Source organism: Cyprinodon tularosa, unplaced genomic scaffold, assembly GCF_016077235.1.
Source record: "Cyprinodon tularosa strain WSP-4 unplaced genomic scaffold, ASM1607723v1 ctg192, whole genome shotgun sequence".
NCBI lineage: Eukaryota > Metazoa > Chordata > Actinopteri > Cyprinodontiformes > Cyprinodontidae > Cyprinodon > Cyprinodon tularosa.
The window spans coordinates 337748-478386 of NW_024038688.1; the positions used below are offsets into that span (position 1 = coordinate 337748).

Below are 140639 nucleotides of genomic sequence, written 5' to 3' on the forward strand. Positions count from 1 at the left end.
CATTGGTGAAAAATGACGGAATTAGGCAACTTTTTACGTGCCTGAGGGGTCCCCTCATTAATGGAGGAGCAGAAGGTCATTAAAAACCAGAGAGCTAGTCTCTAAAACAGACATGGCTATGGCTTGATGCTAACATGTTTGTTAGCTGTCAGAATTCTGAGAAAAAAAGTCAGAATTCTGAAATTAAAGTCAGAATTCTGAGAAAAAAGTCAGAATTCTGAAATTAAAGTCAGAATTCTGAGAAAAAAGTCAGAATTCTGAGAAAAAAGTCAGAATTCTGAAATTAAAGTCAAAATTCTCAGAAAAAAGTCAAAATTCTCAGAAAAAAGTCAGAATTCTGAGAAAAAAAAGACAGAATTCTGACTTTTTTCCCATGTTAAACTGAAATAAAATTTAAAAAAAAAATTTCAGTGACCCTCATCCTCTTCCGTAAGAGTTGGATAGAAGAGAGAATGTTTTAAACTATTGTGTGGCCTCATTCATAAACCAACCATTTCTGTTAACTAGGTGTCTTTGACAACATGAAAATCCTGCCTACATTTTCCACAAGGGCTAAAAATATATATTATTTGGTATTTTTTTATATTTATATCTCTACATTTTCTGGTGATTTTTTTTTAGATTTTCAGGATGAGCACTTTAGATTGTGTGTATTTCTCTGAATGACCTTAACCTCCTGCTACCAGAATGTTAACCCATTTTCATTGATTGTATTATCCATCATAACTTGCATAAAATCACAATAATCTGTTCTTTTTGTAAACCTTGAAAAACTCTGAAAAGCACATTATTAAAACAGCACAGAACTGTTCCATCAGCAGGAAGGAATGACTTTTAATATTTCATTCAAGGGCTGGGTGCATTATAACATTAAATCTTTTTTTTATTTCACATAGAAACCCATACATGTTGAAATATTTAAACCCAAACCATGAATCGGATTTGATAACTGAGGTCCAATGTCCATTATGATTTGAATGTTTACAGTTGCAGATGCTGTGTCTGTCCCCACGCCTACCGCCGTGGCGGATAGTCGTGCTCCCCTTTGTAAATCGGTCCTGTTTTCCCTGGACAATGACAGATAAGCACTTTTCAGCGTGTTGTTTTGTGAATAGGCCTGCGCAGCGACATCGGAGGTGACCAACTTTTGGTAACGTTTACTAAACTCTTCTCATTTGGATGTATTTGATATACCAGGTTTGTATTTCTGTAAATACGTATGGAGTGGAAAGAAACCAACCCCCTGAATGCCTCGACATGTCCTGAAACAACTGTCCCCGATGCTTTAACTATTGTGTTGTCTTGATTTAATCGCTAAAGTGATTGCAAAGTCATCCGACTGAAAAAGCCGACCATAAAAAATCGTTTTGGATAGATTTGATCGGTATGTTCTGTGAAATGTTTATGAAGTATCTCTCTCTCTCTCTCTGTTGTTCTGTGATGATTTCTTTAGAACACTGTCATTTTTGCAGCCCAGTACGGTGCCCATTATAAAAGCCACAACCCTACTCATCCAACAGGCCTTTTTGGATAAATGTGCGGTAGTGCAAATGAATCGCCTCGGCTGTACCCGTGTTGAGTTCTAATGTTTACAAAACTGCGATCACTTAGACGCCATTTACGGCATCGGAAAACGCTGACTATTACAGCGAGCTGTGCATAATGGGGTTCAAACCGACAGTACTGCTAATCCACAGCATTTGCTTTATGCACACTGTACTATGGGACACTCATTTTGTTTACATTTGGATGAAGGATTTTGTCCTTTAACACTCGTGTGGATTTTGAACAGTATTTCTGTACATTTAATAAATGGTGGAGTATCTTATATAACCATCTGGTGTCAGAGTTCTCTCTTTTACGCAAACATCACAGAAATTAACTTATGCTTCAAATTATAGGCATTAACTCCACAGCAGGCTGCTGAATGGAGCTTTTTGAGAATAAGGCCATCTGTGCAAGCCCTACTTCAGTATTGATTATGCACTAACAAAAGGGGTATTGTGAAGTGTAATCGATACTGGAGAAGGTTTTCTGTGGAGGACTTCGTCCCCCTGAAAGGCTCTCTCAGCTCTCTTTATGGACATAAAACAAGCCCTGTAGGTGCAATGATGAGAGACAAACAATGCCTTTCTGATCAAAACTACAACTAGATAGATAGAATGTGTTAAAATGTATCTTTTTTTTCATAAAAAAAATTGAGACAGTCATAAACCAGGTCAAAAAGAGAATAAAAGCAAAATGCATAACTGAGCTGTTCTATTAAAATGACTTGATAGTTTCCACGGGGCATGATTGACACAGAAATGCACATTAGAAAGAAACCCCACCAAAAAAACCAAAGGAAAGAAGGTCTGGGGTTGCTTTTCTTTGGATGACTGTTTGTAACCCGCCTGCCATTTATTTGCATCTTTTGTTTAAAGATAGATTTTCTTAATTGTTTTATTAACCTGAATTTTACAAAAGCAACGAACTCTTAAAGGGCCCATTCACATAAAAAAAAAAAAACTACATTCAATTTTTTAAAAGTTAATCCCTAAATCCCTTTACTGTCCTTGTCCCACAATTCAATCTCTGCATTTAACCTATTCCCTTGGGTTGCAGTGGGCTGCCATTGTGCAGCGCCCGGGGAGCAGTGCAGGGTTAAGGGTGTTGCTCAGAGTCCCAGAATGCAGGCTGTGGGGATCAAATAGGTACTTGCAACCTTCTCAGAGCACATCGAACTGCTCCTCACTAGGCCAAAACTTATCCTATGCTGCATAAGTCAAGCCTTGGTCCTGCAGGGCGTGGATGTAAAGCATCTTGTGTCTCAGTGTGAGAGTGCAGCATGGGTGTTGCTTGCCACAGAACAGGAAGGACTTAGAATGGGTGAGTTTCACTATCCTACTATTACCTTTGCTCTCTAGCAAAGGTAATAGTAGGATGCCATCTAACAACCGTGGACTTAGTTTAAAGCTACATATACACTCACCGGCCACTTTATTAGGTACCCCATGATAGTAACGGGTTGGACCCCCTTTTGCCTTCAGAACTGCCTCAATTCTTCGTTTTAGAAGATTCAACAAGGTGCTGTAAGCATTCCTCAGGGAGTTTGGTCCATATTGACATGATGGCATCACACAGTTGCCGCAGATTTGTCGGGTGCACATCCATGATGCGAATCTCCCGTTCCACCACATCCCAAAGATGCTCTATTGGATTGAGATCTGGTGACTGTGGAGGCCATTTGAGTACAGTGAACTCATTGTCATGTTCAAGAAACCAGTCTGAGATGATTCCAGCTTTATGACATGGCGCATTATCCTGCTGAAAGTAGCCATCAGAAGTTGGGTACATTGTGGTCATAAAGGGATGGACATGGTCAGCAACAATACTCAGGTAGGCTGTGGCGTTGCAACGATGCTCAATTGGTACCAAAGGGCCCAAAGAGTGCCAAGAAAATATTCCCCACACCATGACACCACCACCACCAGCCTGAACCGTTGATACAAGGCAGGATGGATCCATGCTTTCATGTTGTAGACGCCAAATTCTGACCCTACCATCCGAATGTTGCAGCAGAAATCGAGACTCATCAGACCAGGCAACGTTTTTCCAATCTTCTATTGTCCAATTTCGATGAGCTTGTGCAAATTGTAGCCTCAGTTTCCTGTTCTTAGCTGAAAGGAGTGGCACCCGGTGTGGTCTTCTGCTGCTGTAGCCCATCTGCCTCAAAGTTCGACGTACTGTGCGTTCAGAGATGCTCTTCTGCCCACCTTTGTTGTAACGGGTGGTTATTTGAGTCACTGTTGCCCTTCTATCAGCTCGAACCAGTCTGGCCATTCTCCTCTGGCATCAACAAGGCATTTCCGCCCACAGAACTGCCGCTCACTGGATGTTTTTTCTTTTTCGGACCATTCTCTGTAAACCCTAGAGGTGGTTGTGCGTGAAAATCCCAGTAGATCAGCAGTTTCTGAAATACTCAGACCAGCTCTTCTGGCACCAACAATCATGCCACGTTCAAAGTCACTCAAATCACCTAAATTCCCCATACTGATGCTCGGTTTGAACTGCAGGAGATTGTCTTGACCATGTCTACATGCCTAAATGCACTGAGTTGCCGCCATGTGATTGGCTGCTTAGAAATTAAGTGTTACCGAGCAGTTGGACAGGTGTTCCTAATAAAGTGGCCAGTGAGTGTATGCCTGTACCAGAAAGACCAAAACCCATAAATTATGATGAAATAAGGCTCTGCGATGGACTGGCGGCCTGTCCAGGGTGCAACCCGCCTCTCGCCCGTAGAGAGCTGGATTAAGGCACCAGCACCCCTCACCATCCCAGTAGGGAAGGAAAATTAATGGATGGATGATCACATTAGATTAGATTAGATTCAACTTTATTGTCATTACACATCTACAGGTACAAGGCAACGAAATGCAGTTTAGGTCTAACCAGTGCAATAGCAGCAAGAGCAGGATAAATAATGGTTCCATAAATACAGGACATGGGTTTTCTACTGAATGAGTATAGAGATGAATACTTATTATAAATAATGAATATAATATATAGATCACTAGTGTTATGAACTAAATTTTTAGATACCGAATATAATATACAGGTGAATATCAAGGGCAGGTTATACTCCCCGCAGCAGTGTGTCACAGGCAGCTTGTCGCTCACTGCAAAGGTATTGAGATTAAGAGTTTTTAAGTTATTGGTGGCAGCCAATACTCTGAAGGTACTGCAAGCTTTCAAAGCTCAAATTAAAAAAATCTTTGAAAGGACGCCTGACAAAGTCGAATGAAGCAAACTGTCACAAGCCATGTAGGGCAGTGACTCCTAACCCTGATCCTTTAGGCCTCAGTGGCTGATTAAGTTGCCTCTGAAGCACCTGGCATCATACTGAGGAGGTAATGGATGATTTGGAGGCAGAGGCACATCTTAAACATGCAGGACTGTAAGACAAAGGAAATGTGAGAGAATGTCCTCTGATAGAAACCAAATTTGAATGAAACATGGTGGTGGCTGCATCATGCTGTGTTTTTCTTCAGCAGGGAAAGGTAAATGTGTGAGGTAAGAAATAAACAAGGTAGAATGTCCTCTTCCAACAAAGAACCGATCTAATACAGACTGGTTAGAATTGATCTTATTCATTTGTTAGATTATTATGATGTCGAATTTCTAAATCCAGCTGAGAATCAGGGCTGGAAATTGAATTTTTACAATCTACAAAATACATGTTGGTTTCCTTTAGCTGCAATGTCACAATAACGCGCTCCTTTGTGTTTGATTGAGACATAAAATCAAGAGAAAACAATGAGTCCATGTGCTTTGATCTTTTATTGATCAGGTTGTTACCTGTGACGTCTTTGCTCAGTGAAAATCGGAGCAATTTCATCTGCTTTTTTAATTAAAAGTTCTCAGGTCTGCTGGGTGTCCTTGGCCACGTCAGTGTCAAATAAAACCTTAATGAACAGGTGACGCGCTCTGCAGCGACGCAGCCGCTGTTCCTCCTCTGCCTGAGCGCGCTCTGGCTGGATACCGCACCGCGGTCAGGTGGGGAGCTGGAGCTCAGCTGAAAGCACAAGGTCTCCATTGATAGAAGATATAAAAACATAGTTATGATACAGAGAGAAGATGATGTGGATGAAAGAGCAGCGGAGGCGGAATAGATCGGATCCGCCGCGATGAGCGCCTCTTTCCCCAAATCTGAATCCACCACATCTTTACTCAAACCATCGAGGAGATCGACACACCTCCCCGATCAGACATCAGAGATCCGGAGAGGTCAGCATCACCATCAGCACCACTACCGTCCCGCCCCGCTCCACAGCAGCGGAAAACCAGACGACTCCTTCTGGTCGGCGGACGGCGACGTCAGCGCGCGCAGACCCCTGTGCCATCCCTCCGCGGCCGGCGGCCAGGAGGGGAGCCATGCCGCAGCCGCACGGGGCAAACCCAAGCCCCAAGGTTCCCCTCAGCCGGCGGACAGAGAGGTGAACCCCAAACCCGCACACCGTCACCACCACCACCACCACCGCAGGAAGCACCACCACCTAGATGACCCCGAGCATCACCTCCCCTGTCACGCGCACGCCCGCAGGCTGCCCTCCCTCTCGGACAGCACCGATGACAGGGCCCCGCTGTGTGAGCCCAGGGACCGGAAGAGGAGCAGCACGGCCGGCGGCGGCGGTCAGCTCGGCAGTCCCTCCCCGTCCTCCTGCTCCCCTGTCCCGCCGTCCAACAGGTCGTCCCGCCGCTCCAGGAGGTCCAGCGCTGCTTCCTCCGCATCCGACATCAATTTGAGGAGCATCCTTAACTCCCTGTTCGGGCAGGTAAAAAAAAAAAAAAAAGCTTATAATCATTTTAAATGAATAATAGAAAGTCTAAATGATCTGATAAGTTGTGACAGTGATGCCCCAAATCCACATTTAGATTCAGAGAATCACACCATCTATAATTAATCCCCAATTCTCCCTGAGTCTCCTCACTCTGCTGTTTTTTCTGGCCTCCTCTGTGCTGCTGTCTGCAAACACTCATTACTGGACAATTTTGGAGACAAAAGAGCTCCTTTCACCTTTTATTTCTTATGTAATTTGGAAAACACAGAGCTGTACCTCCTACAGGTTTCCTCAATCAAGCCGCTCTTGAAGTAGGACAGAAATATGCTTCAGGACCACAGAGGTGGAAATCTCTGATGTGCTAATGTCCCTGTGGGGAAAAGCAGAAAATTATTAAAAACTAAAAAGATCTCAGTGTGGACTTGTTCTCCCACAGCATTCAGCTGCAGTGATTGTTTCTGTTTAAAGGCTGTTCCTGCTGGAGCATCTATTTGGAGCTGCCAGAGGTATTTATACAGAGGAGAAGGAGTGCAGCTTTATGAGCCACTCTCTTATCTCTGCTGTCATTCTGCATAAATTGGCTGCTTTGAAAGGAGCGCTTTATGGTTGCAGGTTGAGAAATCCTCAGAGCGGTCCAGCTTAAGCCTTAAACCTGGATAATGTGTTTACTGGGTGCATTCCAAAGAGGTCAAGGTTTACTCACTTCCATGTTTGGTAATTAGATTTTATCCAGAAGGGATTTACATACCCTGTTTTGTAAAATAAAACATTTGTTATAAATATTCATGCTTTAACCTTAAGCTTTTATCTTTATACTGAGATTTTATTATGGAAATCTGGATGGGAACATTATAAACAATTTAAAAATGTTATTTGTATATATGTTCATCCTGTGATGGGTTGTTTTATTCCCCCCCCCCCCCAGCTTTAAACTTTTTGACAGACATTTTTGATAAATATTCTTTATAAAATATATTTCCACAGTCAGATTCTCATTAGAATCTGGGTCTGGGCTTGGACTAGGCCATTCCAACACCAAAGCTAATAACGAGTTGTTTGGCCTCGCATTAAGTTCTATCCATTAAATTCAGCCAAACAGGAACAGACCAGATGAAGCTACTGTGAGATAAAGCTGAGAAAGCAGAACGTTAGAGATTGAACTAACAGATTGTGCAGAGTGGGAGAATAGAGATAGAATGAAACAGAATGATGAAAAAGGGGTCCCTATGTCCTCCATCAGTCTAAGCCTATAGCAGCATAACTATAGAGATAGCTCAGGATAACCTGAGCCACTCTAACTATAAGCTTTATCAAAAACGAAAGTTTTAAGCCTAGCCTTAAAAGTAGTATAACTAAAAGATCTGCCTCCCATTCTCCATCTCTCTCTATCTTACCACGGAGTATTAGGGCCAGAGTCCACTTTGACATATTGCCCAATTTGATGCTGGTGCTAAAAGATTATCTTATTTGTCAAACCGATGCATTATGTCAATTATAACTTCACATAATGCTTGAAATTCCTCATTTTAGGGAGTTGTGTAGGAGTTGTCATAAAATACGACTTTATTCTTGTAATTTTATGACTATTCTTCTTGCAACTTTATTCTCGTAATTTTATGACTTTATTCTCGTAATGTTACGACTTTATTCTCATAATAGAAAACCCTAATACCCTGGCCCTAATGCTTCATTGTACTAAATAAAATGATAAGGCCTCTAAGAATATATTACGCCCACAATGCAAAAAATGTAAATCTAAATAAGTCATTTTTTCTTAAATAAAATAATAAAAAAAATATTGCATTTTCTTATTTCAAGTGCATATTATCTAATTATCTTATTTTAAGTGTAAAAATACTCATTCCACTGGCAAACTATCTTATTTACCTGCTCAAAATAAGGGTAAATACAATTGATTTAAGAATTTTTTACTTATTTTCAGATTGTTTTTGCAGTGCAGGTTATCACAGTAAAAGGGGTAAGTAAGGTCACCAGCCACACTTTTAAGATTTTTCAAAACCTCAGATGATCTCTCCTCCATTTCCCAATCATAAGCTGCTTTATTTTGGTCCGTCACATGAAACCCTAATAAAAAGAGGCACTGTTGTTGGCGAAATAAAAATCTCTCAATCATAAAGAAAACATGTTGCTCATCCCTCGAGGGAAGCCATCTGATACTCATAGTATGAAAATCCATTTGTACAGCTCAGCCATGAGTCAGCCTGGGAGCATTCTGGGAAAACATTAGCGTGACCTCAAGGCAGTTTTTTTTGTTATGTTGAAAAAACCTACAGTCGTCGGTGAGGAATTTAGAAGACGGAGATGCAGAAAGCAGCTCCACAGCCACACAAAGACTCCACAGGAGCGGCTCGTCAGGTATGCATAAACAGACGCTCATTAGGCAGCAGAGGACCCTTATATTAATTAACTTGTATTAATTGCAGGAGGTGTTAAAAAAGAGCATGATATTCACTCTGTATAAATACAAACACGTGTGGTCAGTTTGGATATGAATGTCACTGGGATAAACACACAGGCGATATTTCTCCCACTTGCTTGTCTTATTGCTGTGTGGCTGCTGGCTTGGAGGTCAGAGTCACCTTGTCATCACCTGCAGAGAGCAGAGGATGACGTGCATCACAGCCTAAAACAAAGACGTGCGCAGAAGGTCTTCTGCCTTCAGAGAGGCTGGAAATAACCGCTTGTTTTGTGTCCAGGTGAGGACGGCTTGAATGTAACAAAATGTTCTCCGAAACTTGCCTTGGCTGGGTTTCCACAGCTGAATCTGTGTGACAATGATTAGGCTTCAGAGGCACATTTGGTGATCAAATGCAGCATTTTTCCCTCTGTTTTTGATCTCCGTCAGCCTGCGCCGAGGTATCCTCACTGTTTACAGAATAATCCACAGCGTGGTTGTTGTGACATCTGAATGAAATGTTTTCAGAGGTCCCTTTTCCTTTAATAGGCATTATTATCTTTCCACCCTCAGCCCTCCCTCTCATGCTTTCTCTCCCCTTCTCCCCTACTTCACTCTGCTTTGTCCCCCCCCAATGCTGTTGCTCTCACTGCTCTGGATAGTAGATTGTTATCATAGGGACAGGTTAGCACCCAAGTCTTCATGGGTCTTTCTAAAAGTAAATTTTGTTTTCCTCTCAAAATCCGACAAACAAATCTGAAGGATAGAAAGTCCTCATGGTCGTTTTTATTGCCTCTTTTTTCGATTGGAATGGGAAACTGCTTAGACTGGCCTCTCAGAACGGTAAGGGATCTGGGATTGTTGCAGATTGATAAATTATCGGTTTCAGGTTTGAGCAAATAGTTGCAGCATTTTCTAATGAAACGTTTGATATTTAGAAATTTTGGTTGCACAGCATCCCTTTGGTAATTGTGAGCTGTTTCCCGGGTGTTTAGCTGGCCTCTTCTCTCCCTCTAAGTTTGTTTACTCTTCCTGCGACAGAGTACAGGTGTAAGGTGCCAGTTTGTATAAGAATAAAGTAAACTGTTATGAATAATGAGTGGAAAGTTGGCAACATGTTTGTTTTATACCTGTATTTAGGTTAACTTTCTGCTCAGACAGTGTTTCTCTTGTAGGGACACACAGTGAGACTTAGAAGTTCGGCTTTTAAAACCTGAAGCACAGATTTCATAAAGATAAATAAGCTGCTTTGCATTTTCCTCTTGAAGAACGAAGGCAGCTCAAAGTTAAACTAACTAGTGCCTTGCAAAAGTGTTCCTATAACCCACTGAACTTTTTCACAATATATATTTCAGCAGCAACCATCTGTGTATTCAGGACGGATTTTAGAAAAAAATTTGCACTAATTTGAAGTAGCTATGAAAATATTTAAGGTGTTATTTGAAGTCTTCAGCTTCTCGATTCAGAGCTCTTTTCAATTAAAATACCGCTGCAGGTCCTATGGTTTTGTATCTATATCACTATTTGGTCTATTTGATCATACAGAGAATAAAAAATGTCAAGTGTTCCTTGTTTTCACATCCTTCTACAAACTCTTTAGCATCGGCGATCTTCACAGATTATCAGAGTTGTAGAGTAAAAGATGTACCTGTTGATAACAGTTACAATTTCTTCCGGAGCTAAAGGAAAAGTCCGCTCATATTCCGAATTCAAGCTTCTGAAAGTACTTTAAATATGAAATTTTTACATATTGTTCAATAAATGATACGTTTTTTTTATTAAGAGTATTTTTCATTTAAATGTGCTTTACTGGAGGCATCCATGTTTGTCAAAGAACACTACTGCCACCTACTGGTGGTTTGTGACGTCACTGTGCGGTATCGGCTGTTGATCAAGTCCCAGTGCTGTATCTGGTGTTTGTCACAACGCGCTATTATCCAAGTAATTTCGAAAACATTCTACTTCCAAATGTTGGCATTGTCAGTTTCACTATAGCTCTGGTGAATTTCAATGGTGAAGTCCTCTGGAAATCTTCAATAATTGTTGTTGATTGCAGATGTGTCTAGTAGTTCCCATTGATTTTGCTTGTAAAGCGGGGAGAATGGCGCTAGGCTTACCGCACCGTGACGTCACTGCTGGAAGATGGCAGGAGGGAGGGGTTACTATATTTGGGCAAAAATGTCCGCTCCCAGACTCCGTGAACCCAACAAAAATTATTGTTATTATTTTTTTACTGACTAACGCTAAATTCTTAAATCATCGCAAACGTATTAGTTTTAGGTATAGATAATGATCCATTGATTATTCCTTGCTTATCTGACCTCTCCTTTAAATATAACAGTTTAGATAAAAATATAAGATCACTTTTTATTTGTTTTGATTCACCTCATCATTAGAAATCAGATTCCTTCTTCAAATGTATGCGCCGTTAGCTTTGCTTTATTTTATAAGATATTATTAAAATGCATTAAAATTTCTGGTTTGAATCTGAGAAATTGTTCAAAGATTGTGAATACTTTTGCAAAGCACTCTACCTAACTACTAGGGACCAAGATCTGTAAATCAGCAATCACAAAAAGTAGACTAGCATGTAAAAACATAGGCAAAGTACAAATGTTGTAAAAAATAAATACTTCAATCCGAAAACTGAGAGCAGCAAAGTATAAATGCACTGTGACAACAAAACGGATAAAATATGCTAACAAGTATGCTAACACACAAAACACATGCAAAGAGGAAATGCTTGAAGTAGCAAAAGCAAATGAATGTTGTTTAAAGCTGCAAACTAGCACCACATAATGTCCTCCAAACCACTAGGGGGAGACAATCAACTTATGTGGGACCAGACCTTTTATTGAAGACATTAGGAAAGCAAGTTATCAATCTAATCTGATCGATTGATTGATAGGCATTAATTTTCTCAAAAACCTTTTGTGTTGAGAGGATCTGTCCACAACATGAAGGGCCAAATATTTTTTACAAATACATTAGTATAGGCTATATATTAACATTAATCATTTATGGCACCGACTGTATTAAAGGTATAGTGGAGGATGTTCTTTTTCCAGGTGGATCATCAAGATAAGTGGTCCTCCTAATTGTCAATGATTCTGGTGATATGCTTATGTTGTGGGGGAGTGGTGGCATAGTGGTCATTAACCTGACTCTGCCAGATGGATTTGCTCCGCATATCCATCTGGAAACCTTCCGTTGAAGTAATTTTGGGAAGGGGCGAAAATACTGGTTAGCTGATTGGCCTATGTTGGTGATAGACGGGCCAAATAAACCAATCAGATCAACGAAGCATATGACGTACTAACAGAGTGACGACGAAGAGGAGCCAATTGAACTCTTGCCGAAACCAGTCGGGAGAAGAGCAAAAACATCTTTTCCTCTGAGAAAAGCCTCCAGAGCAGTGTTTTGCTCTTCTTTCAGTGAAGAAATACTCTGTAATTCCGATAAAACTTGCTCGATAGCCACGCTAACGCTAGTTTCATCGGCTGAAGTCGCCATGTTCTTTAGACTGAACTGTCGCGCTTCTCGTTGCGTCACACCTCAACCCGCCTCAAAGCCAACGCTGATTGGACGTTCGTTTGGTGAACGGCTCCAAATTTTCTTTAACGGAGAGTCTCCAGACTGATATGCGAGTGAAACCTTGAAAGCTCGCGAGATCAGGATGGTCTCACGAGGCTAAGTGATCAGGGCATTGAGCTTGGAATGCAGAGCTTTTGAGTTCGAGCCCCACTCCGAACGACTGCCACTCTGGCTCCCTGAACAAGACCCCTATCCCCACAATGCACCCCGTGCGCCACACAATGGCAGCACACTGCTTACCATGGTGATGGGTTTAATGCAGAGATAAGTTTCTCCAGTGTGAGATTAATAGAAGTCAGCTTATTTTTATTACGGCCCTCCTACGTGCTCGTCCCCATTTTCACTTACCGGTGGTGAGTCTGAGTTAATGGAAAAAAATCAAAAATCTTCTTTAGGAAAGTAAGTTGTATGAGCAATGCAAACAGCAACCTTTAAACAGGGTGTTTCACGAGGAGAAATGGTGTGTTGTGCACGCTCTCGCACGCATTTAATAGACGTTCCCTCTCAAGAGTGGTTACAGGGTTGTGCATGTTGAGAGAATTTTCAAAAATTCGCAAAAAAACTCCACTTTACCTTTAAATACCGAATGAATTAACATAAAATAAGTTTTCTAACATGATCAAACATAAACATATTTATAAGATAAAATAAAACTATAACTGATACTATTTACGAATTTAAGGTTACTAATTAAAAAAGATGAATAACCTATGTCAGACGCTTATCATTTCCAATATACAGAGATGTAAAGGTATCATTTAAAGACATGGTATGTCTTTCTGACATACTGTCAGACTATTTACCATATGGTATTAATGGTGGATGCTCTGTGCTGTTAGTAGAGCTTTGAAGGCTTTCCTTAAGAATGAACAATGGCGCTCTTTACTGGACGGCGGACATCCTGTTTATGTTTCGAATAAGGATTTGTTTCATGGACATTAATTTGAAGCAATGTCTATCATGAATTGATGACTGTCTCCCCCTATTGGACTGGAACGTCTCTGTTACTGCAGACTTTTTTTGCTTCTTTCAGGTTTTTTTCCTTTGCACTCATTTTTGTCCTTACGGTACTTTTTGTACTTGCTGCGTATTTATGTATTTGCTGCACTTTGCACAACTTCGACCTATGTTCTTTATAGATCTTCGCAGCAACTGTCTTAATTGTAATCTCCCTTGTCTCTGCACACCTGTGGAAAGATGCTCCAGGATGCTGAGAGGAGGCTCAGGCTTGTGCTGTCTTATGAGGAATCAGGGTATGTTGAGCCTTTTCGGGACTCCGTTGTTTCCGTGACACAAAACTGCATTGTCGTGACCAACGTACTGGGACGAAACTATGTCTTCCTGGGTAAAGGCATGGCAAAGTGCAGGCAGGCTGTACGTAAGTTTTGCAAAACATGATTCTCTCTGCTGTCGTCATATCAAACTGGCATTTTGCTTACTCCAGAAGAAGCTACAGTATTAGAAATGTACATTGTCAGATGTATAATAGACCTTTCAATATCGAAATGACTACACTCTGTCTTTAGGTTTAAGGTTTGAAAACAACTAGTTTGTCTCGCTTTATCTAAAGTTACATAAACCCAAACTAATTTGCCTTGCTGATAAACAACCCACAGCCTGCCTTCATTCACTCTCCCATCACACTGATCTGTAGCTGTTTTGGATAAAAGAAAAAGGTTTTACTACACACCATATTGGCCAAGAATCAGCTTCTTGGCAGACTGACTTACTGTCAGCCTTCAACACAAAAATACTTTGCTTTAGATCATCATCTACCCAATGACCTAAAGGAAGCCTGGATTGAAGGCGTCAAAACAAGCCCTCAGCATTCCCCATCCACCACCGTGCTTCACTTTGTTACTTCCCGCAGAATTTGTTCCTCTATATCTTTCAGTAAATTTAATTTAACCTCTGATTAGAAGTGTAAAAAGCCTTTGAATAAATGTAAAAATTTAAAATGTATTTATTTCAATTACATAATCTCAGCAAAAAAAATAGATTTCAGTAACATAAATATGTGGGAAAAGATCTTAGAAATTTTTAAAATTTTTATTTCTAACAAAATTACTGGGGATACGGTCCTTGCCACCCATGGTGCCAACCTTCTCCTTTTCCACTTCTTGAAGGACCTGTGATGCAAATTCCATGTTCCTCCTTCAGTGGCCCAGAGCATCATTAGTCCTATACCGTAGTTAACGAAAGGGAAAAAGGTACTTTTTTTATGCTTATTTTGCAACAACCAAACTGGAGTAAAAAACTCTGACTTAGTCCCATCTGAGTAGTTAATGTCCTGGTAGAGTTTAGTAAACTCTGACTTTATTATGGTTGGACAGAAAGAGCCTTTTTTCTGGACTGACGTCCAAACAACTATTTGGCATTGATGTAGTCATTTAATGATCCTAATGAAGTATGGGTAGCAGGCAGAGGGGGGGCGGTTGTATCTAAGCCATCAAGGTCAGGAATCTGACTCCAGAGAGCTGCAGTGAGGGCTAAAGCTTCCTTATATAGATGCCTGCTCCATGCTATCCCTCAAAGATACTAATTTAAAGACTTTTTACAAGTCTCTAAGTGGACATCAAATATGTACCGTCTCCTTTTTTGGAAAGCCAAGCTCAGAGTTGTTTTTGTTTGGAGCTACACTTGGTTCAGTAAATGCGTTTTTCAAAACATCCTCAAACATCAGTGATCTGCCCATTTACAAACTGATTTACTTTAAGGCAACTCCAGTCCTCAGAACCAACATTCCGCCAATTTTTAGATGGGTCTTTACTTAGTGTGGGTGTCCAAACTTACTTACCCACACTTACAACTAAGGGCAACTTAGAGACACCAATCAACCCAACAGTCATGGATTCTTTGTCCATTTGTCGGACATGTTCAGGAGAACATGCTTGGACAAACTTCCTGTAGAAAGAGCCAGCTTTGAACCAAAGACCTTCTTACTGCAAGACAACAGTGATACAAACTACATCCCTGTGCAGCCAGTTCAACAGAGGAAGAAAAACATGAAACACGCAGGACAGTGGGTCCTGAGCAAGCTTACTAATTGAGTTAGTGATGGAAGTTTGTACACAGATAAAATGCATTTATTTATCTGTTTACTTTAGCTTTTGCTTAGCTGACTGAGCCAAGGACATGCTCCCCTGACCTGTTAAGGTTGATGAAATGGCATCGATGGGTTGACCCAGAAACCGTTGATGGTGTTGGGTTTGCCACTTTGTTTTGGTCTGATTGGGCTGTGTTTTCTGTGTCAGAGGTTCTGGTCAGTATGTGCTCTGGGCCTGACGTCAGAACTTTGTGTTTAGACGTCTCTTCACTCCCGCCGTTAACCCCTGAGCGCTCTGGGAAATATCTGCTGCAATCTCGGTCCTTTAAAGGTGGCTTTTATGGTATACAGACACACAAAAGAAAACAGAAACAGACACATTCCTCTCTGAAGCTCAGCGTTGAGGTTCCTGGTACTGCCTGATAGAGATCAGCACCTCTAAACTTTTGTTAATACGATGTGACTCAGTTAATCCGGCCACTAACTTTTCCTTCCCGTTAAGGCTGCTGTAGCTGAGGCTCCTTGGAAGGTTGGGAAATGATAGCTGCATGGAATAAGTTGACAAATAAAGTGTATTTTACTGCCATTATTATGTTTGTTATTTTTCATTAGTGTGTGATCATGTAATGTTCAGCATCCATTAGTAAAATGTGTTGTTTTTCAGGACAGAGAGCTGCGACCGGAAGAAATGGACGGTAAGATCAATTACTTTTATGTTTTCACCTATTCATCACAGGGCCATACTATTAGTATTACATTATCTTTTTTTTTTTTTTTATCAGAGCTGCGAGATGCATTCAAGGAATTTGATAAAGACAAGGATGGCTTCATAAGCTGCAAAGATCTGGGAAACTGTATGAGGACCATGGGATACATGCCGACCGAAATGGAGCTGATAGAACTGAGTCAGCAGATAAACATGAACCGTAAGCTCCTAACAGTTAGTATGTATGTATTGTATACAGATCCAGTCAGAGTGTATACTGTCAGACTGTATACAATACAGTCATCATAAACAGCTTGATTATAAAAAGCTTTTAAAAATGCAGTTAGCTCACGGATGGGATCATTACACAAAAAAGGTCAATGACTTAAATCAATGGGAAATGCACTTATTAGCAAAAGTGTACATAGAGGCTCAGTTATATAGGTACTGACAAAGGTAATTCAGGGTAGATTTCCTGTACGGAAGAACCACATTGACCACATGGCCTTTTATAGCCAATACCGAGCCTCTCGCATCGTTCGCTCTGAATACCGGAAAACTTTTCAGGGTAAAATATCAAAATGTTAACTTTATTTAAATTATTGAGCCTTGAGGCAAAGCTCTTGATTTACTGGTCGGTCTATGTTGCTACTCTGAGCTACAGTGATGAAATCAGGGTCATGACCAAAAGAATGAGATCCGGGATAAAATCACCCAAACTGAGCTTCCTATGCAGGGTGGCTGAGCATAACCATAGAAATAGATCGAGGACCTCTGCCATCCAGGAGAGGCGCGGAGTAGAGCCATTTCTGTCAGGGTTTGGTTGTGTTTTGGAGGACCCAAATGCAGAGGCAGAGCGGCTGAGGAGATTTCTAGCAGTTTAATGGGGCAAAACAGTAAGCTAAGGCAGGAATGCAAAAATCCAACTAATAATGAAAAGCAAACCAGAACTATGGAGACATCTTGGGAAACCAAACACAAGGAGCCAGGGAGAGACGAGGTAGTTGGACAACAGCATGGGAGGACAGCAAAGACAAGGAACCAACAAAGAGTGAGAGCATATATAGCTGACAGAGACAAAGGGAAGGCTAACGAGCTGACAAGGAGCAGGTGTGAGAGGAGACAACGAGGGAGCCAAGGGGAAAGGAAACAGAAAAACATGAGAACTAACATAAATCTAGAAATTACAACAAAAAAGGAATTAAACCAATAAAACTAGGAACATAGAGCAAAGTAAAGCACAATAGAAAGAAGACCATGACAATTGGGTCTTTGGGTGTCCCCGCTGAGTGCTGCCCCCATGACTCGGTCTTGGATAGGCAAAACATTACAAGTATGACTAGGAGTATGAGTACAAGTACGAGTACGTTCTCAACTGTGCAGTTACAGAAGTTTGATGTCAGCCTGCTTTATTTCGATGTAATTTTGGGATCATTGTCCTTTTATTTAAACATAGAGATGCCCACATAAACAATGTAAACGAAAAGGTTTATGGAGACGGTATGGGTTGAGCCATTAAGCCATGAAGACAATCATTAAGGGGTTGGAGACTTTCAAACCAGATATTGCTTTGCAAACTGTTCAGCACATAGGTGGTAGCATCATGCTGAGTGTTTCTCCACCAGTTTGCACTGTTTAAGTCAGCCCAAGCTCAACACACAGATGGTTATCTTTTGGACATGGTTTGGTTCCCCAACAAGACGATGATCTTACACAAACAACCAAACTGGCTGTAGAGTGGATGGCGTTAGATAACATGAGGGCAGTCTCACTCCATCCGTGTGAGGCTTTTATTCACCATACCTCAAGTCTGAGTCAGTAAACCAAACAATTTAAAGAATATCCAAGGTTTCTTATAAGTCTATTATGTCAGGAAGGTTTTGAAGTCTACAAGTGCCTTTATTCCCAGTTTAGAACCATTAATCCAGTATTATGGGGATTATTTGTACTGTGTTAAAAGTATTCACGTCTTTGTTTGGTGTTTGATGAGATGTTTTAAATACATCGATCAAATTTATTACCAGACAGATATTACCTGAGTAAATTTAAACTTTGTATAGGACAATATACTTTATTAACCAAAATAATATGAGAAACTGTGGATGATTACCCACAGTTTTTGGTTCAGTTTCACAGCCAGATCCAGGTCTAAATTACTTAAACAGAACCAATCTGACAGCTAAAAGTAGGCAGAAATTTATTAAAAAGATATTTATTGGAACATCAGCAAGTCCACCTTAAAATGAAGGTGACCTTATCAAAGTTTTGGCTTTCAATCTATTTTATATAAAGTGTAAGCCAGCCAGAAGTTAATGGTAGTACAACACACTCTAAAGTTTCTTTTGTTTTGTTATTTGTAGCTAGCTTGTTTTGTTCTATTGATAAATAAAATTATAGTTATATTCGCAATAAGGTTTTGGATTGATTCAAGTTATCTTTCCCTGATATTATGTGATGAAATAATTTCACACTCAATTACATATTAAAAAATCCACAGTAAATTATGGATAAACGTTTTTGGCAAAAATCGAAATTGAAATTATTTTGAAGCAAAATTGCGTTTGCGATTTTATTTAGATTTTCCTTTTCTCTGACCCCAAACTTGTAGATGTTTCACTTCTGGCTTTTGGTTTTATGACAGCTTGCTTCCACAGGAAACATAGTAACAAGACTTCACTGTAACCATTGTGTGAAAAAGTGTTTACTTCTACTTGCATGCATGGATTGGCGAGCTAGTTGCAACTCCCTCTACCTTTCTGTGTGGCAAAATCCCGCTTCAAACATTTTAAAAACACCTAAAGGGGTGGAGGGAGAAATGTCCTCTCTTTCTCATCTTAAATATAGTATGATTATCATCAGTGCCTCTAAGATTTGAAAATTACATTTTGTTAAATTGCAGTTATATTACAAATGCAATTAATTGCCTAGTCATTTAGTGAACAGTTAATTTTGAATTTAATTTACTTTTTTTAACTAATTTCTGTTTGTGCCTCCAAAAGCATCCCACCATAACAGAACTGCATTATTAAAAGCTCCCAAACGACCTCAACCTTCATGTTTCATTACATGAAATTTAACAGGGATTGTTTTGATGCATTCTCCAACCAGTTGGCGGCCATGTTGATTTTGACGATTTTGTGGAGCTAATGGGCCCAAAACTCCTCGCTGAAACTGCAGACATGATCGGGATAAAGGAGTTAAAGGACGCGTTTAGGGAGGTAAGGTTTAGTGACGTGTTAGCAGACATGGGCAATGTGGAGTCAACAAGTCATCTCCATGTCATGTATTTGTTCTACCCAGCCACTGAAGCAGGTGAGTCCAATCTTCACCGTGAATTAACCTGTGCAGATTGGACTCACCTGGTTAATTGGCTGGGTAGATTAAATACATGACATGGAGATGACTTGTTGATTCCACATTGCCCATGTCTGCGTTTTAGTAATCTATGTTTTTCTTTTTACGCTGTTAAAGTTTCTCCTTTGCTCCTTATTCCCAGTTTGACACAAACGGGGACGGCGCCATAAGCACCACTGAGCTAAGAGATGCAATGAGGAAGTTATTGGGCCAACAAGTAAGACAGAGAGCTGTGGTTGTGTGGCGCTGTGTGTGTGTGTGTGTGTGTGTATGTGTGTGTGTGTGTGTGTGTGTGTGCTGTCTGGCTCTACTCAATCTTTCTGACCTATTTTACTGTTTTTCAGGTGGGTCTTAAAGAGGTAGAAGACATCCTAAAGGACGTGGACTTAAATGGGGATGGACTTGTTGACTTTGAAGGTAAAATATCAGTTAGTAACTTATTTACACATCTTGAACTTTCTCCCATTCTTTCCCGGGACAACTAGAAGCATCAGTGTGTAATTAGCTGGGATGTTATGTAAGAGAGCAAAATAAAGTCTTGGATAGTTGGAAATGATCCATAGTTTGTATTTGTATATTGTTTTGTACATTAAAATCTGAAAACTGTGGTTTATAGAACTATCTTTCACAGCATCTACAGATTAAAGTCTTTACACTCGAAATAAATTAATTTATATGTCACATTTTTGTGTATTTTCCCTTGAATTGAGCAGTTGAATAAGACTATATGCCAATGAAATAAGATGATTTGCATTTGAAATAAGAAACAATGTCTCCAGTAACTTATCTGAAGTAAATTATATGTAATTTTTCATTTTTATAGCAAAAACTATCTTTCCACTGTCAGATCGTGTTATTTTCCTGCTCAAATTTAGGGGAAATAAACTTATTTCAGGAAAATATTAGTTATTTTAGATCAGTTTTCACAGCGTCTCAGATTCCCATATCCGCTTATTTTGCTTTGCAACACAGCTCAGCTCAGTCAGAACTGAAATAGAATCACTAATGAACAGTTTTCAAAGAGGAAGTTGAAGTCTCATGAGGTTTTCAGCTTCCAACAGGTTTTTCTTCATTAGATTTCCCTTGTTTTTCTCTCATTCAAAAGTTTTAATCAATTTGACAGTATGATCTGGTTGAATTGTATCTGTAAAGTGCCTTGAGATGGTTTGTGTTGTGAATTGGAGCTATATAAATAAACCAAATTGAATTGAATTGAAATTGAATTGAATTCCATCTTCCTATTAACTGTCTCTGGATTTCCATCTCAGTTCAGAAGGAATAAATCAACTATTCAACTATTCTGGATTATTTAAGTGACTTTTTATGAGGATGTTTACATTAGCAACATCATGCATCTTCTTGCATGTTGTCATATGTATTTTCCTTTGCCGTTGTTCTTCTCTTTCAGAGTTCGTACGGATGATGTCTCGCTAAAATCAGATCTCGGTCCTGAATGTGGCGCCGCGTCCCTCTTCACACTGAAACCCCGTCCAGCTAAAGGAAGAGCCAAGATCTACTGAGCCATCTTTGAATCTAAACCACACTGGAATCCAAACTCCTCGAATGTTACAGAGCGAGGGGCTCACCTCCCACTTTAGGTCGATGAAGTGTTCTTCCTAAAAACGTTTAAAGTTGAACTGAGGCAGAGTTTGCTGTAGCATAGCAAAGGATTGTCTAATTTATGTTTTTTGCACTTTATTTCTCTCTTAATAACTTCCTGTGAGATAGATTGTCCGTGTCCTGTCTCAGACTCTACATGGTGTAACTAAGTGTCTTATAAAAATGTCACCTTCGATGTTTCAGCGGCATTAGAATAAGAGACTGAATGTAGGACCCACAGAACATTAGCACTGTTGAATGTTTATCTATTCACACGTTGTCTGTTGTATTAGAAATGTACTTGAAGGACCTTTGTGCAGCAATGGTGCTTCACCAAGAATCAAGGTGGCAATACCAAACATGTAATGTAATTTGTGACCATGTGTAATTTTTCACTGTGCTAAAACCATTTCAATGAAAAGGCATCACTGTCTGACATGCATGAAAGGAAGAAATCTGGTCCTAATACGAAGCAAATACCTGAAATGCCTCCATATGTGTTATTCACTGAGATCGGCAGAAGAACAAGGAAGGAAAACAAGAGGCTGTAAAAGATAGGCAGCTTTTCTTAAAGTGCTCACCAGGCCTGACCAGCGATGGGTGTTCTGCAGCAATATGCCAATATTGCCAAGACTGTCGTTTGTGTCTGAATTCGCAGAAGGCTGGGGAGGAGAAAGTGCTGTTTTTAAGGTCTGTTCAGGTCTGCATGAAGTCATACGTTAGTAAAATGCATGTGAAAGTCCAGTGGATCTGATCATGTTGTACGTCATCATCCTGACTCTGTATGCTGTAACCTTCCATACATCTGTGCTGTCAAACAATATTTTTATGCATGCCAAAGAGAGACATTTACTACATTTAGTATGCACAATTTTGTCTACAAAAGGAGGAAACATAATACTTTGGCAAGTTAACTGTAGAAAAATAAAAGCCGTTTACATTTCAATCCTTTTTTTTTACTATTGGTGTGTGCGTTTTAATACATGGGCTAAATCAAAATGTTACAATGGTATTGAGGGATGTCTGCATGTAGAAAGGACAAAGCTAATCTGGGTATCTATTATTCATGTGTCACTGATGAAGCTAAAGGGAAGACATCTATTACCAGCTGCAACACTGCAGTTATATTGTCGGTACCCCTAAAAAAAAAACTCTCTTGGATTTGATATAGGATTATTTGATATTTATTTATTTTTTATATATAATACAGAAGTCTCTTTCCTGAGCAAAAGATTACAGTAATGCTATTCTAATTAAAGTGTTATTAACATAATTGCATTTTCTTATATTTACAAGATTTATGTCTTCAATCAAATTATCCTTTAATCAGAGAAAAAAAAAATCAAAGGCTTATATTTCATTTCTGTTTATTTTTTCTTTCTCTATGTTTGAATTAATTTCTAATTATTTTAGATTCCACCATTAATATTGAGATATTCCACTTTTAAAACTCAGTGTATTTACATTTTTATATCCCTTCTTTATAAAATCGTGCCACTTTCTAAATTTCAAATGTTCCATATATTCTTTCCTTTTATTTTTTGTGACCCTTTAACCCACTTTTAATTGTGTTTCTGGGTCAGTTTTTACCCTGTGCGAAGCAATGCGCTATAGTCATTTTGTATTTAACCTATAATAACAGCAATATTAATAATACATTTATAAGGATGCAATGCTGGTTTAAAAAATATAGCTGTTTGCACAGTGTCTGCATCCATTCATGTCTTTCTAGTTAAACCTGACCAGTGCAATCAGCGCGTTGCGTTGGACTCTCCTGATTGGACAACACTTTGGACCATACCATATTAGAGGAAAAGGAAGGGGCGTGACAGTTGGAGTATTGGGTGATATTTACCTCCAGAAATACATTTAAGCAGAATATATACATTTTCTTTTTTGCATAGAACGTTTATAAATCAATAAGAACATAAAATATGTTAAAATAGTTATAGAAAACCAAGCACAAAATTATGACAGATAATAAAGATGATAAATCTTCATCTTTCGGAATATTTCTGAGGAGTAAAACGTTGTTTTAATTTATGTTTGTTTGAAAATACTGTTTATAAAGTGGGTCTATTAGAGCTGGAAGCTGTAATGGGCCGCTGTGATTCGGCAGAGCGCCCCGCCACTCGCCGGTAATGGGGGAACCTCGGCTCAGTTCCGCCTCCTCCAAACTGGCAGCCGTTGCTGGAGTTAGCAGCAGCAGCAGCAGTGAACGTTCCTCTGAATATTACCCACTCATTGAATGAAAGTCAGGGGCTGGCTGTGGCCGGTATCTGCAAACCACTACGGTTATCTCTCAGTGTGGCTTCTGGAAGCTTTGCGACGCAGTGCCAACAGGAATACAGCTGATAAAGAAGGCAGGAAAAAAAGGTTAGAGAGAAAAGGTAAGAGACATTTGCATTTACGTTAGCCAGCCTGGCTCTCATTTACCAAGAATTTCTGGTTAGACAGGTAGGTTAGCTACACTATCAGGCTAACTTATCAATGTGGACGCTGCTCCGTTTTATTTGTTAATAACGAGGTGACATGTTGGATTAATGTCCAGGTCAGGCTAGAGATCCAGTCCGTGATGTTTGTGTATAACTGTCATTTTCCGCATCTCCGTCTCAGTGCTACTGTTCATGTTAGCATAGTGGCTAACTGGCGGATATCATGTTCCATGTCAGTCAGACACGCTGGCTAGCTCCTCTCTCCGGCTAACCTTGGTGCTTTAACGTTGGAGGACTCCTCCATGTTGGTGTTTTTAGGGCAGTTTTAGCTTCATGTTGCCGTGTCTGTGACCCAGGAGCAGGGGGAAGACTGAAGCGATGCAGCGGGTCACGGCGCAGCTCGTCGCCGGGCTGCTGGCAGTGGTGCTGTCTCTGCTGTCCGAGCAGAGCTGGGCAGACGGCGGGGGCCCCAGCCTCTCAGAGCGGGTTATCTGGGCTGTGAACGCCGGGGGAGAAGCGCACATTGATGTCCACGGGATTCATTTCAAGAAGGACCCGTTGGAAGGGAAAATCGGGAAAGGTGAGTGAAAGAAATGGGGAAAACTGCATTTTATTTTAAAAATAAAATAAAAATCTGAGATTTATTAATTTATTTGTCAAGCGCTGGTGATAATAAAGCGACGTTATAATGAAGGAGATCCATGGTTTCAGCATAGATCAGTGCATGGTGTAGCTTCCGCAAGAAGCTTCAAACTAATGAAGAGTCAGCATAGAGGCTGCAGCCCCGCCCCTCTGAGCCAGGGGAGGAAGCAGGTGATGGTCTGATCATCTGGACCTCAGAGGACGAGCCAGGGTTAGATATAAACCTTTACCTCTCTGCAAAAAACTCATTATTTCTAATTCATTTTATTCTACAGAAGTAAATTGGTCTGCAGCTGAGGCTTGTCAAAAGTATCAAAGCTCAAATGCTTTATCTGTATATGCTGGTTAAGATTCTCAGTCATCCAGGTCATTCTTAAAAACGTATTCTGGTTTAAACATGTATATTAATGTACTCTTCATCAGACCATATTGTCGCAAAATGTAGAATATTTCCATTAAAAAAAATCCTGTCTTAAAATCTGTTTTTCTTTTCCATTATCTTATGCAGGCCATTTAGTTATACATAAGCATGTGCACCTTATTTCAACCAATCAAATATCAACGGTCATCTGTCAATCTAATTGTTTCAGTCATAGCATCTTGATTCTTATGTTGCAGCTGATATACGCAACGGTTGAAATAAGAATAATTTATTCTTTATTACTTTCCCATTGAGTTCCGTCCCAGTGTTCACGGGGATGGACGTCTGTGTCTTCGGCAGGCGTAGAGCTAACAGAACTGGCAGCGTTGCGAGGCAAGGGCTCAAACATGTACGGCTGGAAGCCTTCTAGACCAGGCATCCCCAAACTAGGTCCTAAAGGCCCGCTGTCCTGCAGGTTTTAGAGGTTTCTCTGCTTTAGCACAGCTGGTTATAATGATTGCAGTAGACCAAAAGCCTGTTAATCAGCTTTCATTTAAAATCAGCTGTGCTGGAGCAAGGAAACCTCTAAAACCTGCAGGACAGGGGGCCATGAGGACCGAGTTTGGGGATGCCTGTTCTAGACCAAACCAAGCTTCTGCCGCCCTGGCGTCCTCTTCCACAACATCTGCGTCCCCGCTTTCCTCCTCTAAATAAAAAATGGATGACGGAGGAGACTCATCCACGACCTCCGACACTAAACTCTCCTCCTCTTGCATGTTTCCGCTGTCCATAGTGTTCCTTGACAGTGTCGTTTCTAAGTCACCAATTTAGTGCTACTTGGTCCCAATGGAATTTCCCATTGGGAACCTACTAGCACTAAGTTGCTAACTGGTTAGCAAGAGGCTTCCGAGAAACCGGCCACAACCAGACTTGCTTACGAACTTTCTGCCACAACAATCCCGCCCCCTTGATAAACGACCAATCACATTCACTTTATTCATTCGTATAAAGCCAGGCACCATTGGGGAGAAGTCAGAAATGCAACGGTTGGAACGGCCGCTTCCCTACGACTTTAAAAACAATCCACTGGACTTTGTTTCAAAGTTTCCAATTAAAAATGTCAGAAATAGTTTGATTTAAAATCTACTGCTTTAGATCAACAGGTGAGCTGTAGTGGGTTTTTAACCATACTAAAATTAAAAATACAATATCAATATTCAGGAACACGATACAATTTTTGACACCGTTGGAATAAATAATGGCAATAGTTAAAGGCATAAAAACATATTTATTAATATGAGCAAACATTTTCAATCTCAACATAATCAGAGATTCTATTTTAAGAGCTTAATTGCGTGCAAAATAAATAACACAAATATAACTCAATTTGACAATATTTTAGGTTGTTTGAGGTATTATGCTTTTAATGTGCAAAATAATCTACAACTCTATACCGATAAAGATATTCCAAAAAACGTGAAACCAAATCACAGGAGTTTGTTTTCAAGTTTAAAGACGTTTTGCTTCCATCCAGGAAGATTTTTCAGTTAAAATGTCACAAATAGCGTTGAGTTCGAGGCTTTACAGAGTAGCCCATCATGGCCTTGTTATGGTTAGAAAACTTGCAAATTGAAACAGAGGAACACGTCCACTCCTTTGGAACTGGGCTCCTTTGGCTTCTTTTTTAGCTGATTGCTGCATTTTAGCTTTCAAAAACCTACAATGCAGCGATAGAGTTGATCCCTTTCCGCTATCATCGCAACCCCAACCCCTTTAGGGAACAAAAGACCTCGCCTGTTCTGCCAGGCCAACAATTCCCTTAAACTACCCCCTTTCAGAGACATAGACAGGTATGAGGCATTACAGGCTAATAAAGAACCTAAACTTGTAACTATGCGGAAAACATGGTGAGCAAGCAGCAGCTCTTGCTGGCGAGGGTTCTCAGATGTAAACATCTAGAGTCTTTCCGTTATTTAGCTAATAAATATCACCATTAATAACAGATTGTGTAAATAAGACAGAAAATAAATTAATATTCCTCTCGAACGGCATGAAGAGGCTTTGATAAAAATGTAAACGGCCTTCCTCCTCTAGTTTTTTTCAGCTTGCTGTTTGTTTTATTCATCCATAACATGATTCAAGTATAACTTAAAGCTGTAAAATGCAACGTTAAGTAATTAGAAATATTTGCAAATTAAACAGTTATCTGATTTTTCGTGCCTTTAACCTATAAACTCAAGTAATTAGATGTATTTAAGTGGTCGCCAAAATAGTTTGGGAGCCCCTGGTCTAAAGCACAGTTTTACTCTTCGTTTCTAGAGTAAAGACGTTAACCTTAAAACAACCAAATTAGATAAAGACTCTAAGAGAGTTAAAATGTTGGCGGTTTTATTGTCAAATGAAAAATTTTATTCTCTCAAATAGGTTAAAAAGCATGAGAGTTTCTAGAAGTCTCTCTTTTCTGACTAAAAGAACCTAAATCATTGTAGCTTTGGCTAGAGCTGAATATCTAGTCACTGAAACCCACAAGAACAAAGAAGGATAGATGGGGTCAAAGGTTACGGTAAATTGTGTTTGAATAGTCTGGTGTCAGTCATCTAGTCAGAAAAGCCTGCCGTTATTAAAACAGGCATGTAAAGACTAGTGAATGTTTAATCTGTAGGAAGAATGACTGCTTGTTTCAAACATTATCCAGTAATGGAATCAGGAACGTCTCAAGAACCTGATCTTCTCCTCTTTAGCCTCTGATTACGGCGTCCGTCTGCCCATCCTACGCTCCAGTCCAGAGGACCAGATACTCTACCAGACAGAGCGTTACAACGAAGACACCTTCGGGTACGACGTCCCCATTCGTGACGACGGAGACTATATACTAGTCATGAAGTACGCAGAGGTTTACTTTGCCCAGTCACAGCAGAAGGTATGGCTGTTCATTTCACCGACGCGCTGACGGCGGCTGGTCTTCAGCGCTGGAGTTAGATTGTGTTGACTGGTTCGGAAATGTGTCTCCAGGTGTTTGATGTCCGTGTAAACGGCCACACGGTGGTGAAGGACCTGGACATCTTTGACAGAGTGGGCCACAGCACGGCTCATGATGAGATCGTTCCCTTCTCTATCAAAAAAGGCAAGCTGAGCGTCCAAGGGGAGGTGTCCACCTTCAACGGCAAGCTCACCGTGGAGTTTGTGAAGGTGGGTGGGCTTTATGTGTCCGTCTGGGGGGAAAGGGGGGGTTGTTTTAATTCATATCAGTAAAAACCTTCCATCCATCAGTTAGGGCTGATTCAGAATCACCTTGTTTTGCTGCTGATGGGAAGGAAAGTACCTGCCATGTCTTTTTTGCGGCGTTGGTAACTTTTCCTTTCTGTTTCACTTCGTTTCTCTGTTTTCTGGCTGATTCCTGATATAAATGTATATAAAGTTTTATTTGCTTGTGAATTTTCACTCAAGTTTACTGACAGAACTGCATGTCTTTAATAGACAGCAGCAGCCATATTAAAGCTTAACTGTAAAGCAATGAAGGTTTATCACCGTAACCTGGTTTCTGTCCCGAAGTGAAGTGAAACCCCTGATTTACCTCATGTTGGCAGCAACCGTACATCACAGACCTCAGGGTTACTGTGGGTTTTTTTGTTAAACACTGCAGGGAAATGATTAACCGGACATTTATAACCATCAAAGACTCTCTGGGAATGATTATATATATGCAGACGAACCATCAGATCAAACCCAGGCCACTGCTCAGTGCATGGTTGACATTTTTATATCTTCCGTTTTAAGAAGTACCGTAAATTATTTTTCAATGCTTCATAAATAAATGGTGGGGAAAAAAGAAAAAACTGCATCCCAGGTAAAAAAAATAAATAAAAAAAGAGAAGAGATTCTGTTCTGATCCACGGCGGCAAACCTGGCGCAGGCGGTCCGGCACAGCGGAGACGGGGTCATGGTTTGGTCTTGTTCAGTTACACGCAGCAGCTGTATCTCTAGAGGATGTTGAACAGAAGTGACCTATTCTGTCAGGTCTGGCTAGGCGACACAGATTGGAAATTAAATCAGATTCTATTTATTTTTATTCACTATTTCATTTAAATAAAAACAAATTTTTTCAATAACAAATAATGAGCACCTGACATCTCTAAACGAAGCCTGGTTGGGAAATAATCCAGATTTTCTTGAAGTTAAATCTCCATAAACAACAGTTTTCAATTTATGTCTCACCCATTATGTCCATCAGACCTCCAGTGTTTGGATCTGTGGGTCATGGATGTCATTTTTCTCCTAAAGAAAACGGTCAGACCATTCAGATTATGCTGCTATTATGTTTTTGTGATGTGATCAAATGAAAATATTTACGTTTCTTACCCATATAGGCATGTTTAGATTCTTTTTGTTCATCATAATCCACAGAAAAACAAAATCAAATTGCGTTAAAATAGCTCCTAATGGGGGGTTTATTCTGGCACAACTTTGTTTTCTTTTATCAAAAGTCAGAAATTAAAGCTATCAACCTATTCTGGATCTACTGATCCACCACAGTTTCCAGTCACTATGTTGGGTGTGTTTGTTTGTTTTCATCTACTTGTTAGCTTGATATCACAGCAGAGTTTTTAACTCAGACCAGTCGTCCTCTAAGTCAGGATCAGTAAAAAAAAAACAGCTTTTCTCATCGCCTGTTTCGTACTTGCCCACTTCTTTAGTCTGCAGCATTACTTTCTGAGAGGGAGATGTTCGGAAAATGATTAAAATGAGGCGTCAGCAAATGAGAAGAGCTTTAAATAGATGGGCGGGACTTATGGTTGCCATTCCTCCCTGTCTGTTAAGGTGGATAACTTTGAAATCATCTCAGTAATTCTGCACCAGGCTGACTTTAAAGACAAAATGGATTTATTTCAGGCTCAGGTGTTTTATAAAAAATAAAAATGAAAGTCAGGAAATTGTCTATATACCAAACTGAAAGATTGTTGTTCTCTACATCAAAAACAAATTTATATTTTAAAATGGAAAAACATTCTATTTTTTATTTAAATATTTAATGTATAACATGGATGCATAAACACCTGCATTTTACTTCAGTGTTAAATTCTGTTTAAAGCAACATATTATAATTAAAAATGTCTCCAGACCTTTACCGCTTGATTTTCTTTATTTGGACCCCGCTGATTTTTAATTGGTTACCCTGATCTAAGGCAAATCATTGTGTTTTCTAGGGATGCATCAAAATTAAACAACTGCTGGGTTGGTGTTAGTAAGGTATCAAATAACAGGACGTTTTCTCCATCTCTACGGGGGGGGTTTCAAACTGATTAAGGCTCTTAGCAGCTGGTTAAATCGATTAGAAGTAGGTGGAGGGGTCAGCCATCCACAGCTGGAGGATTGCTTCCAGGTTATTCTGACATTTTTAAATAGAAAAGGTAACATACAACATAATAATCCAAAAAGATAGATTTTATAGATCACATGCGGATCTCTCATTCAAGATGCCTTCACATCATTTAAAAGAAAATGCTCCTGTGAATTATTTGATCTTCTTATTTCAGTCTGCCTTTTTAGGATAACTGGTTATAGATGCTAATAAAAGAACATTTTTGGTTGTTTTGGGGGTTTTTCTTGCTGTTTTCTGCTGTTTTTTTTTTTTTTTTTCAGGTTATTAGTTTGTGCTTGAAGTTCCTGAAAAACAGGAATGGAAAAAGGAGAAGTGAATGTTGCATAAGATGACAACTGTATTGTTTGTTTAAGAGCCTTTTTTTTATTAATTTTTTTATTTAATTAGAAGATTTTAAAAGTCCAGTTCTAGTCATTGTTGCCTTTTTTTTTTTTTTTTTTTTTTAAACTGTATATTTTGCTGCTTTATGTTTGACCTCACTGCTCTGTTTCAGGGTTATTACGACAACCCCAAGGTCTGCGCGCTCTACGTGATGAAGGGGACTTTAGAAGGTGAGCCCTGAGCCTGGATTAGAGTTATAAAATATATTAGGGCTGGGTTTCTGTAATGTATGGCTTCTGATTCTGATTGTTTTGAGGGAATTTTATGTGATCGAAAAACTCAAAGAAATGCAAAGTGGTAGAAAAAAAATTTTTTTTTTTTTTTTTTTTTACAAAAACTGCTTTTTGAGCAACTGAAGGCATGCGCAGTGATTTAATCCTGGTCACATGATGTTTTTATGGTAAATCTACACAGAAAGGCCAAATTTACCAACAAACTGAGCAAAAACATAGTTTAAAAGACAAAAATAAGAAATACTATGCCAGCAGGACGCTGCAGTTGTTAGGAGTGAGTTACAGGCGTATTAATTTAATGAAATATTAACTAACAGGACGACATTGCTTTGATTTAAAAGGAAATGTCTCCTTTTCCTTCACTCCACAATGTTCCTCTTTCTTTTATTAGTGCTTTTATTTCATAAAATCCAGATAAATGAATTTGAGGTTGGAATAAATTCCATCATCAGTTTAATTTATTCACTTCTCTACAAAAACTGTCTTCATGTGTTTTTTGTTTTTTTTTAACCAGCATCTGCTCTGTATTAATAGATGTACCAAAGCTTCAGCCTCACCCAGGCCTGGAGAAGCCCGAAGACGAGGAGGAAGAAGAGGAGGACAGCGAAGTTGGCGAGGAAGGAGGGAAGAAAAAAGTCCAGCCAGGCTCCAAGTACAGGGTCCAGTCGGGCCCCCGAACACCGAACCCCTACGCAGCCGACAACAGCAGCCTGATGTTCCCCATCCTTGTTGCGTTCGGAGTGTTCATCCCCACGCTGTTCTGCCTCTGCCGGCTGTGAGCTGAAACTGACAGAGAGGGGGAGACACCAGCAGGCGAGACGAGAGAGAAGGGGAGAGAGAGAGAGAGAGAGAGAGGGGGAGAGGAGGTGACAACAGCAGCACAGGTACAAGCATTCACACAGGAGAGAGAGAGAGAGCCAGAGGCCTGGGAGGACAACAGAGACAAGCTATCGGAGAGCCACTGCCAGACGAAGCGAGCGCCGCTTTAAGAACCGGAGCTGTTGGAAGTGTATTCTGCACGCTTCTTCGAATGTGTTTCGCCTCCACCTCTGCTGACACCTTTTTGAACAATCTGTCATTTCCACTTTAAAAGCTGGCCAGGATTCCCAGCAGCCAGCCTTCATGCTAGAAGCCACATTTCTGCAGCTCTGAGATGCTCAGGAGAGAGCGAGCTGGGCCAATTTTCTAAACTAAAACCCATAGTTTTTGTACGGGGGGGGGGGTGCAGCTCGGAAGCGAAGCCTCTAAAACTCCTGAAAACGGTGCTGCTTAGGAACGGGATATCTAGGATAGAAAGTGTGAATGAGACGGTCCATCAGAGGGAGGCTTCTGCTCCTCTCTGCTTTGAAAACCTTTTAGTTGACTTTCTGTTGACATGCTGTCATCTACCTGCCATAAAACGGAGGAAATCAAAGCTTGAACCAGCTCTGGAGCTGGCGCTGTCCGAGTCCGCTTGCCTTTATGTAAACATGGGGTTCACAAGTCTGCTAAAAAAAAAAAAAAAAAAAGCCTCTCTGGACATCTTCCACCCCGTTTCTACGCTGATTTGATCACCACTCCAAATACGGCTCCATCTGGAAACAGCGTTAAAACCTCTTAGGAATCTGGTGTGTTTGTTAAAGTCAATGCTGTGAAATGATTGTACAGGAACGTCTCAATGAATGAGAATATCAGAGGAACCAGAATATAGATCAGTAATCCAGATTAACAAATGGAATTCTATTCATCCATTTCTTTGACTCACTGCTAATAAATTTATCTGCAAGCTGACATTGGATCAATGAAATGTACTGAACAGCAAACCTGATTGGAGGTGTTCAGCTGTCAATCATTTATAGTTCCTAGCATTTCTAGCCAATCAGGCACTAGTTTAAATCAGATTAAATAAAGCTTTAAAAGCATACATAGTTAACTCGTTGGTGTAGAATTAAAAAAATAAAAATAAGGAACAGGAGGCTGAACCGACAGATGAAAGTCATTTTTGATAAGAAACCTGCTTTTTTTCCTCATATTTTCCTTCCACTGAACTTTCCTGTTACTCATTGGAACTTAGTCAGTTTATCTGATTACCTGCTGGAAAAAGAGCATAATAATACCAGCTCTTTTTATTCGTATTGGCCTAATGGAATATTTGAACTTATAAAATATAAATTGGGGGTTTTGATTAGCTGTAAGTCAGAGACGTCCCTGTTGAAATGTTTATGGCGACTCTATGTCCATTTTTTAAATTTTCTAACTTTAATGAAGTGATGAGAACTTCCTGATGTTTTGATTGCTTGAGATGCGCCTGTACAGCCCGTCTGCTTTCCTTTCTTTCACCCATTCATTTGTGTTGCATGTCTGCCTTTTCGTTTCACCAAAGAATGTCGGATTTTCTTTTTTTTAATCACACGGAGAAGTTTTCCTGTTTTGATTTCAGTGAACGGTGAATCAGCAGTGAGCTGCGTGCCGTGAACCCGTCCCTCCGTCGTGTCTCAGATCCGTGCCAATCGACGCGTCCTTCGCTTGTCCTCCTTTCAAACGTTAATCTGTTCACCTGCTTTCAAAGGTGAGAAAGCAAAACGTTTCCAGTCGCCATGCCCTCCTTTGGCCTTTTCCCTCAGTGCCGTCTTAAAGGGGCTCCAGCGTGGATCTGTTGGGTTAGTTCTAGATTATGTATCTCTTTGTTTTTGGTTTACGATTCTACTTTCCTCCCTTAAGTGCTTTGCTCTGACTCCAAGGATGACTTTGAAACCTTGCTCGTTTCACAAACGCGTCTTAAACTCCCTCCTTACGCCTCCTTTCCTTCCTCTCCCCTCCAGTGTTGATGTTACCTTGAACAGTACTTGAGAGGGAAACAGATTTCAGATCCTCCTTCTGTCCTTTGGTTCTCCCCTCCTTTATGTTTTTAAAGCAGTTTTTGTCAGATACTTTCTGGACTTGTTGTTTCCCGAGTTCTGCCTTTTTTTTTCAGTTGTTTTCACTGAAAGCAGAAGCACCTTTACTTTTCTCCCGTAAAGATGCGTTGGTTTAATTCAGCACCAAAGTCACCATCGTCCTCCTGGCGGTCGGTCTACACAGTCGCGTGTGTATATAAACGGTACAGAAACGCTTTAGTTGTCGTCGTTTCGGGGAGTTTCTTTCATGTAGCCGAGGTGTTTGGGGTGTTTTAAATTCGTGGCCTTTCTTTCTGGGGAGAAGCGCTCGTCGGTTCCTGGCATTTAGGGATCGATGAGGCGCGGCGTCGGATAATGCGGCGGCTTCGGTTTTATTGTAATTTAAATCAGAGGGGGCTGACCTGAAGATGTTTATATTTGAGTTCTTTTCTTCCTCAGGATCTGTTTTAAGTTTGTGAAACATGATATTCTATTGGTGTGACATTTTGCACTGCCTCATGTATGTTTTCTTTTGTTTTTTTTTTGTTGTTGCCTTGAATTATTGAATACATTGTGCTTTACCATCCTTCGCCTTGAGATTGCGCTTTTTGTCGGTCATACAAGAACATCCTGGCTGCTTCGTCGATGGACAGTTTTCAGGGATTCTTTTTCCCAACAGGGGCTCGAATTCAGAAGCAGAGTTATTCCATCTAAACTCACTGACCTCAACTTTACTAGGAGCAAAGCCAGCTGAGAAACATCCACCTCCCCCAAACACACAGCGGCGTCATTTTAGGACCGCTTGTCTTTTCATCCCACAGCTGAATGAACGAGACTGAAGATGTTTTTGTTTTTCTTGCCACACAGGAACCAAAGAAACGCCATCCCATCAGATTTCATTTTTCTAATTATATTAATGATGGACCTCTCTGGCTTTTCCTGTTCAATACCGATCTCCCACTTTTTGTCAGGGTTTTCTATTTATCTGCACCACATAAGAAAAAAAATGGTTAATTAAAAATCATTATTCCTGCATCAAAACATGGATCCCTAAAATGGTGCATTTAGAGTCTGAAGGGGTTGGAAATCCATCCTGGTTTGATGCATTTAATATTTTTTTCAAAGATAACTGTCAATAAAAATGATTGTGTTGGTGCCTTAATTTGTCGATTCATGGGATTCTTATCTCATTCAAAGTTTATACTTATATTTACCAATAATATAAATCTTTCAAAACAGAGTATTAAACCTGAGCATATCTCAGGGGAAGAAAAACTTCTTCTGTTTTAAAATATAGAAGATTTATCTGTGGTTCTGTTAGTAAAAGTGATTAATGTCCTTAAAAAGAACTGAATACTTGCTGCTCTATTTAAACATGAAATACATAATTAAATTAAGATTATTTATTCATTGTCAACGCATACAAACGTAAAATCTGATATTTTATATGTGAGAATAAAGTTACAAACTTACAACTTCAGCAAAATACAAGTATAAATGTTACTACTACATATCTACAAACTAATAAAGCTGTTCCCCTCCCTACCAGCAGGTGGCAGTAATTCACCTGAAAGTTGCTCTCCAGTCGCCATTTAATGAGAACATGAACAAAATCATGGATCAAACGTCTTTGCTGAAATGTTCTGTTCAACACATAATTTTCTTATTAATGGCAAACATGTTTATTACTACCCCCTACTGGGAGGGAGTGGAACTGCTTCTTTATTGTTTCATACTCGTAAAACCATACTTGTATTTTCCATAACTTCTAAACTTGTTCCCCACAAAAAAAAAACTATTGTTTGTATGAGTTGATAACAAGAAACAAAAAGCAAATCAAATTACTGACTTTTGATTTACAAATTCAGACGTCCGCCCATGTATTTATTGATGTTATCTGATCCCATAAGCTTTCTGAACCCATGAATCTGTTTTTCTCCCACTATATAAATTATATATAAAAAAAAAAAGCTCCTCTATGATGACCTAAAAAAAAAGAAGAAAAAAAGCAACAGGAACTATGATTATTGATTAAAGTGTTTACTAGCATGTTTGCTCTAATTTCCCCCATAAAGCTGCCTGGATTAGATCCGTTCAAAGCGAGACTGCGGCTGAAGAGCAGAACCACGAGCTCATCAGTCGCCTCCATTCGTTCAGCGAGGTCTGCTGGCAGTCACACGGTGCGGTTGTTTGATTGAACGAGTTTTCTTCTTTTTGCTTTATGCATCCTGTCATACTGTAGATACACCAGTTGGATAAACGTCAGAGGTGGCAACAGCAGCAGGAGGTTGACTAAGAAACATTTGTAAGACCCCTGATCTTGTGACGCAGATGTGGCATATTTCAAGATGCAAGATGGGACAATTGCTGATTTATGCTGTATCTTTTTAATAAATGTGCTATTTTTATCAGAATCTGTTTCAAGTTGTTTTTTTTTTTGTTTGATGCATTGGAGTTCACGTGGTAGCTGTGTTTGTTCAGGTGTTTAGCCGCCAGCCTCTGATTAATTCCATTCAGTTTATTTCTATAGCTCCAATTCACAACACGTCATCTCCAGGCAGTTTATCACCAGATCATCCAGTCAGATTGGTTCAAAGTTTTCCATCTAAGAAAAAGCAGTTGATTGCATCGACTCATTTACTCTAATTGACAAGTAGCGACAGTGGAGAGGAAAAACTCCCTTTTAACAGGAAGGAACCTCAAGCACAACTGGCTTAGTGTGAGCGGCCATCTGCAGAGGCCGACTGGGGTTCATGGAGACAGAAGCAGAGATACAAAAAGCAGCTGTAAAAGACGGCCTGTCCAGGAAACACGCAACCAGGCAGACGAGCTCCGAGCCAGCTCCCATGTCAGAGGATGAAGAGGGCACATCCACCCAGTCACGGTCAGAGAAACAGGACCACACTGGAAAACGGGCTGATCTCCAACATCTATAAACAAAGGTGTTGATGGCAGCAGCACAGCTGATATTTCTCTCCAGGATGGAGTCAAAGCCAAACAGGAACAGACCAGATGAAGCTACTATGAGAAAAAGCAGAGAGAGCAGAACGTTAGAGATTGAAGTAACAGATTCTGCAGAGTGGGAGAATAGAGATAGAATGAGGCAGAATGATGAAAAAGGGGTCCCTATGTCCTCCAGCAGTCTAAGCCTATAGCAGCATAACTATAGAGATAGCTCAGGATAACCTGAGCCACTCTAACTATAAGCTTTATCAAAAAGGAAAGTTTTAAGCCTAGCCTTAAAAGTAGACAGGGTGTCTGCCTCACGGACTAAAACTGGTAGTTGGTTCCACAGGAGAGGAGCCTGATAACTAAAAGATCTGCCTCCCATTCTACTTTTAGAAATTCTAGAAACCACTAGTAAACCTGCACATTAGACACATAGATATAAGCTGCACAGGTGAATCACACCTGGTACAGCTGCATCTCTCCAAAAGATGTTTTACTGACTCATTTTCAACAATAAAAGTCAAATATCTCTGTGTTACTGATGGCTTGATTGTTTCTCACATCTCATAAAAACCTCCAATTAGATTTTTCCTGATTTTCTTATTACTAAGAAAAGTAAATGGAATTATGTAAACATAGATAGGACTTATCTTTGTGTCTCCTGAAGAGTTAAAGAAACCCAGAGCTTTAGGTTGAACCAGTTTGCTGACCTAAAATTACGTTTATCTGAAAATGAAAAGCCTTTAGACCACAGGCCTTTTCTCTTTAATCCTGGTTAGAGGTTTTAGACACAGTCTCTGGTTTAGATTAAATGCACCAGATGGACTCCTTTAAAGATTTTGTGGTGGTTGTGAAGCTCTGAGTCCATCTGAAGTCCACACCATGTGGATCAGTCCATCCACTGAATGGGCTTTACTTCACATCCTCTCAAAGCTGTCACACTTTCATCTTCTGCTCAATATTCATACAACACTGCTAGAAAATCCAGAAGACAGCGGCTACGACATGAAGGATAATGGATGCTCTACTGAACATGTTCTCAATGGTGAGAATGAAAGAAAATTGGGACGAATTGATAACCTATAAAATGCTAACTTCCTGGGATCAAAACATTTTAAAAAACGGCCATAAAAAAGACCTGCATCCTTAAAAATCTTTTTCTTTCCCTTTTCAGGTGTGAAATTTTACACAAGGTGAAAGCTGTCAGTGTGTCATTAGTCTTTAACTGAATTATTGATTATGTAATGTTTGTAACAGGACATGGAATTCATGCAATCTATTCAGGTGTAAATTGGAGAGATGCTAATCACTTTGAATTAGCCATGACATTGGCGCGCCCTGAAAATGCTGTTTTCAGGATGAATGACTTACTATCGAATTTAAAAAGCAGAAACATTTTGGCCAGCTGGGGATTTACCAATAGACAATAATAGGCAGTTGCCTAGGGCCCCAAGTTACAGTACGTTATAGTACAACTATTCCTTATTTGTGCACATCAATTATTAATTATCCTTTCACTAAAATGCCATCAGAACGCTGATAATATTAAGTGCGTCTCAGCCCCCCCTTCAGTGTCCACCATATTGGATCAGTCCATTTGCTGCACATGTTCAGAAAGGTCCAAACAGACAGCAGCAAACCATTTGAAAACCAACGGTTGTTGCCAACTTAGCGCTTTAGTCGCTATATTTAGCGACTTCTGCGACCCCTCTAGCACTTTTATTTCAAAAAAGCGGCTAGCGTCACATCTAGCAGCTTTTTTCTGCTACTGGACTTTAGCGACAACATCTAAAAGCAGCGAACTCTGCTCTCCAGAGCGAGTAGATTGGTAACCCCGCCTCCTGCTCTCCTCTATCTTGTCTCCTGTCATGATTCATGCAGATATTATTTCATCCAAATGAAAAATGGAGAACAGATAAGCAGATCATGGCTTGTCTACAGTGAAAAGAAGGACTGGGTTATTTACTTTGGCCTTTTTGGAAACACAGGAAGGAGCAATCAGCTAAGTGAGCTTAGTGCTTGGAAAAAATCTTTCATTCCTTTAGAGACAGCATGAAAAGTCAGCTGAGTACAAAACATAGAGAGGAAAACAAGAAGAGAGGGACACAACCTAGAACAGATAATGTATGTTTATTTTATTAAAATTTCTGCATCTGTATAATGGGTCTATTTAATCATTTTATGTTTTCCTTTGCTCAGTAGTAATGACTGAACATCACAGTTAGTTTGATGTTATGGATGGGATTTTCTTTAAGCATGAAATAATCAGATTATTATATTAAATAGGAAAATGTTTGGTCTAATGAAAAAAGGGAATAATTAGCAGCTGGATCCCGACTGTTAAAAAAATCCACCACCAGATCCCGCTGGAGCGTTTCTTTACTACAATCTTTGCTTTTTAGAAATATAAGTTCTGTTAAAACCTGTTTGTTTGCCCCTTTTGTGTTTAAAGTCTGTGCAAATTCAGTTTTCTACAAGATTATAGAAAAAAATATTTTGGATTTTGATCAGTTTATAGACAAAATCATCAGAATTAAAAGAAACTGTAGAAAAAACCTAAATAAAATGGACATTTGGCTGATGTTCCAACCCATAGAGAAGCAACTTTACAGGTTAACAGTGCTTCTGTTTTTTCCTGCTCAGGGTCACAGCACCATGTTCCCACCCTGTGTTTGCTCAGGTGGTCTCACCCCACTGGAAAGTCATCAGCTAGAAGCAGAACAGCTGAACAAAGTGGACTGAAACACATCTACCACATGAAAAGACCACACCTTGTTTTTCTAGAACTTTATCATCAAAAGAAATTCACAAAATAATCTTTAAAAACAAAATATTTACATATTTATATATATATAATATATATAGATCTATATATGTAGAGCTTGCAAAATGTCTATAAATTAAACTTGACACTGAAGTGCATGATACATCTTAAAGTTTGAAATTTTCTGACGGATGAAATGATTTTATGCTGAAAAGTCCATCATCCGTAATAAAAGGCCATGAAGGGTGCGTGTGCGAGGTGCACACCCCCGCTTCCACAGGGGACGGCCGATCCAGCCCGACTGCAGCCCAGAATCAGGCCCACATCCAGAGCCAGGAGCCCGTTATCAACCCCATCGTCCCACATTTGTCCATCAGTGTCCTGCAGAATTCTCAGAGAGGTTTTTCCACCTGTTAGCTCCTCATTGGAGATAAGCCTCCCCAGGTGCATGTTTACCAAGCTATGGCCATCGCCTCCTCCGCCGCCGGCTGCCGCGTCCTGCAGGTTCTGCAACAGGAACAGGAGGTCCACCTTCAGCTCTACTGCGTCGCCCAGAGAAATCAGGCTGTACCTGCAAGCAAAACAAACATTAATACCAATAAACCAAAATTCAGCAGTTGGATTAAGGAAATATCTACAAAATTACAATATTACTTTCATTGTAAAAGGGAAATTATCTCTATTTCAAGCTATTTGGGGTCCTTTTATGGAATATATAGAAAACATGGATATGAGGGGTGATGGGGATGAACTATGGTGGCAGCTGGTTTCCTAAAGTGTCCTAAAATAAGCTTCGATATTAGTATAACCAATGATTTTACTTGAATTATACATTTAAATTTGTATTTTCTGAACTATGTATAATAATAAAACTATTTCTTTTGGAAACAGAGAAACCATTATTGTTGTAATTGTTATTTTTTTTCAGGGGGATTTGTGTTTTTTGTTCTTTGTTTCCTCATATGCTCTGTGTGTTATAAGTGTTGCTCTAAAATATCCTGGTGTGCAAGAAACGACAAGCTGAATGTAAGTCGACTACCCTGAAATTTTCCTTTAATGTGAGAGCACACCTATGTTCTCTATATTATTGGAAATACTGTTGAAATATCTATAAAGATAATGGTGAAAATAGTGAATATTAAATTTCATGATCGCAGTTTCGGTTTGTTGTTTTATCTTCTGCTGATGATCCCGTGTGAAATAGGAAGCGTGATTTTACCTGGTGGGGAAATTGTGCTTCACCATGAAGGGAATGATGGGGGTGATGTTGAGATGCTGGGGGTTGGAGAGCTGAAGATGAAGCTCGGCTCTCCTCACCGTCATCGCTAAAATCTCCCTGGTCAGGACGAATTCAACACCCGCATCTGGTGGAAGAAGAAGAAGCAGAACATTCAGTCGAGTGTTTCATAGAACAGAGTCACGTTTTTAGCCTAGACTGACAGCGGAGGACGCTCATGTCTCCAAATATCAGCTGGATGCACAAACATCTCAATAACCTCAGTGAAAAAGCAACACAAACAGAATGAACCACTAATACCTCATTTTTCATCTGTTTATGACTTTCGTTCTTTATTACTTAGATACTGGAGCCGAGCTTTATCCACACCTGTATGGGTCAGTTATTAGAAAGCCGAGGGGGCGGAGTCTCCCCGCTCTGAGTGGAGGTTTCTACACTGCAAAAACGATCCAGGAATAAGTAAAAATTTCTTAAATTGTGTATTTCCCCTCAATTTGAGCAGGTAAATAAGATTATTTGCCAATAGAATCAGTAGTTTTGCTCTTAAAATAGGATAATTAGATAATATGCACTTTAAATAAGACAATATAATTGTTTTTTCTTATTTTAAGTGTAAATTGTCTTGTTCCATTAGCAAAGTGTCTCACTTACCACATAAATTCAAGAAAAAAATTGACTTATTTTAAGATGAAATGACTCATCTAGACTCAATAAGATTTAATTTTTTTTCCAGTGTAATTGCTGTGTTAATCTCCATGGATACCTGAACAATTTGCAGAGAGAAAATCAAACCCAGGATTTCCATGTATGCAGACGACACGGTCCTTGTTTGAGTCGCAGTTATCAAGTCACTAAGATCCATAACTCTGCTACGCCTTTAACCCTTAATAAAGCAAGTTACCGTTTTTGATCACTTGCATGTCCCCCCCCCCCCCGTCCCTCACTGAGGGAAATGTCCAGCCATTTAGCTAAGATCCTGCGCTCTGTGCTGTTATTTGACCAATTAGATGAACCCTTGAATTATATATTACCTACTGTAAATAAAGCAGAAAAAGAAAGTTTAAAAAGTCAAGAAAAAAAGGTAAAAAGCTGATTGAAAAGTTAAAGACTTAATAAGCCTAGTTAACAATTATATTTAGGTTTATAAACTAAAAAATGTCAGTGCCAGTATCAGCATTAATGCCTCTAAGGTTGTTGTATTAAAAATGTGTTTCTTTCACTCTCTGAGTGTTTTTCATGAATTTCTTCTTGAAGCACTTTTGTTATTTTTCTTAATATATTCGGGCAAGTTGGCGTATTTTTTTTTTCCATCAAAATATCCATATTTTTTGAATGTTACAAAGGAAATGAGGTCTTGTCCTGGATTCCAATAACACTATTGGCTTGAATATTTGATTTTCACAGTATTTCACCAAGGCTTACAAGCATTTATGTCACAGTTCTTCATGCTGTCTCTATGTCACGGTTGCTCCATATCATTTCCTTATTAGCATCACTAATCTGCTATCATCACCTTATCTTTTCCAAACCAACAGGTTACATCTTTGCTCCAACTAATCCCTCCCCCCTTTCAGTGTGATTCAGACTCAACAATGCCTACGTTTGCATTTAAAATGTTACCATGGCAAACAGATTTAGAGGAGGGAGATGTGTTCATATTTCTTTATTTGGAGTTTTTTTCCATTAGACGCAGAGAAGGAAGTAACTTCCGGGTGTTTTTGAAATGCTCCATAACTGATCAAATGTTAAGGCTGTTTATGGTATGCATCCTTTTTTTAGATGTTTAAATTATATCTGTTCCTCATGTGACCAAAGCTTAAAAACCTCCTTCAGCTACAGTAGGAATGCATCCTTTGTAGCAGAGGTTTCTAAGCCTTTGACCGTCTCCTCTGCCTTAACCGGCTTCGATTTCCATATGGACAGTATGGCTCTGCACCCCCGTACCAGTTTTCAGTTGCTGATTTGCATTTTCCATTCAACGAGGAGGCTGCAGTTCACCAAATAAGCTAGAAAACAAGGCCTCACATTGCAGCTGTGTGACAGGGCTCAGTTGATGTGATTATCTGCTTTCCGTTTGGCATTAAATTAAATTCCCTCTTCAGTTGGTTTCACTAAATCCTTCGCTCCAAATGCACAGCTGCAGGAAATAGTTTGTGCTGCTGTGTTTTATTTATAGAAATATGCTCTAATTATTTTCCCTCCTGGTCACTAACTCTTCAGTCTTCAGTTATACCATAAAGACATAATTAGGGCAGAAATGAGGAAAGCTGCTGTATTTCTAATAAAGCATGTGTTGATGTTTAATCCCACTGAAAAGTGAAGATCTGTCATAGCAAACTTTTCGTAAAGCAACTACATCTTTGATTTTTTTAGTTAAGGATAATTAAACATTTTTAGGACCCTGCTGGTTTAGAGACGGATTTATTTAAGATGGGTGACATGGCTCTCTGCCCAGGGCAGCAAGGGTAGGAGAGCAGCACAACACATACAAACGTTATGGCTCAGCTGTTCATAAAAAACCCCAGACATGCACTGGAAAAAATCAAAATCTAGATGAGTAATTTTTTCTTAAATTAAGTGCGTCTACTCTTGGATTAAGGAGGTAAAACAGACATTTTGCCAATGGAACAAGACAATTTACACTTAAAACAAGAAAACACAATTGCATTGTCTTATTTCAAGTGCATGTTATCTAATTATCTTATTTTAAGAGTAAAAATACTCATTTCATTGGCAAACTATTTCATTTACTGACTCAAATTAAGGGTAAATGCGCTTAATTTAAGCCCTTTTTACTTATTTCTAGATTGTTTTTCCAGTGTGCTTTTATTTTTTGCAATTTCTGCACTGGAAAACGATCTATAAAGAAGTACAAATTTCTCAAATTAAGTGTGTTTACCCTTAATTTGAGTAGGTAAATGAGATGATTTGCTAATGGAATAAGTATGTTTACTATTAAAATAAGATATTTAGATCAAATGCACTTGAAATAAGACAATGCAGTTGTGTCTTCTTATTTTAAATCTAAACTGTCTTAGTCCATTGGCAAAATGTCTCTTTTACCTCCTCAATTCAAGAACAAATGCACTTAGTTTAAGGAATAATGACTTATCTAGATTTAGATTTTTGTCCAGTGTGCAGAAGGTGGACAGACACCAAAGCTAATAAAGGACTATTTGAATGTTTTTAAAGAGCTGATCAGTTTATCTGTTGGACCTGAGAAAACAAAGACTAAATAATTATGCACCCATCCTGCAGGTTTTAGAAATGTCTCTGCATTAAAGCTCTGTTCATCAGCCATCAATGAAAAATAGGTGCTCTGAAGCAGACGGACGTCTAAAACATGCACACTGCAAAAAATATAAATCTCAATAAGTTATTTTTTCTTAAAATAAGTGTGTTTTTCCTTGATTTGAGGAGATAAGTAAGACACTTTGCCAATGGAACAAGACAATTTCCTTTTAAAATAAGAAAAAACTATTTTATCGTCTTATTTCAAGTAAATATTATCTAACTATCTTATTTTAAGAGTGAAAATACTCATTCCATTGGCAAATCATCTTATTTACCTGCTCAAATTAAGGCTAAATATACTTAATTTAAGCCATTTTTTACTTATTTCTGGATTGTTTTTGCAGTGCAGGACACCGGCCCTCCTGGACAGACTGAGGTCTAGTGTGGGGGCAGGAAGGGATTCCCTCACACAACCTTTCAGGCAAAACTGCATCCCTTTATAGATGTGATATGTTGTCTGTCTTCTCAAAAACTTTACAAGCTTGTTTCTGTTCAAAAGAAAAATTTCCTCTCTACTTTCGCTGAGAAAGAGGATTTCTGCAAAATCAACAACACAATATAAGGAGTGTTGGCCTAGTGGTTAGAGCAGTGTGCTTGTGCTCTGAGAAGGTTGTGAGTACCCGGTTCAATCTCCACAACCTGACCTTTAACCCCACACGGCTCCCCGGGCGCTGCACAATGGCAGCCCACTGCTCACAAAAATCTAAATAAGTCATTCTTTTCTTAAAATAAGTGCATTTAGTCTTGAATTGAGGAGGTAAGTGAGACACTTTGCCAATGGAACAAGACTACTTCCATTTAAAATAAGAAAAAGCAACTGCATTGTCTTATTACAAGTGAAAATTATCTAATCATCTTATTTTAAGAGTAAGATTACTCATTCCATTGACAAATCATCTTATTTAACTACTAAAATTAAAGGTAAATACACTTATTTAAGGAATGTTTACTTATTTCTAGATGATTTTTTTTACAGATGAAGGGGATGGGTTAAATGCAGAGTGTTAATTTCTCCAATGTGAGATCAATAAAGGTCAAAGTTCAATTAAGGAAACTGCCAGTTTTTGTTTATCCAGGAGACATTTCTGCAGGTCAGGGACTTCATGCAGTCACATGGGATTCATTTCAATTTCAAACCAAGGATTTGATCATAATTATAGTAACTTGGAGCAGCAGAAGCAAAGTGACCTCTGACCATGTAATGTGGATCCTCACCTCCTCTCAGCCTGCCTTGAATCCCTTTAACGCTCCTGCAGCCGCCTCCCTCCTTGCAGCAGCGGTAAACCCGTCGGATAAAACTGAAGAGAGATTTCCCGGGAAAAACCAACCCACGCAAGGCTCCGGGGGAAAAGGGCCGCACCCGGAGCTGCAGCACCGTGGATCCATCCCGGGGAGCCTGCTGCATGTTCTCCATCCAGGGGCCTCCCAGCTCCGCGCAGCGCGCCGCCGCGCGCCTCCACCGCGTCTCTCTATCCGTGCGTAAAACCTGTCTAGATGATCCATCCGCGGTCTGTGCAGACTGTAACCGGAACCCAGGCGAGTCCAACGCGCGACCCAAGACTCCGACATCGCTTGTTAGTAAGAAAACAAATGAAACAATCCGTAGGTAGTGTGGAGCAGCCATGATGGGAGCCTAAACTCTGCGCTTTTCCAAACTGACTGACTTCTCTCCGCTCTATATACCCCGCTGACAAAAGGCACAGCTCATCATTTAGAATTTGAATCCCTCCTCTCAGTCCCTGCCCCCTTTTTTTGTCCCTGCTCCTTAAACTACTCATTTGACCCCTGCTGCTTTCTTTTAATGCGCCTGCATAATGAGGCGCCCCAAAGCGCGCCGCCCAGCTCCTTTCACATTCAGCCGCTCTACTAATGACTCTAATCAGCCCATATTTGGAGCAGGCTTTATTTACAGCAGCAAAGCATCAGGGAATAAAACTACATTCACACATCCATGTGTTTAGTTATGTTGTGCACACTCCCCTTTTTTCATCAGGGTCATTTTAGAAACTAAAAGTGAGAAAACAATGGGGGCCACTGCTGCTGGCCCTAAGAGGGCCCCTGTGGCTTTAAACATGGAGTAACAAAAAGAAGGGATTCACATGGTTTGGATTGAAAGAGCGCAGTAGAACAACAACAAGCAGAGCTTTTAGATGTTTAACATTTTTATTCTTTAATAAAAGCTGAAATGGAGAAAATAAAGCAACAGAATCAGAACTTTTAATGTTTTAATAAGAGCTGGAGGGAAAAAAAGATTTAAAAAAATAAAATATCAGCAGCTTGAAGGTTATGGAATGGGTGTTTGTTGTGTAAACAAATCAAATTCTATAAGAGCTCACATATATCTTACATTCAAAGCAGATGAAAAAAAAAACAGTCAGAAAGTTTTTTCCACCATTGAAACTTTTCCACATTCTCTCATCTTCCAACCAGCACAGAGCCGTGAATGCCTGGAGTTTGACTAGGCCATTTTCATACATATTCATGTCACCACCACTATGTTTTAGAATCAGCTGGATGTTTTAGGGTTGTTGTCTTCTGCCTTTTTCTTCTGCAGCTTTTGTTTATTTTAATAACTCTGAACAGTTTTAATGTTGCCGTTGAAAAAAAAGGATCCCACAGCATGATGCAGCCACTTATGACACACCAGCAGACTCTTTATTCTAAGCTTTAATTAGGCGGCATCATAATGTAACTAGTTTTGCTGTTTTATTTGGAGATATCAGGTTGAAAGCTGCGTTTCATTCTCTGTGTTGCTAAAAATAAGCAATAAAGTTTCAAACTCCTGTGAATTTTGTCAGCATGTATCGATCTGAGATCTGCTGAAGCTTTTAAAGTTAAGAGCCGGGTCTTCTTTTCATTGGCTGAAGTTCTGGGTCCGGTCGGCCCGATCACAGCAGGTTGACCCCGTGTTTGAGCAGCCGGTGCCGGGCCTTGCTGGGCAGCGAGAAGGCGCTGTCCTGCTGGTTGGGGATGCCGGAGTTCCTCATGGATCCGCCGTGCTGCTGGAAGAAGGTCTCCTGCGCGACGCTGCGGGTCCCGTACACGGCAGTACCGGCGTTCCTGAGAGGGAAACGGAGCGCAAACATTTTTACTTAAAGCTCAAAAAACGGCGCTGAAAGAAAGGAGCCCATAGTTTGAAAAAAGCATTAAAAGATGTACGATGATAACCATGAAAACCTGACAAATTACCCCACTGTCACACACACACACACACACCCTGAGGAACAAGATCTCCCCCGACCAGAGCTGACCTGATAATAGCCTCCTGCAGAGTCTCAGTGTCAAAGAAATGCGAGTGGAGCAGCGATGTGGCTCGGACAAAAGGATGCTCCGGGGCTCCCCCAGGTCGGCCAGACACGTTGGCTGCAGAGACACACAATGACAGAGGACCGTTAACCCGGCAGCTGCACAAAGGAATGCTGATCACAGCTCGACTAATTAGCCGTCAGCCCATCAGGGACAGATATAAACCAGCAGAGCTGATCTGTTGGGGAAGAGGAAGCACAGGGCCTTACTGGTTAGAGTGTGCTGGATGGAGTCATGATGGGCGAACAGGTAAGGGCCCGCAGCACCGGGGGCCGCCGCAGGAATGGCTCTGAGATGGGCCTCCAGTCCGTTCAGGGAAGCCAGGCTGCTGTGGTTCTAAAAAAAAACCAAAAAACATCTTTAGTTATCAGCTGCAGTGATGTCATCTCCATGAACATGCTTCTCCTCACCACTTCCTCCAAAGACGCAGTGTCACTCATGAACCCGGGCTCCACCAGCAGGGCCAGCACCAGGCTGTTGACCCTGTGCGTGTACAGCGTCATGGCAACCAGAGGGCTGTCCTCCAAGCTGTCAGGAGCCCAGGAACCAGGAGGAGGCTGCCTGCTCTCCCCCTTGAGGCCCGCTGTCATCTTTTCTTCTCCAAACGAATCGTCAGCTGAGAAGGTCGCCGAGGGCGCTCCGTTCAGATAGACGCTTTCCTCAAACGCTGAACTGTCTCCTTCGCTGAGCGTCTGGCTCACTACGTCTCCGCTGCTGTAAAAACTGTGATAGTGCAACTCATCCGGGTCTCCCTCCACCGCTTCAGGAGCGTTTGTTCCATTCGAACACGGTGACAGAGGAGAGGGGGAATCAGGGGCTCTCTGCGACGGAGAGTCTTCAGATCCAGACAGATGAGGGCTGATGGAGCCTTTCTGAGGCGACTGGCAGGACGCCGGACGAGGCGGCTCCGACTCGCAGGAGGCTGCGTCCGACAGGGTTCTGGAAAGCCTGGTCTTCTTTGGGGGGGCGTCTTTCTCTGGAGCAGGATGGAAACTGAAAGGTGTAAAAAATCCAGACAGTTAGAGGCCTCAATACGGCTCACCACCCAGGGCCACACAGCTGCTGGATGGCAGGGGCGGTCAGTTTCATTTTAGTAAAGGATGATATTAGGCCCAGTATGCAAATTACACAATAATCACTAAATTAAAACATTAGACAAGATTTAATCATTTTTTTACTGATTGGATTTGGAATTAGATGATAATTAGAGGTCGTTCACATTTTACCAAGTTTTCAAAACATAATATTTTTGCAAAACTCAAAAAAGTAGAAATTTGGCCCCATTTTTATTTTATTGTAACTATGAAGTTATGAACACAGGTGACATCTGTTATTGTTTCTGAATCCTTATTTAATCACTGCTACACTTTATGGAATGGAAAAGTTCATTTGTTGTCTGAAAAGCTGCACTAAACGAAATTTCATTTTGTATACACAAAATTACAATAAAAGTTGTCAAAGTCTAATTTACTAACCGACTATAATAAAAGTGCAGTGCAGGGGCGGTGTTGACCTAGTGGTACGTTGTGCTCCGGGAAGGTGGAAAGTACCTGGTTTGATTCCCACAGCCTGCACACTGGGTCCCTGAGCAAGACCCTTTACCCCACACTGCTCCCCGGGCGCCGCACAGTGGCAGCCCACTGCTCCCCAAGGGGAGGGGTTAAATGCAGAAAGTAAATTTCTCCAATGTGAGATCAATAAAGTTGAATTAATTAAAATAAAAGAAATTATTAAATATCAGTTTTAATGTGAGCTGAAGGATCATCATTTAAAAAGTAAATGCGTGTTTTTTTATTTCGCAGATTTCTGAAAATAAAGAAAATTGTGCAAAACAAGCTGGTATGATAAAAAATGAAACCTCTTTGAATCAGAAGACGTCTGGTTTAGATTTAGAGAAGATTAAAGGACATAATCTAATCTGGATTATCCTGAACTGATTTTAAAAATAATCTAAAAGCAAAATCTGGGGAACCTTCCCTCTGATTTTAAGAGACACAGAATGAGCTTTATTAGCATGGAGGTTCTGTGTTTGGTTGTAGAGTCCAGGAGGGAAAACTTTACCGGGAGGTTTTGTCCACAGGAGCAGATTTCAGGTCCTGGAGCTCTGATGGTGTCAGGAACACGGCCGCTGAGCTAACAGAACCGCCGTCTGAGCTAGCTGGACTCTCTCCACTCGACCGCTGGATCTGAAAACAAACATTTCCTGTTAAAGTAACACTTTGGTTTCCAACAGACTTTACTTTTTAAGAGAATTTTGTCATTATCAATAAAAAAATATATATAATTAATGGTCTGTTAAGTGATGCTACAAAGCTGCTAGGCTAACTGTTTAGCCTAGCATGACATACAGTATGCTAATAGGTAAAATCTCCACAAAATCAGTTATAAATCAAACTATAACTAGATTATTAAATTCAAGCCAGATGTGATTTTTTGCCAGCTTATTTAATATTTATCTGCATTAAGACCATCATTCCTACCTTAGAGTACGATTCGCTCTCATGAACTATGACCTTTATGGTTAACTCTGGAGGCATCTGTGTGCTGACGACCCTGGAAGAGATCAGGAGATATTAGGAAGACAAAAAATAATAATAACAGGTGAGAAAAAAGAGAAATCAGCTGACCTTCCTCTAAAAAGGATGCAGCCTGCCAACACTAGGGGGCAACGCTGGCAGGCCTGAAGGATGAGGGCAGCTTTGAGGAGAAGAAGTGGATCAACCTGAGAAGAAGAGTCTGTTATTGCTTTTCAGGAAGAGTTTAGACGTTTCCAGCAGCTTTTTGGGACAGAGGAAGCTGCCGATGATCAAACCTGAATTTATTTATGTCATCTGTGACTCTCCACAGCAAGAAAAAAACTTTTCCTCATTTTATAATGTTACAGATTCACACCTTAGTGCTTCTTAGATGGATTTTATGTTTTAAAACAAAACAAAGTAGCAAAGAAAGGTGAAGCAGAATGTTAAAAAATCTTAAATCATCACATTTAAATATATAGCCCACTGCAAATATAATATAGTTAATGATAAGATATAATAAAAATAAAATAAAAAGAAGAATTATTTCTTTCAGAAATCCTATAATCTGAGTCCATATTTAATATCAGGAATAATTCAGCTTTCTCTGAAGGCCTCTGAGGTTTGGATCACAAAGACCAAGAAGGTTATTGTTCAATAAAACAAATCAAATGACGAAAAAACTGAATTAAAAAAAACCTTTCTAATAGCTCAAATAAAATTAAAACTAGACCTTGCAAATTAAAAAGAAAACTGACTGAAATATTAATAAGAGTTTACAAAACTAATTGATTTTAAAGAGAGGATTTGCTTAGTTTCATTTATTTCTTTATCATAATGCATGATTCCAATTTTGCGTCTGATCCAACAGCAGATCGAGTCTGATGAGGTCGTGGCTTTTAGCGTTCATTGAGAGTCGATGGGGTTGATCGCACCTGACACAATTTTACGCAAGAGGAGCTGCAAAGGTCTGCCTGAGACGGAGCCCAGGTCTATTTTAGTCAGACTACGCAGCAATTCAGCGGTAATTTCATGGGTCTGACAGGAAGAGAGACACGGTTATAGAGTAAAACAAAATAAAATCTGTTTATTCACACAGGGAAAGAGTCACTTTAGAGTCGCACATCGCGTATACAGGAAGCAGGACACACTGGTGTAAAAATAATGAATGAAACATTAAAAAGTATAAAATTTTACCCACGATAGGAGTTCAGCAGGAAAGAAAACGGATAAAGTATTTATCCTCTTTAAACCTCACAATAAACCAAAATAACGAGGAGCAGACAGAGCAGGTAAGCGCAGCGTATCTCTATCAGCGTTCATTGATGTGTTTTCCTTTTCTTTAGATGGAGATTATATTTTATATATTCTACATGTTCTGGTTTGAGATGCTGCAAAAACTCTTTAAGTGGAGCTTTGCTTTATAGAATGCACCGGTGCTTTTTTTGTTTTTTATAATAATGATTTTTCCTAATCTGTCCAAGTCAAATGTGGGAAATTGTTTTATTCATGTATAGCACAGAGAGAGAAGAGAAACAGATCTGCCCACCCTGCAATTGTGGGGAGCAGTGTGGGGTTAAGGGTCTTGTTCAGGGACCCAGAGTGGAGGCTGTGGGGGTGGGAATTGAACTCAGAACCTCTAGGAGCTAACTGCAATGCTCTAACCACTAGGCCAGGGGTAATCAATTAAAAATCAGCGGGGCCCGAATACAGAAAATCATCAACCAGTAAAGGTCCGGAGACATTTTTAGTTATATTCTGTTACTTTAAACTGAATTTAACACTGAAATAAAAAGCGGGTTTTAATGCATCTATGTTATACATTTAATAAAAAAAAATAAAAAAAAACTTTTTGAAGAGTTTTTTGAAATAGAGAACAATCATTCAGTTTGGTATATAGACAATTTCCTGATTCACATGTTTAATTAATGAGAGCAGTGGACTTTATGCTGCCCTGCAAGGCTTTAAACCTGGGTTTGAATGGAGACTAAGCCATTCTCAAGCACATATCAAGGAGCTCATTTTGAGCCTGGATCCAGATTTATTTTTGATTCTGTTCATGGTGGAGAATCCTGCTTCACAGCAGCAGGTTGAGCCAAACATCCTCTAAATGTGCAGGGTCATCTTTGAGCACGCCATTTCACTTTTCTTTCACCAGTTCACCGCAGTTCACTTTCTCTGCTCTCTTTTTCTCATCCTCTTCTCCTTCTTTCCCATCGCCCGGCTCGCCACAGGTTTGCCTGCTGTGTCTAAAAGTAGCAGCAGCAGCAACTCAGACTGACAGCAGCTCATTGGCTAATCTGGATCACGTGGAGCCTGGAGCCGGACGCTCCGGAGGGCTTTACCGTATTAACAGGAGAAGCGGCGCAAGTGAAATTAGACACTGTCATCAGACACCATTCAGGAATTTATAAATGTTTTAAATCAGGTTGGGTTTGGATTAGCCAGCAGGTGGGTCCTGATTTGGACCGCAGTCCGCTAATCCGTGACCTCTGACCTAGGCCATCACTCCCCCCACTTTTAGACCCGTTTATTCTTCCCTTTAGCTAAAAACCCCTCAGCAGAACCACAGCTTTTCTCAGAGAGCTTTTCTGTAAACCATGAAAATCTTAATTACAATAAATAAAAGCTTAAAATGTTCTATAAACAACAAATCTTTTTCTGGAATGGGTGAAACAATCAATTAAACACTTTTGACCATATTTGAGCTTCTTTCTGCCTCGTGGAAACATTTTTGTTGTCTTTACAGAGAGATTCTTTGTCCTTAGAGACGTTTGGAGGTTTTACTGTGACACAGCAGAGCCTTTTCACACTGTCACATCCTGCCTCCTCTGCAGCAGACGGAGATAAGCAGCGAAAGCAGAACTGATGTCAAACTCACGTTGCTTAGGTCGATGGTTCTCACACTTTGGAAAATGTAGTGCAGCTCGGAGGGGCCCGACAGGACGTGGGAAAGGTACCGGGCCCATTGAGAGGCCAGGTTCTCCTTACTGCTGAGCTGCAAAATAATTGACCTCAGCTTAGAGAACGTTCTGTTCATGATGAAAGATTTAAACAAGTTCTATTCATAAACACATTTATGTTTTTTATTAATTCGTCTCGCTGTAATCCTTCTCTAAGTGACACACCTGATAGCTCTGACGAACTGATCCGTTGTAGAAGCAGAAGAGGCTGATGAGATGATCCAGGAGCTCACAGACGCTGACAGTAGGAACCTCCATGGAGCAGCCGAAAGCCTTCAGAGAACACAGTCAGAACGGGTTCCTGCTGGGGAGGGAGGAGAGCCAGGGCAGCAGGTCTTACCCAGAAGAAGTCCTCCTTCATGCGGATGGCGAACTTGCAGCGCCGCAGCCTCAGCGTTTGAACATCAGAGGAGGAAAGCTCCGAGACGCAGCGGCTGACGCCGGCCAGCTGACCGCAGAGCAGGTCCTGCATGTCCAGAGGGGTCTGAGAGGACAGAGAGGACAGAGAGGACAGGGGACAGCAGGTCTTTAGGGGGGCAGCTGGGTGGGGGGGGGTTAGAAAGGTGCTGTGGTGTGTGAGTCTGTCCTACATCTTCAGGGTAGAAGTAGCAGATGCCGTCCCTGGTGGGGTCCCCCTCCCCTCTGACCTTTGACCCATCATAGAGGAAGAAGTAAGTGCACCTGCAGCAGGAGGAGAGCAGAGCAGAGAGGAGTCTGATGGTGGAGGGTTATAGTCCTGAAGGTTTGGGTCTGAAACTGCTGGGTTTATAGAACCAGATCAGAACCGGATAAGAACAAGATTAAAACCAGATCAGAACCAGATCGGAATCAGATCAGAACTAGATCAAAACCAGATCAGAATCAGATCAGAACCAGATTTAAACTGGATCAGAACCAGATCAGAACAGGATTAAAACCACTTTAAAACCAGATCACAACAGGATCAAAACCGGATCAGAACCAGATCAGAATCAGATCAGAACCACTGACCCGCTCAGATCTTACTTCTTGGAGTCTGGCGGCTTCAGCTCAGCCATCAGTTATCTTCAGGGATCGATCATGGGTTTCCTCCTGCAGGCTGAGCATGGACTGACAGAAAGCAGCAGCCAGTCCGCAACAGCTGACCAGCTGTCCTAATGTCCCGCAGTCCTACCGTCCAGCCGTCCTAATGCCCCGCTGCGTAAAAACGGAGCGCAGAGGTTGGTGACCCGGAGCTCACTGGGCGCCTCTGTCCATTACTGCAAACCGACCTGTGAAGCTGTCAGTTCAGCTTGAGGAATGCAGCTCAGTCACACGCAGTAGAAGTCATGTGAAACTACGGGAAGCATGGAGGGACAAACTAGGCGGAATTCAGACGCGTTTCTCTTGAGACGGGAAATTATTCTGAATATAAACTAAATTATATCAACAGGTTTTTGTGAGTTGACTCCTTAATATAAGATCTTTAAAAAAGTGTTTGTAATATTTATTAGTCACAAAAAATGCAACAAAAAAAAAGATAGAAAGAAAATCACTTTTTGTTTTTTACAGACAAACCCTCCCATGAAAGAAAGGAAGTTAGAAGACCAAAAAACTGCAGCACTGCTTCAACATGTCTCTAATCTAGTAAAATGAAAAGTAGCTTTTCAAGGAAAAAACTCAGAGTAAAAAATATTTGGTAAAAAAGGTTATTTAATCACAGAGTAGAGACAGACTGAAATAAATTATATGCAAATTATTTTGTGTTTAAGACTTAAATAAAAAAACTGTAAAAATATATATATTGGAAAATATAGTCAGAGGAAATACTTCTACAGATCATTTTAAATAAAACATACAATAAAGTATGGATAATAGAAATGAACTACCTCTACTAACAATGTCAACTTTCTACTGTATATCAACTTGACCTTTGACATTTAAGAATATTAAATTTCATTGTAAAAAAAAAAAAAAAAAAAAAAAAAAGAAGGAGATAAGAATAATAAAAGTTATTGAAGATGAACTCCTCTAAAACTAGTATATGTTTAGGATTTATTCTTTGAATGTTTAGAAGCAGTTTGATTCAATCCTGGACTGGAAAAAAATAAAACAAAGACCAGATTAATTAAATCCTGCCATCAGGTATCATTATTCCTTATAAAAGAATAATAAAAGAGTAAATAAATAAAAGAAACTCGGTCAGACTGGAACTAAATCCAAACAACCCAGCACCCTTTCAGCCTCTAGCAGCAGTCATCCTCATCCTGTTTTCAGCGCTCGATTAGAAAGTCTGCCTGGAGCCATGAACGCGCACAGCCTGCAGCTGTGGACGAGCGGCGGGCGGCTTCCTCTCACACTGCTTCGATAAAACGCTGAAGCTGTTGCTGATTTTCAGCCTCCTCTTTGTTTCCGTTTCAGCATCATCCTTCTCCCTCTGAGCGCCTCTTTCTGCGGATCCACGCGGGAAGATCCACGGCCTCCCGGAGCGCCGTGGACGCGCAGGGGGGTGGGGGGGAGGGAATAATCCTAGCAGCTGCCTTTGTTCAGCATCCATTGAACCTGATGGTTAATAAACTCCTCACAAAAAGCAGGATTCAGACTTTAAAGGACGGATTTACAACAGGAGGCAGATTTTTTTTTAAACAAATCCTCGTTTTTAATAAATTCATAAAAAATTAGTGACATAAAATAAACTAATTACAGACTAATTACATTAGAAACACAATAGAGGATTATAAATAATAATCTCAACTAAATATGACTAAATGTCTGAAGAATTCAAGCTTTATTGTAACATTTATTTCCTCCTTCTTTGCATTCAGATGAAATAATTAAAAATATGGTCAAAATACAGTTGAATAAACCAGAAATAAACCTGAATGTCTAAATATTACATTTTATACCTGATTATAGATGTTTTATGAGTGAAGTGAGGTCACTATATGTCCACACAGATCATATTCCACTAAAACATTCCACAGGAACCTAACAGTAAAAAATAAATGCAATTAAAAACAGGAGGACATCAGATCAATTCCAGTCATATTTTCCCTAGAATATTAACTCCTAAAATGTCAAAAAGTGGATAAAGTTCCGACGTTCAGCACAGAATGAGCCGTTTGCTCCTATTTGCCTGCAAACGGTCAAACATCATCAGAGTAAAGCGGCCAACGGCGAAGAACTGAAAGAGGTTTACAGTTTATTAACTCTGAAAAACACTCCTGGAAATAGATTTGATCTCTTTCTTTCTACTAAATTAATTTTTACACTGTAAAAAATGTAAACCTAAGTGAGTCTGTTTTTCTTAAAATAAGTGCTTTTTTTATTGAGCACACTTTTCCAATGGAGAAAGAGAATTTACATTTAAAATGAGAAAAAACCAACAACTGCATTTTCTTATTTTAAGTGCATAATATCTAATTATCATATTTCAAGGGTAAAAATGCTAATTCCATTGGCAGATCATCTCATTTTACTACTTAAATTAAGGGTAAATACATTTATTTAAAACATTCTAACTCATTTTCAGAACGTTTTTGCAGTGTAGTATTGCAGTGAGTCCTAGAAGTCCATCCTAGCTTTAAACTAGTTAATAATTAGTCTACTGTTGATTAAGTAGGTTAAAAACAACCAAACCTCAGACAAGGCTCCACATTTATTCCTATAAATTTATCTACATTTAATAATTTATTTTAGCAGTTTATTTAAAATCTCATAAAAAGCAATAAATTACAAGCATTTATTTCTATTAGTTTTAATGATCACGAATTCCTCTAATTAAAACCCAATATTCAGTTCTTTGATCATTCAGAATAATGTTAAAAAAAGCAATAAATAAAGTTATTTTCTATGATTTCATCCTCCATTAGAGGAAGAAAGAAGCTGCCTGTTCAGAGAGAACTTAATAGAAAGGTTAGTGGAAGGAAAACATGTGGGAGGAAACAGTGATTGTTCGGCTTTAAAATCCAAACATTTACAGAACATCTGGAACATCTGCTGCATTCCTCATGGTAAGCTACTTCTGCACCACAGGAATCTAAAATGAAAAATGACCTGTTAGGTTTCTAGCGGTTTAAATGTCTTTTTTAGGTAACAGTCATTTTTTTAATATTATGTGTCGTGTTTCCACAGTCGGCGCTGAATTAGATCAAAGGCTGCTGGAGCAGTCTGGAACATCCAGTGCATGGACAAACCTGCCAGCTGTTATAATGGCTTTATATCATGTTAGGATTTTATGACAAACTAAATAACAAATATTTTAGCTGCAAGTCATTCCAGTCAAAAACAAGAAGTGTGAGTAATTAATCTAGAAATAATGACTTCCTTTATTTTTCTGCATGTTTTTGATGCTGAAGGACAAATAAGTCGGATTAAAGTGTGACTGTATGGAGCTTCAGGTCTCGGAGGCTTCCTTCATATGATGACTGCTGTGTTTGATCTTCCTGCTCATAACTAAATAAATAAATCCTAAGCTGTTTGCAGTCTGCTTATTTTCAGTCTGGTGATTCCTTCATTAAATCAACTGCGGGAAATTTTGATATTGAGACTATTTTAGAAAAACTGGATATGGAGCTCAAGAAGAGACGGCTTGGATTGACACCGAAAAAGAGATTTGTCATCTGAGAAAACGGGATTGAAAAGTCCTGTAACAGTCAATCAACGTTTCTACTGAAAAAGTAAAAAATCGCGACAATTCTCTCATTTTATGCTAGAGTTTCTCTTTTTGTTTTCCAAAAAATGGTTTTAGTCTCACTGCAGAGTTCCTTCAGTTAGGATGTTAATACAAACTGGGACTGTTTTGGATTTTGGGGGCGGAGCTAAACTGAAGGTTCCTTCAGGGCCCCTCGGTTTTTCCGGTACTCTTCACCACCAACCTGCTGTGAACTCATGGAAAGCTTAAGTCCAAAAAGTTCTGCTCAACTATTGGGAAGATATTGTTTGTAATACTATCGTTCCCATTAGCTGCTTAAAATGACAACAGATCAAGTAAGTTTAATTTAAACTCAAGCTAAGGGGTTACTTATATTTTGAGAAATTAACATTTAGCTGCTAAAAGTGAGCTAAAAATTTATTTAAAAAAAAACATTTTGTTTAAAATAGCACAGAAAAAGCTGTTTTTAATGTTTGCTCCGTCTCCCTAGCAGCTGGAAGAAAGTTACCTGCTGCAAAGCTGCAATAATATAAAATCTAAAAAGAAATTCAGCGACAGACACATTCGGTGGCGAATTCCAAAAAAGTTCAAAACAATCCATTTTTTCCAAGATTGAAGACATTTCGCTTCCCATCCAGGAAGCAGTTTTAATTTAATTCAATTGCTGTTAAATGTTTTAGCAGCAATTGAAAAAGCTTCATTTTTTGGAATGACCTGGATGACTGAGAATCTTCACCGGCAGAATGTGGGGAAATGACTCAGTCACTTGTCGGTTTTTATAGCTAATGAATAATAATAATAATATCTTACTTGTGGTTGAGCAGCAGTATATGAACCAAAGCCTTCTACAAGCTCACAGCAGGTAGATGACGAGGAGCAGTGGAAAAACAGAGGATCCTTGAAGGAGTCTTTGGTTTAGCCCCGCCCCCAAAGCCAAAATGCCTCCAGCTTCAAGTGACATATTTGTCAATACCCCATAATAACTGAAGGAACTTTGCAGTGACACTGAATCCATTCCTTTTTTGGGGAAAAAAGAAAAGCTGCAGCATAAAATGAGGGAATTATCACAATATTGAACTTTTTTGCAGGAATATCAGACTTTTCAGTGTTTGAACTTTCAGTGTATAATTTTTTTTAATTTTCATTTTACTCCTCAGAATTCCCTGTGGGTGTCAATGCTGTCACTGGTTTAGCTCCATAAATGTGAATTTGCTTAAACCTTCAGTCTGTGGGAGAGCGAGCCATTACTTTGGGTCGCTCATATTTAAACATAACTACAGGCGGTGAGACATTTACAGCAGTTATAACTTCTAACCATCAATACTGTCCTTGTTTCTGAGATATAATAATATAATAAATCTATCCTAGTACTGTTTTTTTTTGTTTTTTTTTACAGTCACATCAGCTGTTTATCAAGTAACAGAATTTCCTTCTCCAGCTTCTTCATTTTCAGCGCTCTGTAGGCCATCTCCTGGTCCCGGTTCTCCATCTCCTTTTTGAGGTAGCGACAGTAAAGAGCTCTTATTTCATCCGTCTGCTTCTGCACAACAAAACATGATGTTAGTGAAGTCAGCAGAAACTCCTGCTTGTTTTATGTCTGTCTGGTCTCACCTTAGAACATCTAGGCCCTCTTGTGGGCTCTGCTGAGACGCCGCCCTCCTGAAAACTGCTGTTCTGCACGTCCTTCATCAAAAGAAGAAAAAAAAACCTCCTGTGAGGCTGTTTCTTAAAGGCTAAAACGAGGCACGTGTTCAAGTGTTTACCTCATCAACGTGAGCCTCGCTGACGTCCGTCTCGTCTCCGCTGAGGCTCTCTGGTTCCGTCTTAGTGACGGGCAGGAGGAGCACCGGGTGGCCGGACACTGTCAACAACAAAACCCCCAGTTAGCTCCAGCTGAAGCCGCAGGGTTTAACGAGGCGCGGTGAAACGTACCGCTCATGAAGGAGCTGTCAGAGGCGGCCGAGTTGCCGACGCAGGAGCCTCCAGGCAGGACCTCCATCCTCAGAGCGCTTTCTTTGCTGCACGCTGCATCCTCCTCTGCTGAGGTCAGAGAGGGGCTCCCGGACCCCCCCTCAGTCCTCAGCACCTCCGCTCTTTTCCTTTTTGCTGTTCGGGGACAAATTTTACAGGGATGAGTTTAATTCACGACGTCTGAGACCGAGAAAAGTATTGAAAAGCAGAGCAGAAAGGTCACTGCTGCGGTGCGGGAATACCTGTCTGGATGATGTTCTTGTGTTTGACTTTCACTTGCTGCCATGTTCTTTTGTAGCCGCTGTCTGAGGCCCTGAGTCAGAAAACAACAATTAGGTTCCAACTCGTTCACACAAGTCCCTTGTCTCAAATGGAGGAATTCAAGTATCTCGGGATGGGGGTATATAGGTGTGGCGTCAGCAGTGCGGTGGCTGTATCAGATTGTCATGGTTCCCACCCTCACCAATGGTAATGAGATCTGGGTATAAACTGAAAGGACAAGATCGTAAATAAAAGCGGCCAAAACTCATTTCGGCTGCTTCAAGATCGGGAGGAGCTCGCAGTAGAGTCATTGTTCCTTCCTGGTTTGACATCTGTTTTGGATGCGTCCTGGTCGCCTCCATCTGGAGGGGTTCCTGGCATGTTCCATTGGGAGGAACCTTATGGAGGGCCCAGGACATGCTGAAGGGACTATGTATCTGAGCTGGCCTGGTGTCGCCTCTCTGTACTTTGCCAACCAGATAGCAGGTAACTTTCCAGTTCAGCTTCTGAACCCCTTAAAGGAATAGTACACCCAAAACACGATTAGCCTTCATTTTCTACTCACCCCCATGCTGAACAACACTCTGGAGTACTTTTTTGATATCTCAAATGCATCTGGAGATCTGGGAGGCTTCTTGCTGTCTGCTGACATTCAAATAATGGAGGTCTATGGTGACCGAGACAGAAAGGTCCATAAAAGTCCACAAAAAACGTGTCAATATTCCTCCATACTGCTCGTCCAATGTATTCCAAGTGTCCTGAGTGGGTAGCATCCAGAATTTACTCGAAACGAAGTCATTTAGAATGTTTTTAGAGCATAAACAGTAGTGTATAGGATTTCCTGAAAGCGCGTTCACGAGTCTACGGAAACCGCGGCAGACCAAACCAAGTGCGCAAGCTGCTCGGCAAAGAACTCATGCTCTTCCTCAACACTGAAGTCCTCAGACATTTTTCTTTCGTTGTTTCTTTCTTTGCACAGGTAAACAGCACATTTCTTCTTCTACGCTTGCATTATCGGCAGAGCAGACGCTGAATGCGCACTTTCTTCCGGTTTGGTTTGCCGGCTTCCGTAGAATCGTGAGCGCGCATGGGGGCGCTATTAGGAAATCCTATACACTACTGTTTAGGCTCTAAAACGTTCTAAATGACTTCGTTTCGAGTAAATTCTGGATGCTACCCACTCAGGACACTTGGAATACATTGGACGAGCAGTATGGAGGAATATTGACACGTTTTTGTGGATTTTTATGGACCTTTCTGTCTCGGGCGCCATAGACCTCTATTATTTGAATGTCAGCAGACAGCAAGAAGCCTCCCAGATCTCCAGATGCATTTGAGATATCAAAAAAGTACTCCAGAGTGTTGTTCAGCATGGGGGTGAGTAGAAAATGAAGGCTAATCATGTTTTGGGTGTACTATTCCTTTAAGCCCTAGTATTAAGAATTCAATTCAGTTCTGAACCCCTTCGTGTCCTTAAGTAAAGGTTCAATCGTCCACGGTTTTCAAACTTGTTTAGCGTAGGTTTTCGATTTTTGGCTCAAATCTGAGAAATTTAACGCAGAGAAGTGATTTCTGAGCACCATCCCGCATGACTTCATCATGCTACTCCCATTCATGCAGAATCCTATTGTTGACGTAGGCATTCCAGAAGTAATTATTTCTGTTATTCTGGACCCATTTCCTTTTTCTTGCTAAATTCATATTTTAATTTTGCTCCACTATGGTTCATTCTTTTTGAAAAATGTATTATTCAAACAATATTAATAATAAAGAAAAGGAGATCATAAAAGAAGTAGCTGAGAATCCTGCAGTAACTCTGGAGGAGCTACAGAGATTCACAGCTCAGGTTGCAAGTAACCGGCTTGATCCCCACAGCCTCTGGGGTCCTGAGCAAAACCTTTAAATTCGTAGGGAAGCGGCTTCTCCTGAGTGGTGCCCGACTTTACACGAGTAAATAAAGTGAATGTGATTGGTCGATTATCAAGGGGGCCGGATTGTTGTGGCGGAAGGTTTGCAAGTTAGTTTGGTTGTGGCCGGTTTGTCGGAAGCATCTTGCTAACCAGTTAGCAGCTTAATGCTAGTAGGTTCCCAATGGGAAATTCCATTGGGACCAAGTAGCACTAAATTGGTGACTTAGAAACGACACTGTCAAGGAACGCTATGGACAGAGGAAACATGCAAGAGGAGGAGAGTTTAGTGTCAGAGGTCTTGGATGAGTCTCCTCCGTCATCCATTTTTTATTTAGAGGAGGAAAGCGGGGACGAAGATGTTGTGGAAGAGGACGCCAGGGCGGCAGAAGCTTGGTTTGGTGTAGAAGGCTTCCAGCCGTACATGTTTGTGGGTGGGTTAAAATGCAGAGAGTTTATTTGCATTTTTTTTATGCACTCTTTAAGTCAGTTTAATTTTTTTGTTCAGGGGCAGAGTGCTAATGAGAGCGATAGTTAAAGGACTTTTTGACTCATCAAAAGCCGTTTAGGAGACACAGTTAGCAGCTGGAAGAAATCGATTTGAGAAAAATTTTAATCTAATGTTTTATCCAATGGAAAACCAACACCCTGAACACACCAGCCCCATGTTGAAACACGGCGGTGGCAGCATCATGTTGCAGGGATCTTTAATAAATATACGTATGCTGGTCAGATTTGACCTGTTAGTGTGTTAGAAGGGTCTAGTCAAAGTCAAACAAGCTAAAACTGTCTGAAAACTTCCCCCAAAATCTAACAGCTTCTGCAGCAAAACTAGAGTTTCAACTCCGGATATATGTTGCTGCCTACACTTTACGACATGAACTAGTTTTTGTTGCTCTTTTACATAAAACCCCTTAAAACTTGTGAAATCTGAGGTTGAAACTTGTCAGAAAGTTTGAAGGCAGACTGATAAGTTCTGCTTTTTCATAATGAATCCATAAACAGGGGATCAGGGGGGGTGCATGTGTGACTCTTACGCGTTTATTTTATCAGCGATCCTCTGCCAGGCTTCCTCCCTCAGCTTAGAGGCACTGGTTGTGTTGGACTTGGCCGTCAGGATCTCTCGCTCTTCTTCATATAACTTCAGAATCAGGTCCTGCTCTTTGGCGCTGAAGAAATGAGCCCTCTCCTGTTTCTTCATCATCTGGAGATCTGACATCACATCATAATAAAACCTCCTGACATCACAGCATAATAAAACCTCATGACATCACAGCATAATAAAACCTCCTGACATCACAGCATAATAAAACCTCATGACATCACAGCATAATAAAACCTCCTGACTTCAGAGAATAATAAAACCTCATGACATCACAGCATAATAAAACCTCATGACTTCACAGAATAATAAAACCTCATGACTTCACAGAATAATAAAACCTCATGACATCACAGCATAATAAACCCTCATGACATCACAGAATAATAGACCCTCATGACATCACAGCATAATAAAACCTCATGACTTCACAGAATAATAAAACCTCATGACATCACAGCATAATAAACCCTCATGACATCACAGAATAATAGAACCTCATGACATCACAGCATAATAAAACCTCATGACATCACAGAATAATAGACCCTCATGACATCACAGCATAATAAAACCTCATGACTTCACAGAATAATAAAACCTCATGACATCACAGCATAATAAACCCTCATGACATCACAGAATAATAGAACCTCATGACATCACAGCATAATAAAACCTCATGACATCACAGAATAATAAACCCTCATGACATCACAGCATATTAAAACCTCATGACTTCACAGAATAATAAAACCTCCATCACTGCCTTAACACACATCCACAACTCCTGACTCCTACTCACCTCTGTCTGAGCTCATCATCATCAACATCATTTTTGATCCGGGTCTCGGTGATCGACTACTCTACCCTGTCCGTCGGAGCGCGGGTGCGCGCACTGATCCGAGATGTTTCAATGCTAGATTTAGTAATCAAAACGTTAATCCTCTGCAGGGAAACGAACCGGAACGGAGCCGAAGCGGAGCGCCGAGGAGATCCGGGATGCGTTGCGTTTTGTGGCGGTTGCCTAGGAGACGGATCCGATAACGGACGGACGCTGTTAGCGCGCGGTATTTGGACAAGCTTTGTTAACCCAGGATTTTCTAATTCGGCTTAAGGCTCGTTCACGCGGAAGAGGTGGAGTCTGTGACAAAGGGCGAGTCACGCGTGGCGTGGCGTCACTCGGCAGAGAGAGAAATAAACATGTTATTAAACATTTAGTCTGAGTCTGTCACTTATTTTGGTCCTGTGAAAACACCAGGCGGATATGGAAAGGCATTTTATTCTGGAAAAATATTTATGATAAATCTGAACTTTATTTTAAGGATGTTTTATTTGGAATCACAAAATAAAAAATAAAAATAAAAAAAACACATCATGACCTTATCTTCTTATGTTATCTTTTGCTGCTGTTGACTAAGTTTTATATCCACAAATTAAATTAAATTCAGTTTATTTCTATAGCTCCAATTCACATCATGTCATCTCAAGGCACTTTACAGTTCAACCAGATCATTCAGACAGATTGATTCAAAGTTTTCTATCTAAGGAAAACCAGTTGATTGCATCGTATGCTTACAGCGACAGTGGAGAGGAAAAACTCCCTTTGAACAGGAAGAAACCTCCAGCAGAACCAGGCTCATTGTGAGCATCTGCTGAGACCGACTAAGATTCAAGGAGACAGAAGCAAAATGTAAAATTATGATTAAACCCTCATGTATCTTTTTAGAGAAAGCAACAACTTATTTATCTACATTGTCCTCCAATAACAAAAAAAGCTGTTAAATCTTTATCTAAATATTTATGTAATCCCCTCACATGGCTCTATGTGTATGTTTTACTTGATCACTATTGCTACTTTTATTCATTTATTTTATTATTTTCTAGTAAAGTTTATAGGGGAAAAAAATTAAACTTATCAAAGAAAGCAGCAATGATGCTGAAATGGGTTTGGTATCCAGATACAAGCTGGTTCTGACATGAAAAACCAACTACTGCTATTAGTCTGAATGGATGAAGGTAGATTCTGGTAAAAAAAAAAAAAGTAAAATAAATACGGTAAAACAGGAAACTTGTCCTAAATTAATCTGTCCTTGTTCTTAATGCAAAAAAAATGAATAATTTGCCTGTATATGTATATTTTCTTTTTCTCAGTCTGATAAAACCTAATGTTTGTTTTTTTCTTCCCCCACAACAAATCAGAAAGAAATTGAATTTTTTTTTCCTGTTTAAAGCTCTTTTAGTCTGGATTAACTATCCTCCCTTAATTAGAGGCATCACTTTTTATATTTCTTTCTTTTCTTGCTTATTTTCACAAGTTTTTCTCTCCCATCAATAAGAGTTGATTCATTTATTCTGGACTTAATTCCTACATCAATATGCAAACATGATCTTATTTCTTATTCTGTCTTTATATTATTTTATTAACAGCTTGTTATTGTCATTTCACAGTCACAAGAACAGAGCAATGAAATTAACTCTTCATATAAAACAGAAAGCTGTACACTGCATCAAATTAGTAAAAAGAAAATAAACAGAGCAAACAGTCAGGAAGTAAAAGTCATTTATTCACGTTAATTTAATTCAAGCTGACATTTGGTTTAATGGTCCAGAAAGAAGGAATTGTTGGTTCAGGTGCTCCATGTGGAGCACAGAGGTGTAAACAATTCAGCCCAAAAAATAAACTGTAAATAGGAGTGTGATGCAGTAACAGCAGAGGGCGCTGTTGAGCTGCGATGAGGTCTGCAGGGTTTACTCGTCATGCCCCTCATAACCGTCGGGGAGGGCATTGACATGAGGGTTGTGGAAAAGGGTTTTGTTCCCATCTCCCCAGGGGAAACGCTGTTCAGAAAACAACATGAGATTAGAAGAGAAAGCAGGAAACATGAAGTTAGAGACGAGGACGAAAGCTGAGGGCTGACCTTGGTGCGGATGCGCAGGTGGCTGTAGGGGACGAACTCTGGCTGCTCGTGGCTGTGCTCCTTCTCCTTCAGGAAGGTGTTCAGCATGCACACGGCCACACCCGGCAGGGCCACAACAAACGACAGGATCTTCCATGTTTTCGCTGTGGAGAAACAGGAAATTCTTCACAAACCAAGAAAATGTCTGACTGGACCAAAAACAGATCAGGAAAACAGAAAACACCAAAGTAAACAAACCAAGCTAAGCAGGAGCGTTTGATCCCAGTCTCCTTTGGTTTGATACAAATAAACAATTCATAATTTGAATGTTGGTTTATTTTACCTGATGGAAAAAATATAATTCAATTTTATTCACAAAAAATCTTCAACCTCAGTCTTTAATCTGAAGACACCTTCCAGCCCATTTCCATTTACTTTAGTTCTGTCCCTATGAAGCAGTCGACTAATGATTTATAACTAAAATTAGTGGTAAATATTTGTTAAAATAGGAGGCTATAAGTAAATAACGAATAGTGGTCGGAAATGGTCGTTATAAAAGCAGGTAGGAGACCGGCCCTGATTGACATGAAAATATTAACCCTTTAAAGCCCGATCCAAGAATAAAACAAAACAGAAAATTACTCTTTTTTGGTTTGAAGTCCTTATTTGGCCTTTTAACAAAATATGTAAAAAGAAAAAACAGAAATACATTTTTGATACTAATAATTTATTACTATGCGATAAGTCCAGATTATTTTTTGTGTAGTCTTCTGCCCTCTGTTATCAGGTATATCTGATTGTGTACTATAGGATTTGGAGCAAAGTTTTTACCATTAAATTATGCAAAAGGTGTCAGATGCTAAACATTTCAGAAACCGTATGTATCAAATATGATACATTTGGCATTACAGGGTTAATAAAAACTAAAACATTCAGAAGCGATGGCTCCTTCATCTGAACAATGAAACATCCAGAGAACAAAGTAGTTCAGATAATAAAGTAATCATTTTATTTAAACATATTTTCCTCCAATCTTGCCTCTAATAATCAGACCTGGATTTATGAGATATATTTGTTTATTATTGTCAGATTCTGTTATAAATTTCTTGTTTAATAATTTTTTTCTGTTATAAATTTGTTTCTTTTTGTATATTAAGACGAGTTTTAAATAAACATGTAAATAATTAGCTCATATAGACGGGATCTTTTCTCTTCATGAAGTTGTAAATTTGGGAAAATTGGGATTCTTTGTCCTCAATAGGCTTCCATGGCTCAGATCAGTTCCTTAATTTTTGTTTCTATGATGTCCTCTCATAACTATTAAACTAGCTCACAGTGTGAAACCACTAGATAAAACATTTAGTTTGCTTTATTTCCATAGAATAAATCAGGCCCGTTTCAGTGCCTGTATTTTCAATTCAATTCAATTCAATTCAGTTTATTTATATAGCGCCAAATTCACAACACATGTCATCTCAAGGCACTTTACAGTTCAACCAGATCATACAGTCAAATTGATACAAAGTTTTCTATCTAAGGAAAACCAGTTGATTGCATTGACTCATTGACTCAAATACAATCCCCCACACTAAGCATGCTTGTAGCGACAGTGGAGAGGAAAAACTCCCTTTTAACAGGAAGAAACCTCCAGCAGAACCAGGCTCAGTGTGAGCGGCCATCTGCCGAGGCCGACTGGGGTTCAAGGAGACAGAAGCAGAGATACAAAAAGCAGCTGTAAAAGGCGGCCCCGTCCAGGAAACACACAGCCAGGCAGACGAGCTCCAAGGCAGCTCCCATGCCAGAGGACGAAGAGAGCACATCCACTCAGTCACGGTCAGAGAAACAGGACCACACTGGAAAACCGGCCGATCTCCAACATCTATAAACAAGGGTGTTGATAGAAGCAGCACAGCTGATGTTTCTTTCCAGGATGACGTCACAGCCAAACAGGAACAGACGAGGCAAAGCTACTCTGAGGAAAAGCAGAGAGAGCAGAAGGTTAGAGATTGAACTAACAGATTCTGCAGAATAGGAGAACAGAGAGAGAATGAAGCAGAATGATGAAATGGGGGTCCCTATGTCCTCCAAAAGTCTAAGCCTATAGCAGCATAACTATAGAGATAGCTCAGGATAACCTGAGCCACCCTAACTATAAGCTTTATCAAAAAGGAAAGTTTTAAGCCTAGCCTTAAAAGTAGACAGGGTGTCTGCCTCACGGACTAAAACTGGTAGTTGGTTCCACAGGAGAGGAGCCTGATAACTAAAAGATCTGCCTCCCATTCTACTTTTAGAAATTCTAGGAACGATTAGTAAACCTGCAGATTGAGAGCGAAGTGCTCTGTTAGGAACATAAGGAACAATCAGATCTCTGATATAAGATGGAGCTTGGCCATTTAAGGCTTTATATGTGAGAAGGAGGATTTTAAATTCTATTCTTGATTTAACAGGAAGCCAATGAAGAGAAGCCAGGATAGGCGAGATATGATCTCTCTTTTTAATTTTCATTAGAACTCTGGCTGCAGCATTTTGGATCAGCTGAAGGCTTTTAACTACAGTTTGTGGACTTCCTGATAGTAAAGAATTACAATAGTCCAGCCTTGAAGTAACAAATGCATGGACTAGTTTCTCAGCATCACCCCTGGACAGGATATTTCTAATTTTTGTAATGTTCCTCAGATGAAAGAAGGAAATTCTAGAAACCTCTTTGATATGGGATTTAAATGACAGGTCCTGATCAAAAATAACACCAAGATTTTTTACTTTATTATCTGAAATCAGTTTAATCCCATCCAAATGAAGTGACTGGCTAATCAGTTTCTTTTTCAGAGACTCTGGTCCAAAGACTATAACTTCTGTTTTGTCTGCATTCAGGAGCAGAAAGTTAAGAGTCATCCAGGTTTTTATGTCTTCAAGACATGCCTGTAATCTATGTAATGGGTTAGCTTCATCTGGATTTATAGACAGATATAGCTGGGTATCATCAGCGTAACAGTGGAAATTAATCCCATGCTGTCTAATAATTCTACCAATTGGGAGCATGTATAAAGTAAAGAGAATTGGTCCTAGCACTGATCCCTGTGGTACTCCACAGGTAACCTTTGAGCGTGTTGAAGATCTATCATTAACATGAACAAACTGAATTCGATCAGATAGATAAGATTTAAACCAGTCTAGTGCTGTTCCTTTAATTCCAACAAAATATTCAAGTCTTTCTAAAAGAATATTATGGTCAACTGTATCAAATGCAGCACTAAGATCCAACAGGACGAGCACAGATACAAGTCCATTATCTGAGGCCATGAGAATATCATTAGTGACTTTCACCAGAGCTGTTTCAGTGCTATGATGAGCTCTAAAGCCAGACTGAAACTCTTCAAAAAGTTCATTATGGTGGAAGTGATCGCAAACTTGTTTGGCAACTACTTTCTCAAGAATTTTGGATAAGAAAGGAAGATTGGATATAGGTCTATAATTGACCAAGTCATCTGGGTCAAGAGACGGTTTCTTAAGCAGAGGTTTAATTACAGCAACCTTAAAAGCTTTAGGTACATATCCCTGTAACAGAGATAGATTAATCACATCTAAAATGGAGGAGGAGATCAAAGGGAATACCTCCTTAAATAACCTGGTTGGAACTGGATCTAACATACAAGTTGAAGGCTTAGATGAAGACAATAATTTTGCTAATTCAGAGAGTTCAACTGGATCAAAGCAGTCTAAACCCGGTTCAGATTCCATGACTACCTCAGGTACAATCGCGGATAGAGGAGTGCTTATGATCTTATTTTTAATAAGATCAATCTTATTTATAAAGAATCCCATAAAATCATTGCTGCTAAGAGCAGGTGGAATGGACGGTTCAACAGAGCTATGGCTCTGGGTGAGTTTGGCAACTGTATTAAAAAGAAATCTAGGATTATTCTTATTCTCCTCTATTAATGAGGAGAAGTATGCTGCTCTTGCTTTACAAAGAGTCCTCTTATACAGCAGTAAACCATTTTTCCAGACTAGGAAGGACTCTCGCAGGCCTGTGGAGCGATATTTTCTCTCCAGTTTCCTAGCATTTTGCTTCAAAGTACGCAGCTCTGCATTAAACCAAGGAGCAAGCTTTCTATTTTTAACGGTTTTCATTTTCAAAGGAGCTGCGTTGTCTAAGGCAATACGCAGAGAACTAGCAACCCCATCAACAAAATCATCAACCTGTGAAGGGGAATAAGCTAAGCTTTTGCACTCTGCAGCACTGCTCAGTGACACAGAGGAGAGAGAAAGTGAAGCAGATTCTTTAAAATTTATAACTGCACTATCTGATAAAGATCTACTAAAATTGAACCTTCTTTTGGGGGAGGAGAACTCTGTTAAAGTAATCCTGAAGGTTATTGGAAAGTGGTCAGAGAGGACAGGGTTGTGAGGAAATACTGTTATTTCTTCACATTCTATGCCGTATGTCAGCACAAGATCCAAAGTATGAAGATGAGAATGCGTGGGACTATTCACATTTTGAACAAAGCCAATAGTGTCTAAGATAGCATTAAAGGCTGCTCTTAAGCTATCGCCTTCAATGTCAGCATGGATGTTAAAATCTCCCACTATGATGACCCTGTCAGTATTTAATACCAAATCAGAAAGGAACTCTGAAAACTCATCTAAAAATTCAGAGTAAGGACCTGGTGGACGATACAAAGTTACAAAAAGAAGAGGTTTTCTTGCCTTGAAATTTGGATCAGGGAAATTAAGGGTTAAATGTTCAAAAGAGTTGTAGGTATTAATTGTTTTGGGAGTAATCAGTAAGTCAGACTGGAAGATTGTTGCTACTCCTCCTCCTCGCCCAGAACTTCTGGGGATGTGAAAATTTAAATAGCTTGAAGGAGTTGCCTCATTTATGCTCACATAATCCTCTTGCTGCAGCCAGGTTTCTGTAAGGCAAAACAAGTCAATGTGATTATCACTAATCAAGTCATTAACTAGCAGACTTTTAGAGGAAAGCGATCTTATGTTAAACAGACCGCATTTAATTGTTTTAACTTTTTCCCCAATTGGAGTTATTTTGATTTTAATTAGATTATCATGATTTACTCCTTTGGGAATCTTTGCTAATTTATTAGATTTTGGTCGTGGGCAAGACACTGTCTGGATGGAGTAAAGAGTGGGTAACAGTAGAGAAGCTGCAGAGATGTGTGTTAAACTACAACTCTGCTTCCTGGTCTGCACCCTGGGTGGTCAGGGTTTTGGAGGACTAATAAATGTGGCCAGATTCCTAGAAAGAAGAGCTGCACCATCCAAAGTGGGATGGATGCCGTCTCTCCGAATCAGACCAGGCTTTCCCCAAAAGGATTGCCAATTATTAATGTAGCCCACGTTGTTTTCAGGACACCACCTAGACAACCAGCGGTTGAATGACGACATGCGGCTAAACATGTCATCACTGGTCAGATCAGGGCGGGGACCAGAGAAAATTACGGAGTCCGACATTTTTTTGGCAAACTTACACACCGAAGCCACACTAATTTTAGTGACCTCCGATCGGCGTAACCGGGTGTCATTACCACCAGCGTGAATAACAATCTTACTGTATTTAACCTTATCCTTAGCCAGTAGTTTCAGGTAGGATTTGATGTCGCCCGTTCTGGCCCCCGGCAAACATTTGACTATGGTCCCTGGTGTCTCTAATGCCACGTTTCTGACTATGGAGCTGCCAATCACCAGAGTGGGCTTCTCAGTGGGTGTGTCACTGAGTGGGGAAAACCGGTTAGAAACGTGAACGGGTTGGTGGTGACCAGTGGGCAGAGATCCACGACTACGCTTTCTGCGTACAGTTACCCAATCGCCTGGCTGCTCAGGCACTTTTGGAGGACAGCTACGTGGGGGGCCTACTTCAACAGCCTGAAGCCTGGATTCTAACTCTGACACCCTCGCCTCCAAAGCTACAAAAATACTACACTTATTACACATCCCATTATCACTAAAGGAGGCAGAGGAATAACTGAACATCTGACACAGAGAGCAGGAGAGAGGAGAGGAAGAAGGAAGAGTTGGAAAAGAGTCAAGGGAGGGAGAGAGAGAAGCCATAGCAATGCTAAGCTAGCGCTAGCCTAGGCTAGCTACTCCTTGCTATCAGAAATAAAACAGTGTGAAACTGACAAGTGCTCAGTAGAAAAGTGCAGCAGAAGGTGCTATGTTTTAAAGTAGTCAGTTAGAGTTACTTAGATACAGAGATATCACAGAGAAAATAACTTAACTTCAGATGGAGATCCTCTGAACAGCTGCACACTCAGTTAATCCAAACAGGAAGTGAACATTTTGTTCTTTAAATTCAAATCCCTGAGGGAAGGACTGAAATAAAAGTTAGTTCTTAAAAGTAATATTTATTTCATGTTTTATTATGAATATTAAAACTGAAAAAAGGGATTTGGTTAAAAAAATTAAATTAAAATCTAAGAAATGTTTTCGCCACATTAATCAGCTGTAATTTAGAGCCAATTATGAAAAGCTAGAAATTCTGCTAGAGCTCCCTCTATTGGCAGACCAGGAACAGCTAAAACTAATAGACATATCAAGCAGAATGTGTTCAATCAGGGTTAAGGAATATTCAACCATATTCGCATGTAGACAGGGCTTTAACAATTTGATTAAACAAATCACTGAAAATATTGTTAGCTAATTTATTAACCATTAAAAAGACGGCAGCTACTGAGAGACTAAGCTGCTCAGAACGGGAATGAAGCCTAAAAAATACAGGTTTACATTTAAATAGAGAACCCCCTCTGTCTATAAATAAGCTATGAGCAGAAGTGGTGCAGTTTAGGTTCACCTGGCTGTAAAATAAAAAATACAAACCTATTAAACACTTTTAACTTGATCATTAATTAAAAAGAAAGTCCCAGATTAATGGACACATCAGTTAATAGTTAGTTGTATCCCTACATGTAAAAAATGAAGCTTTTGAATTTTAATTACAATAACCAGAAGAATAATTAAAGGTGCACATATTTAAACACATTTCAAGTTTGACTTTGAAGAAATAGAATGCTTCATGTATTAGAGCTGCAACTTACGATTATTTTGCAAATCGATTCATCTGTTGATTAATAATCAGATAGCCAAACGTGCCTTAGAGAAGATTTTCTAAGAAATTGAATCAGGTGAAACTAAAACATTTCAACTTGAGGAGTTTTGAATAGAGCATATTAAACACAAAAACGTTTTTTTTTTTTTTATCTTAACTGCAAATTGTTTATATATATTTCTTTTACAATTTTGATATAATTACTGCTCAAAGTGGGTCGCTCTGTCAGCTAAAGCCTGTTTTAGAGTCTCTATAACCCATTCAATGCTTAATTGATCACTTAATTAGTTGATGATTTCAATAATCGATTAATCCGACTAATTGTTTCAGCCCTAGAATTAATAATTCAATTTAGTTTCATTCATACAGCACCAACTCACAGTGCCAGTTATATGAAGGACATTTATAGAGACAATTCAATCAGATCATCCAGACAGACTGGTCTGGAAACCTTAGATCCTATCCTATCTAATCTGGGCTGCAATGGCTGATCAAAGTTCAGGTTTTTGGTGCTTTTATTTAAGAAGCTGAGGAGTGGGAGGCAGTTTTGCAGAATAACTGTCAATATGTCTGCAGGAGAATAAACTGATCATAGATCTATAGGTTTTCTACACCTGCACCATGTAATCCAGCTGATCTGATGATGACTGGGCCATTACTACTCACTGACTTTCAAGGACACTAAAACAACCATCCAGTGGAAACAGACCTGCTGCAGATTATTCTTCCCTCTTCAAAACGGTTAAAATATTAAAAGATGTGCGTATTTAAACGTTTCCTTAGCATTAGCTGTTTTTCATTATTGTGTTTAAAGTGTTAGCAGCTTTAATATTATAAGCTCACAGGCTGCAGTTCAGATGAGATTTATTTCAAAGATATATATACATAAATATCTCTGTAATTAAATTTTCTATACCACATAAAATATAGCTATTCTCTTCTCTTCACACGTATTATCGTTTCTTTTCTTTGCATAGTGACAGTAATATTGAATACATCAATACTTCAACTATATTCATATAAATGATTAGACTGGGCGTTTATTTAAGCTAAATTTCAGTCACTGGACTGAAAACAAACAATAACATGTAAACTTTAAATTGTAATCTTTTAGTTTGGACTAACAAACCTTGATATTTTAATAAGTTTGACCAGGGAAGCTAAAGGATGTAACACAGCTAACGAAGCTAATGCTAACCCAGCAAGGTCAAGGTCCAGATAATAACCGCTGTTCTCCTGGATTCTTTCCCCAGCTAAGGCTAAAGGAAGGCGAACGTTTACCTGACTGTTCGCCGTGTCCACCGGCAGCGGCGGCGGCAGAGAGCTGGCGCCGGGTTTGGGTCAGAGAAGACCTCCACAACATCTGAGAGAAACGTCCGAAGGCCGCCATTTTCCTGAAAGACTGGAGAGGAGACCGGAAGTAGTCTATTTCACAGCAGGAGTCACGTGGGAGCTCGACAGCTCGGGGCTCTACTGCGCCACCATGCGGTCACGGAGGCTCACTCCCTGTAGAAAACAAATTATTTATCTCATACGACGGATTATTTGTATGGAGGACCAACTCTGCCATATTTAAACATAAACACATAAATAAATAAATTCTCAATAATTATCCTCCATGTATTAGGGCCAGGCTAGATTTGTTTTCATTTCGAGAAAAAAAGTCATAATATTATGAGAATAAAGTCATAAAATTAAGTAAGTAACATTACGAGAATAATTAATTTATTTGTTATTGATGATTAATTCTCCAAATGTAACAACTTTATATTTGTTGCAACTTTATTCTCATAATATAAGAACTAAAAAATAAATAGAAAGATTTCAAGCCCGGCCCTAATACTCTGCCGTACATTCAAGGTTGGTTTTAGAGTTCACTGAAAATATTTCTCGGGTCGCTAGAGAGTTTTCATAACTTTTAACGTTTATTTAGATCTCAGTATTTTTATTTTTTTATTCAATAAGTTTATTTTATTAGGATGGACTATTAGTTCCTAATATTCTATTAGAGCTTAGTTTTAGCTTAGTTTTCATTAGTTATGAAATTAGATTTAGTTTAATTGAGACTTTGAGATTATTGTATACAAGAATTTATATATATATATATATATATATATATATATATATATATATATATATATATATATATATATATATATATATGTATATATAAAAAGACTCACAAAAGAAAGAAAGAAGAAAATAAAAATAGTAAAATTAATTGAACTTTATTGTTCACATTGGAGAAATGTACCTATGTAATTAACCCATCCCCTTGGGGAGCGGTGGGCTGCCATCAATGGGCGCCCAGGGAGCAATTGGGGGTTAAGGGTCTTCATTATTAATGTCACCACAAGCACTGTTTTTTGTTGTAGACTTGGCAGGAAAGCAGTTAAACTTAGAAATGGCCGCCCTACACTCCTAAAATAAGGGATTTTTTTTTAATCAAGAAGGTAAGTTAGACACTTTGCCAATGGAACAAGACGATTTAGATAAAAAAAAAAACAAAAAAAAACAATGATATTGTCTTATTTCAAGTGCATATTATCTAATTATCTTATTTTTAGAGGAAAAATACTCATTCCATTGGATACTCATGTCATTGACCTAGTCAAATTAAGGGTAAAAATACTTAATTAAAATTTTTTTTTACTTATTTCTAGATAGTTTTTGCAGTGTAGAAGCTAAATCACCTGGATGTTTATTTTAAGCGTAGTTAACAGGGTCCTCTGTGAACCCATCCTGCAGCTTCTGTATGTTGACATCAGGGTAACAAGAGGGTTAAAACTCCAGAGCAGTATTTACTTACCTGTTAATAGCTAACATTTTTGTCCTTATAACGAACAAAAAAATATTTAGCTAAACTCTTATCTGATTTTGCAGGTGGGCATTTGTCTCTGTGCTGAATTCAGATTGCATTAGAGACAAAACCCTGTCCTTCTTAGATAATGGAATCTCAATATCAGCCTTTTAGCCCAGATGTTAGCAGCTTGGATCCTGCAGAGCCCGTATCAGCCGACCGAGAGGTAAAACCTAAATGTCACCTGCTTTTTAGTCATTTGTTTTATATGGAGAAAAATCTGAGCTTTTGTCTGTATTTCCAGGACTGAAGGGAAGATTAATGCTCTTCTTTTATGCCATCCTGATAATTCTGATTCTGATGACGGTCATAGGGGTAAAATGTAGGGATTAAAACACATTATAATTAAGCGGATGATGACTTGTTTGATGTAGTTCACAGAATGTTGTCATTCCACAGTCTCCCAGCTGAACAAAAAAAACTACAACTCAAGACTATCAAAAGAGGACCAACTTCGCCTGGTAATTCAGCTCAATAAAAGGAAAAGGGATTTTTGATTCTCAGTATAATAATGCAGCTATATTTTCTATTCTTAAAAAAACAACTTCTGCATTTATGTGGGATCTCTAACTGAAGGTCTAACTCCTGCAGATGAAGTCCCGTTGGAGAGACTAGTTCCTGTTCAAGGTACAAACTGCTATTTCAAAACAAATAGAAATGCTATATATTTTATTTCATTTGACTTTTCCGGCGGTTCTGAAATCAGGAAGATGCAGGGCAGGATGGGACAGTTTCCAGGAGAGCTGCTATCTGTTCACCACCACCAACACCGCTGCTTGGCGAAAAGCTGAAGACCAGTGTAGATCATCTGGAGGGCACCTACTAGTGATTAACAATGTGGAGGAACTGGTGAGCCCAGATTAGATCTTTATACAATTTAGTGTAACTTTATCCATCTACTGAACTTTATTATGATTAAGATGATTAACCAATAAAATTAGTGCTTGAATTGAAACAGGAAACATGAGGGGGTGGGGTTAAACTTTCAGTTTAAACCTTTATGTAGAACATTAGGGGCCTTTGAAGATCAGCAATAAGAGGCACTAACCTGCAGGTGCAATAACTTTTTGGTATGTGCAATAAGTTGGGGTGCACAAATGTTAAGACTTGCAAGGTGGTTCGGTTCTGCCTTATTAAAATGAGCAGACTTCCTGTGGTACAGGCAGTTTAAGAGTGGATGTGTAAGAAAGATGAGGTTCAAAGCCATGGAGAAGAAGAAATAATTACAATTATGTTAAATAAATCATGATGGCACTGAAAAGCATTTATAATGCAGCTCACATAAGTAGCCTGTCTCAAAGTGCCATTAAAGTTGTAGGGAAGTTATGTTTAAACGTCATATGATTCTGGATTTAAACATGTATATAAATGTACTCTTTATCAGACTATATTGTCACAAAAGTTAGAAAATTTCTATAAGAAAAAAAAATCCTGTATTAAAATGTTTATTTTTTTTTTATCTTCTGCAGGCCAGTTACAGTAGTTCTACGTCAGCCTGAACACCCTAAATTCGGCCAGTCATACATCAACGGTCATCTGTCAATCAAATGTTTTTGGTCATAGCATCTTGATTCATATGTCGCAGCTAATATACGCAACGGTTGAAATCAGAAATCAGAATCCTTTCCTTTCCCACCTGCGTTCACAGGGATGGACGTCTGTGTCTTCGGCAGGCGTAGAGCTAACAGAACTGGCAGCGTTGCGAGGCAAGGGCTCAAACATGTACGGCTGGAAGCCTTCTACACCAAACCAAGCTTCTGCCGCCCTGGCGTCCTCTTCCATAACATCTTCGTCCCCGCTTTCATCCTCTAAATAAAAAATGGATGATGGAGGAGACTCATCCACGACCTCTGACACTAAACTCTCCTCCTCTTGCATGTTTCCGCTGTCCATAGCGTTCCTTGACAGTGTCGTTTCTAAGTCACCAATTTAGTGCTACTTGGTCCCAATGGAATTTCCCATTGGGTTAGGGTCCAGGATGGTGTCTAGTGTTTTGACCCCATGAGATTGTGTCAGGTTTATTCAATGATGATTATAAAATTAATTTGTGCTTATGAAACATTTTTGCAAGAGGATGCTCCACTGCTGTCTCATGATTCAGTCAGGAGACCATCCTGCCTTGTCATTCTGATGGAGCATCTTGTCTTTATGAACTGATTAATTGTTCTGTCAGAACAAATACTGTTTTGTAACCATGTGTTATGTTCTGTTAATAAAAGACGGCTGCGGGAGAGGATTCAGAGAAGGAAAGCTTAAAGTTGGGTTGGGCTTTTCCTTCCGCTCCTGCAGAAGCTGCTTGAATCTCTTTCCTGTGTAGACTCAATTTCTATTTATTTGCAAACCTACATTTTCTGAATCCAACAGATTGAGTAAAAGTGTACTGCTGCTGTAATGTGTCATAAATAAATGTTTTGTATGATCCTCCTCACCCGTCTGTCTCTTCTTGACTTAAAGCAAAGATCCTACAGACCAAAAGAGGTCCAGAATCAAGAAGAATCAGATCTATCATACCTGATCCACCTCTTTAAGATTCAAATGCAGCGGCTTTGTGTTCACAGCAAACGTTTGTGTTTATTTTTCCTCTTAAAAGTTCAAGCAACTTTCCTTTTGTTTTGCCCTGATTGTCTTGCAGTTGAGAGAAAACAAAACATTTCCTTTTTTTTTCACTGGTTTCAAACTGGCTGAACTTCAGAGACAGGAACCAACAAACATGCTTCCTCTCTGTGCCTCATCCTCGTCCTTCACATCAGAGGACGTACGCTCTGTACGGGACTTGGATGAGATCTGGACCCCTGCTGGCTAATAGTAACTTATCTAACTTGGTAGACGTCAATCTGAATTTTTTGGGAACTCTAGTAAATGTCACTTATTTACCCAGCTGTGTTCAGTCACATTTTTATTGATACAATTTTTAAAAATAGCAATAGAAAAATAGAGATAAAGATTTGAGGGAACCTGAAGCTGTTTGCACAGTGGCTGCTGCTGCTGATGGGCAGGAGAGCAACACTAAACTCATCTACTGGAAATAATGGTTGCAGATACACATTAGCTTCATTTCTAATAACTTCTTACATTTTTGTACGTTTAAGTTAATATTTTATCTGGATCAGAGTTTGTTTGTCTTTTTTACAATACATGTTACATTCAAGAGTTTAAAATGCTTGACAAAAGCTAGATGGGAGCTGTTTAAAAGATTATTTCAGGGACTATTTGTTTCTGAATCTCTAGAAAGATGCTCATTTTCTTCTTTCAATAAACATATAAGATAAAAGCTGCAATGATTGAACTTGAATAATAATTCATAAGAGAAAAGAGGCAGTTAAGTAGATGAAAATTAAACAATAAATGAATGTAAGTTGGATTTTAAATAAAAGAGTTAATAGAAGAGGAGGGGGCAGGGTGTGAAGGTGTAGATATGAGGATCTTCCATCGAAGGTGGAATTCTGTCTGAGCAACAGAAGTGGTTAGCAGCATTGCCTCGCAGCAAGAGGGTTCTGGGTTCGAGTTCCGGGGCAACCTGGACCTTTCTGTGTGGAGTTTGCATGTTCTCCCTGCGTGGGTTTTCTCCGGGTTCTCCAGCTTTCTCCCACATTTCAAAACCGGAATGCTATGTTGATTGGACAATTGAAATTGCCCCTAAGGAGCGAGTTTGAGTGTGCATGGTTGTTCAACCTTGTTGTGTCTCCGTGGACTACTGGGATAGGCTCCAGTTCCCCCTCAGCTAAGGTGGATCTCAGTTCACTTTTCTCATCTCTGAAGTTTTGCAGAAATGATAAATCTCCTGTCCAGGGGTGATGCTGAGAAACTAGTCCATGCATTTGTTACTTCAAAGCTGGACTATTGTAATTCTTTACTATCAGGAAGTCCACAAACTGTAGTTAAAAGCCTTCAGCTGATCCAAAATGCTGCAGCCAGAGTTCTGATGAAAACTACAAAGAGAGATCATATCTCTCCTATCCTGGCTTCTCTTCATTGGCTTCCTGTTAAATCCAGAATAGAATTTAAAATCCTCCTTCTCACATATAAAGCCTTAAATGGCCAAGCTCCATCTGATATCAGAGATCTGATTGTTCCTTATGTTCCTAACAGAGCACTTCGCTCTCAATCTGCAGCTTTACTAGTGGTTCCTAGAATTTCTAAAAGTAGAATGGGAGGCAGATCTTTTAGTTATCAGGCTCCTCTCCTGTGGAACCAACTACCAGTTTTAGTCCGTGAGGCAGACACCCTGTCTACTTTTAAGGCTAGGCTTAAAACATTCCTTTTTGATAAAGCTTATAGTTAGGGTGGCTCAGGTTATCCTGAACTATCTCTATAGTTATGCTGCTATAAACTTAGACTGCTGGAGGACATAAGGACCCCCATTTCATCATTCTGCTTCATTCTTTCTCTATTATCCCACTCTGCACAATCTGTTAATTCAATCTCTTACATTATGCCCTCACTGGTTCTTCGCTTCATCTGGTCTGTTCCCGTTTGGCTGTGACTCCATCCTGGAGAGAAACATCAGATGTGCTGCTTCCATCAACACCTTTGTTTATAGATGTTGGAGATTGGCCTGTTTTTCAGTGTAGTCCTGTTTCTCTGACTGTGACTGGCTGGATGTGCTCTCTTCATACCGTGACATAGGAGCTGGCTCGGAGCTCTTCTGCCTGGCTGTGTGTTTCCTAGGCGGGGCCGCCTGTGGAGCTGGTTGACAGTTGACCTTTGTATCTCTGCTTCTGTCTCCTTGAACCCCAGTGGGCCTCAGCAGATGGCCGCTCACTCTGAGCCTGGTTCTGTTGGAGGTTTCTTCCTGTTAAAAGGGAGTTTTTTCCTCTCTACTGTCGCTACAAGCATGCTTAGTGTGAGGGATTGCTGTAGAGTCAATGAGTCGATGCAATCTACTGGATTTCCTTAGATAGAAAACTTTGAATCAATCTGACGGGATGATCTGGTGAACTGTAAAGTACCTTGAGATGACATGTGTTGTGAATTGGCGCTATAGAAATAAACTGAATTTAATTTCATTAAAATATAGATAAAAACGTTACTCTATACTTATTTATACATATAAAGTGAAGTAATTATTGCCAATTTTATAACATGTAAATGATACATAATCATTTTCATTGCTTTTTTTATAATTTACTTAGTAATTTAATAATTTAATTGTGCATTTTGTATTTTTATGGTATAATAAATATTTAAATCATGAATTAGAAAAATAAATGAATAGAGTTTACTCATTTATATACGTCAAGGTATATTTTGGTCTTCCAGTCAGGGATCACAATTATCATGAAAATCATCTGTCAGCCCCCGACTTAGTGTCTCATAAGACCCAGGGGATCCCCACTTTAAAAACCACTGATCTGGAAGACTTAAATCCGCATTTTAAGGGAAAACATTAACTAAATAACTGAATAGAAACACGTGCCACAACTTTTAAGATTTATAACAAAAATGTAAACAAGTAGGAGTTTTTTCCATTTAACAAATCTGTCCTACTTGTTGTCAGAGACTCACATAGAGTCCTAAAAAACATTGAGGTGTGTGGTTATGTGACATAAATACATTACTCACTTGGATCCCTCATTAAGAATCATAAAATGTTCCATCAGACGCAGTTTTCATGTGTTTTAATAAATCCTCTGGTGTGGTTCAGGTGCAGAGAGAAGCTGTGGGAAGTCTCCAGATGTCAGGTGCTTGCACAGCTGTGCTGAACGCTGAAAGATTATTTCATTTACAGATCTGAAAAACACAGAGCTGGGAGACTGAAGAGGAACCAAAATGAAAAGATGTAATTTTTACGATTTTAGGGGAAGACAGTGGAATCCCTCACCATGATGCTGCAGGACGACATAAAGACAAATTAACATGTAAGGTCTGAAGAGGAGATCCATATTTATCTGCCATAAAGCTATAATAACCAATTTATCACAATAAAGAGGACAGGACAATATAGATCGTAGATATAAGGATGTCATGGATGTTAGAAGGATGATAGTTAGAACAGTCCATGGAGGAGTGCATGGATGCAGATAAACAGGAAGGACATCAGCTGCTGAACACTCTTTCTTCCTGTAAATATACCTCTGATGAGGGCATGACGTTTGCACCAGATGGAGATCAGATGGAGATCAGTAACCCACTCATCCCAGGATATAAAAAACAAAACATTATGCATAGGAAAAAGAAGACAAAAATGCAACAGAATGTATGAATATATATAATAAAGTAAATCGCTTTAATGTCCCACAATGGGGAAATTCACTCTCCACATTTTGAACCATCACTTTGGGGAGCAGTGGGCTGCTACTGTGTGGCGCCCAGGGAGCAGGGTGGGGTTAACGGTCTTGCTCAGGAACCCAGAGTGTAGGCGGTGGGAACCGAACCGGGTACTTGCAACCTTCTTAGTGCAATGCTCTAACCACTAGACCAATACTTCCTTAGATGTATTAAATACTCAGCGGAGAAGGAATCATTGGTACCAAAGGCTTTAAGATGTCTCTGATGTGGAGAATCATTATTTGCTCAGTTGTGAACCAAAAAAAAAAACAGGCTTCAATTGGGAGGCAAACAGACCTCTGCTCAGTTTTTTATGGACGTTTCTGCTCCTATCCAGGAGTCTGTAAGTTCTGTCAGCTGAAAGTAGAGCAATCTGTAGCCAGGGCCGCATAGAGGTCCATCCTGCATCAAACAGTCATCCTTCAATGTTCTTTTATTGTTGATTGTTTTGAAAGTCCTGTTGCCTCCAATTTAAGACTGATTTGTGGTTGCCATGAACCGCATGACTGAGAATTTACACAGTCATTTTTCGGTAGTGATTTGGGGCCAAATCCACGGCTGTTTCGTCCTTAGCGTGATGGTAGATGGAAGCAGATTTTAATCAAGATATTTCTGGACTATTCCTTCCTTCACCTCTAGAGAGTTTGGAAGGATGATTGGCAGTTAAACAAACTTTTCAAACCTGCCCTCCTGGTGCCTTCTGGGTGGAATCTAGTGTCCTTCCTCCTTTAAACACCTGTTTATTGAGATGCTTGATCAGAATACATCATATTTTCTTTAGTGGTGGAGTCTTGTGCCATGAAGATGGACCTTCCTGACAGAGCAGATATTGGGTCTAACTTGAAATAAAGTAGATCCCTATTAGAAAGCTTGGATTAAGGCTATGTATGGATGGAGGCACCATCACACATCCTGAGGGAAGTGCTGCGGTCCGCTCGTGTAACCCTGCAGACGCCACAGTCCTAGAATGCACTCTGATCAGGGCAGTTTCATTTGCAGTCGATGTTAAAGTAAGTTAAAGTTTGTTAGGTTTAGGAATCTGAGTTCAGATTACGTTGAGACGAATAAAGTGCATCACAATAAACTAGATGTGATTAGTTCCAGACTTTGCACAATAGAGTTCAGTTTGGTGATATTTCACAGGTGATAAAGAAGGAAGTGGTCGCCTAGTGGTTAGAGCATTGGGTCCCAGAGGTTCTTAGTTCAAGTACCAAAAACTTCCATGCACAACCGCTCTGGGTTCCTGAGCAAGACCCTTAACCGCAGACTGCTCCCCGGGCGCCAACAGTGGCAGTCCGCTGCTTCCCAATTGGATGGGTTACATGCAGAGATTGAGTTTACCCTTTGTGGGACAATAAAGGATTTACATAAAGCAGAAATAAACCAGATACTTTATGATATAAACACATTTTGAAAACATGACATGTATCTTTTGATGAGACTAGGGGTGTAAATAATAATCGTTTTGTATCGATGCATCGATCCAACAGCCAACAATCCGATTCATCGTTAAGTCCGCAACAGTAACGATTCATGTTTTTTTTCATCTGGTCTATTTTTATCCATTTGCTTCTGGACGTAATCCTGCGCTGCGGTGGCGCTAAACCTATTTTGCCCTCCTACCTCGCTTCCTTCAGCCACTACCCTCGTTCCACTCGCAGTATTATTTTATGCATGGCCTTTCAGAATCTATAACACAGAGGCATAATTATTTTTAGGTGAAGGAAGTTTTCATAGGCCTAGGTGGAGTACAACTTTGCTATTTCTGTTATTTGCTGTTGTTTCTCAAATGAAATGCATGATGATATTACAGCTGCCATTGATTTCAAATTTGAAACACCGTCTAGCCTGTAAGGTAAAAAAAAAAAAAGTTTACTTAATTAATCGAAACGAATCATATCGTGGTGTATTCTTGAGTATAGAAAATAATTTAATCGTTGGGTCAGGAAATTCATACTGAATCAAATCGCCATGATGGATGTGATTTACACCCCTAGATGAGACCTGGGGGTCTTCTACACCGTACAAATAAATGTCAGTAGTGCAAATATTTGGATTTCAGTTTTTTCATTCCCTAATTACAAAAATCTGTCTGCCATCCACCATTTCACTGAAACGTAACACTTCAAGAAACCTTGCTGTGAAAACATTGACAGGAAGAGCCAAATGGAGCGTAATGTTGACAGCAAAAAGCAGGGGCCGAACATATAACCCAGAGGTATACCCAACAGGACCGGACAAACATGGAGCAGATTTAACTCCAAAGAAACCTCAATACACTATTCTTCTGTGGGAGTAAATGTAATTTTCAGGGTTGTGGTTCAGTTTTGATCATTGTTAATTGGTTATCGTCTTTCGAAACTTTTCTATTTCCTAAAGGTTTATGCACTTTTACTTGACCTAAAAGTTAGTGGCTCAGTTGATGTCCATCACCTTTGTTATGACCCCTGAAGCCATTTAAGTGGATCCACCCTGGAGTTCACTCAGCTCTCTTTACTCTTTAGCCACCTGGTCAAGAAGGATGGGGTTGAACACCTCGATGCTGTAGAGGGATTGAATACTTATGGCACCACGGTGGATCTTACTGAAGGTTTTGTTCAGAGGCTTTGTGTGGATGGATTTCATCTCCTCAGGGACAAACACAGATAAACCATGCAAAAGGAACCCATCGGACCTGACTGGTCCAAGCAAGAACCATCCTGAACAGAGCACGCCCCCCTCCACACCCCTCCTCCCCACCTGGCTTGTTTATCTGACTTCTCTCTTTGGTGCAAACTGCCACCAACTCCACATCCTTTCCTCTGTAACCATGAAGGCGACGCTTCCTCTGCTGCTTCTCACCGGTAAGCCTGCAAAACTTCCTCTTGGGGAAATAAGAACCCATCCAGGTTGTTCTGTGAGGTTTTATTTCTCTCATGCTTCCCAGCATGTCTGGTCAGTGCGGGCACAGTCCCCAAAGCTGTCTGGCACTTTGGAGAGATGATCATTTGCACCCAGCCGGGTATTAATCCTCTGGATTACAACGAATACGGCTGCTATTGTGGCTTAGGGGGAGGTGGCACTCCGGTGGACGATGTGGACAGGTAGGAGGTGATCCTCTTGTGTTTCTCTTTTATTTTAACAGGAGTGAATAAATAATTTCTCTGTTTTAATGTTTTTTTTTTTAAGGTGCTGCCAAGTTCATGATAAATGTTACGAAAACAGCAGAAAGATTCCTGGATGTGACGGTATTTTCGACCTTCCCCACATTATCAGCTATGATTTCACCTGCTCAAACAAACATGCGTACTGCTCAGGTAAGACCGACAGGAAGCTGTTATTTAGGTTTCACTGTCTTGTTGTTAATCTTGTAGCTCAAAGAACATAAAACTGCAGCAACAATCCAGCAGATTTCAGCTTGTGACCCCAAAAATAAATTAGCAACAAGCTGGAGACTCACTTCAGATCTATTTATACATAGAAAAATAAGTTGTTATACTAATGTGTAAAATAATCTATCATTAAAATCACATTCCAGAGTTTAATAAATCATTTTAAATGTATTTTTAATGGGAAATTTCATTATTTAATCTTGTATTTTACTATTTATTGTAATAATAGAAATAATAATAGAAAAACAAATACATGCACTGCAAAAAATTGAAATCTAAATAATAATTTTTTCCTAAATTAAGTGCATTTGTTCTTGAATTGAGGAGGTAAGTGAGACACTTTGTCAATGGAACAAGAGAATTTACATTTAAAATAATAAAAAAGCAACTGCATTGTCTTATTACAAGTGCATATTATCTAATTATCTTATTTTAAGAGTAAAAATACTTATTCCATTAGCAAATCATCCCATTTACCTACTAAAATTAAGGTAAAATACACTTGATTTAAGGAATTTTAACTTATTTCTAGATTGTTTTTGCAGTGTGTGACATCTTCCTATTTCATGATTCATTTACATATATGTACTTTATTTTAAATATTGATCTCCATATCTATTGATCACATCTTTGTGATTGTAAGAAACTCTTGTGGGGTCATGACCCATACCCCTGCAGTAGATGATGTAAATGGATAATATTTGCTTCTTTTTTTTTGTCCAACTAAACAAGAGATCTTTGGCTCTATCTTTATATAAGTTGTAGACGTTCACTGCAGCGTTGCTGTAAAAAAATTGTTTTATTTTTAGCTTATTTAGATTCTCTTTTAATAATCCCTGTATTTGGAATACAAATGCCTGGTATTTTACAGATCTTCTGCAAATAAACACATGACAAGCTTTACTAGTAAAAATATTAATCTCCTTTTGCTCCAATACCTCACAGAAAATCTAAAGGTTTTATCATTGAATCTTAGTATGAATTGAAATAAAGTATGAAATTCTGTTCTAGCCTCAGAAGATGAAAAAGAATCAGCATGAAGGCCTGGAATGGAAAACATAAATGCTCTTCCATCCATTATCAGGAGACGGAAGGTGCAGCTCAGCTGAAATCCCACCAACACATAGTTAGCAGTCTAAAATAACCGACCAGATAAGGGCGGTAGTCAGAGAGGAAGCCATTAGGCCTACAGTAACTCTGATGGAGAGAGAATCTGTTGGTAGAACAACTATGAGTCCATGAATCCATATAAGGAAGCCATATAAGGAAAATGGAACACGGTGGTGGCAGCATCATGCTGTGGGTACAGATGAATTTTAAGTGGATAAGAGCTGATGGCGTGTTGGCTGGAGCTCCTAGGTGATCTAAGACGACCCAAACAGATATTATGGGATGAACCAAAATGTTTAGCGTCCTAGTTAAAGTTAAACCTAAATCACATTGAGATTCAATGGTAGAGTTTAAAACGGTTGTTAATGGAGGATCGCTGTCTGATCTGAGCTCTGAGTTATTTTGCCAAAGATCTTATTTTCAGAATTTATTTGTAAACCATTTTCCTTTCTACTCTGCTTTGAGCTGCTCTTGTTTTAAACTCCTAATATTAATATTTTTTTTCCTAATTTTGTCTGTCTGCAGCAACCAACGACTCGTGCGAGGCTGCGGCTTGCGAGTGCGACCGTGCGGCTACTGAATGCTTCGCTCGGTACAATTACAACCCTGATAACAAGTACCTGGGTTCTCAGTACTGTTAAGACGCATCAGACACCCACCGCCACATGTGGATCACAGCTGCCTTCAGAATATAACGTCTTTTTTGTCAGTGACCTTAAAATAAAAGATGTTTTATTCTGATCTATTCTGGTTATTCTTATCTCTTAAGACAGGGGGGCCCTGGTGTAATAGCTGGGGGCCATGATGAGCGACACACTTTAGTATTTTTTATTATTATTGAAATGTTGAATTCTGTTACATAATTTAAAACTATTTTACAATTAAAAAAATAAGCCTTTAACCCTTCATAGGGCACTCAGAGAAAAACTTCCAAAAAAAGTAAATTTTCAAGCCCAGTGTATTAATGGAAAACAGAAGAGGACTTATTACCTTATTCTGTAATGCCAAAGAAAAATATTCACATGGCAAATATCAAGGTTGATGCAATGTAATTATAAAAATAATTTACTTGCCCTAATATATTTAATATAAAAAAATAAATCAATCATGACACTTAACACATATTTGTTTTATATAATCCAACCCTGAAAACATTAATGCTGATATTTGCTGATTTTTTTTTTTTAAATTTGAGATATTGCTGATAAACTTTATTTGGTTTATCAAGTTATTTTTTTTATCTATATTTTTAACTTAATCTACAGCAGGTAACATTTGATAACTGGTGGTTTTCTATGAAGCAGTTAAACTCATCTTTAAGACAGATGGACCCTGCAGATCATAATTAACCTCATGATTTTACCTTGAGGCTGCTCAGTGCTGCAGTGGGTAGCGCAAAAGGTTCTGGCCCGGGTCTTTCTGCAAGGAGTTTGCATGTTCTCCCTGTGCATGTGTGGGTTCTCTCCGGGTACTCCGGCTTCCTTCCACAGTCCAAAACATGACTGTTAGGTTAACTGGCTTCTCTAAATTCTCCTTAGGTGTGAGTGATGGGTTGTTTCTCTGTGTTGCCCTATCTCCAGTAAGGCAGCTGGAGATAGGCACCCCTCATGACCCCAGTGGGGATAAGCGTGTCAGAAAATGGATGGATGGATTTCACCTTGTTTGCCATAAAGGGGTTTTTAAATCAAAGTTACCAAGAAAGGTAACATGGGTAATAGAGGGGGAAAAATGGAAGTTTAATAGTTTATTTATAGCATTATGTATTTTACCATTTCTTTGTTGAACTGTAAGAAGGTTGACGTTCATTGGAGGGGGTGTGAATCATAAAGCAAAATGGAGCAGAGGAAGAAAAGTTTAGAAACCATTTTTTTTTTTTTTAGAAGGTAATGAGTTGAATAAACTCAGTCTGCTCGCATGTGGAGAGTTTCTGTCTCTGCACATTTTATTTAACAAGCAGAATTAAATTACTGTTCAATAAGTGAAGATCAGATTAATCCAGAAGCTGCTAAAAATAAAGGCAGACTAATTAGATAAACAGTCTAAGCATACGGTTATTTCTTAATACATATTTTGTTTCATTCTGATAAAGAATTTAAAAACCTGGTGACTCCTGTGCCTCCAGGCTGACCCTTCAACAGATTATAGTAAAAACTCAGAGAGGGAACAAAATGAGCCACAACATGAACAGAATCTATAAGAGGAGGAGCTTTACTGATTTATTCACACACTCACATGACGGAACGTTATGAAGGAACATTAAAACAGTTTGACTAAATAAAAGATCTAAGAAAATCAGATTTTCTGAGGCTTGGTCACAAAGGTTGGTCCTGTTTCCAATAAACTTTAGAAGTAGCAGCTGTGGAGAACGGTGGACTCAGAGGGTCATATAGGTTTGTAGAGGAGGGTGGTGACGTACTTCTTCTTGTATCGGTGAGTGGCGCTGAGAACCATCACCCCGTCCTGAAAGACACAGAGGTTACAGCAGCAGTTTAAACATCGTCTGCTTTCATATAGCGAATTCTCCAACATTTAAACTCCTAAAAGTTAATTCTATTATTGAACAATCATCCGTTAAAATGCTGACCAGCATTACCTTGATGGAGAGGGCGTACAGGTGGTTCAGCATGACGTGGTTGGGCTCTGGAAGTAGTGTCGGATCACACTGGAGGAAGATTTAAAGGATTGTTTTTAAATCAGTCACAGGAAGCAGTTTCTTACAGAGGCTGAGACCTCCAGGTCAGAACGTCAGCTGACTCACAGAGACCCCCGTGTCCTTGTTGAGCAGGACTTGGAGCAGGTGGGGAGGCAAGATAGGAGGGTGTTTGATCTTATCCTCTGGCTTGATGAGATATCCGTCCTGCTGGTAGGGTCCGGGTGGAGAACTGGACAAGTCTGAAGCACAAACATCACATTAGATTAAAAAAAGTTAAAAAAAAGATGGTCACAGGCTGGGTGATGAAAACTACAGATCAGAGTTTTTTGATTTTTTCAAAGCTGATTGTTTTTAGCTGGTTTAAATTTCACTTTATGAACCAAAAAACATGTTTTTTGATGAACTTTTGCATTTCCAAAAAACAACACAGAGCTTAAAAGAATTAAGCAGAGAAGGTCTGCTGCCATAGGACCCTGACCTTACTGTTATCTGCTGGGAATATTGCTCTCTCCTGATCTCAACATATTCTTTATAATACAGTTTCTTTTTAAGCAGCCGGTCAGAGGCCTCACTTCAGTGTTTAATCACTTTTTCTATTGATATTTAGCCCATCAGTCTGCCGCCGTTTACCTGACAGGTCTGTTGAATCCTGCGAGTCCATCTCCAGGGCATTGAAGACTTCAAAGTCGGTCTGGTTCACCTGTATGATGTTGTTGACTGTACCAGTCTTGGTCGTTATCACGGGCTGTCGGAGCACAAGCAGAAGGTTGCTAAAGCAGCTCCAGAGAACAGACAGGACTAAAGAACGAGGAAAAACTAGTCTAGGTTTAAAGCTCCTGCTCACCCCAGTGGGATCCAGAGTCCACTGTCCGTCAACGCAAAACTTGTACTGGTGCTCCCCTTCAGGGAGGTCCACAATGGCCACAAAGTTATTCTGACTGCAAGAAGAGCATTGCACATTTATATAAAAACATCAAGAATCAGGTCAGGTATAAGAGAACGGATATTATTTGAAGTTCTGCTACCTTTTGTTTAGCGGGATTTTGGTGGCCCAGTTGTTAAAAGACCCAGACACATAGACCTCCTTGGCCGACCCCATCCATCTGAACACGGTCGGTCTGGCCTGCGTTGGATCCTTGCTGTCGCAGTCGAGGTCATGCTGCCAGGCCAGAAACTCCTGGATGTCTGGTGAAGCCTGACAGAAACATCAAGGTACCTTATTAATGAGACACGTCCGCCTGACACCCAGCCGAGATTAAACAGGCTCCCAGACATTCATGGAGCAAACATATGACCTATTTCCATCATCTGTGGGTCTGAACCTTAGTTTAAATGTACAAGACTTCTGTGTTTTACACGTGGTTTGAACTTAAGAGACCCGTCATCCACGATTTATCAAATTAATCATCAACTGTTTTAGAAATCAAATTATCCTAAGTGGAGTAAAGAAACTTTAAGACCCAACATTTTCTGAAAGAACATCCAATTGTATTTAAACCATTATTATTTAAGCCTTGTTTAAAGCAAAACTTTACAAAACTAACTTTAAGAGCCTGTTTTAATTCAAATCACCCTAATCAGAACTGTCCTACGCTGCAAACAAATTGTTATTCTACATAAGTAATTTTTCCTTAAACTAAGTGCATTTTTTCTTGAATTAAGGAGGAAAGTGAGATATTTTGCCAATGGAACAAGACAATTTACATTTAAAATATTAAAAAACTATTACATTTTTTTATTTCAAGTGCAAATTATCTAATTATCTTATTTAGAAGTAAAAACACTCATCCCATTGGCAAACTAGCTCATTAACCTACTCAAATTAAGGGTAAATACACCCAATGTAAGACATTTTTACTAATTTCTAGATCATTTTCCAGTGTACAGTTCAGTTAATGGAGAGTTTGGTTCTGGTTCTGTGTTTTTTTTTTGTAAAGTTGATCATTAATTCTTTCCAAAACAAAAATCAAATTTGGTTTTTTCTTAAAATAAGAGCATTTGTTCTTAAATTGAGGAGGTAAGTGAGACACTTTGCAAAAATGAATAAGATTTACATCTAAAATAAGAATTGTCTTATTTCAAGTGTAAAATATCTAATTATTTTTATTTTAAGAGTAAAAACACTAATTCCATTGGCAAATCCTCTGATTAACCTGCTCAAATGAGAGGTAATTGACTTCATTTTAGAAATGTTAACTTCATTCTAGATTTTACGGTTCTATTTCAACTGGATAAGATTATGCTTTAGATGTTAAGAAATTATCCTTAAAGGTCATACCTAAAAACTTTTCTTCAAAAAGACCATTTAAAAAAATTATAATAAATCCAGAGAATGTTTATAGCGGTGCAAAATAAAACCATTATTTCTGCTAAAAATTAACATAGTATATGAAAAATTTTTGTTGTTTTTTTTTCATTTGGAGGGTCCAAAATATATCAGTGTTTATATCTGGTTAGAATGCCATGGTCGATGCAAGCCAATTAAGAAGAAGAAAAATGAAGGTGAACTTCAGTCAGGCTTTAAGAGTATAACTGCTGACTTAAAGAAGCAAAGGGGAGAAACACAAAGGTTGCTGCTTTTCTTCTAAACTGGTGTGTTAAATGTTTGCTAATGATTACTGAACATTATTATAAGCATTAGCAGAGCTGACAGGAAAACATCACGGATTGAGAGCCAGCAAGTGCGCCTCTTACTGGCTGGAAGGAGTTAGACTTTTACCCGTCAAATGTAAAACTACGGATTGTAATGTGACCTATTCCTGGTTTATGTTTGATGCGTCAACAAGCTCTGCACGGCCAAATTACATAGTTCTAGTTTCCCACATCCCTTCGAACACTTTCTGCACAGCCTTAATTTCTGCACTGAGCACATAGAAAATAGAAACTTTGACAGATCCAAATGGAAAAACATGGTGGACAAACATTGATCTCCTACTGCTGATGGTTTCCAGACATAAACATCTGGAGACGTCTTATGATTTGGCCCAAAATGACCTTCTTCTACCCGGGGTTCTCAGCCGGGGGTCTTTCTTCATGGAGTTTGCATGTTCTACCTGAGCATGCGTGGGTTTTCTCCGGGTACTCCGGCTTCCTCCCACAGTTCTAAAATGTGACTGTTAGGTTAACTGGTTTCTCTAAATTCTCCTTAGATGCGAGTTTGTGTGTGAATGGTTGTTCGTCTCTGTGTTGCCCTTGGCAACCTGTCCAGGGTGAACCAACCCCTCCCGACCCCAGCATGGATAAAGCGTGACAGAAAATGTATGGATCAGGGTTTATACTAGAACGAGTACCGGTATCTCTAATTTAATGGTCTTAGAAATTTTTTTAATGCCATTCACAAGTACACTGTAAAAAAATCTAAATCTAGACTAGTCACTTTTTTCTTAAAATAAGTGCATTTGTTCTTGGATTGAGGAAAAGACACATTCTGCCAATGGAGCAAGACAAAATACACTTATTTCAAGAGCATATCTAATTATCTTATTTTAAGCGTAAAATTACTCATTCCATTGGCAAACTATCTCATTTACCTGCTCAAATTAAGGGTAAATACGCTTACCGGTAATTTAGGAAATTTTTACCTATTTCTAGATCATTTTTGCAGTGTACCCATGACACACTCTGTCTCTCTCTGCAAAATCCTTCCCAAATTCCTAGTTTTCCAGCCACTTTTGTTGAAATTTGCATTTTGCCATTCTCTACATTTTTTTTCTCCGCCTCAAGCTTCTTTTCCGAACATGCAGCTTTACGATCAACTGGAAGCAGTTCTGCTCAAACACGCAGAACCAGTTATATCTGATGTAATATCTCACAAAATTGTTTATATATATATATATATATATTTTTTTTTTTAAATAAAACATTTTAAATGCCACTGTAATCACATTTAATGAATGTTAATGCAAATTAAGGCCTTCATTAAAAAAATAATAATTTAATGACTTTTAATGACCTTTGGATGTTTGACGTTGCTCTAAAAAAATCCAGTTGTGCAGCACTGTTCATCTTTCAGGTCAAATATTTAAAACCTTTTCGGTTCTCTTCAGATCACATAACTCTAGACTTCCCTGTGTATTAATGCACCGGGAAAAAAAAATTATGCAAACGCTTTTGGCATTTACTTAATCATATTTAGTTATTTTAACACAATTGTTTTATGTCCTACCCTGCTAACATGAAACAATTGTGTTAAAGTAACTACATATCATAAGGTTAATGCCAAAAACGGTTGCGTTATTTTTTTCAGTGAGATCGTCTTCCAAGTTTTACATCTTTTCTTTGTCAGTGTTTTATTGTCATTCCACTGTCACAAGTACAGAGCAATGAAATTAACTCTCTGCATTTAACCCAGGGAGCAGTGTGGGGTTAAAAGGTCTTGCTCAGGGACCCAGAGTGTCAGTCAGTGGGAGTGGAGCTTGAACTCAGAACCTCTGGATTCCAAGCTCTATGCCCTAACCACTACGCCTCCACTACCCTGCTGCACAAACAGGTTAGATAAATGGTTATTTGCAACTTCTAGTCATCAGACATCCTGTTTTTAAACCATGCAGACATATTTCCACTCAGGCTGGGTTCTCCTCATGGTTTCAGCTGCAGCACAGAAACTGAACTCAGGTCAGTCACATGACCTCAGCTGATTGATTTGATGGTTTCCAGCATGAGGAAAATGTAACAGCCATGTTGTTTTTCCTCATCCAACTGTTTTTATTTTATTAATTTTTTTACTTTTCTTTCTTGCTTTATAAAAAAAACTTAATTAATTTGTGCAAAAATCACATGAAGCAAACATGTTTGGTGCCCATCAGCTGTGGCCCCTGACCGGGGCCCGGAGGACCCACCTTGGGGTCTTCCCTGTGGAACAGCTCTGCATCCTCCGTGCTGTCCAGCATGATGTTGGACCGAGCCTCCTTCCCCCCAGAGGCTCCATCTCTGAGGGACCTCTCGCTGCCGGAGCGATCGCTGCTGCTGTTGCCCATCCTGAAGCTCTGCAACACAAACATCCAGATCATCATCAGGTAGAAACACAGCAGCTTATAGCAGGCGGAGGGAGGACCCACCGAACCGATCCCAGCTTAATCTCCGCTCCGCTGCTGGGGACCAGCTGCATGGGTCTGAGCTTCAGCTCCAACAAAGATCCGAAGTCTGCCTTCAGCCGCTGCTTTCCGTCTCTGAAACGGAGAAGTTTCCGTGTTAGGAAAAAACACAAAGAAACTCTGAATAAATAGATAGAGACTGACCGGTGAGAAGAGTTTCTCCACAGGGTTCCTCTGTTCTCCTTCCTATTTGTTTCCTGCTCCTGTTGTTTTCTCTGTTTTCGCCATTTAGAGGAAACTTGAGCGCGTGTCAGTGAGGGAGGACACACCTCTTCCGGCTCCAGTCCGTTCCCTCCCACCTTTAACCCTTTCACACCCACAGGGTTATCAACTCATCAACTCATGCTTTTATTTTATAATTCAGGGGATAAGGGCCCTAAAATATCCACTGATTTATAATCTCTGAATTAATTCAAATTACTAAGGATTCTATCGCCAAAGGCAGGATTCAGGGGCGGATTTACAATTAGGCAATACTATTCCTAGGGCCCCAAGTTCCTGGGGGCCCCACAGAACTCTGTTTACGTGTATGGTTAAAAGAGGTATTCCTTATTTGTGCACATTAATTATGTTTCTGAAATGCCATCAGAAATCTTATAATATAAAGTGTGGGAACCAATAGTGTCCACCATATTGGATCAGTCCATTTGCTGCACATGTTCAGAAAGGTCCAAACAGACAACACCAAACCATTTAGTGGTTTAGGCGCTATATTTAGCCACTTTTCAGACCCCTCTAGCATTTTTATTTTGAAAATGCTTCTAGCCCCAAATCGAGCAACTTTTTTCTGCTGTTGGAGACTTCGGCAACAACATCTAAAAGCAGCGAACTCTGCTCTCCAGAGCGAGTAGATTGGTAACCCCGCCTCCTGCTCTCCTCTATCTTGTCTGCTGTCATGATTCATGCAGCTATTATTTCATCCAAATGAAAAATGGAGAACAGATAAGCAGATCATGGCTTGTCTACAGTGAAAAGAAGGACTGGGTTATTTACTTTGGCCTTTTTGGAAACACAGGAAGGAGCAATCAGCTAAGTGAGCTTAGTGCTTGGAAAAAATCTTTCAGCATGAAAAGTCAGCTGAGTACAAAACATAGAGAGGAAAACAAGAAGAAAAGGGACAAGAAGAGAGGGACACAACCTAGAACAGATAATGGATGTCTATTCTATTAACATTTCTGTCTCTATATAATGGATCTTTTTTAATTGTTGTCTTCTCAATTCAGAGGGCCCCATGCCTGTTTTTGCCTAGGGCCCCAAATTGCCTAAATCCGCCCCTGTCATGATTATCGCTTGGATCAAGTACGAATATTACAGTTGAGGTGTCAAAAGTATTAATGTTAATTACTCAAGTAGAAGTATAAATCCTTCTTTTTAAAAACACTTTTGTAGAAGTTACGGTATCAACTTAAGCTTTTTAGTCAAGTAAACGCGTAAAAGTACAATTTTTTTTAAATGACTTAAAGCATAAAAATAAAAATAATGCAGGAAAAATTGTTAAGGAGATAAGCTTTACTGCACTATCCTATTAAATGAATTGTTTTTACAAATTTGGATGATAATTTTCTTATATTTAATTTTCTTAGTTTTATAACAAATGGTAAAAGTGTCAAATTTAACTTTGAAAAACTATTTATTTTGGTTTGTGGTGAACAACAGGTTGGTGCAGCACCGAATCCAACCACAAAAAAATTTATTGTCTGGATAAAACAAATTTTTTTGATCGTTTTCATTTTTTTTTTATTCCAACAGGCCATAATTAAAATGAGCTTAGTCTATTTTTAAAATGTAAAGAGAAGGAAAAAAAAACAATTACCCTAAAATTTCTACTTAAGTAAAGGAACAAAGTATTTGTATCTGTACTTTGACATTAACAGTGAGAGGTTAAGAGCCATTTCTGTTTTATAAGGCAGATGTTTTTTTGTTTTTAAGGGCCCTAATCCTCCTCCGTACAGACGTCAGGTCATGTTAAGTGAAATAAGATTGATAGAATCAAAAACAGATCAATCTTCATTTCCAAACAGTGTTTAACATGTCAGAGGAATATTAGGTTAAATAAACAAATACAGTTTGGATGTAAATATTAAGAAAAGACAGAAAATTTACAGAAAATGAGAACTGTGTCAGAGGGGCAGACAGGAAGAAGTTATTTTAGTAGCAGGAGGTTTTGGTCCTGATGGACCGCAGCCTCCTGCCAGAGGGGAGAGACTGAGGATCCGTTCAAATACCTTAAACTGATTAGAAAGTGGTGGACATGCGTCAGCGGTCGCCATAATTAGTCAGAGGTTGGTAGAGTACTCACAGATTGTACTCAAGTAAGAGTAGCACTACTTTAACGTTTTCATACTCAAGCAAATTAAAAGAGTACTCATCCAATAAATTATTCGAGGAAAGTGGAAAAAAAGTATTCAGTAAAAAGGCTTCTTGAATACTGTTGGATAATAACATCAGATTTAATAGTTATAAATCATGCTGGAAAACAGACTTTATGTGTGAGATCTGACATTTTCAGAGATGGGAAGTAACGAAGTACAAATACTTCGTTACTGTACTCAAGTAGATTTTTCTGATATTTTTACTTTACTACTTATTTTTATGGCGACTTTTTACTTCTACTCCTTACATTTTTACACAAATATCTGTACTTTCTACTCCTTACATTTTAAAAAATTGTCTCGTTACTTTAGTTTTGAATCATTTCAATGGAGTTACCGTTATTATTTTTCACGTCATCAATACCAAATTCAATCTAATTGGATGGGAATCTACGTTGCATTTGACGCACCACTACAAGATGAATCGACAGATTCGGCGGTATTCATTGGCGGCAAATCATTGCAGCTTGGTGGCGGTGGCGTTAGCATAGTAGCATGGACGACGAGATGATTGAAAATGAACACAACGGAGATCTAGTCCTATTGGCAGACATCCATTTAAAATGTAGGCAACGGCATGAAAAAAGTGGTTTCTACTTTTACTTTTATACTTTAAGTAAATTTACAAGCCTGTACTTTGTCACTTTTACTTGAGTAAAGAAGTTTAATCAGTACTTCCACTTTTACCAGAGTATTTTTTAACACAAGTATCTGTACTTTTACTCAAGTACGGAAAGTGAGTACTTTTCCCATCTCTGGACATTTTAAAGACTCAAATGCAAAACATATACAAATAAATGTCATTAATATAAAATAACAAATTCATGCAGAAGAAATACTTTTACCTTTATTTTTCCCAACTTAAAACTGAGAAAATCAATTCATACAATGAGAACTATATATATACTACAAAAAGGTAATACTGTTTACTGTATGTTTACCTGATTTTGAAATACTTCAAATGACTCAGAGGACAGAGTACTCAGAGATTAACTCAGGCAGGAATAGCAATACTTTAAAAGAATATTACTCAAATAAAAGTAAAAAGCACAGTAAACCTATTCCTAAAAGTAGTTTTTTTTTTCAAATTGTTACTCAGGTAAATGTAACTGAGTAAATGTAACTAATTACTACCCACTGCAGTAATTAGGACTATCTGAATAGCAGTGGCAGCCAGGAAGGAGCTAGGACCAGGAGGCTTCCTTGTGCCAATGCAGTTAGCTTAGGGACCTCTTGACATTCAAAGGTGGGACGTACTAATGAACACACCGTCATATGTTTGACCACAAAGAATTTTAGCCATTCACTATGTTTGCTATTCTTTTTCTGCAGGGATTATTTCCAATTTGATGAGAGTCATGCATTTCTGTCGCTGTCTGTAAAGCTGGAGACTCTCTGGATTGAACTCAGCAGTCTGGAGCTACTTTCCTATCCTGGATAGAGTTCTTCCTGTTTACTCAGTGAAAGGTGCAGGGATAGGAGCTAGGAGCTTGTGAAAGCATGTTTTTCCTCGGCCTATTTGTGAGATTAAATACTTAGAATGTGCCTTTTCTTGGCCTAATAGGAGTGAGTTTAGAGAAATCTTGTACCACTCTCTACACTGGAATGTTTAAGGTAGGGGTGACAGAAAGCAGTTGCCTGCTCACTCTAGACAAGAGTGAAATATAGATAACATGCCCTCTAAGGTGCTTGAGGCTCCCTCTTGCCATGAACAGAAGATAGTTGTTGTGAAATGTTTATCTGGTCAGTAAAAGACATAGTAACCTAACAGGGAATGTCTTTGATGACTGGCTGTTTTCCTCCGAATGTTTATGTGTGGGAAATTTCTTTATGCAGGGGTGGGATGGTTCCAAGGGAGAGTCTGTTGGGAGTTGTACAGTATAAAAGTGTGTGCTGGGCTTGCTCCAGTCAGAACTTTTCACTCCATCTAAGGACGTAAAATAAATTTAAACCCTTTCTTGCAAGAAAAGCCTCTATCAGTTTCTCCAAAACTTAACAAGCTATGATTTCATGTATTCAGAATTAGTCTAAAACGATTTTTGTCCCAAGCTGAGGTAGGGCCAACTGGAATCTCTCATGTCAGCCCCAGAGTCCTGGAGGTGTACAGTTCCTGAAGAGAAGGCAGGTAGCAGCTATCACCCTCTCTATAGATCAAATGATACGCTGCAGTCGGCCTTTGTCCTGGTTGCTGGCAGCGGCGTACCAGATGTGGATGGATCCAATGAGGGCGGAGTAGAAGTGAACCATTAATGCCTTTGAAAGGACTTTGACACCAACTGGAGCAGGAAGTAGTTCATCTGCCTGGCCTTCTGAGTGAGGAGGGTGATGTCCTTTGAGGTCCTGAGAGATGATGGTGCTCAGGAAGCAGGAGTTCAAGTTCAACTGGAGATTTGCAAAGGATGATGGGAAGGGTGGGGCTGCATTTTCTCCAAAGTCAACAACCATGTCTACTGTTTTCATTGCTGAGCTCAGGTCTGTTCAGGCTAGGGCTGGGCGATAATTCAATAACGATATATATCGATCGACAGACGTGTGGCGCAATAGAAAAAAAGAGGGTCGATAAAAGTTCGATAAAAAAGAAAAGCAGTTTTCCTTCCTTCTCATTGTAGCCTAGCATGTAGGTTTATGCTAGTCACTACTTCCTCCCAACCAATCACAATCGCGGACCCAGGCATGCCGTCACCAAGCGCCGCCCTCTCAAACCACAACACAGAGCACATGAAGCTGTGCAGCAAGGAGAGGCGGAGGAAATTGTTTCAAAGAAGGGTTTTTGTAGTTCGGCAGTCTGGCAGTATTTCGGTCATGGCAAGTCAGACAAAAAACAAACCACAGTCATCTGGAAAATGTGTCGGGAACCAGTGAAAATGAAGTCTGATAACACAACCCACTTTTTTTTTTTTTTTATCATCTCAGCCGCTCACACCCGCAGGAGTACGAGCTGTGTAGGCCCCGACGCGGCTCTCCTCCGAGGAATCTTCGGAAAATATATATATATTTTCAGTTCTGGGCAGTTTTCCACGTAGTTCTAACAATTGAGATAAAAATGCTGAGGGGCCAGAAACTTCAAAGTAATAACTCAGGTTAAAGCAGGAAACGGGGGCGGCGGTGGGGGGGCATTTATTTATTTGTTATACTTATTTTGGTCACTTTTCTGGTCACTTAAGTTTATTCTTTGTCAGTATTTAATAACATAACCCAGGTCTCTTAAGTTATTTTTCTTTAAAACAATTCTGTTATGGTTAAAAAAGTTGGTTAAATAAAGATTTAATTCGAAGTCTGATTTTGTGTTTTTTATTAAAATTAAATCATTTAGCAATATTATAAAAAGTCCAGGCAGAGCTGCACATAAAATATGGTTTCAAATCTTTTCAATAATTATCGATATCGATCAATATGCATTTTTTTTTATCGATAAGCTTTTTTTCTATATCGCCCAGCCCTAGTTCAGGCTGCAGAAAATGCTCCACCTCTCTGGGTTTCCTCTCAGCCCATGTCTGTTAATTGGTCTCTGGTTTGAGTCTCTGTGTTTCCAGAGTGGTACCCCCCCCCATACAATGACTGCTAAAAACAGGCACGGAGAAGCAGGTTTAGAAAATGAATGGATGAGTCTGACATGAATTAGGACTTACACTCACCGGCCACTTTATTAGGTACACCTGTCCAACTGCTCGTTAACACTTAATTTCTAAGCAGCCAATCACATGGCGGCAACTCAGTGCATTTAGGCATGTAGACATGGTCAAGACAATCTCCTGCAGTTCAAACCGAGCATCAGTATGGGGAAGAAAGGTGATTTGAGTGACTTTGAACGTGGCATGATTGTTGGTGCCAGAAGGGCTGGTCTGAGTATTTCAGAAACTGCTGATCTACTGGGATTTTCACGCACAACCATCTCTAGGGTTTACAGAGAATGGTCCGAAAAAGAAAAATCATCCAGTGAGCGGCAGTTCTGTGGGCGGAAATGCCTTGTTGATGCCAGAGGTCAGAGGAGAATGGCCAGACTGGTTGGAGCTGATAGAAGGGCAACAGTGACTCAAATAACCACCCGTTACAACCAAGGTGGGCAGAAGAGCATCTCTGAACGCACAGTACGTCGAACTTTGAGGCAGATGGGCTACAGCAGCAGAAGACCACACCGGGTGCCACTCCTTTCAGCTAAGAACAGGAAACTGAGGCTACAATTTGCACAAGCTCATGGAAATTGGACAATAGAAGATTGGAAAAACGTTGCCTGGTCTGATGAGTCTCGATTTCTGCTGCAACATTCGGATGGTAGGGTCAGAATTTGGCGTCTACAACATGAAAGCATGGATCCATCCTGCCTTGTATCAACGGTTCAGGCTGGTGGTGGTGGTGTCATGGTGTGGGGAATATTTTCTTGGCACTCTTTGGGCCCCTTGGTACCAATTGAGCATCGTTGTAACGCCACAGCCTACCTGAGTATTGTTGCTGACCATGTCCATCCCTTTGTGACCACAATGTACCCAACTTCTGATGGCTACTTTCAGCAGGATAATGCGCCATGTCATAAAGCTGGAATCATCTCAGACTGGTTTCTTGAACATGACAATGAGTTCACTGTACTCAAATGGCCTCCACAGTCACCAGATCTCAATCCAATAGAGCATCTTTGGGATGCGGTGGAACGGGAGATTCGCATCATGGATGTGCAGCCGACAAATCTGCAGCAACTGTGTGATGCCATCATGTCAATATGGACCAAACTCCCTGAGGAAAGCTTCCAGCACCTTGTTGAATCTATGCCACGAAGAATTGAGGCAGTTCTGAAGGCAAAAGGGGGTCCAACCCGTTACTAGCATGGGGTACCTAATAAAGTGGCCGGTGAGTGTAATCTGTAAGTTTTTATGTCATGAAGTGTAAGGACTTATTTTGTACATTTATTCTTTCCTCCTGTTTACTATTAACAACAATAGATTGGAACAGCTCAGCAGTTTCTTTGTTTTAACACTTCTTGTTTCGGAGACATTCCCACGGCTATCCGGTTTCCAGGGTGGGACGGTTTACACTCCAAATATCAACAAACACGGTTCTCAGTAGATCACTTAAGTTTAGGTCAACATTTTCTCTTTTCTTCTCCGTCTGGGTTCAGAAGTTGTATGGCTTATATTTACTACTCAGAGAATGTCTGTAAACAAAGTATTTGCCTTTAAGCTGAGCCGTCTTTAGTATGTTTTAGTTTAAGGTTGTTTTTATTTACTGATTTGTTCTGTGATAATGGGAATTGTATCGTGATTTAAACTGTGTGAGAAGTTCTCACTTAATTTAAAAAGTAAAAGAAAGGATGTAAGTAGAGATGAACGTGGGAACTAAGAAATACAACAAATTAAAGTGTGTTAAAACCTCATTATTGTTATTAATGTCATTGTTTTTATTATTATTCAATTAGACCAACAAGACCAACCAGAAGCTAACTGCTTTCAAAATAAAAGCCTATTTTAAAAGTAACTGTTTAGAAGCAAAGAAAGTAAAGAAGCAAAGGAAGGTTGAGCAAATGAAGAAACTCTAGACTGAACAAAACTATTGTATTTAAAAATAATAAGAAAATGTTACACTAAAATAACTTTTTATAAAGGTTTTATAAAAATAACTTTGTGTTTCACTCCCTGTGGTACCTGCTGTTTAACCAACCATCTCTGGTCTGCAACAAACTAACCTAAACACATAAAGACAACTGCAATGATGAAACAGATTGCAAAAAGAGTTAAATAAAAGTTAGCAGGACAGAAAAAATTATGAACACAAATGTTTGACAGTTTGTAGAAACAGTTCTGTTCCTGATAAATAAACACAAGCTGGACAAGAGGCAGATTAAACAGCTGATAAGTGTTTAAACTGAGACCTTAAAAATAAATCAAAAATAAGGATAAAAAAATGTTTAGATAAAAAAAAGTAATATTAAATAACAAGAGAACTAAAATGTACATTAAAATGTAGATGACAGTAGATCAGTTTGTAAAAAGTCTGACTCAAAGTTAAGCTATAGAGCAAAAGATTAACTAAAAACAAGCTGAAATTAGGATTAAACAATCTGAATTCATTAAACGTCACATCAATGAATGAATGTGATGTTTTCAGTTAACAGAAATGCCTGAGTGTGGAGTTTTGTTCTGAGTTTGGGCATCAGAAACAGGCATTCTTCATCTTTCTTCATCTTCATCTTTGAACATTCTTAAAACTAGTTAAAATTGAAAATTTGTCCAATTTGAGTCCCCCCAAACAAAAAAATCTAATTTAATCTAATACATAAAATAATGAGGTCTGTTTTTTCAATGAAAAACATCAAAGGAGGATGCAGAGTGAAAAAAAGCATTAATATTTAGTGTAAAAGATTCCCATACCCAAGTATGGTGAAAGAGCTGTGATGCTGTGGGCCTGTCCTGCTTTCAGAGATCCTGGAAACCTTAAAAATTAAACTATGTTTCATGATGGAGTCCTTCAAATATCCGAAGATTCAAAGTATGAAATAGATTCGCAGGAGAGCTAAAGAGCAGGGAGATTAATACGACACCCAGAGTGCAGAGGGATGCTACTATGACTGTAACCACCTATTATTTACAGGAAAAACAAATATAATGAAAGATTATCCAGCTAAAGGATAGATATTTATGAAAACGTCAATATCAGATTAGCATATTGCAACAAAAAACATTTAAACATCTTTTCCAGTGGTGCAAAGATATGTTTATACAGGCTGCATAATAAAGCTTTATGTTATTAAGTTTAGATGGCTACTTTGATCTATGAACTGTGAAATAAGAGGGCAGAAATATGATTAAAACTAACTTCAATATCAGTGGATTTATTGATAGAGATTAAACCAAATATTGTTAAATATGTGTTATGCTCATATGCAGATAATAAAATTAAATTATGAGCATTAGAGGCTTTGATTCAGAGATCTGATAACTTGATTGAATTCATTCCAGTCATAGATTGTGTGACTTGAGACTCACATATGACATAAACACTAATGACTTGATTCAGATTTAAAACACTTGAAATGATGAGAATATTGTAAAGAAAAAAAAAACGATGATACTGACCCACCTTGTTTGTTTTATTTATTCTTTAACATTTCCAAAGAATCTTATGATTGTTAGGGATTTAAAATGTAGGCATATAAATAGAGCTCCATCGTGTTAAGTTAAAAAAAACTGCAAATCTGGTTGCGTCCAGCAGATGGCAGCAAAGTAAGCTGGTGTTTGAATTTACATCAGGCCTCCTCTGGTTTCTCTGCTTATTCCTTTATTCAGTCTTTAATAAACTAAAACTAAAGGTTTGTGATTAAAGTGAAAAGAGTTAAAGGGTATGAAAACTTTTACAAGGTCCGGTCCAAAACGTTTCTTTTTCTGCTATGAAGTTTTTCTGGCTGAAATTATCCCCAAGCTTTGCAATTGATAAAGAAAAAGTTTTTGATAAATCAGAGAACGTCTCACAACTATAGTAATAGTAATACTATAGTGATCTCTGATGACTGAGAACTGCTGAGTCAGGACTTATTCAGCATCAGCCAGCCCTCTAACGGTCAGACACTAGTTAATGACCTGATTTTATTGGAAAGGTCTCTGCTTTATCTGTCCTTTGCGGCCTTCTCTGAAAATGCTGCTAAGAACCTCGGTTCAAACGATAAGCTTTGAAGGTTTTTTCTTTTCCTCTCGGATTAATTTAGGTTTGCATTTCATCTTCTTCTCTGTGGGAGTGGATCCATTAAACAAGTCTCCTGGACTCCAACATTCAATGAATATAGACACAAAAATGTTTTTTTTAGCCTGTTTGGTGTGAAACAGACAAAATATTGGATTATGTCAGACATTGTTACAGATTACATTCGATTAACCCTAGATTATTATACCTGATTCTTTACAATGATTAAAGTTTCAGGGTATAACATGAAAGCATGGTGCAAAAGAATACATCCATCCATTTTCTGACATGCTTAATCCCAAGTGGGGTCATGAGGGGTGCTGGTGCCTCCAGCTGTCAATGGGCGAGAGGCAGGGTCCACCCTGGACAGGTCGCCAGTCCATCGCAGGGCCTAAAGAACACATAACAGATATTTTTGCCGATGATTCCCATTAATTTATCTAGTAATGTTAATTTATAAATAATTTTTTTTCTATTCAAGGCATTTAGGCTAATATTCAGTCTTTTTATTTTTTACCTCAAACACCCATTTGGCCCCAACACATACCTGTTCTCTCTGGCAAGGTTCTGTTGGAGGACTTTTACTGTTAAAAGGGATTTTTCCTTCCCACTGTCACCACATACATGCCGAGTATGAAGGATTCCTGCAAAATTAAAAACAGATGAATCACCTGTGGAAAACTATTCAATCCATTTACTTCTACGCACAGTGAGCCAGGGTTCTGATGAAAATGAAAGGCAATAGCTACAAGGTTATGTCCTCCTTGACAGTAGGTGGTGCACTTGCACTCACCTGCTACTCCTGTTCTGTTTACCCGCTAATGCTAATCAGTTCTGACATTTAACTTAACATTTCAGAAGAAAAGAGGCAGGGCATGCAGGTGGGGCAGCAGAGGCATAGCCAGAAATCTTTTATAAGGGTGGCCAGGCAATAACCAATATACACTGAGGGGTGGATGAAAGTGGATAGGGACCAGAACCTCAGGGTCAGTCCACACTGTTCTAACAGGGAAAATTAACGAGCAAAACATCCATATTTTCTAACTAAAGACAAACTATACTTTCCTACAGCCTTTGCTAACAAATAGACAAATATATTTAAACATCCATAATTTCTAGGCAAAAGGTATAGTGGATAAAACTCAGTTTTGAGTTCTTGGGCGTAAATCTTTTCCATTGTCATTACTTACCTACTTGTGTCAATAAACATTCTGCATAAAATTGATATTTACAAGCACTAATATCTATATAAATTGATTATTTAGTAAGTTTTTATTAAAATTGTTATTTATCTTTGATTTCACTGAAGACTCCTAGATGACTTGCAGAGACACATACTTTTCTCTACCCCATATAACACAAAATCTAGTTCTGAAAAGAGCAGGAATTTTGTACTTATCATCTTTGATGTTAGTATATTGATGTTTATAATTAACCAAAAAAAATAAAATAAAATGTTTTGAGTATTCCAAGTGAGAGTGTTACTGCTGCCACCATCTGTATTAGAGGGGAAAAAAATGGTAGGGGTGGCCAGAGGGGTGGCCAATTATTGGCTAAGGGTGGCCATGGTCACCCCTGGCCCACCATCTAGCTCCCCCCCTGTGTGGCAGTGGTTAGAGCGCATGATCCATGTACGGAGGCTGATTTATACTTCGACGCAGCCAACCCAGGTTGAAGGAAAGAGGCAAGCTCCATGTAGCTTATCGTCCTCTTTGCTTCTTCAAAGGCATCCATGTTGTAACAAAAGACTTTAGCGTATTTGATAAAAGATTTATTTTATTTGTAAGTACAACACAGTAACAATAATAAATAATAAAACAGCGTCGGAATCAAATGCTTCTCAGATAAATTATAACAATGTGTTACGACGGCTGAAAGATGCTTCACTATCACTATAAACAGTCGTTAATTATCTTCTTATTTCATTTTGATTTCACGTCTGTTTCTGCTAATGCTGTTAGCTCTAGCTGCTACAGTATGTTTGTTCCAATAGAAATCTCATGTAACATCTTATGAAAATGTTGAGGCAGTGACAGTGTGGCATTTTGCTAAATTTATTCATGTTACGATATGATAAAAAATAACTGCTAATGTTAGCCTTCCTGTGTTTAATCTGTAGGTTCAGACCTAACCGCGTCATCTACCCAGCGTGCATTGCTCAGGTGGAAAAAATGGCGACATTAATAGATGAAAAATACAACAAAGGATGTATCATTTTTGAAGTAACACGTTTTTACGTATAACTAACAGGATTTTTTTTTTAAAGTAAATTGTAAAGCTGCAACATATGTATTTTTTTCAGTACAATTTTTACTTTTTATTCTGCACCACTGGTCAGGGAGCTAACAGCAGCAGAAAGAGGCAGTCATGGCCACTGCTATAAACAAATGATTTGCTCCCTTCTTTTGCATCTAGCTGCACCTGTGCTCACCCTTCTTATTATCTCTAAATCATATCTGTGGACTGCCTGCATGCCTCATCTTGTTACTCAAAACAACAGCTGCTGTTTGGATGTCAACTTCACTCAGAGCCGCCCGTCTCCTGCAGAGAAAACACAGATATGATGTGTCAAATCATAACTAATGCTTTCAGGTCTAAAAACGCTGCAATGAATGCTAAGCATGAGGCTGAAAACAGTCAGATGGAGACAATCTTTCTGCTGGTAAACTGGGAGCAGATGTGATGTTAATGTACAGAAACTGGATGCACTGAAAAAAATATCCAGAAATAAGTAAAAATTTCTTAAATTAAGTGTATTTCCTCTGAATTTGAGCAGGTAAATAAGATTATTTGCCAATAGAATTAGTAGTTTTGCTCTTAAAATAGGATAATTAGATAATATGTACTTTAAATGAGACAATGTAATTTTTTTCTTATTTTAAGTGTAAATTGTCTTCTTTCATTGACAAAGTGTCTCACTTACTACATAAATTCAAGAAGAAAATTGACTTATTTTAAGGAAAAATTATTTATCGAGACTTAAGATTTTTTTTTAAGATTTTTTTTTTTTTTTGCAATGTTTGGACAGCAATTAAAAAAATAGAAATAAGTAAACAATTCTTAAATTAAGTGTATTTACCCTTAATTTGAGTAGGTAAATAAGATTATTTGCCAATAGAATTGGTAGTTTTGCTCTTAAAATACAGTAGGATAATTAGATAATATGCACTTTAAATAAGACAATATAATTGTTTTTTTTTATTTTAAGTGTAAATTATCTTCTTTCATTGGCAAAGTGTCTCACTTTCCACATAAATTCAAGAAATATTTTACTTATTTTAAGGAAAAATTATTTATCTAGACTTATTAAGATTTCATTGTTTTGCAATGTTTGGACAGCAATTAAAAAAATGATCCTACACTGCAAAAACAACATAGAAATAAGTAAATAATTCTTACATTAAGTGTATTTACCCTTAATTTGACTAGGATGGAATTAGTTTTTTACTCTAAAAATAATTAGATAATATGAACTTGAAATAAGATAATAGTTTTTTTCTTATTTTAAATGTAAATTGTCTTGTTCCATCAGCAAAGTGTCTCACTTACCTCCTTGATTCAAGAAAAAAATTACTTATTTAGATTTTTTTTTGCAGTGTATTGTCCGAAAATGTTTTTGTTCACTGATAATTCTCTATATATTATGACTTCATGATGTTAAAATGGATGCATATACCAAAGAGAAAAGAAAAACCTTCCAGGTCTGCATTGTAACTGAGCAGAACAGAGGGAACCATGATATTAATGAGCCATGCTTGGCAGAAACAGGTGAGTATATTGAGATGGAGGGTTGGTCCTCACGAGGAGGGGTCCCCTGAGCTCTTCGTGCTTCCAGAAGAGGAGCGCTTGGTGTTCGTGACCATCTGCAAACGTCCCTCAAGATAGGAAAAGTGGAGGGACATAGCCAGAGGACTGAGATGCTGGGAGACTGTGTGTGGAAGCAGGGGAAGGGAGGCAGCGGAGCAGTGATGATGGAGGAGAGAAATCATTCTGTGGAGGCAGACGTCTGAGCAGCACAGAGACTCAGAGGGAAATAAAATGTGCAAATGGACAGAACCGGTTTCATCGCTTCATAATGGAGAACTTATTATCATTATACCAGTGAGCTGTAGCATGTAGTTTAAATAAAAGAATTATTAGAAAAAGACAAAGATAGATAAAAAGAAATAATGCAACCGCTTTTGGCATTTATTTAATCATATTTAGTTACTTTACACAATTGCTTTATGTCCTACCCTGCTAACACGAAACAATTGTGTTAAAGCAACTAAATGTGATTAAGTAAATTCCAAAAACAGTTGCATTCTTTTTTTTTTAGTGTAAAAAGCATCAAAACGTGGCAGGAGATGGAGAGAAAAAGGTGAAATGAATTACAGCAGGGCCGTCCAGAAGCATTTATACTTCATTTTTTATATTCAGTTTTTATATAACATATAATACGTTGCTAACCATTTCAAAGGAAGTTTAGAAAATAATCAAAAAGTGTGACGTATATTTTTTCAGCCTCCCTGAGTCGGTAGAGTCAAAGCTGGTGTTTCTACCAGCTTTGGAAATCTAAAGACTAACATTTTACAGTTCCTTTTCTTTTCTAAATGACCCCTAAACCCATCAGGCTTCTGTAGAGGATTCACGTCTGTTTTATCAGATAAAGATGCTTTGATCTAAACTGTTTTGCTGTCTCCAGGTTTCAGTTTTCTGTCCTGCTGGAAGGCGAGATCCTGCCCCGATCTGAGGTCTCTCCTCAGTATCACCGTGTATATGAATCAACTCTAGCCACTGCCTCAGCATGATGCTGCCACCGCCTTACTTCTTATTAAGTATGGTGTGTTCGGGGTGAAGTGTTACATTGGTGTTTTAGTTTTAGCCTCATTCTTTACCTCCTTTACTCAGCTTGTTTCAAAAAGCACATTGGATTTCTTTTCAATGCAAAATCACAGCTAAAAAGAAAAAAAAAATTCTTAAAATAAGTATTTGAACTTAATCTGAGCAGGCAAATAATGATCTGCCAATGAAAGGAGTATTTCATACTTAAAATAAGATTCTTAGATACTATGCAATTGAAATAAGATAATGGAGCAGTTTTTTTTTTCTTATTTTAAAGCTAAATCACCTTTTTCTGATGTGAAATTGTCTGACTTACCAGATCAAAAGAAAAAAACAGTGATTTCAAGAAAGAAACATTAATTACACTCGAAAAACGACTTAGAAATTAGTAAAAATTTCTTAAACTAAGTGTATTTACCTTTGAGTAGGTAAATAAGACGAATTGCCAATTGAATGAGTATTTTTACTCTTAAAATAAGATAATTAGATAATATGCACTTGAAATAAGATTGTTTATTCTTATTTTAAATATAAATTGTCTCGTTTTATTGGAAAATTTTATCACTTACCTGCTTAATTCAAGAAAGAAAAAACACTTATTTTAAGGAAAAATAACTTATCTAGATTTTGATTTATTCCAGTGTATATTTCATTCAATTTTTCTAATGTATATTAGCTTACCTCTTGCCAATTTTTAATTCTAAAGAAAGGTAAAATAATACACCGAACTAAAGTCCAGTCACCCAAAATCCATTTGACTGTTTTTTATTATCGTATTTTAAGACTGAAAATTCACCCTAAAAATGTTTTAGTTTTATTATTTTTATTGATCATTATAATAAATAATGATTCTGCCAATCAAATATTAGCAGTGAGCTTTAGGGCCGTTACCTCACTGGAAGCATTTTACTGAGACACTGAATGCTGGGTTTGATTATCTGAGAGGTTAATCATCAATATCATAGGATCTAATAAACCTTTATTAGAGGGAAACTTGAATTGTCAGGACAGAATGTGAACAGTTTAAGATAAAAGAGGAAAAACAATGTTTATACATAGCAAAAATGAACATGCATATATAAAACTGCTCATGCAGACACCTTATGTTTGTTGCACGTGTTTTTATTTGCTGCTGAGCTGTAAAGGTTTGGATGAAGTCTGACAGCAGCTGGAAGGAAAAACCTTCTGATTCTCTCCTTCACACGTTGCATAATCATTTATTTAATCAATCAAGCTTCACTTTCTGAAATAAGCGAGGAATATCTGCTTTTATAGAACAGTCCAGAAAATCCATCCCTGGTTTTCACTGAATTTTACCTCCATCCTCTCCTCGTGTGATCGATTAGGAGCTGCTTTCCTTTTTTATAACTATAAAAAACCAAACACCAGAGGTGGAATGTTTTAAAATAATTTATTAGGAATTTTAAAAAGTAGTTTTTTTGTTTGTTTTTTTAAAATCATGGCAGGAAAAAAAAAAATCAGAAAAGAGTTACAGTGTCGACAAGAAAGTTATTCCTCAGCAGGCAGAGCGAGTATCAAAATGTAAAACCTGGTTATGTTGAAGGTGGCGGCCGCCTTGTTTTCAGCTAACGTTTAAAAGAAGAAGAGAAACAACGCGGACAGAAAGGCGTCCCGTCGCTACAGTCTGTGACCTCCAGTGGATACGCAGAGCTGGAGGGCGTGGATGCTTGGGGGTTTACCATCCACACCCTGACAAACACGTTAATGAAATGGAAAACAAAAAAAAAACAAAAGACAGAAAGAAATCAGATTAATATTTCACATTTTGTAAATACCCTCCTAATTACAGCACATTGGAAAACAACGTGTATCAAACCACATGACGTATTCATGGACGTGAATCAGTCGCTGACTGCTCCAGCATGCAAGTCCTTCACTTTCCTTCACAAACAACAACTGGATATTAAAAATCAGTTAAAACGTGATAAAATTAGAAAACAGCATCATCCGCCCCCCCCTCTCTCCTCTGACAGAGGAGCGTTTTCACACCTTCATCTCCCAGAAGGTAGAAGGTCTCCCAGCTTCAGCCTCTTTCCTGCTCATCTCCCAGGAAGCGCTCATCACTCAGAGCTGACGCCTGATTCCTTTTTGTTTTTTTACAAACTGAGACCTTTTTCCCCTCCGGGCGGGAATACGACGCCTTCCCCTTCTCCAAAAGCCTCCAACCTCCTGGACACGAGGACGGGCAGAGCCCTGCCACCCGGAAATCACTCCTATTTACAATATCTTACAAAATATTACAGCTCCTGAAGGCTAAGGAAGTAAAGATGCTGCCATTTCTTTTTTTGGCACCCCTGGTAAAAATGTCTAAAAATCCTTCAAAATAATTCATATGTTGCAGCAGAATAATCCCACACTGAAAAATAATCATTTAATTATAATATGTTAATTCAATTGGGGGTGAAAAAATATATAAAATAAGCAGGCGTCATTATCTTTACCTCTTATAATGAATAAAATTTTACTTTAAGTTGATCATTCTGAATATTCTGATGGATAAATATGTTTTGACCTTGATTCCTTCTTCAGTGAGCGATTAAACCACAGAAATAATAAAAAATGAATCTAATTTAAAGCTTTTTAAGTACTTTTTCCAGGGAAGGGGGGCGTGGTACGTTTTTCTGCACCTTTAGAGAATAATTAGAGCGACGGCTCTCGGTTAAAACCAACCAAGATCTATAATTCCTGCCATCCTTTCAGAATTAGTATGAAGTGTTGACATTCAGTGTAAAGTTGAGAAATGTACAGTCATTTTACAGCTTGAAAACAGGCATGGTGGAAACCTAACTATTCCTCCTCCACAGAGATCATTTAGAGGAAAATCAGCTAAATAAAATACAGCTAAAAAAACATCAAAACAGCAGAATAAAACAAAACAAAATACAGCATCTGAATGTGTTGCTATAAAGGGATTTTTTCTTCTGAGGAGGAGGTGGAGTTCAGTGAGGCGTCAGTAAGGTGGGCATGATGTGGCCGTCAACAGGTGGGGGCGGGGGCGAACGTCCGGCCGCCCAAAACGAAACGGGGGAGAGACGTGGAGTGGGACAGAGACGGGAACCGGATCAGCTCCAGCGCAGCTTCAACTCCTTCCAGCTCTCAGTCTGCGGCTCTGCACTGACACACAAAGCAGCCCGGGTTACTCACAGCTCGCCGCCGCCGACGGAGAGGAGGAAGCTAGCGCGGCGGACGCACTCACGCTCTCAGTGGTAGCCGTTAGTGAAGGCGGTGGCGATCAAAGGGCCCTGTGGGAGCAAGCAGGCTGCGTTAGAGTTCAGCGTTACAACAAACGCATCTGTTCCAGTAAACTGGACTATTTAAGAAATAAGAAATATGCTGATTGGTTCAAAACAAACGAGGAGATATTTACACCTGAAATAAAGCAAACTGGATGGGAGGGATCTTTGGTCGCCTGTTGCTCCATGGCGCCCCCTAGCAGCGCTAAAACAATCAGCCCCAGACCATGCTTTGACAAAGGATCACAAAATCTGGGTCACATGTTTACGGAGCCCCTATAGGGACATGGTGGGAAAAAAATAAACTTTTGCGAGATCCTGCAAAAGTTTAGCGAAATCTCGCAAAAGTATTGCAGGATCTCGCAACAGTTTATTTTTTGCGAGATCCTGCAAAACATTTGCAGGATCTCGCAAAAGTTTCTTTTTTCCCTCCATGTCCCTTTAGGGGCTCCGTAGCATTGCGTACTGACCTTCTCTCTCTTCATGTAATGTCGTGTTTTGGGACTTTTCTAGAAATTAAGAATCTCTCCAAATCATCCTCCATGTTTGTAGCTGACACATGGGCGTATTATCCTCCCATAGCAGTACACTTTGCACCTCCACTGTTGTGTGTCTGTTTTACTTCCGGTTAGCTGACATGGCAAAACGTTTTGCGAGATCTCGCAAAAGTTTATTTTTCCCTAGATGTCCCTTTAGGGGCTCCGTACATGTTGAACCCACCCAGACCTACAAAAAAGTCTCTTGGACTCGCGGTCCAAACCCCACAGGAAGTCGGCCATGTTGGATCAAATCTGCCATTTTAGCAACCTCATACTAGAACTTTGCTTTATTTTCATTTTGTTGGTTTCATTTCCACATTACAAACACAAACGGATTTTAGATTAGAAGATCAGCAGAGAAGTTTTTTACTGCTCATAAGGAGAAGAATTATGTTTTTTTTAAACAGCTGAAAAACTAATACCTAAGTTTTATATATCTATAAACATTTTCATCCCTTTTAGTCTGATTCCTGTGAGTAAAATCCAATTAATTTCATTCCAAACCACTGAACTGGTGAACAGGGTCTCCTAAGGCCTCAATGGATGAAGCATAATGTTATACAATTTGGAATATATATATATATATAGAGATTTAAATACTTAAATAAATGAACTGGATTCATGAAAGTTGCCTCAGTTAAAGTCTGTAGACTGTACTAATTACAGAACCTCTAATTAACTCAACTAGAAAACATGATCGAGTCCCAACAGTGCATTTTATAGCGACCATTGAAAGAAAGACAGAGCTCTGTTCACATGGTGCTGAAATTAGCATTTTATCACATTCAAAGCATCATAAGGGGTTAAAAACAAACTACCCTGAAAACATCAGTCGGATAGTTAAACATTGGATGCAGCGAAAGGCTTCAGACGGAGGCAGAAGTTCATCATCCAGCTCTAAACTGCTGGAGCTACAACAGATTGGTTAAGATCAGAGCTTATAGATGTGGGATGGCCTAGTCAAAGCCCACATCCACAATTCTCAGACATTTTCCATCCAGTCTGACTGAGCTTGAGATAAATGTGCAAAAAAAGGGCCAATATTTCAACAACATTTCAAGCAGCAGAGAGGTGGTTCTGTTCTGGCTTGGAGGGTTCAGAAACCCTGCTGTTTCATCATGCAGTTCACAGCTTACGATGTTTGTTCTCACACTGTGATTTGAGGCTCTGATGCGATCTACCTGCGCACACTCTACGTCTTAACACCACGTCGGACTCATCTCCGCAGTGAAATGGAGCTGCTCATACTCGTCTATCCAGAAGCCAAACAAGAGAAGAGGAAAAAGACGGAAGTGTCTTGTGTTCAGCCTGCGAGTCGTCTAGCCTCGATCAATGCCCCAGGCCCTAGAACTGGCGGGCCAATCACAACGCAGAGATGTGTTTTGAATTTCTCAATGCAAAGCGGATGGGACGACAAAGCTGCGTGACGCTGGAGAAAGCACAACAGAAGATGGGAACAACTATTGAACAGTTGTGGTTTGACTCAGCTTTGGAATCAGTTTTGGAAGGATTACACTTTGGGTTTTCGTTGAAACGTGAGCAGGAAGAGGCTCTACGCTCATTCATTTTTAAGAAGGTTGTATTCATCGTTTTACCGACAAGCTGTTTGTTTACACTCCCCCACCTGCTTTCTGTCGCGCTTACTACGTTACGGTCAGTTGCGCTCATTGGTCAAAGCGTTGGCCAATAGGCACAGACATGATTTGAAAAACAAAGGGTTGTTCTCCTTAAAAATCTTCCCATGTCTCATTCATTGGGGTGAGACTAAATGACACATTTAATGTCCAATTTAGTCAAGTTTATCAGGCTGCACTGCCTTGGCAATTTGAACTATTTTCGGCTACTACGTCTGTCAATTTTACAGAAAGAACTTCATTTCACTCATAACCCCGCCATGCTTCTTTGTTTACATCTAAGAGGAAAAAGAAGAATCCTTGTTTGCTAAATTTCAAACATGTTTTATTTTCTCCTGTCCTCATGATTCCTGATTGGCAGGCGGTCGTTAGAGGCTGATCGCCCTTCGTTACCCGCTGTACAATACACCATGCATGATCAGACTGAAAGTTGGCCTGATCAAATAATTTTCTCGCACGACTGGAGAATCGGACCAAAAAGGGCAAAACATCGTACAGCGAATGCCCGGCCTTACACCACAGGCTTTAATTTCATAACGAAAAGTTTAAAATCATAACCAGCATTTTCTTCTCTTTATGTTAATCTGTCTATAAGATCCAAATAAAACAGACTGATGTTTTTGTTTGTACCACAGTTAAATTACAGCTTTCAGTTTAGTAAAGATTTTCCAAATGCTCCTTTATTTTATGGCAGAAAATCAGAACCAGCTTGTTTCACCAGTGAACAGTTTGCTCAGCCTCAGTCGGAACGTTTGGCCCGTGAAGCCGAGGGCGCAATCCGTGGGACATTTATTGGTTCGGTTTCCAGCTAGATGTCATCAAATAAACTTGGTAGAACTCCTGCTAATGTTAGCTCCAGCATCCACAGACAGATCTAGTCTAACGGGCGTCTTAACTCACCCCCAGGCTGTGGCTGAAGCCGGTGCTCGGCGCCGGGCTGGCAGCGCTGAGGTAGCTGCTGACAGCCGACTCCTGGCTGGCCGCTCCGTAAAGGTCCGCCATCGGACCCGGGCTGCTGGTTCCTAAAAATCCTGCCGAGCGGGAAGGTGTGGAACCTGAAATGTAAAAAGTTTAACTTTCACTGGATAGACCCGACCATCGACACACTTCCTCTGACCGTAGCGAAGAGGGAAACGGTCCGCACTGATCAGATCCGACCAGAGCGGCAGGAGATCCATTTCTCAGGTCAAACGTAAATATGATTCCGCTTCACCTTCAAACACAAACCTTGATGTTTTTGTTCAGGATTTCATGCATCTTTTTAACTGAATATCATTATTTTTTCCCATTGCTTTATTGACAGAACTCTGAGATGAATGTGGGTTCAGCCTGTTTTTAATCAGTGACTCTGACATCAGATCCAGTTCTGCCTCCACCAATCAGCTGCCGGTCCTCTGACGCCGCCACAAAGCTGAGGTGTTTGTTTCTTTTCCACCACAGTTTAGATGGAGAAGATCTGCAAAAACGAATCTGTCTTTCAGCTCATTTTGAACTGGACTTCATTCTGGGCTTTGACTAGGCCGTTCTGATTCACATTCTCCTTCATCTAAAGCTCTGTGATTTAGTTTTGGTTGTTATTCTACTAAAACATGATCATCCTCCTCAGCTTTAGGTCTTTTAAAGCCTCTAACAGGTTTTTCTTAACATTCATCTTACATCTATTCTGTGCATAATTTAAGTCTCCTGAATAAAAGGATCCCCACAGCATGATGCTGGCACTACCGTGTTTAACTGAGGGCTTTTGTTTTTTATGGGTCAGATAGCACTATGCTGCCCACTATACACAGCCTTTGGTCCAATCAGATTGAAGACCCTCCTTCCAGGTGTTTCCTGCATTGCAGGGGTTCCCAAGGAAGGGGTGGGGACCCTGCAGGGGGGCATGAGATGTTTTCACAATCCTTGTGATGTGATCACGGAGTTAGATGCAAAGCCAATCTATATTATTAGATACATAAATCTGAATGTTCATTGAAGAAATTTACTGTGAATAAAGAACCTGTAATTATTTATTAATTTTAATGCATGGTTCCAAAATAAATTATGCAGCAAATTAGTAAAATGCACAATTTAAATAATCAAAATACATTGAAAATGATTAAATATAATCACATAATTTAAAACATGCATTTATTTAAAATAGGATATAATTATTTCTCAGTACATGTATAAATAAATATAGAGTGGAGTAAATATATGTATTTTTAGGGGGGGTCACAGATTGAAATGCCCCATAGGATGGAGCTGATTCCACAGCAGGACTAAATGAGGCTTTAAATGGTGACATGATGATGAAATTGTGGGCTGATATTTTCACATAAAAGATGGATTTATCCTGAGAAGAAAAAAATTAAGAGGGAGACTTTTATCATTCTTTCTGAAGGTTAGAAGCTCTGGTTGCTGTAGGGTTTTATTTAGAGATACAGCATATTATCAGCTACGGATTATATACGCTTTGGAACTAAATATCAGAAAAAATGTTGGTGGTCTGGATGTTTTCTACTCTTTCAGAAAAAGAGCTGCTTTTTGGAAAGACTGCAGAGGAAAAACTACAGTGTCTGAGTCGGTATATAGAGAAAAAATCCATTATCTGCCACTGAGTTTTAAAATATCAGCCTAAAATTGAATTAATTCCTAGTTTTATTTAGAGGTTTGAGATTAAAGGGTTTAGCAAAGATAAACACTACACATGTGAAATGTATGAGAAGAAATATTTTATTTATACTCTTACTTTGTTTGTGTTTCATGGGTTGTGTTCTAATGAACTATTATGATGTATAATGTGTGATACATCTTTTATTACCTCTTGCTTAAGATTGTTCCAGATAAAGGTCATGCAATGGACGGGTTGTAAAAGAGGCCTGAACATCCTCTATCACATGTTTCTTCTAAACATGTGTTCTTGGAACAATTAAATTGTAAAACAACCACATGCTTTGTTTTAACATATGTGCTGAGGTTTAAAGTAAGATCCTTTTGTTTCCCCTTTCCTTTAGTTAAACCTCAGCTGGTGTAATTAGGGACGTCCCCTTTTCTTCAATAAATAGCGAGCAGAAAGCTGAAGACTGCAGAGTGGGGTGGAGATTGTAAACTCCGCAGTCTTCTTCCTACTCTTAATAACGCAAGTAACTAAATTAACTGTCTCTGTGCTTTCTTTCTTTCCCTGTATGTATGTATGATGTTTTATGTGCTTAGACCTGACACTGTAAAAACCTTTTATTTTCATACAATTAAGAATTCTGTTATATTTTTCCTCCCATCACATAAAATCCCAATAAAATACACCAAGGTTGGTTTTTGGGTGCAAATACTTTTACAAAGCACAGTATTTAAAGTTCTGTTCTTTTAGGAAACAAAGAGTCGTACCTCTAACGACTGCTGCTGCCGCCGCCGCCGCCATTGGTCCATAAGCTGTGAGAGGAATGGCTAAAAGGATGGAGAGGGAAAAATCCAGGTTTTAAATCTTGGTTCTGAAGAACCTGACAGGCAACCGCAGCAGAACCCGAGTCCACAGAACATCACTGAGCTAAACAGGTGATAATAGAGGACCTCTGATGAGGCCGACTGTCAGCAACCCTGCCTTCAGATGGAGGCCGAGGAGGGTTGACAAACACAAACATGCAAACCAGAAGTGATCAGGTGAAGGTGCCGACATGTGGAGGAGCAGACTGAGAAGGTGCTGCTTGTAAAGTCCAGAGGAGGGACCAGACTGACCTGTGAGCTCAGGGGGGTGGGGTGAAGTCAGAAGGGGAGTCCTCTCTAAGTGGAACTCTAAAACAGAAACATCAGAGTGCTGTTGAGAGACACACCGCCGACAACACGCCAGCAAGCACAACACGCACACGTTCAGGCGAGGGACACGCCTCGGAGGGGAGGGGCTAAACAGGCGGGGCTTCGGGAGAGCAAAAAGCAATTAAAAGGACGGAAAAAAAAAAAAGGTGGAGTCAAAAAAATGTTCTGGTTACAAACGTGTCGCCTAAGCGAGCGACTCTAATCAAGCGAGTGATTTCACATTTAAAAAGCAAGAGTTCTAACTTCCTTTGGTGGAAATCTAATTTTAGGGTTATTTCCCAGATGATTGGCGCATCTTCTACTGTAACACACACACACACACACACACTGCCAGCAGCTAAGCAACGCCGCTCCCTGATATTTACAAGCAGCCATTTACACCCACAGAGTTTGTCTGTGGAGACATGTTTGTATTTGTGACAGAGTTTAGTATAAAGCTGCTCTTAATCTTTAGTTCATATTAGAACTATAAAAACCACACATTCAGCTCGCTCTGATTGGACCTTATACAGAGGGAGCCTCGGCCGTTCTAGGTGAAGCCGTTTTGTTTACTTAGCAGACTAGAAATGGCCTCAGGCAGCATTTTAAAAGCTCTTCTCACAGCCTGTTTGAATAAAACATGATCCTGATATAATAATGAAGATTTTTTTCAATAGAAAAGGAAAATCTGGGAGCAATTTGGGGTTTTCAACAAAACAATTTGTCTTTAAATGATAAATTAGGATTAGAAATGCTCTGCTGCTGCGAAAACGTTAAAGTTTAGAGATGCACCGAAAAAAATCTGCAGGTCAACAAAATCCAGGGCTTCAGCTTTTGATTATTTAAGGACTCAAATATTTTAGTGATTTAACTTTCTGATTGTTTGTTTTATTTGGATCCTCATTAGCTTTAGCATCAGCTAAAAGCTATTCTTCCTGGGGTCCACTAATCATCCATGTGGCAATACAGTTTATCAGAATCAGAAATACTTTAATAATCCCAGAGGGAAATTACTTTTGTTACACGCTCCAGTTACAGTTTATATATATATATATATATATATATATATATATATATATATATATATATATATATATATATATATATATATATATATATATATATATATATATATATATATATATATATATATATATATATATATATATGTATATATATGTCTGTATATCTATGCATAAGTAAAAACTAAATCCTAATAAAGTGAATATCCAACTAAAGTGATAAATCCAAGTAATGTGATAATTATTACATCACTTTACACACTATATGCACAAGACATTGACAAAAAATGTATATATATCTACATTTAACACCATTGGTCACTAAAATTATAATAAGAAAATAAATAAATGATAAACATAATTAAAATAAATAACATACTGGTACTCCAAATAGATCTATAGCAAAGAACAAGCTAACAGGAACCCCACAACAGGATCTACTTAATTAAATTAACTATTCACATTTTTTTAAGGTAATATTTATTAAGTAAAGTTTTGAAATCATAGCGAGTTTTCTGTTGTTTGATAGAATTTGGGAGTGAATTATATTCACACAGTTCCGTGTACCAAACTGAACATTGAATTGATTTTAAATAAAATTACCTCTTACCGCATGTCTTGTTGGATAATGATGTGTATTAATACTAAAGGATAGTTTTATAAATAAAATGAAAGGTGTTTTATTTGTTATAACGTTATATATAAAAATACCATTACTGAAAACAGCAATCTATTGTTAACTTTTAACCATGAAAGGTTATCATGCAATTTATCAACATTTGATCCAAACCCATGAGAGAGCGACACGTGCAGCTTTATTCTGAATTATTTGTAGTTTTTTTTTTTTTATAGTAATCGATGAACTATTTGACCAAACCACTAAGCAATAATCAAGGTGTGAAAAAAACAAAGCATCAAGTACTTGTTCAACAATCTGCGGTGTAAAATATTTAGAACATCTTTAATAACCGTTAAAGTATCTCCTATTTTAGTTAACAGTTTCTGAACATGTCTGTCCCAACACAATCTATTATTAATTATCGCTAAAAAGATAAAAAGAGACACTCCTGGTAAAAGATATTTACTAAACATTTTAATTTTGAACACACAAACTTATAGAGTCTGTATTCGGTATTCAGTATTTGATAAACTAGATGTTTTTGTATTTTTAGCTCGAAAGGCTCTGAATGAAAAAAACTTAAATACTCTTTTTTTTTTTTTATTTAGTGGACTCACTATCCTGATGCAAAATAAATGACATTCCTCAGTTCGAGGGACATTTTTAAATACACCTGAAATTATTGGAATCAGTGATGCATTAGAGAGCGCTGATTAAAGCAGATAACAGGAAGGCTGAACAGGCTGCAGCCCAGCTGCTCTGTTTCAACCTCCCCATCTGTCACTGGGCAGGCAGTAAATATCGGCAGACTTCTGGAAACCTTAGACTTTAGGTAACGATCCACAGACTTCAACACACATGTTAGCTAGCACTAAATGCTAACTAGTTTAAAGAGGCCTAGTCACGTTGGATGATGACTTTGCGTTTCTCCAACAGTAGATCACTCTGGAGGCAGAAACAGGTTTTCTGATGAATTAGTGGCTTCGTTTTCTTTAACAATGAAAAGCCAAATGCAATAAATAAATTGTCATAAAATAAACTACAATCTAATTAAAATCAGAAAACTACCACTTTTAAAGAATTATTACTTTAAGTTAAACTGTTTAACAGAATCTAACATTGTTATCACTACGTATTTTATTCAAAATAAATCCCCAAATGTATTTAATTTATTTCTACCAGGTCCCCACCTGTAAATAGACTGCTCCCCCAGGGAGAGTGGCCCCCACTTTGGGGATATCTCCTCTGTTTGTTAGTAAACTAAAGCATTTTGTTTATTTATTGTATCAACACCATGTGACCAGAGGTACTGTATTGTGCGCGTAATGCGTAAACGCAGAGGGAATGGAGCGAGGTCACTCCAGGCAGAGGTGGAAAAAGAAAGACGACAAATCTAAGATCCAGATTGAAAACGTGAAATAAATGTGATGCCAAGAGGGATAAGAGACGAGTGGCGCTGGAAATACATGAACGTTGGTGTCTAATGAGGATGGAGCTAAAGCAGCCAGAGGACGGTGATGGCGGTGAATACGTCTGCTGATCACACCTGGTGCAAAAATACTTTTCAGGCTCAAAAGGACAAAGTAAACATAATTAGGATGAATGCTTGCCGTATGTTTGTTCATTTTAACATAAACATTTAACATTGTTTTTCTATATGCATGATAAAAGACTGAGTCCTTTTAAAGAGTCCGATTTGGTTTTTATTCAGCTAATTTAAAGCGAATGCTCTCTCACAAAGCGTGGAACCTTCGCTGCTTCTCACAAAATAATTTCATGATTACTAACAGGCAGTAGTCTAGTTGTAAAAAAGAAAGAAGAAAGCCTACATAGCCTATTTAATGTACTCTATTAACCTAAAGAAATATGCATGGTCTGGTTGTTACTGTAGGGTCGGCACCTTACAGTTGAACTGCAGTCAGTCCCTGGACTGCCATGGCTATCACTGTCCCTACATAGTTAGGGACTAATGTTTTTAACGCCATTCATGGCTTTGCCCCCTCTTACTTGTCTGAGATTTTAACTTTCCGCAATTGTGGCAGAGCTTTACGCTCCTCGGGTCAGCTTCTGCTAGAGGTCCCTAGGTCAAGACTCAAACAGTGGGGCGATCATTCTTTTGCTGTCGCTGCTCCCAGACTGTGGAACAAACTACCCCCTGACATCCGCACCACTACTGACCTCAGCCTTTTTAAAAAAAAGGCTTAAAACCCACTTTTTTAATTTAGCTTTTAATTCTGACTATAATACTGTCTCTTAGATGTCATCTTTCTGTGTGCACCTTTCTATGCACCTCTGGAAGGCTTTTAACGTCCTGCAGCGCTGCACCACTACAGCACTTTTAATTGTATCTTGTATGTTTTTATATGTGTTATGTATTGTTTTTATGGCTTTGTTGTAAAGCACTTTGGGTACCATTTGGCTATTGTAAAATGCTATACGAATACATTTGATTTGATTTTTGATTAATGTCCCACTGGGATCAGCTTCATAGTCATGGTAGGACAACTTCTTTGATTTTATTTATTTTTCTCAGGCTACTCATAAGTTCAAAACCTGCCAAATGTTGAAAGGGCAATATTATTGCCATTACTGTTAATATATAGTAGACATTTTACACATTCTGTTATAAAATGTCACGGCGGATGGTATGGGGGAATGGTCATTTATGGCCATTCACCCCCAACTTGAGTACTGCTGACAGCAGCAACGCAATGAGATCAGATCTGAGTTTGGTTTCTTAAAAAGAAGCAACTAAACATTCTTCAGGAGGCCAAACTGAAATCCACCAGGAGATTCTGATCGGTGCATCTCTATTCCAGCTACTTGAACCCAGATAGAATCATTATTTTACTCACCAGCCATGAAACACAGAGAAATCACAGCTTGGCATCAAGCAGCTTCAGATAAATGATGTTTTACCTTCACATGTTCAAACAGTCAAATTAATCCATTTATCTGCCATGGCAGCTAGATACTGGGATTATTTCTTTTTTGTTTTTATAAAAAAGTAATTTCCCTCTGGGATTATAAAAATATGTCTGATTCTGAGGGATGTTTAGAGCTTTTCTGCCTTATATTGTTTGGGTTAATTCACCAGAAACATTCAAACTGTCATAAATATACAATAAACCACAATAGTAACATTTTACAACATTTTGCTTAAAAATAATTATAGAAAACACAACGAAACTCTGCTGTTGTTTTCCTTCTTTACATAAAACCTTTAAGGCTTGAATTCTGCAAACTATTTCCCATTTGCGGTTAATTAAGACATTCAGAAGTGTGAGCATGCAGTGATTACCAGGGAACTGGTAGGTGTATCCAGGAGTGATGCCGGCGTAGCTGCGACTGGTGTAGGTGGCGGTCTGGAAGCCGGGATAACCTGCAGGGCAGAAAATCACAGTAAACAACTTAAATGCTCGTTTAACCCCGGCAGTGACACGCGGGAGACGTTAAAAACTCATCGGACATGTTGACTCAACGCTGAAGGAGAGTCTGTGACACGGGATGTAATCCTACACTCCTGCTCCGGATTTCTTTACAGGAACACGAACGAGGAGCTCACTGGGTTAGGGTCCGGTTTCACTCTCAGCTCAACTCACAAAGAGCAGATTTCTACTGATGCAACAGGAGCTGAACGCTTTAACCACAGGAAACATCACGCCATCCTCTACTCTCTCCAAACTCTGAGAGAGTCCAACCTCATGTTTAGCTGCTAATTAATGAATGAAGCAAAGGGCAGAAGGCAGTCCTCGGTCTGAACAGTAGGTGGTAGCATTGGCACGGCGAGTTTAGTTTCTGGTCACAAGTTCTGCACTTTTCAGAGAGAAAAACTTTAAGAAAAAAAAGTCGGAATGAAGAAGGGGGCAAAAAAAATAGGTTTTAGAAAGATTTGGTGACTATATAGAGATTTTAGGAAAGGTTGCTTCTTTTTAAACCCTAACATTAACTAACACCGTCAATTAAACGCTTTAATGAGTGGGTTTATTCATGCAAAGATTAGGAAAAATGATCAGCAGCAGCATTCATTACTTTGAGCTTTCAACCTAAAAGTTGAGGTAGAAACCAGACTTCAATATTTGATCTGACTCTATCTGATAAATCAGCACTAATCACACGACTAAAAGGGAAAAAAAACATGTTAATTTTATTTTTGCCCTTGCGGATGTAATAAACTACCGTATAAAAACAACAAGCACACTTTTAGGGCTAAAACAGATTAAAAATCAGATTAATCGTGATTAATTGATTATTAAAGTAATCGGCAACTAATTTAGTAATCAATTAATTGTTAACTGGAGTATCAAGACTCTAAACAGGCCTTTAGATGACAGAGCGATACACTTAGAGCAGTAATTAGATGAAAATTGTAAAAAAAACTCTGTAAATATTTTGGATTTAGGATAAAAAAATATTTTCATCTGTCAATTTGCTCCACCCAGAACTTCTCAAGTGGAAAAGTTTTAGTTTCAGCTGGTATAAAGCTGTAAAAAATCTTTTTTAAAGAACCTTTTGCTATCAGATTATTAAACGATTAATTGAAAAAAATTAATCAATAAGTAAAATAATCATTAGTTGCAGCCCTACACCCTTTTTTTCCCTCTGGTTGGTTATTAAAGCTAATATTCCTGCTGGAAAAATTATTTTTTGTTTTTTTTTCAAACTATTTCTATGTCAGGATTTTCCTGCAGTCAGCTTCTAAGGGCATCCCAGAGCATGATGCTGCCACCGCCATGCTGCACTGTTTGCTTGCCGCCTCTCCTACATCTTTAGTTGCAATTAATTCTTCTTTCTTTTCATTATGATTCAGCCCATTAAATTTCATATAGAAAATTACATTGATGAATCTATCTGGGTGATTCTATCGTCTTAAATATGATGCAGACAGCATGTCAGACGGTAAGGAGCTGCTGAAGCAGCAGCGGACATCTTGGTCAGCTCCCAGAGAGAAGCGCCATGCGACCTTTAAGGCAGCAGAGATCGGGATCACCACATCCTTCCTGATCAATAGAAACTCACCCAGCATACCAATTCCTAGCATGAAGGCGTCCATCCCGTAGGGCATCACCCGAGAGCGCCCCCTGGCCGAGCCGGTGGGGGACATCACCTCCTTGGGCTGAGCTTTCTTACACTCCACCTGTTCAGGAGGAGGCGGGAGATGAATCAGCCACGTTCGTTCCCTGTGATCGGCAGCAGAGCCGCGGGACGCTTGCGTCGGGCTGCTCACCATTTTGTTGTTGATTTCGTGGAAGTGGATCTCGCAGACTTTCTCGACCACATCCTCGTTCTCGAATGTCACAAATCCGAACCCTAAGAAGAAGAAGAAAAGTTTAAGTTCATAAAGAGCAGACAGTGGGCCTTCCTGTACTGCTGGCCGTAATTAGTGCTGTAATAGCCTCTTAACACATGTGCCCCCCTCCCCCACTTTCAATGCTGCTATTTTGCACTCATCCTTGACCCCCCCCCCCCTTAGCCAGAAGGACTGGGTAAAGCTGGTAGGCTGTCATAATCGATCAATCCCTGGGTGGGGAGGAGGTGCTTAAGGAGGCTTTATCCTGATCCCGATTAACGGACTGGCTAATTAGACTAGCCCCGTTTGTCTCCTCCAGCTCAGCCCACAGGAAGGAGACTCTTGTGAGGTGGGGGTTGGAGATGGAGGTGGGGGATCAATAGCCACCCAGGAAGGGCTGGAGGATGAGTGGTAAATGGAGAACAGGAAGGAGCAGAGGAGGAACGAGCAAACGGGGAGGCGGGCGGGTCTGGTCTCACCTCTGTGCCTGTTTGTGGTCTTGTCGAACATGAGCATGGCATCGTCGACCTGAGGGGAGAGAAACAGCACAGGTTTTTAGCGCGCCGCTCCGTCCTGCCACGCGGCATATTGCCTGACCTCAGCCCTTCTCAAGTTCTGTCGGGAGGCTCAGCAACAGATGGACAGAGAGGAGGAAGGAGGGGGGGAAGGAGGAGGGCGACAGGTTACAAAGTGGTGGTCCGGAGGGGAGGGGAGGGGGGGCAAAAGTGGGAAAATAAGCTCACAACAGGTTCCAGTATGTATGTTAACAGCAGCACAGGAGGAAGATCATGAGACTCCCCTACATGCGCCTCTTTTCTCTCCTCTAAAGTTTTACATTTCCATAGCAACCGAACAAGAAAGTCCTGTAGCTCAGAAAAAAAAAAAACTTCAACCAACATCAAATAGGCTTTTATGAATGTTGGGAGAGCGCCAGAGAGACGCCGAGGAGAGAGAGAAAGCGCCGACACAAACAAGAAGCCAGTCAGAGGCAGGAAGGTGAATCCTGCAGGCAGGTGGAGACGCGATGAGAGCGCAGAGAGCTGATAGCGAGAGGAATGGCAACAGGTGGAGATACGGCAAGAGAGAGAGCACAGGGAGTCCTGCAGGAGAGAGAAAGACTGGGTCAAAGAGTAGAGGGAAGGGGAAAAAAAGGGAAGAAACAAAAGCAGGGGGAGAACAAAGAGGCCTGCAGGCTTTGTTTGTTGGCACAGTGAGCCAAAAGTCCTCCTCCTCTTCTCCCTTTGACCTCTCCCTTCGGCCCGGCCTCCCTTTATGGAGCAAAGACACAGGTGTCTATTCAACACACTAAAAAACACACACGCAGAGTTTCTTCTCTCCAAACCGACTCCTCTAAACTCCACATTCAACGCGAGGTTACTTGTAAGCATTTGGTAAATTCATCCCGGCTCATGCTCTATATTAAGTTTACTGGATAAGTTCCCCAGAATAATCTGTCACAGTCACATAAGAGTGTCAGTGATAGGACTGTGTTTGTGTGTGGCGTATGTGAACCCCTGAGGGCATTTTGCCCACGGAAAGGTCAAAGGTGAAGGAAGAGCGTCGGTGTGAAAGGAGACCTTTCAGGCAGTGTCTCAAGTCAATGTTTGCTTCCATCCTGATGGTTTTGCTCATTACATCAAACCTATTTTTGACACAAATCATCAGAAAATCAAGCAATCAACACTGCGGGAGTTTGGTTCTTAGGGGCAAATGTCCAGGGAGCCGTAACCCGACTAGAATAAATCCAAACGGTTTACAGGCTGCCTCCTGTAAAGTCGCTGCATGAGACCAACCTCGTGCAAATCTCCCTGATGGACAAAAAAACAAATAGAATTTAAAAAGCTTCAAATAGAGTCAATTGTACATAAACAGCCATTTTTTCTTCCTCAAATGGCATGGGTCCAAACAATATTCCCTCTTATCCCCCGTTTTTTCCCTCCCCACCTCTCATCTTCCCCGTTATCCGCTGCCCATCCCTCTCCGCGCTCCTTTGTCCTCACCAGGACGGGACACAAAAGGTCCAGTGAGGCAGTCTAATCAGGAACTTCCATGGATGGCTGCAGCCCACATTTCGCCGTCCATCTCTCCATATCCCTCTCGGCAAAAATTCATCTCGATGTTATGATTGAGGAGGGAGCGCCGAGAAGCTGGAGGCCATGGCTTCTGGCAGGGAAAATAAAGTGGCCGGAAGCGTCGTGCCTCAATGTGCTCACTGCATCTTGGCGTTTAGAAAGTTTGACAGACTTTTCTTTTGGCTTTTTTGGTCTAATTTATCAGCATATCATCGGCGTAGAGGGGATATCCCAGCACGATTAACTCATTCATTAAGTTCGAGATCGATTTGGGACGAAAAACGTTTAGCGAAAGGGTCCTCCATATGCTAACGAGATTCTGAGCAAACTAAGAAAATATTTGCATGGCTTTGTTTGGAGGTATAATGGCCCTCGTTACCCCCGACACGCAGCCACCCCATCTTTGCCCCAGTTCTCTCTTACGCCTCCACATTGAGGCCCTCCCTCACCAGAGTCTTTGTCAGCCCATCTTCTATTCCCAGCATGCACGTCTTTCACAGCTCAACAAATATTTCAAGCGAAGTTCGAAAATAAAAGTTCCACAAAAAGTTTTTTTTTTGGAAAAACAAAAGAAAAGTTTGTGATTGGAAGAGAAGTTTGCGGAGAATGATTAAACTTGTTTTGAATGTTTCGAACCCGACCCCTAACTCCGGCAGCAGAGTGATCCTTACACCCACCGCATCCCTTCTCCTTCAGAACAAAAAGCCCCTTACCCACAGAATTACTTTGGGACAATGGGTGAGCCAGGTCACCACGGTAACGGGCCAGAAGGGGGTTGTGGGTAGTAGCAGCTGTTACATCAGATTAATTCAGATTCTGATAATCCCCCCACTTCTTCCTCACCATCTCCACACACTCTGTACAAAACTTTCCAAGCCCCCCCCTCCCCTTTCAGCTCCCCCTGCCCCCCCCCCCCCTCAAAACCCCTAAGTTTACCCGTTGCCTCATTATTATTTTCACCCTCCTCATACTTGCAGTAACTCCATCTCCAGGCACCTGCTAGCCTCTGGAAGTGAACATTATCTCAGATAAAATCTACCAAACTGTGGAGCTTCGACTTTCTAAGTTGTTGTTTTGTTTCTGTCCAGACGCCACACAAAAAAGAACAATGAAAATGGTTTAAATTACAGATAAATCAAACAGACATTTTTTTTAGGTCTCCAGAAGTTCCTCACCTTGCCAAACTGATCAAAGTATTGCTTCACGTCTTCGATAGTTGTGTTCACAGACAGGCCACCTACAAAGATCTTCTTGGTTCGTGTCACCAGCTGAACAAAAAGGAAAACATTTCACACCCTTTAGGACATCTGGTAGTTTTTCTAACATTGTGTGTGCATACATTTAAGTAGAAAACTGTGAAAATGAGAAAACCAATGCTTTCAGAGTTATCCAGATAAAAAAAAAAAAAAAAACCTGCTGAAATTTCGGCATCCAGACTAACTTTGGTGTCAAATTAAGCCAAACGGAAGTTCTCTGAAAATTTCTCAGTTTTTAGAAACAAGAAACAAACTGAACAACAAGTTTTAAAGCTTTTTAAAGAGTTTAAACCTTACAGAGTGTAAAAATAAAAATAAAAGATGCAGAGCCGGAACAAGCAGTGAAACAGAGTTCTTCGATTGCTCATGTATATTTGGGATCTCTATCAGTAGTTCAAAACCCAAAAGGTTGATAAAGATTAATATACATTTCTAAAAACCCAAAACATTTTTTCATATTCTTGTTTCCATCTTTAGGCCAAATCATACCTGGAAAATCAGAAGAGCCAATTATTGACTTTTCCAGAAAGGAATGAAATCTTTGATTACAATTATTTTAAAATTTCAATCTATGTCACTCGGTGATGTTACAGTATTTTTTTAATATGCCCCATTGCAACATAAGCAAGAACCCATAAAAACTCATAGAAAACATATCTTGAAGATTAATTTCTACTCTGTATTTTACTTTCTTCAGTTGATCAGAATCTTCCTATTTTTCTGGGGTATAAATATGATTTGAGACAAAATCTAATTCACTAAAAATGGGTAAAACAAGAGAATGTTGTTTACCTGAAGCACATGTGTTTTAATATTAATAAAATAGCCATAAAATTGATATACTTTTATATATTTGCCCAAGTTTGAAATCAGTGCAAAAATCTAAAAGCGCTGAAACGGGAATCACGTTCAACTTATCTTCACTCACAGAGAGCAGGAAGATTTAGGAGAAAAATAATATAATTAACTAAGATAGAACACATTAAAACTCTGACACCGATGTCCTTCTCCTGTTAGACAATGGAGTGAGGAGAATGACCAAAAAGCTTTAGTTGTATTTTTCTATTAATTGTTGAAAACTAAAGTTTGGATCCATCAAGCAGCTTCCTATAAGGCAGATCCAGAAAGTTACAGTAAAATGATCTTAGAGAAGCCAGAAAATAATACTAAAACTATGCTAACAGAATGTGTTCAAATATTTAAAAATGTCACATTCATATGTTTTTGACTTAGTTTTACTGAATTAAACTAATAGATTAAAGTTCTGCGTTTACAGAAATAATGTAAAGTAGATTTTGCTTCAAAGCAGAAAAGCTGCTTAAATGATAATAGGTCATTTCAGACCATTTTCCATGTTTTTATGCATAAATAAAAGAAAATACCTGATGGAAATATTAGTTTTAAACTGTTTTTAACTGTTTTAAATGATAAAAAAGTTTTAATCAAAGAAACTTTTAATGGAGGAAAAATGTAAGATTCTCAGTGACTCAGAATTATAAAAAAAACAATTGAGGGAAAAAATTAGCTGCATTAAACAAAATGCAAAGTTAAACAACTTCAAAACTGTAATGCAAGATCATTAAAAACCACAGTGGAGAAGGTTTCTGGTAAGAAACTGCTTCTGTGACGGCAGCAGAGCTCGTGTCGGTCAGATTATGCGGCATTAACCTCTTAAGACACTTAAAATGCCCGACTCACGCTAACCAACCTGAAACAATGCACAAGATGAGGAGACGTTTCCACTCACCTTAGGCTGAGCTCTCCGAGGGAACGCCACCTTTGGATCGATCTACAGGAGAGAACACAGAAAAACAGGAACCGCTTAACGATGCCGGTTCCTCTGATATCACAGCCCTGGCCTCTTTTAATAGCTTCAAATAAAATGGATCTCCTATTTTGGTCAAAAGCACCTGTTTTTTTTTCTCTTTTTTGGGGGCATCATCCTCTCTGAAAACATAACCCAATGGTTCATGTTTTCAGAGAGCAGACGACTCTGTCTGAACAAAAGTCACATTATATGAAAGAAAAGCTCTAAAAACATGCAAGATTCATAGTTGATGTCAGAAAACTGTCAAAACAGTGGGTTAAAATAATTAGGATGAAATAAGCGTCTTAATGTCTTGAAACATTTATGTTGATATTTAGAGAACAGAGTAAAAGATTGGCTGATAAAACTTTTTTGTTTTTGTTTTTTTTACATATAAAACCCAGTCATAAATAATTGGGAAAATATAAAAACAACCACAACTTGTTAAATTGTTCATGTTGTATTTGGTTAATGCTCCCCTAAGATTCACAGAAAGATGCTTTGATTATTAAAAACAAATCTGTAAACAGTAAAACCTTCATCCGACTATATTATCATTAATCTTCACCTTTCATCTATGCAGCAAAATCAGAAAATCAAAACTGAACTAAACTGAAAAAGATTCTGGAATCATAAAGACTGAGTTCAGCTCAAAACTATTCATACCCCTGGCAGATTTAGATTTTAAGTTATTTTCATTTAACCGAGCGTGATAGCTGGCTTACTAGTGCATTTGCTGGTTTATTACTGCGTTTCCCAATTTATTAGTGCGTTCACTGAATTATTAGCGCATTCTCTGATTTATTAGTTAATTTGCTGATTTGTTCACAGCTTAGCTGATTTGGTAGCGCGTCAGTCGATTTTGTTCGTGCGTTAGCCGATTTGGTTGCGCGTTAGCACATTTGATGCTGCGTTAGCCGATTTTGGTCGCGCGTTAGCACATTTGATTGTGCGTTAGCCGATTTTTTTCGTGGGTTAGCTGATTTTGTTCGTGTGCTAGCACATTTGATTGTGCGTTAGCACATTTGATTGTGCGTTAGCCGATTTTGTTCGTGCATTAGCCAATTTTGTTCATGCTTTAGCACATTTGTTTGTGCCATAGTTGGTTTATTAGTGCGGTAGCTGATTTATTAGATCCTTTGCTGATTTATTGGCAAGTTAGCTGATTTTTTTGTGCGTTAGCAGCTTTGTTCATGCGACTGCTGGTTTATTAGTGCCTTCACTGATTCATTTGTGCGTTTGCTGTTTTATAAGTGCGTTCAGCAGCCATGCCTTGAGAACACCTAAAACAGATGCATTGCTGCTCCCTCCATTTTCTGGCCATTGTTTAAGTTTTAATGCTGATGAAGGTTCTCAGTCATCCAGGTCACAGGCATTCCGTAAAAGTTCAAAAAATATCCACTGGACTTGGTTTTCAAGATTTGAAGACGTTTCGCCACCTCTCCAGGAAGCTTTCTCAATTCAAATGTCTGGATCCGCAGTGAGTTTGAGTCTTATATGGACAAGGCCTAGTATTGCTTGGAAACATGCAAATGGTAAGTTTGGCAAATGGTAGTTTTAATTGATACAGTAATATATTTTTCTTGTTTTGGTTAAGTTGAGACTTGAGTAACATTTGTTCCACTTATGTTAATTTAAACGTGCAACATTTGCTACAAAAACTGCCAGCATGTTTCTACGTTTTGTTAAACTGATGTCAAAATAATCAGTTTGGTGGATCTATTATAGATATAGCCATCAGTGACTGACTGATTTTGAACTCTGATGCTGATTCTCAGCAATTCCTAAACATTTCTGTAGAGGAACTTACAAAGAAGAAATTGATCTCTCAAACTAAGTATCATGAAGGTTTGTAAGCTTTAAAAATTCCCATTTATCAGGTAAAAATTCTAACTGTATTTAGTACTTTGAAATGTAGTTTTTTTGTCATGTCAAATAATTTTTTAAAGTTTAATGTTTAGTCTTAATTCAAAAATATTTATTTAGATAATAACAGTTTGTGTATCCACAAACGTTTTGATTGTTTGTTATGTCAGAATTTCAGATTTTTTTAAGGAGTTTCATGTTTCAACGAATGAAAAGAATCTTCATCAAATGAAATATTAAAAATAAAAATATAGTTTGTCTTTTTTATTGTTTTTTTTTTTTAGGAAAAGTTCAAATTTAACTTTTTAAATGTATTATAAAAGCAAACTAGAAACTTTAAGTCGTATTTTTTCCTTTGATATATCACTGGAATTTGTTTCTGTTGATGCTAAAATAAGGAGATAATAAAACCATAATCTGACTCAGATTAATTGGTTGGTTTCACTTTTTTTAAGGTTGGATATTTTTCACATTTGAATTAATTTCTGCCCCAAGTTTTACATACATGTAATGTAAGAGCACATGTGAGAGCTCAGGTGGATGGCCTGTGAACGTCAGCGTGTATCATCACCACTGTGTGACATGTGATCCATTGGAATCTCACACGAGCATCACAATCACAAAACGCACCTCGCCTCCTCGGCGAGGAGGGCCCAGAGCGTGTCTGAGGGAGGCCGAGAGAAACCGGGGGCGAGGAGCAGAAGATGGGAGCCGTCAATCACGCCACGCCGACTGTAGAGCGGCATATTTTGGGGGGGGGGGGTTATTCGTTTCATTTACTCTCCTCTCTGACGTCGGTGATGACAACAACAAGGACCGTTGGGTCATTCTGTTGACTCTCAGGTTCTCCGGCTCCTCAGTTCCTACCCATTACTCTCAGGAAAGCAGTGAATTAAGCTTTAGGACACCCATCTACACAACTTTAAAAAAGCAGCCATCATGTGGAGAGGCTCACAGATGGGAGAGAGAACCACACCATGCCATGAAGATACAATCAAGACAGTCTGTAAAACTGAAATTTGAGACCTCTATATTAGTCTATACTGGTCTAATAGAGCTAGAGAACATCTAGTCTACGCCACACTGTACTGCTGTTGCACTAACAGATGGTGAGACAGTACAGCGCTATGATTAGTCCTGAACCATGAGAGGGTAGAGTTGAACTACAGTAGACAGCTAGAGCCTCTCTGGTAAACCACATGCGTTTACCAGAGCGAGGGCAACAGTGATGTTTCTAACCAGAACTGATGTCGCCGCAAATTTTCAACAACAACAAGGATAAATTTACTCTTTTCTTTACTTCTGTTCTAGAGAGCAGAGAGAAAAACCACTAGATGCTAATTACTTTAGGATCAGATGCAGAGTCTACTGTTTAGTCTCTATTGGTTGGCTAGGCTAGTCTGATAGTCACCTCCGGTCACCAACCCTTCCCGATGTCCAACACTCCTGTGCACACACACACACACACACACACACAAACAAAAGTCAAACACGTTGCAGCACACGGCACAATCAAGGCTGGGGACAATGGGGGGACATTAAACAGACACAGTGAACTCTGTAATGATATTGGTTTATTGTGTTGGGAAAAGGAGACGATCGTCTGCATATTGTGAAACATTTCCCCCTGAAAATCAGCTATGTTTGTACTTACCTACAGTCTTTACACAGGAATAATAAACATGTCATCAAAAGGGGTTTAAAACCTGTATGTGCTGCATAGCAACCACCCTAAAGGAAGTTTTTCAAAACTTTAACACTTGCTTGAGTTTTAAAAAACTTTTACACAGTTTTGATGTTGCACCAATCGTGTTGCGAGGGGTTCTGGATGTGATAGGCGCGCACATAGCATTTAGATTTTCTGTGTTTTTGCAAAAACAAAAAAAAAAAAAAAAAGGCCAATTCTTCTTTTATATTCAGCGTCTTTACTCTTATATACCTAAATTAATCTGTCCCACGGATTGCCTTTAGGAGCAGACATATTAAATATAACCCATTTACGCTACCCTTGAAAAACCGTGCTGAGACCGGTCCGAGCTCAGTAACTGAGATAACTTATCGTGTGTAGATGGGAAGCAAACTGAACTGAACCGAGCTAGACACAACCGAACCGAGCTAACTGCAGACCAGTTCCAGAGGTGGGCTCAGCTCGGTTTTTCCCTGGCTCGGTTCTCTGATAACAAGAGCGCATGAGCAGAACGCATCATCTCCGTCTGACTGCACATCCCGATTCACACTCCATTCCAGTAGCTGGCGGTAATGCCCCTCCGGAAACAGAAGAAGAAGAACAACTTCTTCTTAAACTATAAACAACAATCGAAATCTTCTCCATGCAACATTTTAAATAATAACACCGAAGTACAGCGATAATAATCAAGCATAACTTTCTGAATGTGATGGGTGCCGCCATTTTGATTTGCTTGATTCCGTCCTTCTTCGTCTTCTTCTTCTTGTGTTTTATGGTGGTTGGTAAACAACTTTTGGTGCATTACCGCCACCAACTGCTTGATTTCCTCCTTCAATACTGGCAGTAAAACCGCAGATCGTCACTAGGAGGCGAGGAGTCGAGGAACCGAGATAGCGTGATGTGTAAACGGTCGTCAGAACCGAGCTCGGCCTGGTTAACTGATCCGAGCTCGGACCGGTCTCGGCATGGATCGGTTTTTCAAGGGTAGTGTAAATGGGGTAATAGAGTTCCTCTCTGTGTAATTTAATCCCAGTAGAAATATACAGCACTGCCTTTCTGTGAAGGACTGAAAACATTACAACAAACAGCATCCTGAAGCTCAACAAGCAGAGTAAACAGGTCAGGGAGAAGGTTATGTAGAAGTTTAAAGCAGGATTACGTTGCGACCAATATGCTGAGCTTCAAACCTTCCATAAATCTGTTCTAATGTTGCATAAAGTTCCTGTTTCCATTTGAGCATGATCCATGTAGGGGACACAGCAAACATGGCGAGGACGACCCTCGTGTAAAACATCACCGCCACAGTGAAAATGTGATGCTTCAGGCTGAGGGAACGCCTTCGATAACGGACTTAAACTCAGTCATGTGTTGGAATGGTCTAGTCAAAGCTTGGATTAAATGTTATTAAGAATCAGAGTTTTCAGATTCTCTTATTCCAGTTTGAGTTTCAGATCTGCAAAACTGTTCAAGATTTATGTGTTTAATAGTCAAAAAGGCAAGTATTTCCTGCATATTTACAAAAAATAACATCTTAAAGGAATAGTACACCCAAAACATGATTAGCCTTCATTTTCTACTCACCCCCATGCTGAACAAAACTCTGGAGTACTTTTTTGATATCTCAAATGCATCTGGAGATCTGGGAGGCTTCTTGCTGTCTGTTGACATTCAAATAATGGAGGTCTATGGCGCCCGAGACAGAAAGGTCCATAAAAGTCCACAAAAACGTGTCAATATTCCTCCATACTGCTCGTCCAATGTAATCCAAGTGTCCTGAGTGGGTAGCATCCAGAATTTACTCGAAACGAAGTCATTTAGAATGTTTTTAGAGCCTAAACAGTAGTGTATAGGATTTCCTAATAGCGCCCCCATGCGCGCTCACGATTCTACGGAAGCCGGCAGACCAAACCGGAAGTCAGCGTCAGCGCATTCAGCTCGGCAAAGAACTCATGCTCTTCCTCAACACTGAAGTCCTCAGACATTTTTCTTTCGTTGTTTCTTTCTTTGCACAGGTAAACAGCACATTTCTTCTTCTACGCTTGCATTACTGGCAGAGCAGACGCTGACTTCCGGTTTGGTCTGCCGGCTTCCGTAGAATCGTGAGCGCGCATGGGGGCGCTATTAGGAAATCCTATACACTACTGTTTAGGCTCTAAAAACGTTCTAAATGACTTCGTTTCGAGTAAATTCTGGATGCTACCCACTCAGGACACTTGGATTACATTGGACGAGCAGTATGGAGGAATATTGACACGTTTTTGTGGACTTTTGTGGACCTTTCTGTCTCGGGCGCCATAGACCTCCATTATTTGAATGTCAGCAGACAGCAAGAAGCCTCCCAGATCTCCAGATGCATTTGAGATATCAAAAAAGTACTCCAGAGTTTTGTTCAGCATGGGGGTGAGTAGAAAATGAAGGCTAATCATGTTTTGGGTGTACTATTCCTTTAAGTCAGTAAAGTTGATTGAAATCAAATATTTACAGCATAAAACCAAATAGTTTATAGAGCTGTCTGTCATGTAACAGAGAAGAAGCTGGAGCTAAGTCCAGCAGAGGTTTATGAAATCAGGCCAATCCCCTTTAACAGGCTACATCCCGCCTATATATGCAACAGTTGGCCGACCGTGGCGCCTGCCTGGGCCCGGGCTGGGAACGCGCTCACAGCAACCTGCCGATTGGGCGGCAGCCTCCAACATCTCCGAGGAGCAACTCAAGCTTGATGACTCCAATCCTATTAGTGAGGATAGCTATAGTAATCACAGATGGGGTCATCTCACACAGCCACCCCCCCTAGCAGCACTTTTTTTTTTTCCACTCAGCTCAGTATGGAAACAGATGGGGGGGGGGGGGTTACAGCAACTGGCTTAGGTGTCTTTGTGTTAAACTCTTTAACTGAGCAGGAAACTTTGTCCTACAAAGGCTCAGCCTCTAACGGTCGACTCTAACTCTAACAGCGGGAAGCTGAAAGGACACCGAAAAGGGCAACAAGCTGCGCATTAGCAGCATAAATCACAGCCCACCCGGCCGTAGCGCGCTGGTCAGAACTGGTCCGCATCTGTCCCAAAACACAATAAGCACCAATAAATTCCTGAGCAGCACTGTACTTGCTCTTTAGCCCGGCGGCTGTGCAAAGCTCTTTTAATTCCAGCGCCGGAGCGCTTCACTCGGTCACAGCACGGCACATTCTTTCTGTTGCCACTGGAGAACTTTTCTCTCCCTCCTCTCTAACAGGATAACCTGCCTGAATTAGAGAGAACCGGGGAGGGGGGGGGCTAAAAGGCCCACTCTACTCTCCATCCAACCCCTGATTGATCAATGAGTCTCTCCACACAGAGCTAACTCACCGAGGACACTGCTGACCTCTTGCAGACTTCAAAGTGAACTTTTTCACATGTTGTCGCATTAGTACTCCCAGCATTTTATGCAATAAACCAACAAAGAGTGGTAAGAACTGGAAAGTGGAAGGAAAACATTTAAAATGTTTTTTCATAAATAAACACCTGAAAAGTGCATCTTTTACCTCACCGTGTAAAATCTAGGCAGTCAGTAACCAATGAGCAAAAAGTGCAGGTTAAAAAAAAAAAGTCAAATAAGACAACTAAATGTACATAAATCTGAATTTACATAAGTTATATAGAATGCACCTTTTCCTCCTTTTGAGCCGATGTGACAAGTGAATTTCTCCATTGTGAGATCAGTAAAGTCTATCTTATCTGTTCTTAGAACTTTTAACCAAATGCAAAAGACTATGGATGAAGTTCACTTCCATCTCACCATCAACACCTAGCCTCGTGAGACCATCCTGATCTCGCGAGCTTTCAAGGTTTCACTCGCTAATCAGTCTGGAGACTCTCCGTTAAAGAAAATTTGGAGCCGTTCACCAAACGAACGTCCAATCAGCGTTGGCTTTGAGGCGGGTTGAGGTGTGACGCAAAGAGAAGCGCGACAGTTCAGTCTAAAGAACATGGCGGCTTCAGCCAATGAAACTAGCGTTAGCGTGGCTATCGAGCACGTTTTATCGGAATTACAGAGTATTTCTTCACTGAAAGAAGAGCAAAACACTGCTCTGGAGGCTTTTCTAAGAGGAAAAGATGTTTTTGCTCTTCTCCAGACTGGTTTCGGCAAGAGTTTGATCTATCAATTGGCTCCTCTTCGTCGTCGCTCTGTTAGTACATCATATGCTTCGTTGATCTGATTGGTTTATTTGGCCCGTCTATCACCAACATAGGCCAATCAGCTAACCAATATTTTCGCCCCTTCCCAAAATTACTTCAACGGAAGGTTTCCAGATGGATATGCGGAGCAAATCTATCTGGTGGAGTCAGGTTACATCCTCACACGGTGGTGGCAGCATCATGCTTTGGAAGGCACGGAGTGCTTATTTATAAGCCGTTTTCTTTCCACAACACCTACTTTTTTACAGAATAATCTTAAACTCTTTGTTTAAGAGAGCTTCAGCTTTGCTTGTTTTTACTATAAAAAAAACACAAAACGAATTGAATTGTGAATTTCTATTATTTCTACTCATGACCAATCACGCTTCTGAACTCATTTATTTAGCTTTTATTTTATTAATTAAGTTGGTAGGTTGTTTTTTTGCAATTCAATGAGCTATTTTTATTTTTGTTTCTGCCATAATGATGATAATAAAGCTTTCCAGTTTTTATAGACAGAATTAAATTCTTTCATCACCATTCATCAAAAATATACAAAACATCTTTCCATACATTTTTTTCTAAATTATTTGGGTTGAATATTTTTAATTGTTGCATCTTAACTAGAAACTGATTTTGCATATTTTTAGCAACACAAATCAGAAACAAGTTATCTCTTTTTCAATTTTTTTGCCAAATCAATAATTTTTTATTTGATAATTAAGAAAACCTAAAAACTTTGTGTTGAACCGGATGTATTTCATTTTTAAATAGTGAAAATCCTGCCTCTAACCACCAGAACAAAGTTAAACCTGTCCATCACTGACAGCCAGCAGGTGTGACGCCCCCTAAGCCCAGCTTTAAACAACCTCAGCCTAAATCCAGCGAGTCATAAAATCACAAAATGCAGAAAAGTTCAAGGAGTGTGAAACGTGTTTCCTTCTACTTTGGCTCACATGGAGGATAAACTTTCAGCATCACAGTTCCTTCTTTCCTAGAAATGATTGTAAAGCTTGTGAGTTGGTGTCTTTTGTCTTTTTGTTGAGAGCGCAGCTCTTCAACTGGGAGGAGGGGGGGTCATCACTATGGTAATGAGCCCCATGGTGAGTTAGTGGCGTCCAACCATGATGCCGCTACTTGTTAGAGCTTTCCTATCAGTGAGAGATGCTGAAGTAATACTTCAAACGGCTTCTCCTAGGTGTTAAAAGTTGACGAGCAGAATCGTTCGCCGCGTTTCCTCCCATCGGCTGCTGGTCGATCCACGCCGCCTTCCTTTTAAACACCGGTGGAAGCAGAAAATAGCCTCCCCTCATTTCAATACAGTGATCAACTCACACCAATCACCACTCCCAACTCGGGAGGGAGGCGGGGGCAGCGGTCCCTATGGCGACCAACAGGCCACATTGTTCCCAGACCAGCCCACATTCATTACTGACAAAAAAGACACACACACTCACTCACACACACACACAATCAGCCTGCAACGCGGCCCATTGATGCATTTTGAGTTGCAGTCGGCGCAGGTGGAGCGGCCTGAATGCGTGGCGCTGACTTTTCAAACCGGCCGCTGAGTTCGGCTCGCAGGAGTTTGATTGCCGCTGCTTTTCACACCTTGATGGTTTCAGGTTGCGTTCGCTTGTTCCATCCAGAAACTTTTTTGTTAGGGTCAATTCCAGCCCTCAGGGAACGAGAAAAAAAAAAAAAAGGAAACTAGTTTGAATTCAGAGTCCAAATCAAAGCCTGGCAGAGAAGGCAGCCCTGTCCTGCTTTCCTTGTTTCTATGGAAATTGACACTGGGTGACATTTTCTTGCCTTGTTTGGCAGAAGACAGACGAGAGAGCACTTTCTCCCATGTGTCGGCTTAATGACTTTATCATGTAAAGTGCTCCCATCTGAGGTGTGGCAGCAGATGCAGGCCCCGGACTGTGTATTATTGGCACAGGAGGAGGGAAAAAAAAAAAAGCAGCACACTGGAACCCCTTGGTAAACACACTAAGGTTGTAGCAAAGTTGCACCTTTCTGGCAGATTACTGGAAAAATCCACTAATCAAACACTGAGCCATGGGATTAGGCAGTGCTGGGAAGTAAACACACAGAGAACTCACTGTTTTGGAGTCCAGCTCATGTCTGCTTTGGGCCAAAACTTTGTCCACGCCGGCCTGATCGACAAAGGTGACAAATCCGAAACCCCTGCAGACATCAGTGAAGGAGGGAAAAGAAGGCATTACACAGGCCTGATGTTGATGTTAAACGATGCATCATGAGCAAAGAGGAATAAACCGCAGTAAAGATAAACTTTCAGCTCTTTCGGCGGGAGAAGCCAAGCTCACAGCTCCCTCACCTCGAGCGCTTAGTAACCGGATCTCGCATCACCATACACTCTTTCACCTCGCCGTACTTGCAGAAGTACTCCTTCAGACCCTCTGAGACAGAAACAGAAACAAGACGATGGGAAGGAAGCAGACATGCTGTGAATGAGGTCGACAAGCGGGCGCATTTTGATTTAAAAACAGAGAAAACATTTAAAAAAGTTTGAGTTTTTGCTTTTTTTTTCTGTTCAGTAAAACTTAGAAAGAACAGAGCGCGTAAATCTCTTGAGCCCTCCAGTCCTTCCTGATCTGATTAACCTCGAAATTAAATCTGGATTTTTCTGACCTGCTGATTATACTTTTTTCTTTCTTTTTCCCAACAGGTATGATGCAATAAAAAGGGACAACATGCCACAGGTTCTCTGATTTAACTTCCTAATAAAATAAGTTAAATCATCCCATCATCACAGAGCATGAATCAAAGCAAACTTAACTAGAGATGAACCGATCAGGCTTTTCCAGACCGGTAATACATTCCGATTTTTGTTTGCATGTATTCTCAGTCAAATCCGATACCTTCTGAGCCCGACCTCTAGACATAAAGATACGGATTGGCTGCAGGTTTCTCATATAAAGTAGATCTAGAAAAACTAGAAAAATTTGTTTATTTCAGAAAGGCAAATACGATATTAGCTTTTTTTCCTCATAAAAACACCAGTAAATCAGTGCATTCAGCAGCCATAACTTGTGCACATGCATTCTCCATTAATATTGATTTCTTTTATCTAATAATAAATGTTTCTTTTTTGTTTAAATTGGGATTTATGTAACATTTGTTAGCATTGTGTCATTTTTTTTATCAAGTAAAAGAATGTAGAGAAAGAAACATCAGCTACAAATACAGGCCCTGAAAAATTGGCAATAAATATCAGGGATCTGTTAGACCGATGTCCAAATAATCGGTATCAGCCTTTAAAATC

General features: G+C 39.5%; 10 protein-coding genes across 19 annotated transcripts in view; 4 read left to right on the forward strand and 6 right to left on the reverse strand.

The window, feature by feature from the left end:
• The first annotated feature begins 5478 nt into the window (after window positions 1-5478).
• cabp1a (calcium binding protein 1a) lies at window positions 5479-21981 on the forward strand. 3 transcript variants are annotated; one of them, XM_038283369.1, is made up of 7 exons: window positions 5479-6314; window positions 16041-16071; window positions 16159-16302; window positions 19191-19300; window positions 19579-19653; window positions 19781-19853; window positions 20845-21981. In XM_038283369.1, exons 1-7 carry the CDS (start codon window positions 5667-5669, stop codon window positions 20868-20870), a joined length of 1107 nt encoding a protein of 368 aa, XP_038139297.1. In that variant the 5' UTR covers window positions 5479-5666; the 3' UTR covers window positions 20871-21981. The 3 variants fall into 3 exon arrangements, with proteins under 3 accessions (XP_038139297.1, XP_038139299.1, XP_038139298.1); XM_038283371.1 differs by lacking the exon at window positions 5479-6314 and adding an exon at window positions 8559-8696; XM_038283370.1 differs by lacking the exon at window positions 5479-6314 and adding an exon at window positions 9391-9579.
• A 1221-nt stretch (window positions 21982-23202) lies between these two features.
• Window positions 23203-35736, forward strand: mlec (malectin). The gene is made up of 6 exons (XM_038283295.1): window positions 23203-23425; window positions 23827-24050; window positions 27215-27393; window positions 27486-27662; window positions 30347-30404; window positions 31002-35736. Exons 2-6 carry the CDS (start codon window positions 23849-23851, stop codon window positions 31244-31246), a joined length of 861 nt encoding a protein of 286 aa, XP_038139223.1. The 5' UTR covers window positions 23203-23425; window positions 23827-23848; the 3' UTR covers window positions 31247-35736.
• A 2668-nt stretch (window positions 35737-38404) lies between these two features.
• On the reverse strand, window positions 38405-45402 carry si:ch211-170d8.2 (uncharacterized protein LOC571755 homolog). The gene is made up of 3 exons (XM_038283374.1): window positions 44782-45402; window positions 40255-40399; window positions 38405-39606 (listed from the first exon to the last, which is right to left on the reverse strand). Exons 1-3 carry the CDS (start codon window positions 45188-45190, stop codon window positions 39255-39257), a joined length of 906 nt encoding a protein of 301 aa, XP_038139302.1. The 5' UTR covers window positions 45191-45402; the 3' UTR covers window positions 38405-39254.
• A 375-nt stretch (window positions 45403-45777) lies between these two features.
• Window positions 45778-53667, reverse strand: hps4 (HPS4 biogenesis of lysosomal organelles complex 3 subunit 2). Its single transcript, XM_038283375.1, has 12 exons — window positions 53357-53667; window positions 52942-53032; window positions 52692-52835; window positions 52517-52624; window positions 52270-52386; window positions 49500-49594; window positions 49353-49425; window positions 48934-49058; window positions 47283-47865; window positions 47082-47208; window positions 46818-46929; window positions 45778-46626 (listed from the first exon to the last, which is right to left on the reverse strand). The coding sequence occupies exons 1-12, from the start codon at window positions 53386-53388 to the stop codon at window positions 46455-46457; spliced, it is 1779 nt and encodes a 592-aa protein (XP_038139303.1). The 5' UTR covers window positions 53389-53667; the 3' UTR covers window positions 45778-46454.
• A 4616-nt stretch (window positions 53668-58283) lies between these two features.
• On the reverse strand, window positions 58284-63477 carry si:ch211-107p11.3 (GT1 domain-containing protein). Of its 2 annotated transcripts, none has more exons than XM_038283289.1 (7): window positions 63010-63477; window positions 62140-62314; window positions 59177-59247; window positions 58896-59069; window positions 58727-58824; window positions 58575-58646; window positions 58284-58500 (listed from the first exon to the last, which is right to left on the reverse strand). In XM_038283289.1, exons 1-7 carry the CDS (start codon window positions 63038-63040, stop codon window positions 58360-58362), a joined length of 762 nt encoding a protein of 253 aa, XP_038139217.1. In that variant the 5' UTR covers window positions 63041-63477; the 3' UTR covers window positions 58284-58359. The 2 variants fall into 2 exon arrangements, with proteins under 2 accessions (XP_038139217.1, XP_038139216.1); XM_038283288.1 differs by having other exon boundaries at window positions 58284-58503; window positions 63010-63473.
• A 1273-nt stretch (window positions 63478-64750) lies between these two features.
• On the reverse strand, window positions 64751-73607 carry LOC119782346 (cytochrome c oxidase subunit 6A, mitochondrial). The gene is made up of 3 exons (XM_038283293.1): window positions 73449-73607; window positions 65126-65268; window positions 64751-65045 (listed from the first exon to the last, which is right to left on the reverse strand). The coding sequence occupies exons 1-3, from the start codon at window positions 73555-73557 to the stop codon at window positions 64956-64958; spliced, it is 342 nt and encodes a 113-aa protein (XP_038139221.1). The 5' UTR covers window positions 73558-73607; the 3' UTR covers window positions 64751-64955.
• Window positions 73608-74956: 1349 nt separating this feature from the next.
• On the forward strand, window positions 74957-76342 carry asgrl1 (asialoglycoprotein receptor-like 1). Of its 3 annotated transcripts, none has more exons than XR_005280656.1 (5): window positions 74957-75193; window positions 75272-75342; window positions 75427-75488; window positions 75619-75654; window positions 75734-76342. XR_005280656.1 is itself a non-coding variant. In XM_038283290.1 (5 exons), the coding sequence occupies exons 1-5, from the start codon at window positions 75147-75149 to the stop codon at window positions 75889-75891; spliced, it is 396 nt and encodes a 131-aa protein (XP_038139218.1). In that variant the 5' UTR covers window positions 74957-75146; the 3' UTR covers window positions 75892-76342. The 3 variants fall into 3 exon arrangements, 2 of the variants coding, with proteins under 2 accessions (XP_038139218.1, XP_038139220.1); XM_038283290.1 differs by having other exon boundaries at window positions 75272-75349; window positions 75604-75654; XM_038283292.1 differs by having other exon boundaries at window positions 75272-75349.
• A 7645-nt stretch (window positions 76343-83987) lies between these two features.
• Window positions 83988-86516, forward strand: pla2g1b (phospholipase A2, group IB (pancreas)). Its single transcript, XM_038283359.1, has 4 exons — window positions 83988-84137; window positions 84221-84377; window positions 84463-84590; window positions 86301-86516. The coding sequence occupies exons 1-4, from the start codon at window positions 84104-84106 to the stop codon at window positions 86414-86416; spliced, it is 435 nt and encodes a 144-aa protein (XP_038139287.1). The 5' UTR covers window positions 83988-84103; the 3' UTR covers window positions 86417-86516.
• A 1451-nt stretch (window positions 86517-87967) lies between these two features.
• prkab1b (protein kinase, AMP-activated, beta 1 non-catalytic subunit, b) lies at window positions 87968-93824 on the reverse strand. Of its 2 annotated transcripts, XM_038283286.1 has the most exons (9): window positions 93666-93824; window positions 93486-93596; window positions 93267-93413; window positions 89454-89623; window positions 89273-89366; window positions 89059-89173; window positions 88534-88667; window positions 88369-88437; window positions 87968-88235 (listed from the first exon to the last, which is right to left on the reverse strand). In XM_038283286.1, exons 3-9 carry the CDS (start codon window positions 93402-93404, stop codon window positions 88158-88160), a joined length of 798 nt encoding a protein of 265 aa, XP_038139214.1. In that variant the 5' UTR covers window positions 93405-93413; window positions 93486-93596; window positions 93666-93824; the 3' UTR covers window positions 87968-88157. The 2 variants fall into 2 exon arrangements, with proteins under 2 accessions (XP_038139214.1, XP_038139215.1); XM_038283287.1 differs by lacking the exon at window positions 93486-93596 and having other exon boundaries at window positions 93666-93814.
• A 16665-nt stretch (window positions 93825-110489) lies between these two features.
• The window catches only part of msi1b (musashi RNA binding protein 1b), a 31273-nt gene continuing 1123 nt past the window's right edge, over window positions 110490-140639 (reverse strand). Inside the window, exons 3-15 of one of the 4 annotated variants that reach the window (XM_038283320.1) lie at window positions 139692-139773; window positions 139456-139540; window positions 129584-129625; window positions 127756-127848; window positions 124988-125036; window positions 124446-124528; window positions 124238-124355; window positions 122520-122600; window positions 117521-117577; window positions 117173-117232; window positions 114710-114864; window positions 111600-111645; window positions 110490-111517 (exon numbers count right to left, since the gene is read on the reverse strand). In XM_038283320.1, the coding sequence (XP_038139248.1) occupies window positions 111604-111645; window positions 114710-114864; window positions 117173-117232; window positions 117521-117577; window positions 122520-122600; window positions 124238-124355; window positions 124446-124528; window positions 124988-125036; window positions 127756-127848; window positions 129584-129625; window positions 139456-139540; window positions 139692-139773 (947 nt within the window). In that variant the 3' untranslated portion in view covers window positions 110490-111517; window positions 111600-111603. Of the gene's footprint in view, window positions 111646-114709; window positions 114865-117172; window positions 117233-117520; window positions 117578-122519; window positions 122601-124237; window positions 124356-124445; window positions 124529-124987; window positions 125037-127755; window positions 127849-129583; window positions 129626-139455; window positions 139541-139691; window positions 139774-140639 lie in introns of all 4 variants that reach the window. The other 3 variants (XM_038283319.1, XM_038283321.1, XM_038283318.1) reach the window with 3 other exon arrangements.

Bases quoted from the DNA above. Each gene is read 5' to 3' on its own strand.
- cabp1a (XM_038283369.1), top strand. From the start codon at position 5,667: ATGAGCGCCTCTTTCCCCAAATCTGAATCCACCACATCTTTACTCAAA. The intron at 19,301-19,578 runs GTAAGGTTTAGT...CCTTATTCCCAG, and splicing joins TAAAGGACGCGTTTAGGGAG to TTTGACACAAACGGGGACGG. The intron at 19,854-20,844 runs GTAAAATATCAG...CTTCTCTTTCAG, and splicing joins TGGACTTGTTGACTTTGAAG to AGTTCGTACGGATGATGTCT.
- hps4 (XM_038283375.1), bottom strand. From the start codon at position 53,388: ATGGCTGAGCTGAAGCCGCCAGACTCCAAGAA. The intron at 53,033-53,356 runs GTAAGATCTGAG...CTCCTGCTGCAG, and splicing joins AAGCCGCCAGACTCCAAGAA to GTGCACTTACTTCTTCCTCT. The intron at 52,625-52,691 runs GTAAGACCTGCT...TGTTCTCTGAAG, and splicing joins TGAAGGAGGACTTCTTCTGG to GCTTTCGGCTGCTCCATGGA.
- mlec (XM_038283295.1), top strand. From the start codon at position 23,849: ATGCAGCGGGTCACGGCGCAGCTCGTCGCCGGGCTGCTGGCAGTGGTG. The intron at 27,394-27,485 runs GTATGGCTGTTC...ATGTGTCTCCAG, and splicing joins TTGCCCAGTCACAGCAGAAG to GTGTTTGATGTCCGTGTAAA. The intron at 27,663-30,346 runs GTGGGTGGGCTT...GCTCTGTTTCAG, and splicing joins TCACCGTGGAGTTTGTGAAG to GGTTATTACGACAACCCCAA.
- si:ch211-107p11.3 (XM_038283288.1), bottom strand. From the start codon at position 63,040: ATGATGTTGATGATGATGAGCTCAGACAGAG. The intron at 58,825-58,895 runs GTACGTTTCACC...TGTTGTTGACAG, and splicing joins TGACAGCTCCTTCATGAGCG to TGTCCGGCCACCCGGTGCTC. The intron at 58,647-58,726 runs GTAAACACTTGA...CTTTTGATGAAG, and splicing joins GCGAGGCTCACGTTGATGAG to GACGTGCAGAACAGCAGTTT.
- prkab1b (XM_038283286.1), bottom strand. From the start codon at position 93,404: ATGGGCAACAGCAGCAGCGATCGCTCCGGCAGCGAGAGGTCCCTCAGA. The intron at 89,174-89,272 runs GTGAGCAGGAGC...GTGCTCCGACAG, and splicing joins GGACTCTGGATCCCACTGGG to CCCGTGATAACGACCAAGAC. The intron at 88,668-89,058 runs GTAAACGGCGGC...TTTGTGCTTCAG, and splicing joins GGATTCAACAGACCTGTCAG to ACTTGTCCAGTTCTCCACCC.
- asgrl1 (XM_038283290.1), top strand. From the start codon at position 75,147: ATGTTAGCAGCTTGGATCCTGCAGAGCCCGTATCAGCCGACCGAGAG. The intron at 75,489-75,603 runs GTAATTCAGCTC...CTCTAACTGAAG, and splicing joins AAGAGGACCAACTTCGCCTG to GTCTAACTCCTGCAGATGAA. The intron at 75,655-75,733 runs GTACAAACTGCT...TTCTGAAATCAG, and splicing joins GAGACTAGTTCCTGTTCAAG to GAAGATGCAGGGCAGGATGG.
- LOC119782346 (XM_038283293.1), bottom strand. From the start codon at position 73,557: ATGGCGGCCTTCGGACGTTTCTCTCAGATGTTGTGGAGGTCTTCTCTG. The intron at 65,269-73,448 runs GTAAACGTTCGC...GTTTCTCCACAG, and splicing joins TGGACACGGCGAACAGTCAG to CGAAAACATGGAAGATCCTG. The intron at 65,046-65,125 runs GTCAGCCCTCAG...TTTTCTGAACAG, and splicing joins ACCTGCGCATCCGCACCAAG to CGTTTCCCCTGGGGAGATGG.
- pla2g1b (XM_038283359.1), top strand. From the start codon at position 84,104: ATGAAGGCGACGCTTCCTCTGCTGCTTCTCACCG. The intron at 84,138-84,220 runs GTAAGCCTGCAA...CATGCTTCCCAG, and splicing joins TCCTCTGCTGCTTCTCACCG to CATGTCTGGTCAGTGCGGGC. The intron at 84,378-84,462 runs GTAGGAGGTGAT...TTTTTTTTTAAG, and splicing joins CCGGTGGACGATGTGGACAG to GTGCTGCCAAGTTCATGATA.
- si:ch211-170d8.2 (XM_038283374.1), bottom strand. From the start codon at position 45,190: ATGGCTGCTCCACACTACCTACGGATTGTTTCATTTGTTTTCTTACTA. The intron at 40,400-44,781 runs GTGAGGATCCAC...TTCTTCCACCAG, and splicing joins TCAAGGCAGGCTGAGAGGAG to ATGCGGGTGTTGAATTCGTC. The intron at 39,607-40,254 runs GTAAAATCACGC...TTTTGCTTGCAG, and splicing joins AAGCACAATTTCCCCACCAG to GTACAGCCTGATTTCTCTGG.